This window comes from Anabas testudineus, chromosome 2 (assembly GCF_900324465.2).
Source record: "Anabas testudineus chromosome 2, fAnaTes1.2, whole genome shotgun sequence".
NCBI lineage: Eukaryota > Metazoa > Chordata > Actinopteri > Anabantiformes > Anabantidae > Anabas > Anabas testudineus.
Window position 1 is genome coordinate 23,721,815 of NC_046611.1, and position 122,724 is coordinate 23,844,538.

General features: G+C 42.0%; 8 protein-coding genes across 11 annotated transcripts; 3 read left to right on the top strand and 5 right to left on the bottom strand.

Moving 5' to 3' along the window:
- Positions 1–11,775: 11,775 nt before the first annotated feature.
- qtrt2 (queuine tRNA-ribosyltransferase accessory subunit 2) lies at positions 11,776–21,447 on the bottom strand. 2 transcript variants are annotated; one of them, XM_026364066.1, is made up of 8 exons: positions 20,760–21,447; positions 20,615–20,670; positions 19,212–19,288; positions 18,853–19,062; positions 17,770–17,969; positions 15,746–15,897; positions 12,681–12,792; positions 11,776–12,538 (listed from the first exon to the last, which is right to left on the bottom strand). In XM_026364066.1, the coding sequence occupies exons 1-8, from the start codon at positions 20,975–20,977 to the stop codon at positions 12,292–12,294; spliced, it is 1,272 nt and encodes a 423-aa protein (XP_026219851.1). In that variant the 5' UTR covers positions 20,978–21,447; the 3' UTR covers positions 11,776–12,291. The 2 variants fall into 2 exon arrangements, with proteins under 2 accessions (XP_026219851.1, XP_026219850.1); XM_026364065.1 differs by having other exon boundaries at positions 15,728–15,897.
- Positions 21,448–21,611: 164 nt separating this feature from the next.
- On the top strand, positions 21,612–31,280 carry ccdc191 (coiled-coil domain containing 191). The gene is made up of 17 exons (XM_026361320.1): positions 21,612–21,893; positions 22,497–22,535; positions 22,773–22,908; positions 23,031–23,183; positions 23,480–23,658; positions 23,823–24,046; positions 24,632–24,779; positions 24,880–25,070; positions 25,259–25,508; positions 26,258–26,679; positions 27,383–27,480; positions 27,849–27,931; positions 28,040–28,141; positions 28,281–28,424; positions 29,658–29,810; positions 30,136–30,290; positions 30,997–31,280. Exons 1-17 carry the CDS (start codon positions 21,816–21,818, stop codon positions 31,136–31,138), a joined length of 2,697 nt encoding a protein of 898 aa, XP_026217105.1. The 5' UTR covers positions 21,612–21,815; the 3' UTR covers positions 31,139–31,280.
- Positions 31,281–32,013: 733 nt separating this feature from the next.
- Positions 32,014–37,924, bottom strand: zdhhc23b (zinc finger DHHC-type palmitoyltransferase 23b). The gene is made up of 5 exons (XM_026364372.1): positions 37,595–37,924; positions 36,251–36,396; positions 34,782–35,471; positions 34,157–34,324; positions 32,014–33,157 (listed from the first exon to the last, which is right to left on the bottom strand). The coding sequence occupies exons 2-5, from the start codon at positions 36,385–36,387 to the stop codon at positions 32,884–32,886; spliced, it is 1,269 nt and encodes a 422-aa protein (XP_026220157.1). The 5' UTR covers positions 36,388–36,396; positions 37,595–37,924; the 3' UTR covers positions 32,014–32,883.
- A 3,019-nt stretch (positions 37,925–40,943) lies between these two features.
- gramd1c (GRAM domain containing 1c) lies at positions 40,944–51,057 on the bottom strand. Of its 2 annotated transcripts, none has more exons than XM_026361814.1 (18): positions 50,665–51,057; positions 49,927–50,129; positions 49,524–49,647; positions 49,114–49,214; positions 48,509–48,604; positions 48,327–48,407; positions 46,042–46,160; positions 45,804–45,960; positions 45,539–45,698; positions 45,306–45,449; positions 45,099–45,217; positions 44,856–44,998; positions 44,682–44,785; positions 44,152–44,322; positions 43,229–43,295; positions 42,857–42,976; positions 42,380–42,485; positions 40,944–42,172 (listed from the first exon to the last, which is right to left on the bottom strand). In XM_026361814.1, exons 2-18 carry the CDS (start codon positions 50,059–50,061, stop codon positions 42,104–42,106), a joined length of 2,016 nt encoding a protein of 671 aa, XP_026217599.1. In that variant the 5' UTR covers positions 50,062–50,129; positions 50,665–51,057; the 3' UTR covers positions 40,944–42,103. The 2 variants fall into 2 exon arrangements, with proteins under 2 accessions (XP_026217599.1, XP_026217600.1); XM_026361815.1 differs by having other exon boundaries at positions 49,927–50,035; positions 50,665–51,055.
- Positions 51,058–51,253: 196 nt separating this feature from the next.
- Positions 51,254–59,115, bottom strand: atp6v1ab (ATPase H+ transporting V1 subunit Ab). The gene is made up of 15 exons (XM_026361817.1): positions 58,974–59,115; positions 56,213–56,316; positions 55,746–55,874; positions 55,193–55,407; positions 54,974–55,111; positions 54,742–54,893; positions 54,467–54,629; positions 54,272–54,380; positions 54,047–54,169; positions 53,324–53,438; positions 53,172–53,235; positions 52,884–53,087; positions 52,700–52,794; positions 52,357–52,528; positions 51,254–51,882 (listed from the first exon to the last, which is right to left on the bottom strand). Exons 2-15 carry the CDS (start codon positions 56,292–56,294, stop codon positions 51,790–51,792), a joined length of 1,854 nt encoding a protein of 617 aa, XP_026217602.1. The 5' UTR covers positions 56,295–56,316; positions 58,974–59,115; the 3' UTR covers positions 51,254–51,789.
- A 2,455-nt stretch (positions 59,116–61,570) lies between these two features.
- Positions 61,571–66,142, top strand: naa50 (N-alpha-acetyltransferase 50, NatE catalytic subunit). Of its 2 annotated transcripts, none has more exons than XM_026364332.1 (5): positions 61,571–61,759; positions 63,710–63,846; positions 64,277–64,396; positions 64,492–64,558; positions 65,182–66,142. In XM_026364332.1, the coding sequence occupies exons 1-5, from the start codon at positions 61,752–61,754 to the stop codon at positions 65,357–65,359; spliced, it is 510 nt and encodes a 169-aa protein (XP_026220117.1). In that variant the 5' UTR covers positions 61,571–61,751; the 3' UTR covers positions 65,360–66,142. The 2 variants fall into 2 exon arrangements, with proteins under 2 accessions (XP_026220117.1, XP_026220118.1); XM_026364333.1 differs by having other exon boundaries at positions 63,713–63,846.
- Positions 66,143–66,884: 742 nt separating this feature from the next.
- Positions 66,885–76,595, top strand: LOC113163244 (basic helix-loop-helix domain-containing protein USF3). The gene is made up of 7 exons (XM_026361692.1): positions 66,885–67,002; positions 67,604–67,728; positions 67,860–67,891; positions 68,002–68,084; positions 68,197–68,293; positions 68,407–73,400; positions 74,218–76,595. Exons 2-7 carry the CDS (start codon positions 67,685–67,687, stop codon positions 76,033–76,035), a joined length of 7,068 nt encoding a protein of 2,355 aa, XP_026217477.1. The 5' UTR covers positions 66,885–67,002; positions 67,604–67,684; the 3' UTR covers positions 76,036–76,595.
- A 326-nt stretch (positions 76,596–76,921) lies between these two features.
- On the bottom strand, positions 76,922–100,894 carry boc (BOC cell adhesion associated, oncogene regulated). Its single transcript, XM_026361693.1, has 18 exons — positions 100,658–100,894; positions 89,222–89,350; positions 88,490–88,762; positions 84,980–85,126; positions 84,139–84,282; positions 83,357–83,650; positions 82,084–82,356; positions 81,731–81,999; positions 81,459–81,624; positions 80,847–80,903; positions 80,341–80,550; positions 79,814–79,989; positions 79,507–79,729; positions 79,190–79,381; positions 78,888–79,099; positions 78,693–78,781; positions 78,372–78,514; positions 76,922–78,012 (listed from the first exon to the last, which is right to left on the bottom strand). Exons 2-18 carry the CDS (start codon positions 89,331–89,333, stop codon positions 77,843–77,845), a joined length of 3,150 nt encoding a protein of 1,049 aa, XP_026217478.1. The 5' UTR covers positions 89,334–89,350; positions 100,658–100,894; the 3' UTR covers positions 76,922–77,842.
- Positions 100,895–122,724: the final 21,830 nt, after the last annotated feature.

Sequence of the window (122,724 nt, forward strand, 5' to 3'; positions counted from 1 at the left end):
TACCGAAACATTTATTTATGCTATATACACAAATACTGACTTATTTTGAGCCTAAACCATAGCTAGGAGCTGTGTTTCCATGGTAACACTAAGTATGCTACTGTCACCTGCTGATGAAAGAGAAGAGAAAATATGGCTCAATTTGTGACATGGAGGGAAAAGTGCTGTTAAGATCCACAGGAATTTTATTTTATTTTATTTTTTATAATTTTACCTACATTCCTCCATTTGTGTTTCCTGTCAAAGTCTTTCAAAAGGCGTTTTTGTGGAAATGAATGAAATGGAATGAATGGAGCTGGAAACAATGATGCTGGAACTCAGCTGGTAAAGTTAATTAATTTTTAATTCATCCTGATTTAATAACAAATATGTCCTTTGTGCAGGTGATTAACATATGTGAGATTTCAGTTATATTGTATTTAGTGTACAGTATAATTCAATAAAACCATCATCAGGACTGTGCAAAGCCAAAAATTAAATTTTGTTTTTTTGTTTTTTGTTTTTTTTTTGCTTTGTCTTTCTACTGGATAAAGAAATTAACACTTAGAATTTTAATCATTTCTTCATTTACTTCGTCTAGATGTTTTTGAATGGTACCATGTCTTAGCTGTCAGAGTGGTTATAACAGATTATATTTAGTCTAGTTAATGTAGCAAAGTCTTGTGTTTGTGTATTTGTATTCTTTAAAAAGTTACAGTATAATTTACTGTAACTCTCAAGAATTTTTATCTCAAGTTATAAACCGTGCTGCAATTATATTAGCATTTTTACAGAGTAAAAACTAAAGTCATACAATGCAGTCAACATGAATCCGGTGAGAGTGAAACAAATGAGCTGAAGGAGCAGGTGGAGCAGAGAAGAGATCAGTGTGTTTGTGGGCCCTGGACGGCAGAGTTGCATGTTCAGATACAGTGCATGCTGCTCTCAGCTCAAAGCCTAGCTACATGTTGTGTCAGCAAGAGTGAGAGGTGCATTCACACTGGTCGGGCTCTGCAGTGTGTGAACAGTGCAAATAATGTACAACAGTGCAATAAAATAAAGAATGGTGTCATGACCGCAATAAACAGAAAACAAGGTTGCATCCCACCTTAACTGACCCTTAATTTAATGCGCGACTTAAACAACCAGAATCCACTTCTAGAGATTTTACCAAAAAAAGAAAAACAAAAAAGCAAAGCTGTTCATTTCACCAATGCATGCACCTTTAAAAGATAAAACCTGAGAAACGGATTATTTTGCATTGGTCTCTTTCTTTTCCAGAGCTGTATGTATATAGTATAGTATAGTATAGTATAGTATAGTATAGTATAGTATAGTATAGTATAGTATAGTATAGGTTACTGTTTATTTGCACCTTTGATGCCTCTAGATCACCAACACACACAAATCCGTTCTGTACAGTGTTATTAATGAGTTTTATGGTACTACATAAATCTCAATTATATCTTTTCCTTTAATTATACAACCTAATACGCACTTTAGGCCCGTACCAAGAGGGATACTGAGAGTGTAAATCCTTGCAGCAGGAGGATCTTGGCAGGATTTACACAGACACTCATTAACCTCCACATCAACAAAATGCCAAACTCACAGCAGCTCTCCAGACATGTGCTCACCAGCAAAATATTACTCATACAATTATTTGCTACATAGTCAGATGTGGTGTTCTTACTTATATTAATCTTTGTTTCTTATTTCTGAGTTTTTTCCTTCCATCTAATTTTCTAAGGCTATGAGGAGGTGACTTTGTATTTTATAGAATTAACAGATGTGTACAAAGTTGGTTTATGTAAAAACACATTTTATCAGATTATTGATTATTTTCTTTTACTTGAGTAAATGTCTTTAAAGAAACAGTACTTTTACTTGAGTAAGTTACCTGTACCTGTCCTCCCCAGATCATTAATTCATCATTTTATGATGTTCTGTTTGGTTTAGTTATGGATTTATTGGGTTAAAAAAAAAGCTAATTCAGGCGCCCCTGTGAATTTATGCTGGAGAGATATAAGATGTTCTAACAGCAACTTGGGCTAAGACCACGAGTATCCATGAGGTGCGAGGCCTTGGGGACCAACAAGCAGAAATAATTATATTCTGCTACTGCAGTTTCTCGGCTCCTGTTGTGTGAGCTGTTATTTTATATCTTACTATAATGGGTGTATGTTTCTTTATGTACTTTTACATTTGCATATTTTGTCTCCAGTTTGAAAAATATTGTTTCATCAACTGATTCATGTATGTGGAGTTAAACATTTGTTAGTAGGCCTTCTGTGTACGGCACTTAAGTAATTTACCCCTGTATAAATTCACGCAAACTTTAAATAAACCCAATTTCATTCAGCAACCTCAAACGGCAATGAAAGTAAACAATTTAAGCAACATCAGTGGAAATGAATGAATATAAATATGAATCACCACCCACACAGGAATGCATAGAGTAGATTACAGCATCACAAACATGAACCTAGTGGTGTAATGAGGTGGAAGACTGTTGATTCGACATGGATTTAGCTCAGCCCCCATCTTATGAATTTCAGATCACTTTGGTTGTGCAGATGCTCATCTGCCTCACTGATCACTCTGCTGGTGTCATTTTGCTGCTAAATTTCCCAGGTGAGGGTCGAGTAACTGAGCTCAAGATTTGGTGTGGAAGGGTGGACAGCTAAGATTTGTGTTGATCTGACAGCCTTTTTATCAACAACATCGAATCGCTGGACTGAGGCCAGAGTTTCATTGAGTACTTGGGCTCCATTATTCACAGATACACACTCAGCCGTCAGCCTGGAGCAATGAGGCGAAGGAATCTGTTCACAGAGTGTATGTGTCAAAGAGAAGTTTATGGTGAAGGTGAAGGAGACAACATCCAACAGGTCTGATAGGCTGAATACATAGTATCCATAACAGAGACACTTGGACATCTGTCTTTTGATTTAATCAAGACACAATGAAATTGCCTCCAAACTCAAGGGCAGTCAGTGTATCTATCACAGTGACACACGGTGTGTCACAGCACCAATCACACCACCGGCTCCTAAGACAAAAATCTGAACATGCTGAGAAATGTTCTCAGGATGTTCTGTTTACAAACAAAATTGTTTGTTTCACTAGTCTTCAATATTTGGCTTAATAAAAATGTATGTTTATGCCATGTTTGACATTTTACGGCATTTTTTTCCTCCACTGAAGGGGAAGGAAGTTTGTCTGTGCTGAAATCTGAGTCACTCCTGAACGTGCGTGTACGAGCATCGTTTATGATATCACCAGCAGTGGCATGTTCAAAAAAACGAACTTTTCAGTGGAGACAGCTTGTGTCAAGCAGTTAATCTTCTGAAATTAAACATGACAGAACATGCAGTGTTGGGATGAAACCCAGAATCACAAGCTTCCTCCTACTTTTTATCTGAGTGGAGTCACGCTGAGACAGAAAAGATTGAGTTTTATCCCGCGATGCGTCAATTCTGAAACCTGGTGCTGCCCTGGAAACTGTTTATCCTGGGGCTACGACTGCAAGTTAGTGTTTGTTTTATTACAAAAATCCCCAAAGAAATCTTGCTTCATGCCGCATACCGCATTTCCTGCTTGGCTTTGATATTGGTGGCTCACTGCTAGCAGCTGTTGTTAGCTGGTAGATTGACTGTTCACTGTGTTCATATGAAAATAATGTGGACGTTGGTGTGTTTAGGTGGGAAAACCTGTGGCACCTCCTGATGTGCACTATAATTTCCTGTTTGAATCCCACAGTCACATTTAAGGGCAGAGGTCTTATAATTACTTCACTTATCACAAGTAAAACTTGTTCAAATCTGCAGAGTTTTCTTTTTCGAGTGAGAATGATTAAAACATTGTTATCTAGCTTTCAGTAAACGGTTTATATGATGCAGAATAAACTAGGAGAGGCATTCTGCAATCCAGAGATTGCATTTCTGTGAGTACAGCTATAAAGCACAAATGAGAAAAGACTCAACTTCTTTTAACAGACGTGGTTCGTGCGGCCGTTAGTTATTGACTTCGGAGCAGTGGTGGTGAATGGAGCACGAGGCCTGAGGCAGCTACATACTCACAAATTTATAAACTGAAATTCTCAGTGGGGGAGTAGATGTGCTTTTAAGGATTTTGCAGTTGTTTATTGAGCTTGTTTGTGAAAAATAAAAAAACTGCATGCACAGTATCTACATTGTCACTACTACTTCAATATTTTTCACTGTGTCCAGAGCAGAGGTTTAAAGGAAAAACGCCACGCTTTACTCCATCCCTTAGATGTGCAATGGTACTTAAAGCTTGATGAGCAAATCCTTCTTCACATCCAGATGAAGTTTTAATTCTCTGCTTCCAGCAATCTCCGTTTTTTAAGGTGGGAAGAAAGAAAAACCTTCCTTAAGAGCAGGAATCAACCGGATTTCTTTTAATTTCTCCCACTTAAAAGTTCACTTTCTATACTGATCGTCTGCTCCCTCAAAGGATGCTGTCAACCGTCATCTGTGTCTTCGTCTCAGTGCCACATGAATATCCAAAAAATAGAGAAAACAAAATGTTCTCCAGCTTTTCAGAGAGAGAAAATACCGCTGTGGTATATTATCGTTTCTTCTTAATCAAAGTTTCCATCATTATAAAACAATGGAACAAACACAAAACAGCTATTGCAACATTAGGCAGTCCTCGTTCTTTGTGCCCTGAAGGCAAAGATGACAAACCTCCCATGATGCATCACTTAGTCAGTACGAACAAGAATCAAACGCCTCTGAGAACTCAATCATTTTAAGACTCTGCATGTAAACTCAAAACAAGACGATGTGTCACACAGATGAGGACAAAACACTTCATTACAATCATCTATTGATTTCAGTCTGATCACTGCAGACGTCACCGCTGATGGCGAAGTGTTGATATTATATACACATACATACATGAGCACAAGAAAAGGAGGAAAGGCCAAATCATGTGGACATGTGTTTTCACTTTGAACCAATGTAAGTCACATAATGTCAAATGAAGTGTTATGAATGAAGCTGTGAGCAGTAGCTGTTTGTAAGGCACTGCACTGCTACGTGTCAAGCCTCGACATTAAAAATAACCATTTATCTTGATCCAGCCACTTTGAATTGTGTAAAAGAATTTACAAGGTACAAACGAGACCATATTGCTTTTTGAATTTATTAGTAATGGATTAAGAAACAACAATAAAGCATCCTGAGATATGACTGATGTGTATATGAATAGGCCATTTGCAGTGGATATCCATAAAAGGAGGGTGATTGATGGCTAATCATTAAGGCTTTTTTTTACTGCAAGTCGTTTTCTTCTCTTTGAAACAAGTGCAAAATACATCAGACGCAATCAAATATGTTTTCAACGTGCATCACAAATTATCCCTGAGAGTCCTTACAAAAAGTCCTAACAAAATAAAACTCCATAAAGATTTATCACACTATGAGAGCATGATGAATCCTTCATACATCAGTCATTGTGGAAGAGTGTTTCCACTGTAAAGAGGCATAAAGAGAGTAGAAGAAGTACAGAAAAAGTCTTCTAGTGAACTCCTTGGACTATAAAAAGGGAAATTTCCTACATGCAGCTACAAAAACAAAGTGTTAGTGTTTTACGCAACACTCCTTCTTGCATTTTAAGCATCTGTCCTTTCCAGTTGTGCAGAAAGCCTAGAACTGAAATTATGTCCAATGAGCCATCCCCGTTTCCTCCTGCTAACCAACAACACTCATCAGTAAAGGTCAAACACTGCATGGCCTTTTCATATGTCCACTGTCCTACTAAACTGAACACCATTGACCTTTCGTTCAACTTCCTGTGACCTCTGCGGCAGCAGAGCAATAAAAATTAAAAGCGAGCTTTGGTGAAACACTGAAACACCAGAAGCATAAGCTCATCATACCTTCAGTAACATTTGGTGTCCTTTGAATGAACCCTCAATTAGCCAAACATTTAGAGACGATTTTCCAAACGACTTTAATTGAAAGTAGATTACTTCAAAACTGAGTACGGTTTTACCAGCCTCGATCAGTACGATCCTGACATCTCTCCTCAGGCAACGTATCCATGAGAATCAACAATGCATGATGGCCGAGTGGAACAACAGCCCACAGGTGGTCTCAACGTCCCTCAAGGTAATAACAACTTAATGACTCCACAGATTACACAAGCCTGAGACTCAGTCAGAACCTCTCAAGGAAAACTGAGAAAGACTTTTGGATGAGAGGTGAAACATCTTCGAGAGCTTCTGGCTGCTACTGAACAGCACCTCTGGGAAAGGTCAGGACCCCTTTTCTAGTGAGATTCCATTGTTTCAGCTTTACTTACGTTTGGTAAGACAGCCTTTAATTTGGACGGCAGCACAATGCTCCTGGTCTTTAACAAATCTCTGGAGAGATGTTGAGTCATTATTGACAGATGATTTTTCTCTCCTGTTCTTCACTGGACGGGTTTTTTTTTGCTCTATCTAAAGATTTAAAATATGCCAGAGGTGTTTCAAGTCAGTACACACACAATATACTTCTGATCCATAAAAGCATATGTAAAATGTTCCTGTTTCCATTATTCATCATGCTGCTTTTAGTATTCCTCTTTTGCTGGATTAATTTTAATCTTGAAGTTCTTTTGAATAATGGTTTTCCTCTTGGATGCCATCTGTACATGTTTACATCTTGCAGTTGCACTTATCTGTCTGTTTTTCAACACAAGCTTGAGTTTTCTACAATGACTATAAAGATTCAGTTTCAGCTTCATGATGCTCTCGTATCCTCGCCTATCTTTAGGCGTGATCACTCTTCCCGCAGTAAACATAGGTAAACTAGCTTTAGTTTAGTTTAGCTAACCTGCCAAACTTTACCTTTAGGTAAAAATAATAGCAATAAAAAAAAAATTATTATTGTAAGATGGTAGGATTTCAGTGATGTTGCACAGTGGTGTTGTGTTTTGTTGTGTATCGTATGTTGTGTCAGCAGTTTAGCGGCCCAGAGAGTTACAACTGTTACTACTGTATATCATCCCATAATGATTCCTTTAGGAGCTGAATCACTGTACAGACAGATCAGCACACCCACAATTTAAAGGTGCCAAAGATGAAAAATGCTTGTTATCCTTACATCCTCGGGTGGATTGTTCTGCTGTGCATCTTTTTGACAAATGTATGTCAGAAAAAGCCTTTCCTATATATATTGTCTAAATATTCGGACCATTTTTCTTACTGTGGAGGGACTGTTTACTGGCTCTTAGTCTTCTTTCAATAGAATATAAATATATGTCAAGTAAAACCTGCAGGTGTTTTTCAGTATATTTAGTTGAATTTGGTGTGAAGTGAAGGCTTTGTGACCGAAAGGAAGTACTACCTTTGATTCTGCTCTTACAATGTACTGTAGATGTGGAACTACAACAATATTGGTTAGTTGGTAACTAACATTGTCAAGACACACCTGACAAAGTCAAAACAAAGTCAAGCCAGTTTTCTTCCAATAAACCCCAAATTAAGCTTGTTGTATTTTTTAAAATGAATATTTAGGTTCATATGTATTTGAACAGTGTCACAGCTTCATCTTGATTCCTTCATGGTTCATCTGCTATTTTCAACCACCCCACTGAATTAATGCTGACAGTGTACACTGTAACCACTCTGCTAAACTCTCTCTCTCTCTTGCTTTTAAATTACAAATCAATTGTGGTTGTGGACAGAGCCAAAATTATAAATTGTGTCAATGTGGGAACATTGACAGGGCTAACTGCTTATTGTGAATTTAATTTCATGTTTAAATATTTAAAGGTGAAGAGCAACTGACAGTGAACATGCTGCTGATGTAGCCTGTATCGATCCTGCAGCTGTTGGTATGGACACCCTTCAACACAGTTAAATAAGGAATACAAAATACATCAGAGAAGCGTGCATGGTCAGTAAAATCCAGCTGTCAGATGATTTAAATAATGAATGATCCACACTGCGTCAGTTATGTGTAATGTCACTTACTATATGGTTTTGTGAGGGTGTCTGTGCCGAGTTGGTCTCAGCAAGAGGTAATACCTTATAGCTTTTAGCATGTGTTAATATTGTTTTTGTTATTTCTTATCTTATCGCTGCATACTTTCATTTGCTGGAATCACCACCTCCTGTTGCCACAGAGCAGTTTGCTTTTTCTCTACTGCTTTCATATCACACCCCATTAAATTTACACCACAGCAGTCTAGAGGGTCATGAAGTATGTTAACCAATAAGTCTGAAGCATTAATGTATTATGACCTTTCTGTATTTCAGCAGAGTAGTTTAACCTACACTTATACATTATGATTCAGAGGTGCAGCCCAGATAAAATATTAACCCAGGGCGTGGAACTGAGGTAGAAGGTCCCCTGCTGATTTAAAACATTGTCAGCTGGTGATCTGGGTTTGTAAATGAATTCTCAAATACAGTACATTAGGGACGTAAGCCTCCGGATTAGTGAACATCATTAGTCATCATTTATAGCCAACAGCGCACTGAGAATCATTGCTGGTGGTCAAGGGTTTCCATGGGTACAGAGGAGTGGAGGGGCAGCCTCTCGGATTAATGTGTCCTGATCTTTTCTGATTGTGTTAAATCATGGAGGAGCATCAGTAAGGTGAGTCGACCGTATTGTTATATTCTAACGAATGTGGCTGCGAGTAAGCTGGAGCCATGGACAGCTTATAAGAGGACGTTTAGACACCTGTCTAACATAACACACATAAAGCAGTCTGTTTGAAGCAAAACACAGCCTTGTGATCATCTGGCGTCACCCTCAGTGTCTGAGGATGCAGCTGCAGACGCTTTGTGCATCCTTACAGTCATTTTGTCTCTTTAGTTCTTTTGTCTCTTTCTAGTCGTGCTGCTTTGTGGTCGTGTCTCTTTGTAGTCATTTGAGTTTGCAATAAGAAATCAATTTAACAATCATATCAAGTAGAGGCTCCTCAAGCAGTCGCATGGCCTCTGGGTCCCTGGCTTGTCGCTGTGGTTACTGCGACACCTTATCAAATCAATGATTTAAGCAGCAAAAGTAACACAGGCACTTGCTTATCAAAGCGACGAATGCTGGCACTTTCTCACTCCTGTAAAGATTTTGGATGCTTGGCTCTGACGACAAAAATCTCTCACTGATATAGCCCTACACCGGCCATCATTTCCTCCACGATAACACCTGCTGCACCTCACACCGCTGGCTTTGTGAGACCTTCTGTTGTTTTGGGAGAGCAGCTTAGCTCATTCTTTTTCATGTTGCGCTGGCAGGATAGCCGATAACAATCCAGCTGCCATGTGAAGTGCAAGATAAATGTGAGGCTTAGCTCATAGTGCAAAGTCGTCCAGGAGCACAGAGAGACAAAAAAGAAACTTGTAGGGATCCAGCCTGAATAGCACTCTCCATCTGTATAATTGGTTGAAATGAGCTATGAGGGCCGCCTGCTGACTGTGTCATTCAGAGCTCTTTTACATGAAAATTGTGCCCAGTGTCACTCTGCAACAGAGAAACAGGCACACAGAGAACGGATGAGCACAACCATCAGCTCCAGTCTACTTCCTCCAAAAAGTTCAACCCCGAGTAGGAAATACATGATCAATTAAAGGCTAATAGACAGCCTTAAGTGGTATTTTGAGCACACTTTCTAATAGAAGCTCTGCTTTCGGTTTATCCAGCAGTGAAAGCACATCATGGAACTTAATCCTCAAAATAAAGGTGGAAACTGTGAGCAGCTTCAAGATAGAGTTGAGTATTAGATACTTGCAGACTTAAGAATAAAAGCATTGTTGTTCAGCAATACGAGGCTGGTCTGTGTATCTGACGTTCTTTGCAGCAATACCAGTTTAAAGCTGCACAAAAGCACTCTCATTAAATTTTCATATCATGCTTTTACATGAAATGTGCAAGCGAGCACTCATAATGACAAATCCACAAACAATTCTCGCCCAATTCTGCGGTTCCCCTTATCTATGGACTCTATTTTCACACATTTCTATTCGTGGTAACTTTAATGTCTTGCTTCACTCGCTCTGATTAGCATCATTTTCAGCCATGGGAAGATATTTTCTGTGAAAAGGCTCTGATAAATCCACTGTATGCTACCTGCTCAACACCAAACAGCAGACAGATTTAGAAGCTGAAAAGTCAAGTATTTCTCTCAGTAGTTGATGTAAACAGAGGTAAACGGAGACTGAATGTTGGACTTCAGGTGGCCACAAATACACACAGGGCTTTTTTTTCTGCTGATATTCTGTGAATGTGTAAATAGCCACTGAAATAGCAATTATGTGCTTGCAAATGTGTGTATAATGCAGTCAGTCAGTCAATCAATTCAATTCATTTTAGCCAGGAACCACACCTGTCAGAGTGCTGCACCGTCTTATTTTGAAACGCTGCTATCAAACTTACTATTTGGTTATTTGCTTACTCAGCATACCGTGGTTGATAAAATGTCATGGTTCAAGAACCAGCTCTGAATTTGAAACAAAGTGTGTGTTTTATACTGCAAGAGATTTAAGTGTTGTATACATTTGTATAAAAGTTTTTCATGTGTACAGTCTCTAGGAAATGTGTGTGTGTCTGTTCATCTATATAACCTCTGTTTCCTATATGCTTTAAATTCATGTGTAAATGTTTGCATCCTTGTTTTTCTACTTAACACGCTCTCCTAATAAGCTATCAGATGGTGTATGTGTTCGAACACCTCCCTCCCATCTGCCATATGCTTATTTATTTACTTTATATTATGCTGTATCTCATCATTAATGCGATCACTCATGTTCCATTCGATTGTACAGCTGAAGTTCACAAGCTTAATATATGCCCTAAAGAATAATCAGCTGGAATGGTTGTCTATACTTTCACTCAACAGCCATTAGCAACAGCTTCAGAGGAACCTAATTACTACCAAGACCAAATAGAAACCTTATTTTTATAGCTCTGTATTGCCTTTACTGCATTTTCTTCTCTTTTAGCAGCTGAATACCTGCACTGAAGGTTTCTGAATAAATATATCAAAGCAGTTGTTGGGGAAAAGAGGACAATAGCCATTCAGTACATTTTCTATTATTACCAGCTAATCTGGGGGATTGACTCTACAACCTTTTCCGCACTGTTATCCCACTACACCTTAAAATAAACAGTCTAGAGGTCACTGCTTGTTTTATCTTTTTCCCCACAGGCATTAATAAAGTTCCATCATACCAAAACCATTTCATGCTTTTTTTAAGGCACATCTGCACAGTTCCCACCAACTGACGACAGCAAATCCTCCAATCCACTTCTTTCTAATCGTTGATGTGGTTAGGGTAGCCCAGAAGTACAACAAAAATCCTCATTGCTGTGCCATAAATGCCACTCTCTCAGGCAGTGCCCTGTCCCCCACAGACAACTGCACGGTCTAGCAGTCAATTATTTCCCCTCACCTTCAAAAGCCTCCTTCCATCACTGCATAGGAGGCAGGACAAACTAATTTCTTTATCCATTCTCAGCAGCAGGAATAGCAGAGCTGTCGGCTCAAATGTCCCTGAGACCCACGAGGGACAACGATCAGAACATCTGCATGTTCAGGACAACATGGACATGGACATGTTTAATGCAACAATCCTAACCAGCGAGGTTAAAACCTCTCCAGTCAATCATCTCGTGTGTAGAAAAACGCATCTTATTAGAGGTATCCAACTGAAAAATTAAAAATATTGATTGAGCACATGAATTAATGACAAATGTTTATGATGATGAAGAGAGATCAATAAAAGGATGAAATGACAGTAAACCAGAGCCTCAAGGATATGATACACATGGCTTTTTATTGTACAACAGGACAAAAGTAGGATCTATTTTGGTCCAAATTTTTTTCCTGTAATAACTGGTCACACTTTTTAGTTTGTCCATCGTCCAGTGGTCCATGCTGCTGTGTGTGCAGCGATAAGGCTTCAGGCACATTGGGATTCAGTCATAGTCCATTATCCGTCCATTTCTTTCTATAAGCAAATTCATCTTGACCTCTCATTTCGTTTCTTTCCTCTTCAGTCACGTTACCCAGACTCCATCTCATGGCTATCTGGTCTGATCAATACAGGAGCTTAATGGGGGGTAGTTTTCCTGATGTGAAACTAGGACTCATGATTGTCTTTATCTGCTCTTTTCTCTCTTCACCCCCCTAACCCTGTCAAACAAGTGTGAGAGACATGACTTCAGCAACGTATGGAGTGAGTCGGTCTCAAGGTGCAGGGCAAGATAGAGGTTTGACTGACAGTCCACTGAGCCTGTAGAAGAGGAGCTAGAACAGTCCCTCTCCTATCTGTCTGATTTGTCCATATTACTCCTTTCTTTCTGTCTGTTCGCCCCGAAGTACCCGTCGCTTAAGGAGGTCGAGTTTGTCATTGGCTAGAGCTTCTCTCAGGGCGACAAAGAAGCCGTGATAATGGGCGGTGTTATGGATCATGAGCAGGACTCCGGCCAGCAGCTCATTGGTCACCAGCAGGTGGTGCACATATGCCCTCTGGTGGTTCCTACAGCAGTAGCAGCCACACCCGTCCACCAGTGGCCTGAAGTCGTCCTGGTACCTGGGTAGAAGTTCAAATAGAGGACACTTCATGAAAAGGTCCTAAATGTAAATCAGGTGTTTAACAAGTACATTAAAGCAAAGCTTCTGCAAGAACCACTGCTTATTAAACCCTTCGGGATCTTATAAGAGATGCTACAAACCTCTTGTCTTTAAGGTTGATCTCAAAGCATGTCATCTGTGTTTGATCATTAAGATTTAGATCTCCGTTCTGTTGCATGTCCCCCGCTGTGTCCTCTTCATTTAGCTCCAGCACTGTCGAAACATGCACACACCTCATTAAGGCCAACACACCACAAACTACCCTATATACAGAAGGGCGGCGCTCAGCCAGCAGCAAAATTCTGCCCGACAGCAATAATCAAATGCAACACATGATGTAGTTTGACCCCTATTAAACACTACTGTGTCCCATTATCTTCACCATTATAATATAATTACTTAGTGGCTATGTTCTGACTACCAACACCTGTTTTACACAGATGGTTGTTTGACTGCAAGGTGACTTCAGTTAATGTAATGATAATGTAGAAGAGAGCTAACGATGACTGGTCTGTTTATCAAGAGGGTGACTGTTCACAGGAGGACATGCCAAGCTGGCCAACCAGTTCCACACAGAGTTGTAAGGAAGATGTAAATGAGAGTGAGGAAGGAAAGAGAAAAATAATGCCAATGCATATTATTAAAGATAAAGAAAGGCAACGACTGAGCAAAATGGATTTAGCAGAAACAGACAGGTGAAGTTCAGGACAAAAAAAGTGTGTAAACAAAGCATTTAAAGAGAAATTTTATGCGGGGGATTGGTACGGAGCTTATGGTGGAGTGATAAGCATGAGAATAAAAGAGACAAAATGAGGCTTGACCAAATCTAATAAGATATAAAGAAGGCAGAAGTAACTTGTGCTGAAAAGCAATTTTACCGTACGAAGGCTGAGAGAAGTAACTACAGAGAGTGAAGTTGAGAAGAAAGGGTTTAAAGTTTAAAGAACATTCAGCCAAGGCGTAAAACACTGGCGTGAAACTGTGATTTCATGCCTAACCAAACAGCACTAAAACATTTTGGATCCTCAATGTTTTGAGATCTAAAGGCTGCAGAAAAGATGCGTCCACAAATTCAGTATACCAGAAGTTTATTTAAACTTAGCAAGTTTAGTTTATCTGGTTTTATCTGTTATTTCAATTGTTGTCAATGATGTTTGAGGATCAAACTGCTTTAGCTAAGGCTAGCTCGCCTGCTGCACTTTGGCTTTCACATCAGTTTTGAAGATCTTGTATGTTTTTCATCCAAATATCTGCCTAGTGCATAATTTTAAATTATTTTTTTTATTTTATTGAACCTTTATTTAACTAGCAATCCTTCTGTGGACAAAGTGCAATAAGCTGAGAAAATAAAGACTAAATGAATTAATGAATGTTGAAGAGAGAGATGATCTAAAAATGGAGAGGGGGAGTGAAAAAAGAGGGGAGGGCAAGAAGGAAGGAAGGAAGGAAGCGGGTGAATTAGCATATGGTTTGCCGTGTCAAAAAGGACTTTAACTTCCCACCTTTCCACCCTCCGCCCCCATGGGTCTTTATAATTGGCTGAGGGGGGAATTAGATTTTCTGTTCAGGTTTGAGTCTCACCTCCACTGAACTCCATTACACTCCCTGTGCAGAATCGATTAGTGCTGTCTCACACTAGATGCTGCTGGATACCAAACTTCACTCTGTCTGTCAGCCGAGTTTAACACAACTTTTTAATGAAGCACAAAGTCTGCAGCTGCTCGAGTCGGTACTTTTCCAGAGCTCTTGTCATAACACTTTTATTAACCCTCAACACTTACTGTAATATTTGGAGTTTTTCACTTGGGACAATAACCACAACAACCAGACTGAACTTAATCATTACTTTACTGTGGCTGCTATGAGGTACACCATTGATTTCATTTCACCAGCAGGATTTCTCTTTACCCAATTATATCAATGGACAGAGAGAATAACAACCATGTGACCTCCACATGCACATAAAGATACTTCTAAAAGTTAGACAAAGGGTTGTTCATTTACTTGAGACACTTGTCTTTATACTGAACAATTTATTGTGATTATTCAGTTTATTGATCTGATTAAAGATGGTGCAATTACAGAAAATTGTCTTACTCTCCACTATGAGATAAGTGCCCCATTATACTAAGTCCAAGACCAAGAGCATTAACTATGTATGCATTTTCAACTCAGCATCACAGGCTCCTCCTATGGAAATTAACATAATGCTGTTCAGCTCATTACTGGAAACCTTTAATCATCTTTTCAGTGCATTAATCAGGTAACCACAACTCTGTACTATTAAAAACATCAAAGTATTGCTCATTAAATGTTTATAAGTCTGTGTCCATGACATTTCAGCTTACTTACAACAGGAACTCCTTTTATAATTGCTTAGTCCTCACATCTCTTGTGCATAGAAATCACGATAAGTGAACTGTCAACCTCTCACCGCTCACACAGTGTAGGCTCATAAAGAGAATGATATTTTTTCTTTCTATCTTTTTAGAGCAATTTCCTTCAGCACATCTGCAACTTGTGGTTTTTTGTAAGGTTGCTTTACATGAAAGGTCATTTGGTTTGACAGGTAAATTGTGAAAATAAGTGTCTCACTTCAGCCTTTTTCTCATCTTTCTTACCTGTTTAAATTAAGTTGTAATTGTAATTAAACCTCTGCATGCTATGGTTTGAATGCTACATGTCCGAAAATGCAATGACAGTTACATGTGTCATGGTCTGAGAAGAGCATGAAAGCAATTCTTCTACAAAGAATATCAGCACTGCAGAGCACGAAACAGTGCATTTATAATGGGAAATAGGGAAGCTGATGCTACTTAAATGGGAATGTTAGAGCAGCTGAGAGTAACAAGCTTGATCCACATCTCATATGCTCTATGCATCTTTCAACATCAAAATGAGGCTCAAGTAAGAAGGAATGAAAGAAAAAATGATGATTAAAATAGGCTGTTTTATTAATGGACTTTGGTACTATGAGACCACATATATAAATTAATAGATCAATACCTGCCTGTGCACCAAAACTCCCAATTAAATAAAACTGGCTTTCATGACTTTAGTTTAGCTTTGTATGAGATATTGCTTCAACTCCTAAAAGATGTAACTTCAGTTGTACTACAACTACTGTAACTACAGCTATTTACCACACCTGTGGGGGGCGTGCTACCTGCGCGCTCTGGGTCTGGAGAGATGTCAAAGCTGAAGCTGAGAGCGCAGCCTCGCTCTGTCACCTGGAATGGGAAGAAACTCTCAAACAGATCCACACCAGCCTCCACGCAGTCCAGCACCTCATCAGGTCGCCCTACACCCTGCAGCAGTCTGCAGAGAGTCAAGCAACAATTGCACACATTCAACAAACAACAACATACAAACAACAGAAAAGCCAAGCAAAAAGATGAGAATGAAATAAAAACTTAAAATTAATGTAACATGCATAAACATCTAGAACATGATACTGCTAGATAAGAAGCAAACACCAGCAGCCTTTCTCTCCCCTGTAACAACAACATGTGCACCCTTGTGCTTTCACTCGTCCCGGGCTTTCAGTGAACTGGCTGACTCCGACTCTCCGCCTGCAGGCATCAAGGTCAAGCCCAATTTAGCATTCGATAATGACTCCACTCCCCTTCCAGTAGGAAGCAGCATCTCCTAGCTGCCACAACAACCAGCGGGGACGGTATTCCAGATGAGCTTGTTTACGAGGAAAACTGTGAAGCTTGCAGGAGCTCAGGGTGACAGACAACTGCTCCTCACAAGTCCTCTCTCTCAAACTCGCCAATCTTATTAAGGTTAGTGTTGTAAGTTGATATGAACAATTATTAAATTGATTGTTTTGTTTATATAAAAGTACAAACCAAAATATAAAGGGTCTCTCATAAGCTACCAGACCCCAAGATGGTGTCTGAATGAATTGTATTTGTCTAACCAACAACAGGCCAACATTCAAAGAGTTATAAAAATAAAGTAGGTAAAAGAAGCTAATCTAGATCAGAGAAGGATGCATTTTAAATGTTGAAAGTTAAAAATTACAAAATGCAAATAAACTAAAAAGAAGGAATCAGCAAACAATGTTACAATATTGGACAAAGTGACCACAGACAGCAGCAAAGTGGACAAAGGTTTATGACAGAGATAATATCCTTTCAGCTCAAGCTGAGGTAATGACTGACGACAGACTGTGGAGCTGTTAGCAGAGCTGTTTTCATTTGTAATCAATCAAGCTGGATAATGAATTGATTGAGCAAATCCCACCAACTGGGCACGCTCGCTCACTGTTGTGCGCACAGACGGCCATAACCATAATTTTAACTACACTAAAATTAATTTACTAAACATCAAGAGAAATCAAATTAATGAATAATTTCCTAATATAACGAATGATTTGGTTAAATGGTAACTAGGGAAAACTGCTCAACTGTTTTGAGTCATGAGTAAAATCGGGGCTTCACATGCCGTGTTTTCTTCCTGTAAGCCATACAAAAACAAAAAACAAACATTTTTCTACTTCTAGCTACTCCATCGTGAGGATTTGCTGCTTTTCTTTGTTTTATAACAGAGTAAAGGCAAAGTTAAGCTTTAGTCAAACAGAACATGACATTCAAAGACTTGACTTTGAACGTCAGTGAATATTTTTCACTACATTCTGATGTTTCCCCCCAAGTAATTAATCAGGAAAATTTAGATTTTATTTTATTTATGACATATCAAAATCAAGACATTATGAATGATATTTCTCAGTAGGGATTGTACATTGTACACTGTACATTTAGGAAAATAAAGTTCTTTAAATGCAGAATTTATAGTTGAATCACCTGGTTTCTTTGGCACCTGTACCTGCCATGCTACCTAGGGATACATTTTGTATATAGAAATAATAAATAAAGACTGAATGAATGCATGATGAAAATAACCATCAGCGGTTGCCCTGCAGGTAAGTTGAACTGGTTTTTATCTGGATATAGGACATCTGCAGACTTGAGTTTAACCGATGAATAACTACAAAGCAAATCTTTCTTACTGATGTCCACACAATTCATAAAAGTTTGTTTTTCTTACCCACCCACTATCATTTAGTTGACTGTCCTTAGCAACTACTTTTCAACATTGAAGAAGGGTATTTAACTAGTGGGAGGTGGGTCCCTTTACACCAATCATAAATCTATTTCTCACAAAGTCAGGAGGGGCTCTGACCTGGGTTTGTCCTCAGGCAGCTCCTTGGTCACAGCAGAGGTGAGCTGAATCCTCAGGGCCTGGTCCATAGAGCCTGTCTGGAGGCCATCCAGGCAGAATCCATCCACGGGCCTCTTGGCTGTCTCTCTGGCTGAGCGTATCCTCTCCTCCAGAATATCTCCTCCTTCCACCACTCCGAACACCTCCACTCCCTCCAGCTCCTGAAAATGGCAGTTTAGTGATTAAACAGCTAAAAGATGAGAGAGAGAGGAGCACGAAAAGGAGGAAGAAAGAACGAAAATGTACACTAAAACTCCAAAAACATTGATACTAAACAGAATAGAGCTCATTATTCATACACACACACGTGTGAAAATTTCCTCCATTGCGAAAATAACAAAAGGTTTAATTTTTCACAGGGCCTGTCTGGATTTTGATGACTCCACGCAAAGTTGAGGAGGAAAGACAAAGTAGAGGGTGGAGAGTGGCGGCAACCAAGCAGCTCCCTCCGCACAATGTTGATGTCAATAATAACCTGCAATATGCTGTCGCTTCTGATTGACTCTATGCTTGACATATTTTTATACAGTCATCGTCCCAGGGAAAATATGTTTTGTCATTAGGCAATGAAACACTCAAACACATCACAGCAGCCTTAAGCAAAGACATATGGTTAAAAAAAGCAGCTATCTAAGACAACTTGAGTTACAAATATTTAATCTCATCTGAAGTAGAACTTTGTAAAGGCGTCATATTTAGAACAGATCTGCATATGAAACTGTCTCAAGCAGGCATGAAATCACGTAGCATTTCACCACTTTTAAAAGAAAGGAAAGCAGGTAATATTCATAATTCATTAGTCATGCCTGACCCTGAGCCCCCTGCATGCCTCCTAATAATGTTAGTTGTCACTAATAATGTATTCCTGCTATCCTTGCTGTTTCCAGCCGTGGCAGAGTTGCCTAGCAGCTCTGTGACAACAAAATTACCAAACATCCATCCTTGTCTTCTGTTCTCACGCCATGCATAACTGATTCAATAACAGAGTTATAAAATATAAGAGAGCTGCTGTGTGTGTTTAGTGAGTGTTTATTGTGTATGCACCTTTGAGTTCTGGTGTGCCAGCAGACACTCGTCCAAGTGAGCCAGAGTTCGATCCACCGACTTTCTGACCCGTTTGCGAGAGGTGTTGCTCTGCCACGTCTCCCCATCTGCCATGCTCTGGTACCAGTCTGGCTGCACACTCTTCTGGAGAGCCATGAACTTGGCCACTGTCAGCTCTATCCGACCACCACTTCCCCACACTGACACCGTCTAACCACAGGACAACACAGGTGGTGCTATGGTTATACTAGAACAGAGTTTAAAAGGACTGCACACGTGAATAATATCTGAGTCTCAAACTTAAAGACGTCAAATCCCAAAACTCTGACATTAGTCCATTCGTGGAAGTTCACTCTCACCTTGTTGGTAGTATAACCAGTTGGGCAAGGGGCTGCAGGGTCGTGAAGCGAGCAGTACAACACAGTGTCATGAAGCCCTGCAAAACCAGACGGGCTGCAGTTAGCAAAGTCTACACACCAAACAAGGTAACGGAGCAAGACGCTTCATTAATGCATGTTAATGTGACACCTCTGAGTGTGGAGAAACAAATGAGGTGCAGCTTTATCAGAAAACCCAGCTGCAGGAGAAAAGAAACAAAAGCATTAATTGCAGTAAATGCTGTTTTTTTTCCTAATTATTAAATCAACGCTCTTTTGAGAGAGACTTTTTGAGACCGCACTGTAGCAATCGCCTGACAGCTTAAAAGTGACACTACAGTGATTACATTTCCAATTTCTAATTTAGTTGCCTGAAGCTGGGTAAAGCTCAGCACCACAGCTACTGTCGCACAGCACAGCCAAACGAGGTCAATGTTCTGGGGTATCTATATAAATATTACCCAGAAGAGCACTATTTTTCAGTCAGGCACATGGAGCTAATCAGCTTTTCAATACTAAACTATACATTTAGAAGCACCCCAATTTGCTCCAGTCTTTCTAATTTAGCCAGTGGAAATAATGTTCATATACCCTGAGCACTACAGTGTAAATGTACCCATCAAGAATGCGTGACATTCACATCAATCAGCGAGTCACACCAGTACAGGATTTTTGAACCTGGCAGAGGTTCCTCTGAAGTGGTTGTTGTTTGAAAATGTCAACCACAGTGGAGCAGAACAGCAACAAGGTGAATTTAAAATAGTTACAACCAGTGCCTTTCCACCTCTAGATTATCACAATCTCTGAATTATCTGATGAAGAGATTCAGAACAAATTTGACATATTGGTAATAAATGACTACCGAAACTAGTTCAGTCAATGAAAGAAACACTGCACGTGCTGTGCTGTTCCCAAGGTCAACAAGAAACTTCCAATCTCAAAATAAAACACATTAATATGAACACACTTTCTTTAAAATTGTATTTCTCCATTCAGTGCCTATGGCTGTCATATGACATACAGTATTCTGATACTATGACATTATTCTCACAGTGTGGAAGAATTTACATCATCAGATCTACACTTTATGTTGTGTGTATCTGTCTGTTTACTTTGGTGCCTTCGTTTAATAGCTGTAAATGAAGCTCTACATTAAAATTTATATCATTAATATCAATGCAATGCTTCTTGATTTGCAGTTAGTTTAAAGGTGAAGACAGATTAAGCTGTAATCAATACTGAATACATTTGAATACATTGGAATAGAATTAGATGTTATCATAATTTGTGTCTAATCAATTATGTTTGGTATGATTTAATTCACTTAATCTATCTCATCTCTTCCGATTACTCTCTATAAGAACAGAGAAAATGTAGATTTGTACCTGCAAACTTCCTGAATCCATCCTTAAACTCTTCCAACACTTCCTGGTGTTCTGCTCTGGAGGAGGAAAGTGATGAAGATGCAAATCAGATTTCAGAAAGACTTAAATGTGTGTGTGTGGCTGTCTATGATATATGTTATCTTACATATTGGACAGGGTGACTTGGCTGACACGGGGTAGTTTGCTCAGGGTGTGCAGTGTGTCCTGGGTTAGGTGGGGCACTGTGCCAAAGGGAGTGTACAGCAGACACCCCGGGACCTCCAGGGAGTGTTGTCCCGTCCTGCCGAGTCCCTTCAGGACACCCAGCCGAACTCTTCCCTGAATCACCCGGGACAACTCCAGCTTCATCCTGCTGCCAGCCATATGTGGTGTGGTGAAATGTGTCGCAAATATAACTACACCACAGTATGTAATCGAATATAATGGTAGCTTGGTCTGAATGTAAGCTAACGACAAATACAACTAGCGACTGTAACAGAGCGTGGGATTTAGCCACGTAGCTAACTAGCAGTCAACTCACGTGTTACCACTTCGTATAAGCCTTCATCTAGTTAAGACGTTTAGACAGATACTGCTCTTAAAAGACACGTTATTTAGGAGGACGTACTCATTTACAGATACTAGTTTAAATTATATGTGATGATTAATCTGAGAGCGTCTTTTTTACGCTTTCCACTCAAGCTCGCGTCAGGAACTACAAGTCGTGGAAATATGGCGTCATCATCGGCGCGTCGGCAATTAGAAAACTACAAAATAACATTCTGCCGCCTCTGTTTAAAAAAAACCTTTATATAGTATATCGTGTTGTGTCTACACATTAAAACCCGCGTTTATCGGTTTAGTTTAATTTCAACTCACATTTTTCTGCCGTGTAAACACTGTTGTCACTCGCTTATGCAGTCGAACGCAGTTGCTATGGTTACCAGAGAGACGCCTGAATCCCAAACAGAGACTCTGGGAAACGTAGTCCTGAAATGCTTTTATGCAGCGATAATTAGCCTATTCAATTGGTTCGTCTACTACATTACCCAGAACCCCGTGTGATCCAAATTGATGGCAGTGTTGTGTACAGTTTTAGCGTTTTCCTCGTCCTGCCTTTTGAACACAGTTTGGTGATATAGTTTTCTAATAGCTGATCAACGTAATGCTGATTGTGACTGAATTATAATAGCTGCTTTAAAGGTTTACAAGGAAACAGATTATGACGTTCCCAAGTCACGATCCTCGCCTGTTTCGGTGGAAGACGCACGTAAACAGCAAAGTTACATCTGCAGGAAAGGTAAATCTAGTTGTTCAATTGATATTAAACCAAGATAAATACAGTTTTTATGTAGTTTTCTTTTGGATTTTACTCCTGGGATAACAAAATTCAGCTTCGGTTACCATCTCTAGATAACCCACGCCAAATCGGTCTATTTTCACTTTTTAAACCTTGTCTCCAGGACTATTAGATGCCCTAAAGTGGTAAAACACAACTTTAAACGTGTCATATTGTGTTAGTGAATGTGTGAGAAGCACACAAGTATTAATGTATGGACCGATGGTTAAGAAATGTCACAAAGATGACATTTCTCAGATACTCACATGCCTACAGCCTGAGATAGCTGAATTGCTGCTAGTGCAGCACTGACTTTTGGATGTCTGGAAAATTGCTCTGAAGGTATCTGCTGATTAAAGGCCTGTGAAATAATCCGCAAACACCAGACACCATCAGGCTCTATAGCCTCAATTTGCACCCCTGCAGCTCAAGGTGTCGGTTGTCTTATCTAGGCCTTTTCAAGATGGAGGAGGTGACACTGAGACAGGCATTTTCATGGACCCCTTGGTCTCCCTTACAAACAGTATCAATTTACACTTGAATTTATTTTTCTTTCAATAACAGATGCATGTGAAGAATGGAGATATCAATCAGTGGAGAAAGGTGAGAAGAGCTTGTGGTTGTGCCGCTCTGTGTCTGTATTGTTATGATTCAGGTTTTTATACATTGAACATTTATAATCTTTAGTTGTTGGACTGGGACCAAACCAAACAGTCAATCTGAATCTGTAGATGCAGCTTTGGACTGTGTTTCCTAATACTTATAGACTATGAAATCAATTGATAATTTTAAAAGGTTCTTTTCATTCCTTAATTTATTTGTTGATTTTCTTTCCCTCAGCGAGTGGAGAAGGCTTCAGAGTTTGCTGTGTCTGAAGTCTTCCCCCACAAGAAACCTCATTCAGGAACCAGCAATATAGCCGTAGCATTACAAAGCTCTGACCAGTTAAGGGATCACGATGATGCTTACAGTGAAGGTAGGTCAGCTCATCAAAACATAATAGAGGTCTCTCCAGAGAAGTATTACCCATAGTAATAGAGAACTGTGGCTGTGTAGAACTAGGCCGAACATTGATATTTAGGTTGTTGCTACTTGCAGCTCAAGCTCTTCTCAGCGATTGGCTGAGCAGTAAATTGCGGTTAGAGCTGGAAATGGAGGAGGAAGATGACCTGATATGCACAGCTGAGAGGAAAAGCCCTCCTGCACTGGCTGGATCTCAGCCTGCCTGCTTAACCTATGACAACTTTGATGGTAAGAAAACTATCATCCAGACAGTGAATATAGTTAAATGACCTACTACTTGCAGAACAATCAAAATACCAGTTTTCACAAAGCAATACTTCTCATATGCATGTGCTGATTCTCTATATGCGCATTTATTTTCAAATTGTGGTGAAGTCAACTTTCTCTCCAGGGGCTTCCTGGAATTGACCTAAAAACTTCTGTTGCATTATTTAACAGTAATTACGCACCAATGTTTTCAAGTTAATGAGATAAAACATATAAAATAACTTTTAAAAACTCATCAGTTGTGATATAATACTTAGATCTCTACAACTGCCTGACTGAGGAAGAAGAGCACAGCGCTGTTAACAGCTTCCTACAAGACCTAATGGAGCAAGAGGTGTTGGACTCTGGGATGATGGAGGAACTTGCTCTTGATGTTGGACAAGCGAGGAAGAAGTTCAGAAACCCAACCCTGACCATGGAAGCACGGCATCAGCAGGTATGTGACCAAAGTGCGTCTCAACTTCTTCAAGCTGCATAAGAGATCTGAGTGGTGTGGGATGGAAAACTGTCACCGTACATAGCCCTGAGCGAATGAGCTGGAACGATGAGCTCCTAAGTCGTGTTCTCAATTACACTAATTGCTACTGATTGCCTCTGAAGGTGCGAGAGAACAGGGCCCGGCGGGAGGCCGAGAGGCAGAGGCAGCAGAGAGAGAGGGTGTCTCAGCTGGGTGCCAGAGAGGAGGCAAAGAGGAGGGAGCATGAGGAGGAGGCGAGGAAGAAGCAGGAGGCACGTAGACAGGAGGAGCTAGTGCAGCAAGAGATGGTGAGACTGCGACGTCAGATGGAGGAGAGAAAAACCTTGGAACAGCTGGTTAGAAAGAGGTATGGTCTGTCCAGAAACAATGTCCCTATATCAGAACTGTGTGTGATCCTGTCCGCATCATCATCCTATAGTGGATGGAACTGATTAATGATAACTTGGTGATGAGCAGGATCCCTGACCCTTCCCTGTGGGAGGCAAATAAGCCTTTGACCAACACGATGAGACTGTTGTTGTGTAAGCAGCTCTCACCATGTGTGTACTGGTAATGGTCTTTGTTCACCACAACTGAAAATGTGCCTCAAGGAAACTTTCATTATGAACATAATTTGCTAAAAGCAATTAACAGAATGTCAAAACATGTGGTTGATAAAGTTTCTTAAGTTCTGAAAATCTAGCTCAGTGTCAGAATTGACAGTTTGCAGGGCATTACAAACTTCAAGAAAAACAACCACATTGCAGGACAGGTATGGAATTTTTTTTTGCACTGGATCAGTTAAGTGACAGAGAATTAATATAGTTAATTTAACTATATCAATGCAGGTTAAAGCCTTAATATTAAGGATGTTTACTTCAACCCGTGCTGTAATTTTTCATTGGGGCTAAGATATGGTAGACTAAGTGGTAGCTGGATGTTTATTTTACAGGGAAAGGGAGAGAGGGGAAGCACAGAGGGCAGCCAGGAACCTTCAATCAGCTCCAACACTTACCACAAAGCAGAAGCAGCAGCATGTCACAGATAAACTGCATAAAGACCAGAAACTTCAAACCAAGGTTCACATGAGCAACCTCAAGGTTGGTTCTTATGTGCTTGTGGGTGAATTTGCACGAGTGTACAGCAAATGTAAAAGTGTTGAAGATGACTCCTGCACTTTTGTTTGTGCCCATGTTTCAGTGTTTGCAGAGGCATTTTTCTGGATGGTATTCAGTGGTGTTGGACAGAAGGATACGTTTGGGCAAGGTCATGGCCCTCTGTGACTGGAAGATGAAGTTGAGAGCATGGCGTGTGTGGCGAGCAGTGGTGTGGGCTGCACAAAAGCAGCGAGAGGTTGCGAGAGCAGAGGAGGAGCTACGGGCTGAACGCAGGCAAGAGCCAAAGCGAATACATGCTTAAGGATCTTGTTATCCTGCCTTTTTCCACAAATAACACAATGTAAAATATGAGCTAGATTTCAAATTAGACTATTAATCAGCAGGATCTTTATAGGACACTAACATTTATATCCATTTACCCCAGATTATTTCCGAGTAATGACATCTGACACTTCCTTCAGACAATGCCAGGTGGCTGTGGAGAGTGACCGAAAGCGGTTGCTACGGCGATATCTGAATGAATGGCAGCTATGGTGTCGGATGGAGAGGGAACAACGAGAGCTTTTGGCCCAGCAGCAGGAAACCCGGCGCAAGATGGCTGCCTTAATCAATGCTGCATTAACAGGCAACCTCCAGGCTACAGAAACCCCAGTTTCTCAGCCAATAATGGCTCCACCTGAGGCTCCTAAACTAACGGAGGCCGCGGGGAAGGTGAGAGGTGCATGCACAAATCCTCATATCATCAGCAACAATGCACAGGGATTAATTCAAATCCTGACAAACTGATAAATCATTTTTAGGGTGACTTAAATATTAACACACTGAGCAAAATCATGACTGAAACATCAGGTCTACCCCTGAGAGGTAAAGCTAAAGGCCTGAATACTGAGGCGATAAACAATTTTGGGGTCTAAACTGAATTAAAAATGTTGTCTTTGCATGATTGTCCCACAAACTTCTTCTTATACAGTACATCAGCCAGGAACATTTGGAAACTTTGATGAAATTTTCATAACTCTGGAGAGTGAGAGAGAATGAAACGAAGGAGTGGTGTAAATATAGTTAGAATCATGTCCTAGTGTTACATTAAGATTACTATTGCAATAACACATCATCAGTAGAGTAAAACCAACCACAATGGTCTACATGACGGTGAGGCATAGAGCAGATGGAAAGAAGGCTTAAAGAATGAATGACAGACCTATATGAACATAAGAGTTGCAGAAAAGTGAATGGCGGAAACAGAGCAGGAGATGAAGTCAGAGTTGCAGAGTGGGTCAGTATAGAGGTCATATTTCATCAGATTTAGCTGTTTATATATCAAGATTCCTTTAACTCAATAATAATATAATTGCCCTGAGACAACAGGAGTGTGATTGTGTGTCTGTTCTACCCCCTCAAGCACTTAAGAAGGGAAACAGCAGTGTTTGATTTTCTCTCTTCTGTTTTGTTCTCTTTAGGAAGGTCACCGTGAATCAGGCAATTTAAACCCTGACACCTCTACACTACATCAGATTAAGACCGCAGTGGGTGCTGTGACTCAGCCCACTCAGCCGTGGCAGGTGACCCAAAGACATGTAGCACCGACTGCTGCTGAGCTCCACAAGGCATGGCAGACAGGTGAAGGCGGCGGCTTCAAATGTTCCAAACACTCTGCGTCACCTGGCCAAAGGTTTGAAAACAGACATGCTGTTCAGCAGCAGATCATCGCACAGCAGAGGAAACTGCTGAAGGAACAGCAAGAGCAAATTGCAAGGCTGAAAGAGGAGCAGAGCATGATGGGATTAGAGCTGGAGATGGAGAAAACTGCACAGCTTTCCCAGTTATCAATCCGCAAAGGCTCGAGACCAAAGAGCCATAACATTAATCCCACAGAGCAGAGGTAGGCTCACTGCACGTCACTAAAATGTAAGGCATACAGGCCCACAGTGTGGCATATTGGAAAGTGCATGGAAATGTAATGTGTGAGTAGCCTGAGTCGTGTTATAAGTAAAACTGTCTCCACACAGTTCACTTCTCTTTTTACAATAGAGACTAATGGCAAAACTACTTGGCAGGTTGATGTCTGCCACCTCACAGCTAAATGTGTGATGTTGAAAGTAGTTTCTTTTTTCAGAAATAATGCTCTTTTTACTTATTGTTCTTATGAGCTGCAGCAGGAAAAAAAACAATAAAAGCAATAAAAGCCATTATCTACTAATAGTTCAATTTATGAAATTTAAGTGATACATGAGTAGATATGAGGAGACACTTATCGGTTACATGCAGATTATAAAGCTTAGAGAGAACGAACGAGAGACTGTGTAAAAATTCATATACAGTACAGTTATCTGTCACCGTGACTACAGATGAAATATGTCTCCCAACAAGTCTACACTAACTTGAACAGACTTTTAAAACGTTATATGAATAAAACCAACACATTTTTAGATATATGGACAATCAGATGTACATTTGGGTGAGTTTGCCTGTAGTCGATACCTGTCTGACTAAAATTTCCTGGGGACAGATCAGGAAGATGTGAATGTGCAGACAGATTTATGACATGCCTTTGTTTTCTATGCTTCTGGCGGTGATTGTTACAGTTGCAGGGCAGAGAGAGTTGCTGGAGAACCTGACAGTCTGTGTACACCTCCGAGGAAGGCTGTCACACAGCAGACATGCCCCCATCCAATCATCACGGGTCAGTGTACAAATTCCTTCACTCTAGAAGCTTAATAGCAGAGATTGAAAGACACAACATCACATACACGCCTGAACATAATCCACAGATAGCCATATATCTTCTTCCATACTGGTGGCACAACAGTGCTGTGACTGTTCGGTTATGAAAATTGCCTGACCCTTAGTGACATGTATGGAGATATTACTCTCTCACACATAAAAGCCCACACTGGGTGTACTACCCATTACCCAGCAGTAGTGCTCATGTTTACCTAGACTTCCAGTTAGAGTACTTGTTCACAATATTAGGGGTGACACATACATAAACATGCACACATCCACAACACCACCTCAAGCTCAGCTCACCCTTTTTCCCTTTCTCTGAAGCTATGGAGGCCCGTGCACGTCAACGTGCAGAAAGAAGAAAGGAAATAGAGGAACTCAAGAGAAAGAAGGAGGAGGAAAAGCTGGTGAGAGTCATGTTGCCATGTTGTGGACCACCGAACCGCTCGGTTAAATAATAGAAAGTTGTAATTGTGTTAAAACCGTACATTTAACTAAAGAGGCCAACTTTTCAGGCTGAGATGAAAGCCGCTGAAGAACAGAGAAGGAGGGAAGAGGAGGAAGAGAAACGCAAAGCAGCAGAAAAGAAGAGGGAGGAAAAAAGGCAGGAAAGAGAGGTGAGATGTGTTTCATATTTTATGTGACAATACTTGAAGCAGTCCTCCCCTGTGAATAACATTGAGTGATGTAGCAGGACTGCGCTCTTATGATGCATTGCAGAATATTAAAACAGTGCCGCCTTCTTTGTGTGTGCAGAGGGAAGAAGAAAAACAGAGGCAACAGAAAAAGCAACAGGATTTCCTGAAACTGGCCCGACAACACTATCACAGAAGCTTGTTGCTGCGACGAGGCCTGGCGCCATGGAAACGCCTCATTCAGCTCAGACAAGTCAATATACAGGTAAATCACATGTGAAGCACAGAAGAGCATGTTATAAACCTTAGTTAGACAGAAAAGGGTGCAAGTGTTTCGATATCACACACATGATTAGAACAGAATTACAATGAAATTTTGATGTCCAAAAGGGGACTGTGACAAAACAATGCCATGCCATAAATAATAAAAAGCCTCACTAGTTATACACACACAGCACATGCAACAATGTGCTTGCAAACAACAGTCTATTTAATCTGTTGTGTAATTCACTAATAGCAAATGTTTTGTAGCGCTTTGACCACAGGTGGAAAAAAAAAAGATTTCCAATTTTCTCCTAAAACATAAAATAATTTTCCTTTTGCTCTGAAGAAATTTGAAAGGGCCGATTAATTTTAGCAATACGCCAATAAAGATTGGCGTGCTTACTTCTTTCTGTCTTAACTACTGAGCTGCAATCACCTGCACTAAAGAGGTAGAACATTGCAGTTAAATCAAAACAGTGAAAACACTTTTTAAATTAGTAGTAACACTATTAAAACTTTCTTAGTCATAACAGAATCTTTTATTGTTCTCCTGTTTATGTATTTTGCCTCTGTGATTTCTCTTTTATTTATTATCTTTTTTTTTTTTTTTGGAGTGATTTCTTTTCTATTATAACTGTGTGTCCCTGGTTGGGAAGTACATGAATGCAGATTTTTCAGAAGTGCTGTATAGAATGTATTATTATAAAGTACCACAAAGCACGCACTGCGTATCTATGGGCAACGTACCCTAACACATTTAATGTATCGATAACTGTGAGGCATGAGCAAACTGTTCTGTTAAAAATAGTCACTCTGCAGCAAAAAAAAACAAAAAAACAAAAAACACTCCAAGCCAAAGGCAAAGCTACAAAACACACATATATTCACCAGCCAACCACACACTAAAAGCCCGAACACACACACCAAACATGGCGAGGGGAAAATGGCCAAACAAAAAAACAATGATGTAACTCTGTATCTACAGTATTTTCCCTTGACAATATAATAATTTAATCTTCCAAATGTTCATGTTTTTGCACAGCATCACAACTAATTTAGAAAATATTATGTATGCATGTTGTTTCCCACAAGTTATCCTTTTTCTTAGATGTTGAACTCAGAGACGAGTGTTTCATCTTTTCACGCAACCCTATTGTTTCTACCTTGCACATATGATAGAGGTTAGATGCATTCATCAGCATGCATCTGCGCTTTGCTTTTCAATCCCTGCCAGCTGGCCGAGAGTCACCACAATCTCATCCTCCTGAGGCGTTGCACGCAAGGCTGGCAGCAATCAGCAAGAGAGTCTGCGTCTGAGAAAAAGGCTTCTGCTGACCAACTGCACCAGCACTTTTTGCTTCGGAGGAGTTTAAGCTGCTGGAAAAGGGTGTGTATGCACCTGCACGCAAATACGCACACACATACGCAAACAAAATAACTCAATGAGAATTTCAGTCGCCCGTGACTTGGGGCAACACTTTTTTCCTAATCTTCTCTTCTAGCTGCATTTAAAAAAAAATCTAATTATTGTTGAATCCAGAGCCACTCTCATCATTCAAACTTACAGAGTAACCTGAATTGTGCATTTTATTGCTGAATAACAGTTGAATGCCAATCATCAAATTTAAAAGCAAGATAAATCTTTTGTATTTTATTTCAGATCAATAATACACTTGTAGTATGCCTCTCTAATTGAGTGCTGTCTGTTACAGCTGAAAGACTGGCGTATGATTCAGGAGGAGCGAGCTGAGCGTTTTTATCGTTCCCACACTCTGAGAAGGTTTCTGATGGCACTAGTGGACCATGTGACCGAGGAGAAACTGGTGGGGTGGGACCATCTGGAGCTGGCTCAGGAGCACAATAAGAGGTCTGCTGACTTTTTCATATGTTCACTCTATGAATGCGAATGCGAATGCGAATTCACTGTATGGACTCGTCCAGATAAGATAAAATACAGCAGTTGCTGCAATAGTTCTTCTCCTTCCTACCGAATGTCCTGCTGCTATTAATTTAGTGTAATAGTTCTATTGCCATTTTAGCAGCTCTGTACTTATTAGGTACAGCAGTGCATTTATCTACATGCTCATGTCAGCATTCCAACATGCTCATATGGATAATGCTGATGTTCACCATGTACAGTGTGGTGCAGGGCTGAACAATTAATTATTTTAAATCATTCTCACAGTTTAACAGATGTACAAACCACAATGCCGCAAAATAACCTGTAAGTTATTTTAACAGTTTTTTTTTAAACTACTGTGTTGGTCGGCACCTACCAGCCAGCAGGCACCACTGAGCGAAGTGCTTATGATTTAAAACACCCAGAACTTACTCAGGTGATAGCCGGGTTTATAGGGAATAACTACACTACAATCACTATAGCATACCCTGTAGAAAAAAAAAAAAACATGCATATAAAATTCCCACTGGCTGCCCAGCTGCCATTGTCAATGAGCCCCCAGTTACATCATGTAAAAACCCATCAGGTGTTGTCAACCCAGAGGTGCCGATAATTCAGTTTCTTATTGCTCACTCTCTCTGTTCCTGTCTGTCTCCATCTGCCTGCACTTCAGACGGATGTTGCAGCGATGTTTCCTGACCTGGAGGCAGCTTCCCTGTCTTCTACGCAAGGAAAGAGAAAGAGAGGAGCGGCGGGAGAAGCTAGGACGGAAAGTAACTGAGGTTCTGCCTGATTTCTGCTCAAATCCACTGTGAAATCCTGAGAAGAAACCATCACTGCAGGAGATAAACTGCATACCCACACAGAGGAGACACAAATGTCTAAACTCTGGAAGAGGACACATGCCATAAGAAAGTGAATACATATGTACATGTCTTTTTTTACATTAATTTAATAAATAAATGCAATCATTAATTATGTTTAATGCAAAGGCAGTCTGAGGAACTTTAATTAGACTGATTATCTGATGTTTCATTAATCTCTGATGTTGGTGAAGATTCTCAGTCATCCAGGTAAAGTTATCTGGAAGTTCAGTCATAGCAACTGGACTTCCTTCTTGGTAAGTTAGCTACTCATCCAAGGAGCTACTTCAGCCTGAAGATAGTTTCATGCACCATGGGTTCCCTGGTGTCACCCATTGTAGCCAAATTGTACATGAAAAAAGTGGAGAAGCAAGCTCTCAACTCCTTCCCAGAGACAACAACCCACTAGTCGGAACAGTCAGAGTCCAGGTACAACGTAAAAACCTGGACATTCCTTACAGGGCTGGAGTCTCTGAGAAGCTGAAAAGGATATTTTGAAAACACTGTATACATATGCAGTTCAAAACCACCTACATACTCAGACAACGACTCATCCACTCTAAAGACTGGACTTCAAAAGAAAAGATGAGCAATATAGTGTATGAGGTCCAGTGCAGTTGAGAATGCTCTGAGCTGTACGTTGGAGAAACCAAACAGCCGCTACACAGGAGGATGGCACAGGACAGGAGGAGTAACAAGCTCAGGACCTGAATCAGCTGTGTATGGTGCCTACAGCAAAGGACACTCATTTGATGAGAGGATGTCCACATATTGGACAGAGAAGACAAGTGGCTTGAGAGAGGAGAGAGGTGAGAAGCCTAGTTTAGACACAACCTGTCTCCTATTTATCATGCTGCCCTTTCATCCATCCCCAGAAAGATCACCAATTCACACATCCACCTCACCTAAAGGCCACTTTAGGGGGTAGGAGGGTTTGGCACAGGTCTCACTATTATTTCTTTCACACCCTCCCCTTCCATTGTTTTACCGAGCCTATTCAGGCCAATGGTGAAGTGAAACCAACCTGATACATTTGTGTTCTAACCAACCATCTTCAGACTGAAGTAGCTACTTGAATGAGTAGTGAAACATTTCAACTTAACAAGGATGTCCAGTTGCCATGACTCAACTTCTAGATTTATCCATGACACCTCTAACTAAGATCATCTCCTTTGTGAACACTGCAGATAAGTGTTGTATGCACAGAAACCATCCTTGTAATGATATTCAGGCCATGTTTTGGGCAGAACTGACCAATTCCGGAGGCATTGTTATGTTGCTGTGCTTAAATGTCCCTACAAGGATCAACAGATCACTCTTCCTCACATTTTTTTGTTTGCCGCCTCCCAGCAAGGCACTAGAGGAGACACAAGGACAATGTTCAAACATAAGGAGAACAGCCAGTGTGAAGGAAACTGTAATAGTTTGGCAGAACTGGAGTGAGGCAGCAGTAGAAGTAGAAAAGGTGATTGGATACAGATGTATAGAGAAGATGCCAGATGTCAGTGACATTAATGTTCGTTGATCTTATTGGTTTATTGGTTATTGCTATTGCTGTAACAAAATTAGGCAGCTCTTAAGTTTGCTGCTAACAGTAGAAAAACAGTGAAAGGAGCCATGCTGCCATCCAGTGGACGGGAACAGAACAGCAGCCATAACACCCAGACTCATTTTTGAAGTCAGGCCATGTGGCAGCCTTACACCAGATCTGTGGGGGCAGGAGAGGGAAGGTTCACTTTGTCACCCATGGTCATGAACTCGGCCCAGTTGCTATGAAAACCATGAGAGTAGACACCGGTGTCCACAACAAGCCCCCAGTAGGCACTGCGAGCTGTTTTGTTTCGCAGGGCGATGCGTGCCTCACGCTCAGTGATGTTGTGGCTGATATTGATGACCTGCACCAGCAGCAGGTGGAGGAGCCCACCAGTCACAATGCTGCAGTACCACGCACAGGTGAAGCAAAGCGCAGTGCTGGAACACAGACAAGGAGAGAAGGATCCAAATAATGAATCACCATGCAGACATGATATACCAAGCATATGTAGTTAAATGGTTATTAACTGTTATTATTTTATTCCAAAAACTAATTTTTCACCATAAGTACAACACTCACGATTAAATGCAACCTCTTTAAATCATATGAGTGGACAGATCATTTAAAAAAAACACAATTTTAACATCTCCAGGGTATGATAACCATCCAGGTAGGATGTCCAGTAGTTTGAGGTTGAGATAGTTGTTGTGAAGGCCTATTTTAAAGTGTGCAACGCCTCCAGAAGAGAAGGAAACACTCCTGCTCTGTACTGCTCTGTAAAACAGATTCAACACTGCAGTGAAAGAAATACTGTTTAGTCCTTATTTTGTGGTGAATTCTGGGAAGAATGTCAAAATAGTGTCTGATTAAAGATTGTTTAAAGACGGAAAAATCACTTGCGATCTGCCATTCCCTGTTACCATCTGCACTGTGTATATGCCTTTATGCAGAGTTATTCCTTTTAGTTATATTTAGTTGTCTTTGAGCAGTTAGGGAAGTGCTTATGTTTAAAATTTATACAAACAGTTGGTATAAAGATGGTTCAGGGCAGGTGCCTGATCATCGTGAATTCTGGCCTGCACTCTGCACTTAACTCTGAAAACCGCCTTAAACCAGTATCAGGAGATGCGTGCATCAAGTGTGGGTTAAATGTGCTTTTTTTCAGCACCTCACACTAACTGTAGGGTTGTGAATAAGCACAATTAATTTCATACCCGTAGTAGAAACTGGCTTGAAGAAACGTTTTTTCTCGTCTATTCTTTTATACATTGAAGTTTAAGTGAAGAGTTTGAATGTTTGACTTTCTGGCCTTTAGAGTGAATGGGCAAACAGTAATACAGACAAAGCAATTTAAATCAAAGCCATCTGATTTAAAATTACACAGTTTTATATAGTAACTGAACTTTTAAAGTTTTCAGTGCCTCTGTTTTCAGTACCTGTACTGGTCGTAGACCCCAGGGCAATACAGCAAGGCTGTGAGGAGGAATTGTTTCGGACACACACTCTGTAGCACCAGGCTGATCCCATACAGAGACGTCAAGAGGAAGAGGATGAGTGTAAGCAGGAAGCTGCGGTGATTGGCCTGCCCCACGCAGTTGTTTATCCTACCTCGGCAGAAATGGAGGGGACGCACAAACACACAAGTAGACACACAGGCAGACAAAACATCATACTGAGACTCCAGGGTTACACTGGACCACACACATGCAGGAACACACAGAAGTGCAGGAGTCGATGGACAGCTGGGAAATGATTGCTTATAGCTCAAATTAAAATGTATGATGTTCGACTCAACATACATACATATATATATAAATATATATATGGTCAGTGAAGACATAGCAGGTGTGAACACACACGAGCAAACACTAATTTCAGTCTGAGCTCATTTCATATACATTTACTTAGGAGAATTGTTATTAAATTAAAATGAATTGAAACTTTTTTAAGTTAGTGTAGAGAAGACACTAATGGACAGACAACTGCAGTGTTTGAAGTGGGAGATAAAGAGGAAGAAACAGTGAGAACAAGCTGAGTGAGAGGCATTTTAATGAAACCCACCAGACACAGTGGTGGTCGAGACGCAGCACGCAGACGCCACAGATCCGACAATGTCCCGCCCTCGGGGGCTGCACCACCCTGCACACAGGGCACCAGTTCTTTCGGCTGCTTTCCTTTAGTTCCACTCCCGTCTGCTCCATTAATCCCGCCCGGTTGGTTACTGTCATCGTCACATTCTGCCTCCCTCCATTGAGGACGGGGTCTGTTTCTGCCAGAGGGCTATAATAAGTCACCGTGCTATGAACGGTTTCTTGGTTTGGCCGTACAATGCCAGGTTCTCTCTTGGTGTGGACAAGAGCTCCCAGGGTGAGAATGACTCCCACGGTTACCACCACTAGCTGGACCAGGTTCACATCCCCACGGGGAAACACCTCTGTGATGAACAGGTAGTACATGTACCCCAGAGAGAAAAGTGCAAGACTAAGGAAGAAGAGCGTCCGCCCTTTCTTGTGGTGAGTGAAGTAGTAGTACCACAGTACCAGGCCAGGCAGACCTGTCAGGACTACCATGCCAATGAGGAAGTGAAGAGCGGCGATGTGCAGCAGGACAGGAAGGAGAATAAGAGGTGGGATGACTGACAGGTCTACTTTTCGTGCTCCACCCCACAGCCAGGGAACACGAATCCGGTCAGTGACGACTGCACTCAGCTGTGACAGAGATTCAGGTTTCTGGGGCTCCCTCTTCAGAAACCTGATGGAGTCACAATCAGGTCAAATGTGAAAATGTATGTATAGGTCCATGGTATAGCTGAGAAAACTGAGGACTGTGATATACAGATAAAAGCACAAGCTTTTAAATACATGGTAGAAACCAGTGTCCATCTTTGACACCTCTTATTGCACCTGTGATTCATGAATAAGTTGGTTGATTTCCTAACACACTTTTTTCCCCACTTAGTTTTAGTGTCATGAAGTAGTAAAGCTAAACACAAAAAAGCACAGTTTAGGCAAAATTCAGAAAAGTAAATGTTATTTTGCACTGAAGACCTTTCTTATATATATATATATATATAATTATAAATTAGGACTTTTAGAACTGTTGGTCTAAGAAACCAATGGTAGTAGAATAGTAGAAATGCACTGGTCTGATATGCCAGCTTAATATCGGCACTGATGCTGACTGGAGTGGTTAGGGTATTATGATGTGACCAGTCGAGTTAGTTAGTCTCTTCATCATTCTAATTATAAAGTGTTTCAGGTGTCTGGTGTCTGACAACCTGACCTCATATTTCTAACGATGAGCTCCATAGAGTATTCAGATATCAATAAAAGGAGAAGGTGAATCAGTGATCCGCTAATTCAAAGACTTGACTTTCAACCCTGTGAAATTGTAACTTGTAACCAGTTTTTCACTTTTTTCTGGCAATAAATGGACAGAATCAATCAAACAGATTATTAGAAAATAATCATTAGTTGCAGGCATAGTTTCAAGATATGTTAAGTTACATAGCTCATGTCATTGTCATTCACCTGTCACAGGCATCATCCAAGTCCTCACAGTCACAGCAGCAGGCTGCTACATGACTTCGCTCTCCATGTCTGTTCACATACTCGCAGCAGCACAAGACGTCCACGTCCTCCCGAGCCTTCTTGGCTTGCTTTTTCATGATTTCAGCCTGTAATATATAAACACAAATATGATCATTAACTTTGCTTTGTTGGCATTAGGGTTATTGATGAGAACGAGACAAGAAAAAGTGACATTATTAATACATTGAGTTAAAACACATTTGCTGAAATGACCTTTGCATTCAGCAGCTTATCAACCATTTCCATGTGTTTTAGATGATGGAGTGGTTCCAAACAGATTTGAACCACGCAACACTGCAAAGCGGAGCCTGCTTATTTGACTCTACCCTGTGCACCTCCAAACCTCCCATCTGTCACACATCTGTCATGCTTTAACGATTTACAGCAACAGTCCCACTACTGTAGTCTGTTGGCTTGTTCAGACAGCACAGATGAATTTGGGCTGAGGTGAGGCAGTGGCAGCTTTTAGAACAATCGCAGGTCTCGAGTTACAAAGAAAAACAAACACACTTCGTCCAATTACCAGTTTACTCTAGCATTTATTGGTCACAGCATAGAACAGTCACTGTGAGATAGAGTGAGCTGAGGTGATCTCATTATTGATTGCCTCTCATCTGTGCACCGTAATTACAACATAGGTGCACAAAATAACATATTTAAGCAGCACACGAGCCGTGATAAATAATAAATACCCTGCACTTGTTCCAATTAATCATGTTACTTAACATGTGACAGCAAATCAGTGAGATCTTTGCATTGTATTTCCACAGTGTGCTGTGCTGTCAGGGCTCACATTACATTACAGGGTGGAAGTGGTTTGATCCACTTTAGGGGTGTGTGATGCCAAATGAAACGCTTCCTCCAGCCATGGGTGAGAAAATAAATAAAAATAAATAAATTAAAATATTTTAAATGACCACTGTGAAATCAGAGAATATGTCAAACCCAGGTGTGATGTGTTAACTAAAACTAAACTTAGGTTGACTTTAAAGTACAGTCTAACATTTCTGGGTACATCCCTGCTCTTCAGAAAAGTTTCCAAAACACCAATGACTGAAAATAATGGCATCCGCAAAAATTATGACTTATTATGATTTATAATGATTATTTAGGATAAAGTAAACAGCTCAGATGTCCTCTGACTATGTCATTACCTGTACTGTGCTCACTATTAACTAGGATTAATGTTCATATAACACGTGGGACATGCGGTTAACTAACTAATCGCCGACTGGAGCTCACGGTTCACCCAGTTTCACACCGTCTAAACGCAGCTTACCACACCTGAACGAGCCGCTACATCCCGGTGCTGTCAAGTCGCTGAATATCGACGATTTCCCCGCCGGCTTCTGGCGGAAGTCTTTCTCCCGTGAACGGCTGTCGTATCCGGGGTTGTCCGGAGCTACAACACGCTGCCGTGGAAGTCACCAGCACAGCGCGGTCGGTGACCGGCCCGGGGGTCGTGTGTGTGTCCGGGTCGGACCGGGGAGCTCCACGCTGTGGTTCTGGTTCGGTGTTAAAGACGGAGCTGGAGACAGAGAGCCGCAGAGTCAAGGTTCCCTCATGACGTCATTGGAGGTGGACTCTCCCCGCCCGGAAGTCATTTAACTACAGGGAGCAGAGGACAGAGGTACAGGTATCTACTGAAGTTACAGGTATCTACTGAAGTTCAGGTATCTACTGAAGTTCAGGTATCTACTGAAGTTCAGGTACAGGTATCTACTGAAGTTCAGGTATCTACTGAAGTTCAGGTACAGGTATCTACTGAAGTTCAGGTATCTACTGAAGTTCAGGTACAGGTATCTACTGAAGTTCAGGTATCTACTGAAGTTCAGGTACAGGTATCTACTGAAGTTACAGGTACAGGTATCTACTGAAGTTACAGGTACAGGTATCTACTGAAGTTCAGGTTCAGGTATCTACTGAAGTTCAGGTACAGGTATCTACTGAAGTTACAGGTACAGGTATCTACTGAAGTTCAGGTATCTACTGAAGTTCAGGTATCTACTGAAGTTCAGGTACAGGTATCTACTGAAGTTCGGGTACAGGTATCTACTGAAGTTACAGGTACAGGTATCTACTGAAGTTACAGGTACAGGTATCTACTGAAGTTCAGGTATCTACTGAAGTTCAGGTATCTACTGAAGTTCAGGTATCTACTGAAGTTCAGGTACAGGTATCTACTGAAGTTCAGGTATCTACTGAAGTTCAGGTATCTACTGAAGTTCAGGTACAGGTATCTACTGAAGTTCGGGTACAGGTATCTACTGAAGTTCAGGTACATGTATCTACTGAAGTTCGGGTACAGGTATCTACTGAAGTTCGGGTTCAGGTATCTACTGAAGTTCAGGTACACGTATCTACTGAAGTTCGGGTACAGGTATCTACTGAAGTTCGGGTACAGGTATCTACTGAAGTTCGGGTACAGGTATCTACTGAAGTTCGGGTACAGGTATCTACTGAAGTTCAGGTACAGGTATCTACTGAAGTTCAGGTATCTACTGAAGTTCGGGTACATGTATCTACTGAAGTTCGGGTACATGTATCTACTGAAGTTCAGGTACAGGTATCTACTGAAGTTCGGGTTCAGGTATCTACTGAAGTTCAGGTATCTACTGAAGTTCGGGTACAGGTATCTACTGAAGTTCGGGTATCTACTGAAGTTCAGGTATCTACTGAAGTTCGGGTACAGGTATCTACTGAAGTTCGGGTTCAGGTATCTACTGAAGTTCAGGTATCTACTGAAGTTCGGGTACAGGTATCTACTGAAGTTCAGGTATCTACTGAAGTTCGGGTACAGGTATCTACTGAAGTTCGGGTACATGTATCTACTGAAGTTCGGGTACAGGTATCTACTGAAGTTCGGGTACATGTATCTACTGAAGTTCGGGTACATGTATCTACTGAAGTTCGGGTACAGGTATCAACTGAAGTTCGGGTACAGGTATCTACTGAAGTTCGGGTACAGGTATCTACTGAAGTTCGGGTACAGGTATCTACTGAAGTTCAGGTATCTACTGAAGTTCAGGTATCTACTGAAGTTCAGGTATCTACTGAAGTTCAGGTACAGGTATCTACTGAAGTTCAGGTATCTACTGAAGTTCAGGTATCTACTGAAGTTCAGGTACAGGTATCTACTGAAGTTCGGGTACAGGTATCTACTGAAGTTCAGGTACATGTATCTACTGAAGTTCGGGTACAGGTATCTACTGAAGTTCGGGTTCAGGTATCTACTGAAGTTCAGGTACACGTATCTACTGAAGTTCGGGTACAGGTATCTACTGAAGTTCGGGTACAGGTATCTACTGAAGTTCGGGTACAGGTATCTACTGAAGTTCGGGTACAGGTATCTACTGAAGTTCAGGTACAGGTATCTACTGAAGTTCAGGTATCTACTGAAGTTCGGGTACATGTATCTACTGAAGTTCGGGTACATGTATCTACTGAAGTTCAGGTACAGGTATCTACTGAAGTTCGGGTTCAGGTATCTACTGAAGTTCAGGTATCTACTGAAGTTCGGGTACAGGTATCTACTGAAGTTCAGGTATCTACTGAAGTTCAGGTATCTACTGAAGTTCGGGTACAGGTATCTACTGAAGTTCGGGTTCAGGTATCTACTGAAGTTCAGGTATCTACTGAAGTTCAGGTACAGGTATCTACTGAAGTTCAGGTATCTACTGAAGTTCGGGTACAGGTATCTACTGAAGTTCGGGTACATGTATCTACTGAAGTTCGGGTACAGGTATCTACTGAAGTTCGGGTACATGTATCTACTGAAGTTCGGGTACATGTATCTACTGAAGTTCGGGTACAGGTATCAACTGAAGTTCGGGTACAGGTATCTACTGAAGTTCGGGTACAGGTATCTACTGAAGTTCGGGTACAGGTATCTACTGAAGTTCGGGTACAGGTATCTACTGAAGTTCGGGTACAGGTATCTACTGAAGTTCGGGTACAGGTATCTACTGAAGTTCAGGTATCTACTGAAGTTCGGGTACAGGTATCTACTGAAGTTCAGGTACAGGTATCTACTGAAGTTCAGGTACAGGTATCTACTGAAGTTCAGGTACACGTATCTACTGAAGTTCGGGTACTGTATTGTTGTTTTTACTCCACATGTTGACAGATATAGTTACTAATTTGCAGATAATCCATAATATAATGAACAAATAAATTATTTTATGTTATCAATTAGCCATGAAATATAAAAATCAGCTTGGCCCTAAATGTGTGTGTGTTATTTATTTTGGTTCAGTTCTGGTTCCACAATGATTGTGAACCTAAAAGTCAAGATGTGCTTAAGTATACAGTCAGCATTAATTTAAGTGTCTGAAAAGTAGTAGAGAAATTATAAATTGTAGAAATTATAAGGACTTGCATTCTCAAATCATGCGAAGTAATTGATGCAATGTCACAATACAATGTAAGCACCACTGTTACACTTAAGTAACCCACACAAAGTTACAAGTTATGCTTTTAATGAAGGAGCACTTTAATTGGAAAAATAAGAAATTAAAGATGCAGTAGTCTGACAGTCTATCATTGTACCTTCAATGTTAGCAAGATAAGAAAAGACATCCAGCAAGAAACTATTTATTAAAACAGAGCATGGCAATCTGGCTTATAATGTTTAAAAAAAAAAAAAAAAAAAAAATTAATAAAGGAGGTCTGGGTTGTAGAAGTTATGTTGTGTGTAAGGAAATTACAAAGTGCGCCTTTTGTCTTTAAAATGCAAGGATGGCACCTGCATGTTGTAAACATCAAACAAAGCTTAAGTGAATTTACCATGTCACCAACAATTCATGAAGAAAAAAAAAAACAAAAACAAAAACCTGTGTCTAGTGTTGACAGAGTGAGTGCACACTACTGAGGTAATCAAACAGTTCCACCGACACTGATCCTACATCATTAGTGAAATATTTAAAATGACACCAAATCATACATTTCTTTAAACATGGCTCAGTGCAACATTTCAGAAAAAGATTAACTACAGTTTTATGTAGACATAAGATAAAGTGGACATGTCACCATTGTTTGCATTGTTTTGTAAGTCACTTTGGATAAAAGCATCGGCCGAATGACTAAATGTAAAAATATATTTTTTGAAAAGACCCAGTTAAATTTACAATTTAATGTACATTTCAGGCTCTAGCCAGTCCTATACACATTAGGATAATACACATCCTATACAAAAACACTAATAATAAAAAGAGACAAACTTTCAAAATTAATTCCACGATTCTATGATTTTTATTGGGAGAAAAACTGATATCTAAAACAAAATGTATATCTAAAACAAAGCCTTACTTACAAGACATTTGTGCAAAAATGAAATATGTGCAAACATGTAAATAGATAAAATTGTTTTAAATATTAAATTCAGTTCCCATGGATAAAACTAAAGTATTTACAGTAGTTCTTTTGACATGACAGGAGGCTTTTTGGGGGCAGGTTTTCTGAAATCTAATGCCACCATTTAAGAAAAGAGTGGAAAAAACAGCCAGCCATGGCAGCCGGCAGTAGCCCCCTCCAGAAATCTAAACCCACTACCCCCATTGTGTGGCTGACGGATTTAACTTTGTCCTCCCAGCAGTCAGTCTACACTTTTAAAAACATCCTGGCACCTGAGGCCTCACCAGAGGGCTTTTGGGACGTGTAACCCCTGGTAACATATTGCACATCAGGGATCTGGGGACATCTGCATGGCAACATCACTGGATACCAGAGATTTCCTCAGAAGCAGGTCAGTATTACAGCACTTTCCTTCACAGGGTCATCGGCAGGTGTTGAGCATCACTGCGGTGCTGCTGTTCGATTGGCCAAAGCAAAGTTCTGCTGCAGTACCACCAGAGAGCTGCGGAGCTGAAAAGAAGAAGACCTGACTCAGCAGCGGCAATGCCTGCTTTAGCTTTTAATTGTTACGAGACACCTATAAGATGAGCTCCCGCAGCGTTGTAAAAGAAAAACATAACATGCAAAGATCTACTTTATATAAAGGAGAATCAATAGTTTATATACACTTTAATCCCATTCTTTAGTACGATTTCCATTAAACACCAACTGACCTACCTGTTCTAAAAGATTGATTGAGTCCTGCAGCACAGTTTTTAGTAGGTACATCTCTTCTTTCGTCCTGAATCCAGGTTCTTGTTTGGGACCATATTCAGGGACAAAGCTGCCAAACATCATAACAAAGAGCAATTGCTTTGATGTGCACAATTAGATATTTAGCTTTGCTACATGAAAGTGGCACAGCACACAAAGCACACTGATAAAAATGTAAGAAGAGATCTAGGAGTGTCATTTACATAACCACATTTACTGCAGATGACAGTTTCAACACTGAGTCATCAGAATAAGAGCTCTTATAGAGTATGTGGGCTGCTTAAACGCCCCAGACAAGAAAAGGTGGAAGAAGTCTAACCTCTTCCCCTTCTCCGCCCACACCAAGACTTCTGCTTTCTGAGTGATCATGGCATATACTGATAGAGTTGCCATGAGAGTTTCAAGATATGCATGTTGCAAAATAACAGAACGTTTTCTGACCTGGCCTCACTCCTCTCCCTCAGCCGATGCTTCGTACTGAGATACATGCGGTGGGCCACATCCTCCATGGCCCACAACTTGAAGAACAAGCCCAGATTCAGCACCGTCAGAATCAGCAATCTGGAAGAGACCTAAAGTTGTAAATGACCACTGGTAGGTGTGCAAAATAACAAAGAAGAGAGAAGTTTGGAGGAATCTTACAAAGACCAGAAATTAACAGTCAACACTTAAATGTAATATAATGACATAACACTGAATTGCAGACACTGCATTTCATAGCCAACTGTCAGTAGTTGCCCAAATTGCTTTCATCATACACTGTATATTACAGACCACATTGTTAAGAGGTGTGTTTGCAAGCTGTTAACTTACATTACACTCATCCCTGCTACTATCGTAGTGGTGTTCCACCTGTACAAGTTTTTCATTTCCATAGCACCTGAAAAACAGCAGGACAGAATATATGATTCTTCAGTTTTCAAACAGCCTGCAGGTCTCAGAGCTGCCTTAAGTATGAGAAGGCTTTGCACTGGTTTGATACACGTTTCTGATTAGAAGTTATTTCCAACTAGTGGCGATTTTGCAACAGCCTGACCTATAAATGCTGTTGTTTTCGGTGTGTGTCATATAGTTACTTTGGTTCCATCAGTAATGTTGTCTCTGGGTTTCAGCAGCTGTGGCCGTTGTCTGACATGCTGTACTGTAAACCTTGTCCTACTCCTCTTTTATGGCTTCATCATGCTTTAGGCAAATTTTGCTCGTTTCAGCAGCAGCAACTGTACTTGATGTGCTGCAGTCTCCATTTGAATACCGATATAATTTTTCAAAGAGCTTGAGGTCTTGTGTTGTCACCGTTTACTGCAGTCAAACAGATTTATTACAAACTTTAAAATGTGCTTGTTGGTGACCTGTGTGCTCGGCATGTTAAAATACACCACTGCCATTATAAAGCTTGTTTAACAGAAACACCTAACACTCCATCCCCATTTCCATTGAGAAGATCACATTTGAAAAAGAAAAAGATCTCAGCTAAGCAGCCTTGAAAGGTTTAGTTAAAACTTTAGTTAGAATTAATCCTATTTTTGGTCATATTTAAATAAGACTGTTCCCTTTCACCTGTCCATCAAACATGACATTAGAGCCAGGCATCAATTAGATTAGTAAAAAGACTGCACTAAGGTAAATTAATCCACCAATTAGCACCTCTAAAGCTTACTAGTTAATATGTTACAGTATATCCAGGCTTTGTTATGTTGAACTATTCCTGCAAAGTGATCATTAAAGATGTCATGTACCCATGTTGCCATCTCTGTGCTGTTCTGGGTCTTGCCCGTACTGCTTGTTGGGCTTCATGTGCTCCGGCAGAGTCCGGCTGTAAGTCCGTCTCCTCCTCCGAAGCCCACCCATCTTTCCGTTATCGCCGCCTCCTTGATTCATCTCTGCTTCCTCCTCTAGCAGTTCTGCTTCTGTACAGTGTCATCAGAGGGCAAGAAACAGTCAAGCGCAAACACGAGGCTGACTCAGATGGTGTCAGGCAGTAAAAACACCAAATGGTTTCAAAGTCAAAATGCAACATGTTTGTGTACACTCATTGCTACGGGTAACTGAAAAACAAAAACATCTGATCTGTAACCTTTGGAATATGTGAATAATTGATTAATGTTTTCTGATCATTGCCCATTACAGTCCCTTTGTCCTTCCTTGACTACGAAGCTGTATCATTCACGTCAGCAGAGTGTGATGTGTGGCGAAGGAAACGGATCATATTCAAGCAGAGATAAAAACCACAGGCCGGGGAAAGAAATCAAATGCACAGACTGCTCACCCAGCTCTCTAAAATAATCTTCTATGCCACTCCAGGAGTTTTTGGTGATAAAGGACTTGACCAAGCCCCACGGCTGCTTCTTGTACTTCACGTCGGTGTAAACCCTGGCAGCACATCACGTGTTAAATGACAGTCTCACAGAAAATATAAAGAGGACAACAGGTGACACCATACCTTAGTCGACACTTCCGCTTCGAGTTACTTATGATGTAGTATCGGTTTTGTGTATAGAAGTAGTCGTGATAGGGGACATCGTGAGTGTACACCTCTGAATCCACAAGGTAATATTGACCATCTCTGGATTCTTTGTACAGCGTCTGAAAGATAAACAATGGACAAATAAGCAGCAAGCAACAATTCACACGTTTATTCATTCATACGAGCGTACACACACTATTCACTCCTATGTAGACACACCTGGTTCTCTGTAGCAGTGGAGAATTTGCCAATCAGAGGGTTGCTGATGGTTATTGTGTAGTTCAGACTCCGTTTCATGTTTCCCGAGGCGTCCTTCTGCCACGATGTAAAGCTGGCGTCTGAATACAAGAGTGAGAAGGCACATTTCATTAGCCAGAAATGCTGAGAAGATTCTCTGTGAGAATTGCAGAAAAGAACAGGTCTTACTGGTTATTTTCCTGACGTTCATAAACCTGCGGGTGAAGCTGGAATCAGTGAAGAGCATCTCAAACATCTTATTAGCACTGATGTGGAAAACCTTGTTTAAATAGAGTCGGCCCTGCACCTGGGACAAACCCACTCGCTCCTCCACTGGTGGGGAAAAAGGCAAATATTAAAGCACAAGGGTACAAAGCACAAAGGCTCTAACTTTATCCAGCAGCTGTGTGATGTCCTCTCACCTTCCCCCAGGCTTTCTGAGCCACTCTGCTCAGACACACCATTCTCATTGGCGTTGAGATCAAGACAGAGCGAGGAGCGCTTGGAAGCCCGTTCTTGCATTAAACGGTCCACTGGAGGGATGGGACTGCGCCTCTGAGACGGGGTGTTGCGAGAGTCATCCTGCAGCAGTGGGGGAAAAAAAAGTTTAATATATTTACACATATAACTAAAAATGCTGAGATGTGCATAAGTCTTGCGATTTAAGTAAAATGTTAGCATCAGTACTGTGTTCACGGAGCTCTGAGAGACAAGAGGAGAGGAAAGGTCATCCCCGTGAGGCGTGGAGGCCTCTAAGGGACCATGCTCCACCACAGACAGGCGAATGGAAGGGGTCCGCTCCACCCTCGCCAAGCTATCGTCACCACCAGGCTTCACAGTCAGGCTGCAGACAAACAAACTGATTTTTATATTTCCATACATTATAATTGTGTGTTGACGGGTAGGCAGGTGTGAGTGTGCTCACCTGGTCTGCATGCTCGATTCTGCTGAGAATTGTAAGTTCTCCATCTCTTCATGGCTCAGGCCCAGGTCTTGCCCATAATGCTGTTTAACCATCTGCCACAACTCCAAGCTGGTCAGAGGCTGAAAGAGATTTTAGAAAAGAGGGAGGAGAGGTCATAAGGACACGAAAACCTGCCCGTAGATATCTCTTCTTGTCCAATAAGGACTCTGCTTCCGCAGATACAGACACCATAATGTCAACATGTCTTGGTTGCAGGTTACCTGGAAACTAGTCACAGTCTTTATTCATTACCCCACAAACAACCTGCAAACTTTATTGTCTCTGCACCGCTTTGATACTGAGCTCTTATTTTCAGTTAACCCTTTGCAACCATGAGAGAGCAGTCTTAGAAATAAATAAATCCATCCATCAATTCATTCAAATGAAGATATCTGAACAAACGATGCCTTAAAACAAAGTTAACTAACTCAAGTTGACAATCTGTTTTAATTTAAGCCTGTAACAACATGTTGCGCGAAATGGCGAAAAGTGATATAATGTTCGGTTTTATAGGATTCACACGGAAAATAAATACGGTTGTTTTTTTTTTGCCATATGGTGTTATAGCTGGTGTCAAACAGAGAGCGACTAAGACACGATCGGACAGGCTTTACTTACGTGTCTGTGGACATTTCACCGCAGCTGTCAGAAAGTGATCCGGAGCCTGGACGCACCGCGCACTCGCATTCAGGAAGTCCTGTATTTGAGCGACTTCAGGGGCGTAATGACGCACCGCCCAGATTTACTCTAGATAAAAAGGTAAATACAAACTCGTTCTGCCTTTGCAAAGTTTGGTTCACAGATAATTAAAGACGAGAAAGGCTCCTTTGTTTTGATGTGGGTCCGCTAAGTAGCTTCAGCTCCGACACAAGCTGCTGAGCCGCCAATGCAAATCAGCCCTCGTGGCCACACCTGGAGAGGTCAATGAACTTCAGACGCTGATGTTTTCATGCAGGTGTTTTTGCTCCAGACCCCAGCAGACATACATCCCTGTGGGTCGAGCTGCTACAGTGCCCGTCTGCAATAGTAGGCAGAACTTACAAGATGTAGGAACAAGTGCTTTGTGTTGGGAATACGCGCATGATGATCTTCTACTTTGACTTTCTCATATTCTTAACTGTTTATTATCATTACATTACAGTAATTAATTATTTTGAATCTTGAAGTAGAGCAAAAGTACAAATAGCAACATAAATGTAAGTCAGCAGAATTTAAAAAAAACATATATTCCATTATTGTATTATTACCAGTGTAGAGTATTCTTGTGTGTTGTATTGTGCTGATACTCATTTGTTTATTATTGATAAATTACATAAAATATTCAATAATTTAATATTTTCAATGTAGTATTTGCATTTGTTTTTACTTTGTGCTCACCAATTAAAACTTTTTGTTCACATGTTTCTAATGTCACTTTCATTTTTTGCATCCAAACTGCCTAAAGAGCTTAACATTTCAAATGTTAAATATTTACAATTCATCTCTCATGCACTTTCTCTCTACAGACATTTCAGCAGATTTGTGGCTTGACCAGAGCTGACATACAGGCTCGCACGTTTACTACTTTTACTGATTACAAGTAAACTGAAAATTCAACTGTCTGTGGCGATTACCTTTGCAGCTACGTTTTCAACATTAAGCATCAACTGATTTCAGAGGTTTCTGGGTCTGGGCCCACTTAAACAAGTTTTTTAAATTCTGATGCAAATTTGCCAAATTAACTGTATAACTGTTTAAATTTTCTGCACATGCAGCTTTCTGTGTAAGCAAACACATTTACTTTTCTCCAGAAACTGTAGCTTATTATCTATTCACTTTTACGGTGTAAAGAATTGGGTCTAATGTGACTAAGCTGAACTCTAGTGAGTTTATTTTTAAATTAACTTCAAGAAACGTACGTCCAAACACAGTACCTCAAAATGTGGGCCATGTCCACATAATGTGTTTGGACAGGTATGTGTCCAACAGACAACAGCATGTGTCTCTTGGACCCATAAGCAAACTCAGCCGCTGTGTCCAGATCTTTAGCCTACATGTAACAGCAGAGCAGCAGTGATAACCTCAAACTGATTAGATAAGTGCTGTACAACAGGGTAAAGTCACAGACCCGCTGGAATTTAGTCACAGCTGTCAAAGCATACAACAACAGTAAAGTCTCATGCATCAGCAATAGTTACTCCTACATGCAGTATTTTAAGTGAGGGGACAGCATGAGGGTGTATCAGGTGAGTGGAGCAGGGCCTTACTTTCTCTGTAAGAGCTTTTTGCCACAGGCGGAAAACGGCCTGATAACTTTTCTCTCTTGCTGAGAAGGAAGTGAAGAACAACTGCACGTCAAGACATAAAAGAGATAAAAAGGTAATAAATGTTATGTTTTATCAAATGTGAAGTGAACTATGAATCACGGTTCTGTTCTAACACAACGCACCTTCTCTGTGTGGGTGCAGATCTGGATGGCATTGGGAATCAGCCGAGCCATTTTCTCTCTTGTCACACTTGCAATGTCTTTCAGGGTCAATGAAATCTATAGATAAAGGGACAGGTTAATTGTTTTTTACTGTCATAAAAGAAAAATCTAACTTTAGACACCATCTAAACTGTCAGATCCTCCTTCATCCTCACTTATGTTGTGAGGACGTCTTTTTCTGACTTACTGCTCACAGCCATGAGTTGATCACTCGCTTTAATCATATGATTGGGTGAGGCTGCCACAAGTGGAACAATTAGTGTATTCTCCTTGTTATTTTCTTTGTGCGTCTTGGCTGGCTCTCTCTGTAGTTGTTCCAAATGATTGCTATCTGTTGCATCTTAAAAAGGGCCTGTTGTCTGTTTCTGGGAGGCTGACATCTGACTTACTGTTATTTGACTTCATAAACCTTCCCTTTTTGCACACTCTTGTGCTAAAAAATATAATTAGGATAAAACAGCAAAGGTCTCTGCAAATATTTGTTTAGATTTTGTTGATTCAATGACATATTTTCAGTGTACAACTCCTCCTTCACACCGTACAGTCCTCCTTCCCTATATCAGTACCTTCGTTCCTCGAAACACATTGGTGTAGAAGCAGAGACAGTTCTCCGAGAGGTACAGGCGTCCCTGAAGGAGGATGTCCCGCTGGAGGGCACATGGGTAGTCTGAGGGAAAAAGAAATCATGTATATAACTCAGCTGAAATTGTCCCATCAAATGAGTGTGCCCCAAGTGTATTTTATAGAACAGGTTGCTGTAGTAAGATATTGCTGTGTGCTTATTTAACTTCACAAAAGTACAAATAACATGTGACTACTTATTATTTTGTGGACTGAAAGAATAATATTGAAGTTTAAGAGCATGGGAGTAGTTGGAACGGAGACATTTTGCACAATAAGTATATTATTTATACAATAAATACCTCGATCCCAGCTATTACAATGCACATTACATGAAGCAGCCTTTTTAACTCACCCGCTACAAGTCTCTCTGACTCCGGCAGTTCTTTGAACAACTTCCTAAACTCGTCAAACCTCTGTTTGTAGGAGGTAACAGGGGTTTGAGGTGCAGCAAGGCACTGTGCCTGAGGATCAGAGCTCTGATGGAGCAGAGATGAAAATGATTTAGACCAAGACATTAATGCTGTATTTATTTAGTCACTGTGTTACTTGAACGAATGAAAATCTGTGTATAATCCTGACATGAAGTTAAACCAGCTTGACAGTGAAACATCTCCAGTGACTTTGAGTAATGATGATACAGCACAATTAGCCATCCTATTGATAATGAAAAACTATATGAAGCATTCAGTAAACCAAATGCTCCAGCTGCAGTAGCTTTATATTATTTGGGACAGTGGGGTGTTTAGGTCTTTTACCTCTTCATCAGAGCTCCACCTGACATCCACCAGGGATGTTGTTTCATCTGTAATGTCATCGCTGGCCACTCCTGACCTGTTGGATATTTGGTCCATCTGCTCCGCTGCGCTGCTCAGACAAAAATATGGCATCATTTCAGCTTCGCTGTAGCTTCTCCCCACGGAGAAGGAAAGTCGAGGGAACAAAAAAATAACCTGTGGGTCTTTTTGAGATTGAGAAGGTTAAGAACACGGCTCTGAGCCTCGGAGGCAAATCACGTCAAACGGGGAACTGGAGCAGCAGCACATGTGGAGTCATTATCAGTGCAGCATAACTGGTTTGACTACACCGAGAGTGTTGTCAAACCAGAGCTGAAACCTTAATGGACGTATGAATCTTCACAGACACATGTGGCAAGTTGTGGTGGAAAGGTGTCGTTAAAAGCACGAATTTACGTTTCCACAGTGAAAACGTTTACATACATGGGAAATTATTTTGCGTAAAATGCATTCGCCTGCGTACTCTGCTCCCCTTTTCACGGTTAGATTGTTATGGCTGATATGAGGTATCACTCGTCAAGCATGTTGAGTCTTATCAATGAAAACCAAGATGATACAAAGTTATAATCAGATGTATACAGAAGCCGCCGTCAGTCATGTGCCTGAATCGTTTTACGCACAGGTGGTGTGCTGAACGCTCCCCACGTCTCCACATGCTCGTTATCTGAGATTTATATAAAGTTGTTGTCCGTCACTCACCTGAGACGTAGTGGACCCAGGATTTCTGTTGTCTCCGAGCGACTGAGTTAGAAAAAGAAAAAGTGAAGACAAGACCAGTTTGCCGGACACAGCGCCGAAACTCCGCTAATGAGTGAAGCGTGCGCTTCCTCCGCCCTCCTGCAGGTGCACCTCATTCAGCCAGGGAAACATACCTTAAGGGAGTTGTCACCCTATTGGTGACGCTCATTGGTCTTCATTTATAGTTAAGGGCTCCAAAATGACCTCTCCCTTCATTAACTCACGAGTCCTCAAGAACGAGTTGTTTCCTATTATAGCCTAATACTTCTGGTTTCGAGTAATCATCAGGGCAAGCTACTGCATTGTCGAGTTGTTTTTAAAGGAACCAGTTTCATTGAAGATTTTAGTTCAATCCCTAATCTATTATTAAAAGCAAGCACTAGTCTAAGCTCTGGCCCTTTAAAACCAATTTATTTTCATAAGCTCACCTGAAGAGCAGGGTGCAGGAGACTGCAGAAAATGAGTGATATGCAGAGGAACCAGTTCGACAGCATCATCAGAAACTATGAAGTCAAACAACCAAACACACACACACACACACACACACACAAACATTTTTTCCCCATGATTTTATTCTTTGGGCAAAACATGACTGAAGTATTGGACAGCAGAGCGTTGACTCTTACACATTCACACAGCAAAGTACACAACACTGCACAGCGTGAAACACAACCATAAAAACAAAAAGAGAGAACAGAGCCTTTGAGTCATTATGCTGGCAATAAATAGACTGACCTTAGTAAATTTATATTCAATACTCTTCTGTACAGATGGTCTATGAATTACAATTACATCAACCGAACAATTGTCAGGGAAAAGCAACTGGGCTACACACAGAAATCGAAAAGAAACAGGGTGAAGAGATCTCTCTTTCATACACACACGCACACACACTTTCCATGACCATGCAGAGGATCCAGAGTCAGCCTTTATGAGGCAACAAATACTAATGAATACAGTACATCTTTCTCTTTTCCCTCCACATGAAATTGTGTAAACACATCACCCACAAAGAAGCACAGGGGAACACACAGGTTTTGGGAATATGACAAGGTGGAATGTGATTCTGCAGTGAGTGGTGGGAGCCTATTCCTCCAATGTACGGAAGCCGTTCTGCATGTCCTCCAACAGCTGAGCGTACTCGGCCTTGATTTTTGCCTCGCCGTCCTTTACCGGGTCCTGTACAAGTAGAAAAACACTCTCTTACAACATGAAAGGAAAAAAGGGGACCTGAGAAAAACGAGGGACTGTATTCTCACTGTGTTCTCCAGATATAAGTCTCTCATGATGTGAGGGAGTTGGACAAAAATGCTTTCAAATACACGACATCCAGTACGAGTAAAATTCTCAGAGCTCACTTTTGGCATGTTTATTTTTAACTTCTGGAAACTCATGCTGATTAAGCATGTTGCTTTTTTCTTTTGCAGCATGTGACATGAGTCATCCAGGCCTATGTATGTGGTTTGTGCTTACTGTTGTCACAATGTTTCTATGCAACCCTAAACAATGGGTCTCTCTTGTAAAAGAGACTTTAACACGATTAAATACAGCAAATGTTCAGTCAGTCGTGTTTTGAAACGTATCATCTATTTAAGAAGCACAGAACTGACACATAAGACCCGGTAAATACATTCACACAAAACCCACACGCACCTTGAATTTCATCGAGCTGATCCTGTATAGGATTTCTCCCATGTGCTCCCTGATCATGGCCCAGGTGATCTTGTTGTCGCTCTGAGCTGTGGTCTCGACCGCGTGCCTCGCCATGTCGTAGAAAGCAATCGTGTTGGAGAGGATGCCCACTGTCTTATAGAAGGGACAGAACCTGAGGAGACCAGCAAAAGTCAAAAATCAATATATTCAATCAATACAAACCTTTCAAGTTATTTTTGATGCACAGACAACAGTTTAGTTTCACCTTCACTTTATAAAGTCTGGTCAGTAATTGTGACAAAAAGTGAGCGTGGTTCATGTGTGCAGTTCAGTATTATGTTACCTGTCATAAGGAGTGTAACCGTTCTGCTGCAGGAAGTCGTCTTTGATCAGTTTGGCTACTTCCAGAGTGATTTTATCTGTCTCTGCCAGTGATGCCTGTTAGAGTGGTTATAATGTTAAAAATTATTAACGAAAAGTGAAGGAGGATCTGTGTTCACACAAAGATTAAATCACTGCTGAATTACCTTTCCAACAAGCTGCACAATCTCAGCCAGGTCCTCCTCCTCCTGCAAGATCTCCTTAGCCTTGGTACGCAGGGGCACAAACTCGGGGAAGTGCTTGTCATAATATTCATCTAGAGCACGAGTGTATTTACTGTAGCTGATCAGCCAATTCACAGACGGGAAGTGCTTCCTCTGAGCCAACTTCTTATCCAGACCCCAGAACACCTGAAATAACAGGCACACATTAAAAGACGTCTGATCGACAAAGCTGAGCTTCTCAATTAGGGTGATTAGAGTTTGATCGTGTACCTGCACAATACCAAGTGTGGCTGAAGTAACAGGGTCAGAGAAGTCACCACCAGGAGGCGACACACTGAGGAAACAACACACTTTTTCATTAAATAGGCAACAAAACACAAGCAGAGTAATGTCTCCCTCTAGTGACACAAAACTGTACTCACGCTCCTACAATACTAACGCTGCCCTCTCTCTCTGGGTTGCCCAGGCACTTCACCCTGCCAGCACGCTCGTAGAAGGAGGCGAGACGGGCACCCAGGTAGGCAGGATAACCACTGTCTGTAAGCAGATACAGTCACACCACAGTTCACAGCTCAGTTTTTTTCTAGTCGATTACGATAACACGTAACGAGGTAAAACATTACAATAATGCACCACCTTTGTGAAAATTCAAGCATTAAACATAAAACCCCAGCAGCCCAGAACCTGAGAATCTGGAACCATTTAGTTTTTAGTATTAGAAAAAAAAAAACTACTACTACTACTACTACTACTACTACTACTACTACTACTACTACTACTACTACTACTACTACTACTACTACTACTACTACTACTGTTGTTGTTGTTTGTTTGTTTTTTTATTTGGCTAAAAGGCCCTTCCTCACTAAATACACAACTGTTTTTAACAGATATTAGAAGCCAAAGGAAGAACAGAGAGTGCGGGTCTTTGACCGGACTGTAACATTTACGAAATTCACACATTAACTACAACTTCCTTTTATAAAAAGAGAAACTGATCACAAAAAAGGGAAAAATTAAAGACCTGATTTGTACAAATTTGTTTCTCGTTTCCTGTTAATCCAGGGTAACATTTCCCATAACCAACTGCCAGAAACGGTCTAGAATCAGCCTTTATTTTTATCTCCAAGAAACTAGAAACTTACCAGCAGGCATCTCAGCCAGACGGCCAGAGATTTCCCTGAGTGCCTCAGCCCAACGGGAGGTGGAGTCAGCCATCATACTCACATTGTATCCCATGTCTCTGAAGTACTCAGACAGCGTGATCCCTGCCAAAACAACCTGAGTTAGTATGCACTACACCTGTGAATCACTCTGAAAGAATAAAGTAAAGCTCTATCCCGCCGGGGACAGCTGTTGGGGACAGTTACCTGTATAAATGGAGGCTTCTCTGGCAGCAACAGGCATGTTGGAGGTGTTGGCCACCAGCGCCGTTCTCTTCATGATGCTCTCTGTCTTCCCGTCCACTTCCATAGTCAGCTGTTGGTCAAACCACTGTTAGTCACCCTGAATACAGATTTAAATCACTTACTTGGACATATTATGGCATCTCTATCCATACCCACCTCAGGGAAGTCTCGAAGTACTTCTGACATCTCGTTACCACGCTCCCCACATCCTACGTAGATAATGACATCGCTGTTGGAGTACTTGGACAGCGACTGGGAGATCACAGTCTTACCACAACCAAAGGCTCCTGGGATGGCTGTGGTTCCTCCCTGCACACATCTTTACAAAGAGAAGAGGGGGGGAAAAAGTGACAAATAGAGTCATATAAAAAAGGTTTAAGGTTTTAGGTTTATTTAAAAAAAAAAAAAAAAAAAAGAGATGTGTGACTCACGGGAAAAGGGCATCCAGCACTCTCTGTCCAGTCAGCAGCGGGTGGTTAGCGGGTAGCTTCTCTGTGACGGGCCGCACTTGTCTGACAGGCCACACCTGCACCATGGTGAATTTCTCCTTCACCCCCTCAAACTCCAGCTCCATCACCACATCCTGACACAGATACATACACACCATCAACACAAAGCCACACCCAACAAGCTCAACTGCAGCTGAAGGTCTGCCGGACTCACAGTGACGTCGTAGTTTCCAGGAGGAGCCACGTAGGTCACAGTGCCTCGGTTTCTGGGAGGCAGCATGATCTTGTGCTTGATGAGGGAGTTCTCATACACCATACCATAGATGTCTCCTCCAGTGATGTGACTACCGACCTAAGAGAGAAGAGAAGAAGTAGATGTTAAATCAGACTGACCTGAGGATTAAGAAGACCTGTCGTCTGCACAGACTCTTACCCGCAGGCTCTTGCTGGGAGAAAAGTCCCACTTGAGGTCTCGGTTGAGGGCTCCAATGTTCACACCTCTGGGAATGTAGATGCTTTTTGTGATGTCATTGATGTCCTTTAGGGGTCGCTGGATACCATCAAAGATGGATCCCATGATTCCTGGACCCAACTCCACCGAGAGAGGTTTCCCTGTCCGCAGCACGGGATCGCCAACGGACACGCCGGCTGTGGTCCAGCTCAGGAAAACCCACCAGAATTAGGACAGGAGACCAGAACTGTTTCTAATAGAAGAGCGGTGGTAGAATGTTCTGTTTTTGTGGTCTGGTTTTTGTGATTGCTCGTGTTTTTGTTGTGTTAAGATCTTAAAGTATTTGGTTCATTACATGTATGTCTTACATATTTTGACAGTATGTTACCTGATTGGACATAGAAAGGGGAACAATTTGAGAAAACGTTTATGAAGAATTGCCGTTTTTGAATTTATCACAGTTTTGATTGTCATGGGGCCTATGACATGAAACAAAGGCAGCACGCGAACAAAGCACAGCAGAAAAAAAGGATACATGTCTCCTCGTAGACCTGGATTGTGGCCATGTCTCCCTCCAGCCTGATAATCTCTCCCACTAGTTCACTGTGGCCGACACGGACAAGCTCATACATGGCTGCTCCAGCCATGGCTGTAGCTGTCACCACTAGAAATATAAACAAGGAAAACAATCAGGCTGAATGCAGTTAAACAGTAGAAGTAGACAAAGAGCAGCAGCTGAGTCTCATTCTTCTTTTATCTCTTATCTCAGCTTGAATATTGTTGAGAAAATTCACAATGAAAATGACATCTACAGCACATTTTTATCCTTAATGATTTTCACACATTTGGGTAGTTTGTACTACTCACACACTTCCCTAACGGTAACTGTCTGGGTCTCATGCTCTTCAAAATTTAAATCTTGTATAGCAATGTTGTGTTATAAGAGCAAAGTGAACAAAGAGTTTCACTTTAGTGTGTTAGTGGAAATTTGTGGAGGCCAACCTGGTCCGGAGACTCCATGGACGTATCCAAACTGGCTCTCTCTCTCCTCATCCCTGATCTTAGGCAGCTTGGACATGTCCATCTTGACTGGTTTATGAGACTAACTGTTGGGAGAGCAAAGAGGAGAAGAATACCGTGAGAGATATTAAACAACATCAGTTACATTTTATTATTTATATTGTCCTTATATTTCCCAAAAGCTATTTGAGTTATTGTTACTGGTACCTGCTTCCTAATAAGTTTTGTATTGTTAGTATTTGTTGTAAAGATGTCTTATAATCCCATGAGGGATCGACCATGATAAGGCATGATACTTATATTGAATGCAATTCCGTTCAATACTATTGAAGTAACCAGAAAATTGCAGGTGAGGCAAACAACTCCTCTGCTGTTGTCACTTGTCACACAATAACTATATCCATCTACAATAGGAAATACATCTGAAAGCAGACAGGCTGCTAAGACAAGTCTGTTCAATCTGGTTAATATGAAGTGAAGGAAATTAATTTCTCTCAAACATGAAACACTTTATTAACAATACATTTACATGTAAAAAGCATAGTACATCCACTTCAACAGTAATTTTCAGCATAACATTTAAAACTAAATGACTTTTATGGGTTTAACAAAGTCGTTAGTCAGCGTAAAAGAAAAGAACAAAATAATAAACTGAAAACATATTAAAATAAAAGGCGTTTTAATAGCAAACAAAAAAATACACTAATCAACAAAATAAAAGTGTTTATCAGAGTGCTGATACCCCGTTTCTGGCACCTCCTTCTGTAACCAAGGAAACCACCAGGAGGATCCATCACCGTTCACGCCTCCATGTTTTAGTGTTACCGAGCCTGATCTAGGCCTCCCTCCTCCTCCTCAGCTGCACACACCTCAGGTTCAGTACTACAGTCAATCAGCATGACGCTGTGTCTGAGTGACTTTAGAGGGAATCCCACAGCGCAGCAGGTTTCTCTGTCTTCTCTTCACGTAACATGTATAAAAGCCCATCATGCTTTATTTTCATATGCAGAAATAAATCTTTAGTCTTTCATTTCAAGTCTTCCATGATACTTTTGGATTCAGTATTTTCCAATCTCTATTTTTTTCTTTTTTCGGACATATTTATATCCCATACATCCCAGCAGTCAGTCGTGACATCAACCCATCCCCACGTAGAGCTCACTGCAGATGCTCACAGTGAAGATGAGGTTTATCTGCAACACACTGTGGCCTGTACTGTACATCACACTCAGCAGAGCTAGTCAACAAATACATGGTACTGAATATCTGTGTTCCTCATTTTTCACCCTCTATCTGACAATCATAACACACACACACTACATCTGTGCCCTTTCCTTGTCCTTCCCCCAATGCACAGATCTTCCTGTTTACGCAGCCAGCCTGCTTAGTCCATCTGTGCAGGGATAAAGCAGCTCCACCAACAGGTCAATGCAGGGAAGGCAAGAATAACTTCTCAATACAGCTTCACTCTGTTGGACTGCTGCATTTTTTCCAAGACCAAAAACATACAAAATTACCATAGTTTGAATAGATAATTAGGTAGATGTTTACTTTAAAGGCAAACTGAGCGCACAATTCACAAGAATGACTAAACCACCTCATGTGTGAATGTGTACCTGATGTTTTTTTAAGTGCCTTCAAAGACAACAGCTGCAGCTAGTTTTCATGCAGTCAGCAGAAAAGATCTATTGTTCTAATGATTAGTTTATCTTAGATAAGACCATTTTCTATTTGCTTTAATAAGGCTAATTATACTACAAATAAACTACATATAAACCTTGAAAAGGTTTCCAACAATACACCATTTGTTCTTCACTCCCAGATGAATGAGTTATCAACAGACATGACACTTGATCATATGATGCTGCACATGACTGAGTGGTCTGACTATATGAGGCTCTTTAAGGAAGTGGAAAACTAGCATGGTGCAAAACTGGAAAGTACAAATTACAAGTGGAAAGACTGGAGAGCCCCCCTAAGTCCACAAAAAATGGGCAAAGGGCTGACTACAGATGATTGTACCCTTCATTATTCCTACTGCCCTTAGATGCCCTGCTGGCTTGTTTGTGATGAATAGTAAAGAAAAGGTAGAGAATCGGAAAACGAGGTTTGTTTAACATAGAGAAGACATACTGAATGAATATGTAGCTGCATAGTGTCTGTGCAGAAATAGGCTCAGAAATGTTGCATGTAAGTGACATGACCAAGCAAAATAACCTGGCACGTTGATGTTAGTTAAAACATCTGGGATGAAGCCAGCTGACTGCAACAACAAAAAAACTCATTCCTATTGTATTTAAAGCCCACAGTCGTGCCACTTGGAGGGATTTCACGACATGAGACCTGCCAGGTAGTCTTCATATGTTGATGAGCACGGCTCTGAGCCTTGGCTTTGAAACTGATCTCAGTGCAGGATCTTCCAACAGCTTTCCTCGAAACTGCTTTAATGTCGCAACATGGCGAGCCTAAAATCAGGCCGATTAATCATAAACAAACCTTTCCGTAAAATCCGCTGGCTCCCACTTTAAGAGAGAGCGACTACAACGTTAGCTAACCTTGTAGGTAGTTCAGTATTACAAAAACGATAGCAAGACTGGTCTCTCGGCCTGGCTGAAAATTGCTCGCTCTGCCGTTTTGGCGCAACAGAGGAGCTAAATGATTTCATTATCAACACACAAGAGAGCTAATCTCAAGTCACAATGTCGAAATTACACATCACTATAGAGAAAAATACAGTATTTACCGCCTGGTGCTTTGCTGTCTTGCCTCGAGAGAGAAACGGTGGTTGCTGCGATGCGTGACAGCAGACTGAGATCAGCTGACTTCATTCACTCGTTGCTTGGTTTTACTGCTGGGCCCCTGAAACTGACGCCATTTTGGATCCGCCCCGGGTCCACCGCAAAGATTTTCAAGTGCTCAACGTTGAGGATCGATCGCTCTGGATTAGTATTCGTCTACAGCAATTACTAAAACGGGTAGCATAGGAAGGACCATTTCCCCTCAGTTGATATTTGAATTAGTTCACTAACTTAATCATCAATACGATTCTGCTGCCAAGCTGTGATAATAAAGAAAATACAGTCCATAGGCCACGTCTACTACGTTCAAGTTAAAGGCTGTGTAGGTGTGATCTCCCGTGTGATAAATATCTTTGCTGAAGCGTTTGAGCCAAAATGGAGGCGCTGTCGCAAAATCTTGTTAAATGTGTACGTCTCCATTTCTTAGACATTATATTATATTATATTATATTATATTATATTATATTATATTATATTATATTATATTATATTATCGGAAATAAACGCGTATGTCAAATCTTTTTATTCAGTAATACCTATTTAAGGTTGCCTTATGCGGGTTGTATGAGTTCCTTTAAAAAAGAAAAGACTTCAGAAAATTACAGAAACTACCCCAATGATGAAGGTGGTTGTAAACATCGATATAATGTACGTCGACGTATGTCTAAGGTAGAACCCAGCGTACATGTAAAAACAGATTTACCCCGAGTGGGGACTCACAGGCATTTTCTCGGTTAGTAATCCCACACTGTGATTGTCAGATCATACTCCCAACGATAATACTGATAATAATGACTCTTAGATTAAGTCCTTTAATTATATACTGAACAATACAAACACAGGATAAAAAAATCAATGTGGCTATATTAATGTTTTCTATTGCAGATGGATACTTGGATTATTAATATGACACAGGCCTGGATCACAAGTTGTGTAAAGCAGCAAACTGCCCATGAGCCCCAGGTGCCCAAGCCAAGGTTACATAATTTAATTAATTAATAACTTGTAACTTCAAACTGTTTTTCCAGTCACGTTAAGGGACATTGTTTTAAACTCTAGTTTCAAGCACTCAGTTGTTTGGGTTTAAACTGGTCTCTCATTTGCTGCTAAACTGTTTTATCAAATTGTTTCCTTTTTTGTAATAGATGTACTGCAGTAAAGTTGCAACCATCACCAGTATATGTAACAATTCAATTACTTATAACAATTCAATTCAATTTAGTCTGTGAAATATCAAGAATCCCCATCATAAATAAAAAAGTTAGTATAATCAACTTGTTTCCTTTTATATGATCTGCAACCAAAGTGAGAACAGATTTTACACTGGGGAACACTAGGAGATGTTTATCTATGAGCTAATCATTTGTTGGAAAGTATCTGGTACTCAAACACTTTCCTTTTCTGTGTTGTGATACTTTATACTTTATTTCTCTACATTTCAGAGAGAAAAACAGTACTATACTAGTAGCTATATGACAGCTTTACTATTTATAGTGCAGATTCAGATTCGTAATAAAAATATAGAACATTTTCACTTGTTCTTTTGGAAGACAGCTTGATTTGGGAAACTCAGACTATTTTGATTGAAAAATTTTGATTTTTTGTATTGATTATGGAGGTGGTCACCATGATTTTCACCGAAAGCGTTTTAGAGGACACATACTGTTCACAGCCTGTAGAAGAAATTGTCTCTTTTAGTCTTCAGGTGGGGACATGACTATTAATTTAAGAACAGCTGGAAACAGTTAGACCCTATTTTGAACCTATTGTTTCTAAACTATACTAGATTATACTTAATGCTTCAAATAATTATAATTTAACATCTATTAGGCACAATAACTGTTTTTACTTACTTGTGTTACATGAATGTTTGGCTTTTATTCATCTATTTGTACGATGTGTTGTTGCTACCATTGCTTATAGATTCACAATTTTCAAGTCTGTCTTTAATAAATCCAGCACTCAGATGAAAAGAGAAATGGGCTAATAGAAATAGGCTTGCTATAAAAATGTCTTCTTTTCATAAAGAGAATAAATCTGTAATTTCCTAGACCCCTGTCAGTGGATGTAAAAGGGTCCAAATTTATAGCACTTAAATGTGTGTCAAAAGCTAAAAATAATGAATGCTCCATTGATCCCCATGGGGAAATTGTTGTTTGGACACCTTGACATATAGCCAGGATGACCCAGGAATTAGTAACCCTGGGGTTTATAGTTTATTGCTCTACCAACTGAGCTAACTGCCCTAATCAAGTTATTATCTTTCATAGTTAGTATACAATTCAATTTTTACATTACACTGAACTGGATATGCACTTTTTGTGATCCATATGGAAGACCAATACCTAATATTGACTTCAGAAAACCTGATCCAGAGTTCACATGAACAGACTTTAAAAGTTGTAATCCTACCTCGCAAGTATATGATCTGAGTATCTCTTCCACCACTGAACCTTCAGGCAAGACGCAGGTCAAAAAAGTACCACTATGGTACGTATTAATGACGTAGCAGCGTCTGTGCGCATGCGGGGGTCAGGGTTGACAGTCTCTACACAGTTGTGGAAGGAGTGTGGCTAAGCTAACTGCAATCCTCGCAACTAGCTACATGTGGAGGGTAAAACGGGAGGCAACCCCGACCCTAACTCTGTCAGAATATCTCCTTTTTACCCAAAACAACTGTAAAGCCCAGTCTCGTCGAAAATAAGGGATAATATCTGTTTAAAATGAAAGGGTGAGTGTAAGCTTTTAAGTCACAAATAAGTAGCTTAGCACGAGTAAAGTTTTTCATGTCTGTTTTTTCTACATGGGAGGCGGGGAGGAGACGGCGAGATTAGCTAGCTTGCTAAGCTACTTTTATTCAGGTGTAGGACAGAAAATATAAACCACAGCACGTTTACCGAAGGACTTTTGACGCAGAAATCCTCGTTTACTTCATCCGCTTGTCGCCGGGTTCAATTCGCTAACAAGCAAAGCTAACTAGCTTGCTGCTACTGGGAAGCTGAGTCAGTAAACCAATTTCAGCTAAGCTATATGGGCACGTCCTGGATTTCTGATGATTTGTGTGAAAGTCGACTGAACTTCGGCTGGAGCAAGGTCGCCAGTCAGTTAACTGAGTCAGTGGACAAGTTGCTGCTTATGTTGTCAACTCGTGTCAACAGTACACCCGACATTAACTTTAGAGTTAATGTAACCTGATCTGTCAAAGTAACATACTGGTGTTGATGCTCCACGTCTCGACTCTGACACTTTTAGCTCAGGTCTCGATTCTCAGATTAACCCTGCACTGTGTTAATTGTTCATATAGGATTTCAGACCTTTTTCTGTTGAAGGATGCTGGCACTGTCCGTCCTGATGAACAACACACGTGACACAGCTGTTTTTGGATGTGTAGTCGTCCTAAAAATACCACAGCGATCCCCTCAATAAGGACAGTTGTTTGAATTACCTTTTGATTCACAAATACACCTGCATTTCCAGGTACTATTGAAGTTACCTGAGTTTTGGACTGTGTCACATCCCAATGAACCATAGTCTGAACTTTTAAAAGAGCATTAGGCATTTTTTGGGTGGACATGTCTGATGTGTGGCAGTAGTTCAGCTTCCACTGACTCGGGATTGTAAGTAACTTTGTGTATCAGGCATCTAAACTTTTTTTTTTTTTTTATTCCTACCCACCTGGAGGCAGTTGCTTTATTGTAATCAACATTATTACCTGTACAGCTGAAAGATTAGTTGATTATTAACATCACATTTCCTATTACCTATTTCAATCACTGATTATTTGTTTTTTAGTTTTTATGCTGAAATCCATAAAGAACATTACCAAGTTTCACCTTATTAATTGTAAGGATTTCCTTCTTCTTTTTCTTCTTCTTCTTCTTCTTCTTCTTCTTCTTCTTTTGTTTTGTTTTGTTTTGTTGAGTTTTATCTGACAATAAAGCAAAACTCATCACTCCATATTACTATTTGATGATATATGTATTACCTTATGTTGTGCTTAGATAAATAAGAATATTTCTTATACTTCATTGTCAAGATCTCCAAGCCTACTGTGTTTAATTTATCAAGTTTATTGTCGAAGCACCTCCTCATTAATTTCTGCTCTTGTGGTCTGTCACCTCTCTCCTCTGTACATTTCTCTTGTGGGAAAGGAGCTGTAGCAGGCAGATAATTTACATTGAGCATTTTCTTTGTAACTGGTATCTTGATGTTTTAGATATCAACAATTTGTCATAAAAATAATAAACAAATCAAGAACTACAACTATCATCTGCAGCAGCTGTAGTTCATTCTTCAAGTTTTGATTAAAGTATTTTACAATCTAGAGTCACAGGAAGCTGAACTACTGCCACACAATGTCAGATACAGTCCACCCAAATAATGCCCAATGTTTTTTTTTTTTATAGTTTAGCCTATGGTTTACTTGGTATATGGCATGTACAAAAACTCAGGTAATTTCAAGAGAACCTAGAAATATGGGTGTATTTGTGACAAAAAAGTAATTCAAACACAACTGTCTGTTGTGAATACTTCCAGAAAGCAGATTATATCTGAGCTATTCTGATGCTGTTTATTTATTTAAAATTTTTTTTATTTTTATTTTATTATTTTTTTTTTTTATTTTTTTTACATTAATAGTGTGCTTTTTGTCAGCTATTTGACCGTTTTGCTCTTGTTCCAGTAGCCGAATCGAACTGGGGGATGTTACGCCCCACAATATTAAGCAGCTGAAACGCCTGAACCAGGTCATCTTCCCTGTCAGCTACAACGACAAGTTTTACAAAGATGTACTGGAAGTTGGAGAGCTCGCAAAGCTAGGTAAGAGGCATCCGTCATGTAGTGAACAAACAGATTTAAATAAATTCCTCTATTAGAGTGCATGAAAAATGTGCTCTTGATGAACGAGAGTTGTTAGGGGTGTGTAGGACATTTAACAACCCTATCAATGGAATTTTTTATTGCTGCTTGATTTCCACAGTATCTTAAAAAGGGCATTATGCATATATAGCTTCACAAAATAATGTTTTTTTTTATTATTATTTTCAATTATGAAATAAATAATACAGTGTGTAAACTGCTGTACTCATATTTTCACTAAAGTGTTGAAATATTTTAGAGTAAGGGCAATGTCCGCAAAGCCTCTGAAGTCTAGAATCCATAATTATTCATAATTATTTTTGCATTAAAGACATTATTCAGTTCCAATGTGTCAGTCTTGTTTCAGTGTTACCTTCTGTTTGTGTTGCAGCATACTTCAATGACATTGCAGTGGGAGCTGTGTGCTGCAGAGTGGACCATTCTCAGAACCAGAAGAGGCTGTATATCATGACACTCGGCTGTCTAGCACCCTACCGTAGACTTGGAATTGGTAAGGATCTCAGAGTCACTAGGAGGTGGTGTTGTGCGCTTTATGATCTTGTGTTTTCTTTTTACAACTTTACCTACCTTTGTGTTACTCTCCAGGTACAAAGATGCTGAATCATGTGCTAAACATCTGTGAGAAGGATGGCACTTTTGACAACATTTATCTGTGAGTCTACTACATTGTAGTTAACATATAATTACTTAGTTATTGTAGATTATTAAGATCTTTTATACTAGCACTCGTCATATGTAGTGGAAGGAAAAGTAAGTGAATAATGAACTCAAAAAAGCTAAATACAGTCAGGTTTTTGCATAACAAAATGAGTTTGGAGGTGTGGACTACAGCTGAGTTTGCTCCACACAAGAGGAATACGTATATGTAAGCCATACCTACGATCAAGAATTGTTGATTTACATAAACCTGGAAAGGGTTACAAAGTGACGATAATAAAACATTAAGCAAACAAGGTTGGACACCAGAAAGGACGTTGCTGCTTACTAAAAAGAACAGTGTTGAAAGACTGAAATTTGTGACATGAAAGATCAGATTTTTTCTTTTTATGCACATTATATTTGTTAATTTTCTTGATTAAGATGAAGATCAGATCACATTTTATGACAAATTAATGCAGAAAACTGTAAAGGGTTCACATACTTTTTCTTGCCACTGTAGGCTGATTTTCTCAGCACTAGTGCAAACATAAATTAAGTAATTCTGTCGTTAAATCTTACATTTTAATTAATTCCTATGTTCTGCCACTAACTGAATTTCTTTTTCCTTCACTTTAGTCATGTTCAGATCAGCAATGAGTCAGCCATTGACTTTTACCAGAAGTTTGGCTTTGAGATCATTGAAACAAAAAAGAATTACTACAAGAGGATAGAGCCTGCAGATGCCCATGTGTTGCAGAAGAGTCTGCGTAGTCCATGTGCACCTCCAACCGGAGAGCTTCACAAGGCAGAATAGGGGCACATCATGGAAGAAGCACAGATGTGCCCGCCACCACACAAACAGAACTGTGAAATGCCCCAGGGTCGACATATTCAACACTTTCTTCAAAGGACGCTAAAAAGAGAAAACAAATTTAAAAGTACAAAAATTGCTGCATTTATTTTGCAAAGAGGACCCCTTTGGTTTTTGCAGGTCTTATTTCCTCATACTGATTATTGAAAATGACAAAAAGCTCAGAATCCAAACATGCTCCCATTGGAAAAAGTTGCCAACATCAGACAGTTATAGACTTGGTGCAGGGGGAGGGTGTGGTGTTTGCGATCATACTTTTGTGTTTGAGTCGTTTTTATGCGGTTAAAAAGTTACAGGGGACATATCTATACTGTTGAACTAAAGATAACTGTTCGTTTGAAGCAGTAAAAGTGTTTCAAAGACCATCACTGACACACAAACTCCAGCTGGTTAGCTTGGAGTGATGCTTAGAGTTGTTACATGGAGTCAGCTCTATTTCCTCACCAGCTGAATCCTGGGATTCATGCAGAATGAGTCTGACCAGTATGTTGCTATATCATGTCCAGAGGGAAAAGCATAAATGTATCCTCTCGATATGGACTCTAAGAAGGCTGAACAGTTTTGAGGTGGTGGGAAGAAGTGTCACCACTCACATAATTTCTGTAAAACTTTACCTTTCAACCTGTTAATTTAAATCCCCTTCAATTGTTTCTGTTATTTTTGTTTGCATCAACATGGCAAATCTTTCAAAAGTTCTCCAGGGTTTACAACTAAGACTGAACAGATTAACAGATAAAGAAACAAACTAAATTTCATTACATCAGCGACTCTCAGAGGACAGTCTACAGACATGTGAGGAATGTCCAAATAACAACAGATTGGCTGTGTGTGGTTGGATTTGGGCATTATTTTCAGTAGTATAATGAAGGTCTTTGAGGATACATGTCTCATAACACATGGATGTGTTTTGAGACATGTTACCTTAAACACCTTTGGCACCTTATGTAGCCATTTTGCAGAACTGGTCTTCTCAAACCTCCTGCCTCAGGCAGCCTCTGTTGTTACTGACACCTTCACTTGATTTTGAGGCTCTGCTGATAGTTTGGAAGTTTTGGTATGGTCTCTTAAACAATGTATTACCCAGAGGAAGCTCTGACCCTTCTGCATGCAAGGAGAGTTGTTTCCTCTCCACTGTAGTATAAGCATGTTTTTCCTTTCTTTGAAGAATTTTATCTTTTCTGGAGCTCTATATTGTAAGACTTTTTAACATCTAAATAAAGGATTTACTATTTGCAGTAAAAATGTGTCTGATTGTGTTATTCTGTTTGATATTAATGGTAAATATTAAGTATGTGGTTTAAATGTTAAACTAATGCATAGAGCTGTGTAGACCATATGTGTAGGTACGTTCTTTCTAAGGCCACCAATTGATTCGTTTTTTACACCTCGTGATTGGCTGAAACTGTTCATGACCGGAATGCTATTGGCTGTCAGCTTAGCGAAGCCCTCCTCTTGTTTCACACGGTTAGGTGGATCTAGATTGTTTTGAGAGATGAGTTGAGCTGAATGCTTTGCTAGCTAACAGTTGGTTTCTCATCTTAAAGTTCTCGCAGACGCAGACGGTCTCCAAAATGCCGAGGCTACAGGTTAGTGGGGACTTCCCTTCATTAGCAGCCTCTGTCAGCGCGGACGCGTTGAAATCCGCCATCAGTTTTCTTAATAGTTATGTCGGTAACGGTGAGACAAGCTAGCTATTAGCCTGCGAGCTAACAGAAAGCTAGCAGAATAGGTACTTGCCCTAGTTGCTAGTTTCTTGCTGGTTGAGTGACAGAATGATTATTAAATCATCGATTACAGAGTAAACCAGAGGTCACTCACCAGAGCTATAAGTGCATTTCGCTGAACATACGAATTTTGCTGCAATTGATGCATGTGGATACATATATCATGTATGCCTTTTAGCTATAAAGCTAGGTTAATCTGCATCAGCTTGTTAGCATCTGATACCTGTAGTAATAGCAACATAATAATAATAAAAAAATAAAAAACATGGAGTCGTAGTAGCACCTCAATGTAGCCTAACAAGGTCTTTGACTGTCTTATATATTGTTACAACAGATAATGCGACAACATTACTTTTAAATAATTGCATAGAAACGTTTATCTTTGGTGTTACACAGTTAGCTGGTGTCATTATGGTTATTCATAATTCACACATTGTCCGGATGCTCTGTGTTTTGATTGCAGGACTTGCACGGAATAGATTTAAGACCCAGCTGTTAGATGTGTTGACTGGGAAATTATCATACAGGCAACTGTCAAGACAGAATGCCAGAGATGACTGAAACTCAGACACCTGGTCGTAAACCCAAGTAAGCATGTTTGCCAGATTTTCTCTTTATTGATGTTTATTCTAAACCAAATTATCAATACGGGCACTTCAATATTTATGTGCGTAGATTTAATAAAATGTGAACCTTTTTTACATTGAACTTTTTTGCAGAAAAAAGAAAAACAAAGAATCTCACAATGCAGGTAAAATAAGGCCTATGATGTTTCTGTTAAAACCTTGTTGCGTTGTAAACAGATTTGTTGTGAAGGAGGTTCTTAACATGACATTAACGTTAAGTCTCTTCTATATTTAGTTGAGAGACACAGAAAAGAGAAGATTAATGCAGGGATTAATCGCATTGGTAATCTTCTCCCCTGTTCTCAGGCACTTAAACAGGTAAGAGAAAAGCTGACAATATTGTTTCATTTTATCAAGTCAATGCACCTATAGGCCAGTTATCTTTTGGGTTGCATATTTTAACATCAGACCTTCATCCCCTTATCTGTAGAGTAAGAACATGATCTTGGACCAGGCTTTTCGCTATATCACTGAATTGAAGAAACAGAATGATGCAATGCTCCTGGAAGGAGGAGATAAAGTCCAAGGTGATTTGTGCACCTATTTTTTTATAGTTTAATCACAGTATGTGAGCTTTAATCTTCACAATATGGTTACATTTATAATATATTGATCATATGTGTGTTTGGTCTCTGTGCAGCGGAGGAGATCCGTCGGCTTCGTCGTCAGTTGGAGGAACTGAGGAAAGAGAGTGCTCACTACATTGAGCTTCTCAAAGCCCATGACATTAACCTTCTAGAGGACCCTACTGTCCACTGGAAGGGCAAACAGCGCTGTGCCAAGGTGGCAAAGGTGACTCCCACCCACCAACTACCAAAGGGAATTATTGTCTATTCCAATGGTAATATGATATGCCCTGGAGGGAAGGAGACTAGCCCAGAGAAACAGCCTTCAGAAACATTAATTCTTCAACCACCATCTGACATTAGTGGTGGGTTAAGGGTTAATGGAGCCCTGCTCCAAGTTAATACCTCTTCTTCAACCCCTGCACTTCTACCTGGGTCAGCGGTCACACCCACCCAGTCTACATCAGGCCTGAGAGTGGTAGAGCAATGTGTTTTAGAGACACCAGCTGCAGCCCCCACTCTGCCACCCTCTGTGTCTTACATCACCCTTCAAATCCCTACAGATGCCACTGCCCTTCCCCAGCAACCACATGCTGCTGCACCAACCCAGACCCTGACCATAGCAGCCACTTCAGCCTCACAACCCCCTACTGAAAACTCTGTTCCACCTGTGTCCAGTCTACCCATGTTTACCCAAAGTGTAACCAGAGCAACATCCTCTGAAGTCTGCTCTTGGGTTACACAGGACACTGCCACTGCCACGAGGACGATAAGTTACACAGCTATCCCAGAAAGCCAAGCCCTTCTGAGAGGTGGAGCGGCAGGCAGCACCCAGACTACCTGGACAACACTGCAGATGGCAGGGAACACAGTACAGCCAGTCTGCCAGAGCCATCCTACACCAGAGGTCAGCAGCAGCACGCAGGCTATTCAGCAGGTGACTGTATGTTCAGTGGGCAACAAACCCTCTGTTCAGCCCATTCAAATACAGATGCAACCGCATGTGCCTGTACAGCAAGCACCCATTACAGCCCACATTCAAGCGAAGCCCTTTCAGAGACCACCTCAGCTACAGCCAACAATCCTGAACCAGGTACAGACTCAGCCTGTCTTAGCCCCCCAGGCTCAATGTGCTGTTTTTCCCCAGTCAGCCATTGTACCCCAGCCAGCTGTGGTGGCCCACCCCACTATGGTGTCACAACCCCAGCCTGCTGTACTTCAACCAGCATCATTGATTCCTCGTCCTCCAACTGCTGTCATTCCTCAGCCTCAGCCAGCCCTGGTGCCCCAGCCACAGGCAGCTGTGCTCCCCCTCCTGCAGACTATGCAGGTGCTGCAGGTCAACCCAACCAGAGCAACAGTCTCAGGAGTAACAGCACCACAGAACACTAACAACCCCAGTGTGGTCATTTTGCAGCAGGCTAGTGCCTGTCCAGCCCAGTCAGTTGTAAGGGAGGAGATGACCAATCAGACACCCTGTCAGCATATTGTTATCATCCAGGCCCCCAATCAGGCTGCATCTGCCCCTCAGAATCCTCAAATTGGCATGGTGCCAGCTGCAGTACCTGCTGTGTCCACTCAAATACCAACAACCAGCAATTCAGTTTCTGCCACTGCCTTGCAGAGTGTTGGGGGAAAGCAACTGGTACATATTCTCCCACGCCCTGTTCAGCCTCAAGCGAACCATTCTCTTCAGGTCACCCAGGCATCCTCTTCCCCACCAGTTCCTCCAACCCCACAGACCATCACTGTGAATGGCCAGGTATTTGCCTTGCAGCCTATGAAGACCACTGACAAAGTCAGTTCTCAGGGCCAGAGTGCACTTCAGCTGGTTCAGCCTACCACAACTGAGGAACCAACTACTAATGTGGCCCTTAACAGTTTAGGGGCCCTCAGCAGTCTCAACCAGAGCATCTCTCAAGGACTTCCACTTTCTATTTCTAGCCAGAACAGTGGTAACACTGCAGCTGTTCCATCACCAGTAGTCCAGCAGCAGCAGCAGCAGCAGCCTCTTGTTCCAGCATCAATTCCTGGAACTACACTTGCTCTCCCTGCCCAGCAGCTACAGAGCACTTGTTTGAAACCGGTCGCTTCAGGGTTGGTGGTTAATGTGTCTAAGTCCACAGGAAAGAGGCTTCACACAACTTTGAATACAAAGAGAGCAACAACTAAAAGGACTAAACCTGTAAAGAAAAAAGAGTTCAGTCAGCCACAGCCGGCTGTCGCTGTATCCACCAAGCCCATGGCTGCTGCAGCCGAGAGTCCAATAGTTACAGTTTGTCAAGTTTTACAATCCTCAACTGTAAAGGTCACAGACATTCCTTTCACTTGTGCCACAGCTGTCACAACTAAAGATAGCAGTGAGGCTATAGAAAATGTATCTTCTACTCAAAACAAACATAAAATGATTGTGTGTAGTTCATCTAGTGAGCCGCCTCATCTGCAGAGCAAAGGCTCTGTCAGTGCATCTCAAAGTGATACTGTATTTAGCAGTCACACCAACACTGGTGGTATCATGACTGCAGTTACAACTGTCAGTGCTTCACCAGTGAAGTCATCAGTTAGTACAGGTGTAGCTGAGATTAAACAAGCTGTAGTTTCTGGCAACAGTTCAACTGTAACTAAAGTTGTAGATCCAGAGGTGAAACAGCCAACCACCAGTACAGAAATTAGCACAACACAAAGTAAGTCTTCTGCCATCACTGCTGTTTCTAGACAGAGCAGGTCTGTGGTCAGTCCTGCAGGTGCCAATGAGTTTCAAAACACAACTATCACTGTTTCTACTGTATGTCTTACTCCAGTCTGCACCAGCAGTACCACAGTGAATGCACCACTTACTTTAAACCAGACTACCCAGCCATCTTTATTATTTCATCCGCAGGGATCAGACAGCCAAAACAGGCTACCTTGTGATAAACCTGAGTCTCTGCCCAACACTTCAGCCTCTTTATCTACAACTGTGGCTCTTCCATCACCTGCAACAACCTTTTCTGTAGCTCATAGTGCAGTTACAGCCCCAACAACAAGTTCAGAAATTAGGAAAAGGGCCGCTACCAGTAGAAATCCAGCACAGGAGATTGACGTTAACATGTCCAAACCTCCCTTACAACCAGCTGAAGTCAAACCACCTCAGCATCCTAGAAGAGACAGTGAGGCTCAGGAAGAGAGACTCTCCACAGCAGCAGAGAAAGAAAGGTTGTTGGCATCTGACGCTTCCAGTAGAAAAGACTTCTCGCTTTCTCAACAGGTGTACACTAACCTTGACAATCAAAATATAGAGCAACCAGTGACATCTAGCAGAAACACGGATTCTCCCATGTCTACTGGGGCAGGGGGAGGCAGGGGGTTCTCTGTGGCATCCATGCTCCCCCAGGGCCATAGTATTAGCGCCTCATCTGGCTCCTTTGGAACATTTACTTTCACATCTGAGCAGGCAGAGATGCTGGCATTGGCAATGCTAGAACAGGAAAGCCCTGAGAGGAGGAGCAGTGGCTGCTCTGGAGACGACACTGCTTCATCAAACCCAATCACAACCACATGGGAGCCCCCTCAAAACCCACCAGTGTCTAGCAGTAAAGAAAGAGGCCAAACTGGACAGCAGGCTAAAGTGACAAAACCTATGGACAATGTAACCGTTAAACCCACCGTCCAGGTATCTGTTAGAGGACAGGGTGGGGAGGGCTCTGTGAGTGGGCCCAGTGGAAGTAGACATCCACCAAACATCTCATATGCCCAGTCTCAGACTATACCCCAGGTTCAGCCTCAGAGCTCATCCCAGAGTGGCACAGTGGCTAGCCTCAGTGTCAACAACCTGATCAGGCCTAGCTCCATCCAGCAGCCCTACCCTGGTTCTCCCAGTCTGGCTGGCCACCAGCGATCCATTCCATCACCTGCGGGGACCTCGACCCATATATCCCAGCCATCAAACAACACCCTGTCACCCTGTTCGGGTGCAACACAGTCAAATGAGTACACCCCCTTAAAGAATGCATTAATGAGAGCTCAAGCTGGAGTCAGTGTGGGTGAGCGACAAGTCAAAATCACTTCTAAACGACAGGCAGCAGAGGAGGTGATGCTGAACACTGGAAAACGATCCAAGCCTTGCCCTCCACCAGCTCCCGCTGTTAGTCATATGGATGTGAAAGCACCAGATCACAGCCAGATGATGGTGGGGCAGCTGCCGCCCACCTCCGCTGCTGTCATGTCTAGACTAAATTCAGAAGGTGGAGGTCCTCTCTTCTCCACAAACTCTTTTATGAGCCAGGTAGTTCGGCCCACAGATGGCCACTGCCCTCCTCAAGGACCGCCAGAGCAGAACCAGCCAGGGGTGCTCCATCTGCCCCAGAGTCACCCACAGCATCTTTTAACTCAGCCTGGTCAGCATCTGGGAGGGAACCTTTACATGAAACAGCAGCAACAAGAACAACAGAGACACCATCTGTATCATTTGCAACACCACTTGACACAGCCTGACCCTGCACAACGCCACTCGTTACACCAGAGGGCGCTTCAGCAGCAGCAACAAGAGCAGCAACAGCAGCATGTCCAGAAGAAGCGTGGACTTGTTAGAGGCAGTCAAACAGGTTCACCTGCTGGTCTCCAGCAGAAACCGCATCACCTGGAAAAGTCTGGAGTCCAGCAGCAGCAGCACTCACATCAACAACAACAGACACAACATCAACAGCACACACAGCAGCAGCAGTCACAGCAACATCAGCAACAGTCGCACCAACAATCGCAGCAGCATCAACAGCCAACACAACATCAACAGTCTCATCCTCAACAGCACCAACAGCAGACACATCAACAGCAGCCCCAGGCGCAGCATCAACAACACCAACAGCAGCAGCAGCAGCAGCAGCAGCAGCAGCAGCAGCAGCAGCAGCAGCAGCAGCAGCAGCAGCAGCAGCAGCAGCAGCAGCAGAGCTCCCACACCAGACACCAGCAGCATCTACAGCAGCAGATCCAGCAGCAGCACTTTAGACACCAGGAGAAGAGCTGTGAAGCCCAGGCAGCAGGATCCAGGGCCCACCACGGAAACCACTTGGCCCAGCAGGAACACCTCAAGGTGAGGAGTGGTAAATGGAGGAATATAATGTCTGTGGTTAATGGGTTTGTTTTTGTGTCTTTTTATTTAATTAGCATTTTAATGCCAAAAATAATAATTCCTAAAAAATTCCATAACATTTTAACAGCAACATCAACAGTAACAACTGTTGTTTCAAATTATCATTTTAATTTAACATTCAAAACTGACTTGCTGTTTCTCAACCTGTAAGGACTATTACAGTAATTTAGGGATTAAAACGAAAATAGTTATTACATCAGATGTGAGACTGCAGTTAAACGGGTTGAATATGTTTGAACTGGTTGGGGAACAGTGTCAACAGGTCACTAGTCATTTTGCAGCTCTAGCTGTAGCAATCTACCACAACAGAACAGACCACATGTACTCTGCCACAGGGGGAAAAAAACCTAAAAACAAAATGCCTGGAAGCTTTTTTTTTTTTTTTTTTGTCCTTGGCCTCGCAATGGAAAAGCAACCCTGCCCCCTTTGCCACTGTTAAGACATAGGAATGAAAATTTGAGGTTGTAAGTCATTTCTAGTGCAATGCAATTAAGTTATTGTAATATCTCACCAGTTGTCAGTCTTTATAATTTATACTGTGTGTCTATAAATGTCTGGGAACTGTCAGGGAAGAATGTTTAATTTATGCTTTAGGGTGGGTGCTGCATCTCTCACAGTTGGATGACTTTGTACACAATGACTGGCATTATTTGCTGTTATTGTTTTGCAATAACGCAGCTACAAGTACAGATTGATGATGCTGAATAACTGACTTGGTTTGTTTCAAAAATAACCAAATTGTTTTTCTCTCTCTCAGCCCGGTCAGGATCACAATGCTATGCAGAGGATGATGAGCTCCAGGACTCTGGAACAGCAGCTCATCTCTCCCCCCAGCAATCCTGTCTCACAGTCGTCTGACCTGGCCTGTGCTCCGTCTCGCCAAGAACGCCACCGTGTTTCTAACTACTCTGCAGAAGCTCTCATTGGGAAAAGCCCCACTAGCGGCGAACAGCAGCAGCGCATGGGCCTTCACCTCCAGCCTGGCCGCGGTGCCACACAGGAGCAGCCAGACCTGCGTGGTTACCTGGACACATCACGAGGGAAGGCCAACATTGCACACAACCCACAGAGCCGCCTGCCTTCAGATCATCCAGTCTCTGCTGATGTTCAGCGGGTTTCAGAGTGTCCACCCTTCAAGGCAATGGGTGGAGGAGGAGGAGCACATCAGCTCGGTGGTTTCGAGGCTCAGGTGTCTCGTGGAAGTGAAATGACATCTAAGTCAGTGCCTCCATCTCAGAGAGGACCTCAGGGACAACAGCAGGGAGGGTTCAGGATGGGAGTTATCCCTGCAGCAGATGGCAGGAACCGTGGCGGCTACAGTGGAGCTCATCCTGGCTCACAGAGAGTACAGGTTGGACCACCGCTACCCCGGGAGCAGGAAGGTTGTCATCATAGTTTCATGCAAAGTCTCATCCCCCCCCACCTCTCTGAGCAGAGTAACCATCAGAGAGCAGTCCAGTGCTGCCCCCCTGTCAGCATGGAATACACCTGTGTGCCTGGAAGCTCTTCGGGAGACATCCAGGCAAAGGCCTCAAGCCCCAGTGTACCTCAGACTCAGAAGCCCCCAACTATGCGGCTTGGAGACGGCAACAAGGCCCATATTTCTCAGGTCAGCAGTAACATGCATGGAGGCCCAGGCGTGCGAGGATGCCTCCCCCATCCTCCATCACCACACAGCACCTCTGAGCCCGGCCGCTCCTCGGCCCCCTCCAGGCCTCCCACTGCTGTGAGCCAGCACTCTCGTCACCTTGCTCGGGATACCCAGCCCACCAAGCTGAGACCTGGTGACCGGCCTCGCTCAGGGGCTCTGAGACCAAGCAATCCCTTTGAGCCAGAGGGACACCTGCCTCTGCCCTCTGGAGGAGGGGTGCTGCTTAGCCGACCACAGTCTGGAGGAGAGGGGCGGCGCAGCACCATTGTTCGCTTTGTGGCAGATGGTGCTCAGGTTCCTGGTGAAAACAACCTGGTTCCTGACCAACACATAACACAGAACTTTGGTTTCCCCTTCATACCGGAGGGAGGAATAAATCCTCCACCTCCCATCAACGCCAACTCCACATTCATCCCTCCAGTCAGCCAGCCCAACGCCTCCCGTACACCCTCTCTCCTACCTGTGGAGCCCCAGAACACTTTACCCTCCTTCTATCCATCATATTCCCCAGCAGCCCACCCCAGCCTTTCCAGCGATGTCACCCTTCAGTATTTTCCCAACCAAATGTTTACCAGCCCAAGTGCCGACAAGGGCAGTGCTCCTCCACTTAACAACCGCTTTGGGTCTATCCTTTCCCCACCTCGCCCTGTTGGTTTTGGCCAGGCCAGCTTCCCCTTACTCCCAGATATGCCCTCTATGGCCATTGCGAACCCGTCTGGAATCACCCCTCACATATCCAACTTCAGCCTCACCTCCCTGTTCCCTGAGATTGCCACAGGCATGCCCACTGATGGGTCGGCCATGCCAATGTCTCCACTTCTGTCTCTCTCGAACACCTCGTCTGCTGACTCGGGCAAGCAGCCCAATCGTCCTGCCCACAACATCAGCCACATTTTGGGCCATGATGGCAGCTCAGCTGTGTGAGGAGAGCTCCTGCTGTGTTGTGATGAACTGGTGGTCACAAGAGAAGAGTTTAGTTTTGTTTGTTTTGATGTTAAGGTTCAGAAAGTGGTGGTGAAGCAGCTGAGGAACAGTTTCAAGGCTGATGACACACCACATTCATCTGAAGGTTTACATGTTAATGCAATTTCTGTTTCCAATATATTCTCTTTGGCATATGTATGATGTCATGGGTATAATTTGTAATATTTCAAAGTCTTATTATATGGGAACATGGAAATTTTTTTGTTTTTGTTTTTTTTTTGTTTGTTTTTTTTTAAAAGCTCTTTCTTTGAGGTGTTGGTTAATCCAACTGACTGGTAGTAAAACAAAATCAAATTTATATTTAGAACTTGAATTCAGTGTACTCTGGATCATTAAGAAACCTGCACAGTTACCAATGTACAGTAAATTACTAACTTTTATCGGGTTGTACTGTACAGAATCAGTTTTTCAAGAGCTATTTTGTAAATACCAATGTTTCATATCAGAATTGATTATGTATGTATTTGTAAATACAAAATTGATTAAAATTTATAAGGACACCTTTGTATTTGCTGCCAACTAGAGAAGGAGGTATGTTTCTTACTGTACTTATGCTACACTAGGTGGCAGTTGAATTACTAACTTGTATTTTTTCTGGCTAAGGCAAACACCAGAAGTGCTCCAAACAATCAAAACTAGTGGTAGTAGTGGTCCATGCCACTTTTCTCGTAATAAAGTTAAGTTGCCACATCTGTAGAAGGAAATTACACAGCCAATCACAGCAAACGCAAAGAAAATAACATTTAATCACAGTGTGAGGGTGACTGAACTGAACCACACCACACATAACAGTCCCATAATTGAAAAGATGCCTTAAACACACTGATCAGTTTCATAAGCTTTTATTTACATGCAATAGTGCTCCAGCATGTGCAACCACAACATGGTTACACTAAAAAAAAAAGAAAAAAAAAAAAAGGAAGTGTTGATTCAGGATCTCCTTCATTTTGACGGCAGGCTGTCTCTGGCAAAGACTAACACTTCTGCACTGACCTGTGAGGGAGGAATAATACTGACGGCAGTCACAGCTCCCTCCCCTGGCTGACATTTGGTAACCAGCAAATGAGCAAACACGCAAGTGGTTGCAGAATAAAGTTCAGCTTATTAATGACTGAGTTAAAAGATATTTTCCAGAATCTCTCCCATTCAGTGATTTAAAAGAAAAAGAAAAATCACAAAAATAAATAGCTATACAACATATAATCTCTTGTACACTACTGAACCAATGATTTATGTTGCATACACTCGTTAATAGTTTAATGATGAACAATGCATAATACATTTGTTATTACTATACAAAATGACAGCTTGAAAATGTGACCAAGCAATACAGCGATCTAAGCACCTCATAATTACAGCATCAGACTGGTTCTACCTTTGCATGTAAAGCTAAGTACTTCAGGTCCAAACATTTAGGTGGGTTCTAAAAGGAATGAGGAGAAAAGTGAGGAGGGTCTAGACATGAAGTGCTGAACTGAAAGGAAGGCCTTTGTCATCTTCTCATGAGGAATAATGCCTCAAACCCATTTCCCTCTTTAGGAAATGCCGATAGAGCTCAGGATCACTACATGGTACTCCCTTTGTCCATGACAGAGTGAGAAGCGGGTGTATGAATAGTGTTTTTCAATATGAAAATAACCTTATATACAGTATAATCACACACTTTATGTACAAAAGCATAAATATATAAATACCTTTGATACAAAAATAAATATTTTCTCCTTTCTTTTCTTTCTATTTTACAGTCTTATGCATCTGTTGTGTCGGCTGTCCCATAGTCCTCAAGGGATGCTTCACTTGGGAAGATGTTCACTTCCTGTATTGCTGTATCTTGGGATTGCGGGGTTGTGGCTGTAGATGCAGATGTGGTGGAGATCCCTTCGTCTTCTAGCGATAGAAGATGGAAAGACGCTTGCTCTGCAGAAAGAAAGAGAACTAGTCAGAAAATGAAAGTTTTTGCATGGCATGCAGTGTTTTTTTTTTTTATTTTATATAAACTAAGAGCTAAAATGTAGTGGACATCGTATTTATTATTATAAATTATTATAATAATAGGGATAGGGATTATTTTGTTACACATAAAATATTCATATATTCATTCAAGTATTTTCAGGCTGTTGTGATAGCACAGCAGGGTCATCACATACAGTACAAGAAAAGCTACATTTCCTAATGTGTTAGTTATAAAACAAACAAACAAAAAAAAACAGGATTACTATTAACCAATTAGAACATTTTAGTCACTAGTACATTTGAATGGAAGCACGTTCACATACTTTGTGTGATGTCCTCTGCTTTATCTCCACTGCAGAAGTTGCCCTCTCCCCGCATCTCCTGTGAAGTGATATGGTGAGAAGGGTCGAGTAGCTGAAGGGTGGAGTCATCGGGAGGACAAATGTGTTCATGATGATCTGGAGCACTAAAGGAATAAAAAAAAAAAAAAAAACAGTGAGTGTATAACACATCACAAAACAGTCAATAACAATCACAACATTATACGAAGTCCCAGGTATAATTTTCAAAAGCACAACTAACCACATCAAGATAATCAGTTGAATGTTTAATGAACAAAATGTGTTTTATACATGTGAACATACCAGGTGGAATAATGGTAGACAGGAAGATGTCCGTTTGAAACCGTCTGTGGCAACAATGTTTCACACTCCATATTACAACCCACTTCATCCTGTAAAAACAAACGGTACATAGATCATTCTTTCAACACCAACACAAAAACAACGTGTCTTTTTATCAATGTAAGCTTTTTTTACAAATTGTATTTTCTTTATTACCTGCTGCATCCCTGGCAGGCACTGTGTGGCATGGTGAGGTTTGCCATTTGGTGTGTAATCTCCGTTAGCGGGGTAGACACCATGTGGTGTGGTCATGTGGCCGTCCAGTGGGCAATGGCCAACCAGAGCAAGTCCCTGGAGCGGCACCATGGTGTATTGGCATGATGACACAGGGGTAGCCACAGGTGGGAAGCACAAGTCAGACGTTTGCTCTGAAATAAACATAAGTGGAGAATTAAACAGAGGTAGAGGCAAACACAGTTATTCCTACAAAGACCTGAATAATTGTTAAAAGAACTTACTCTGTTTGGCCCAAGCCCTCCAGAGACAGAAGGGGATGAAGGCAACAATGATGAAGACAAAGGCTCCCAGGACAATACCAACTATGAGGTAAGGGAGGTCACTGGGCCGAGGCACCAGTCCACTGGTGTGTTCCAACCCATGATCTGGAGTCTGTGACGGAGCAGGCCGCTGGTTGGGACGATTGGGACGAGCTGAGGAGAACAGTAGGATAAACAAGACCGTTCAGACATGGACAACAGCCAATAACCTGACATGTTAGACATCATAGATTTCTTCTGAATACATTTAAACCATCCAAATTTTAAAATGGTCTCACCTTTTGTCTCTAGGATCACCACATTGCCAAATTCACTTTCTCCCTTCTCATTGAAGCTCTGCATCTTGATGTCATAGGCGGTCTCAGGCTGCAGGTCGGTGATTGAGTGCCAGTATCTGTCTCCCTCCACCACATCCTTTTTGTAGTCACTGTCATTATCGCTGTCTGTTGGTCGGTAGTAGATGTAGAAACCGTAGATGGGCGTGTTGTTTACAGGAGTGTACTGTTGAGATGGAAATAAGTCATGTTACAATCACAATGAAATGAAAATGACACCCATTTTATGTTCTTCCTTCTGGATACATACAGTCCATTTGAGAATGATGGTAGTGTCATTGATGGCTTCGTTGTAGGTGATGTAAGGTCCATCAACAGGGCGTTCATGAGTTCTCCCTCCCACCACTGTGTACGCCTTCGAAGGGGCACTGGGAGGACTGGAACCGATCACATTCACCGCCACCACACGAAATTTATAGGATGTACCTACATGGAGAGAGAGGTGGTTACTAATCGGCCTCTGGGAAGAATGACGCTCTATCTAGTGTGTTTACTAATGATGTTTGGTTTCATTTTGCTTTATGTTTTCCTTTTCAGGGCAAATGAAATGTTGATTGCAATTCAGTTATGGTTTTGACTGATGGCAGTAATTACTGAAATGCCTATAACAACACTCATTATGCTGATGAATTTATGTGGCGTGGGATTGTAATTATGCAGGACATCATCGCTGTAATTATATGGTACGACATCTTACTACTCCCCCCACCTCCACCAAGTCAGAATAAGACGCTGTGAATAATAACACTGTTCAAAGTGCTTGTGAGGATGCCTGACCTTTCTCGAGGCCTGTGATCTCCACAGAAAGCCGAGACGGGGGGATGTTTTCCACCGCCGTCACCCAGTCCTCTCCTGCCTTCTTCACCTTCTTGTACTCCACCCGAAAAGACTGGATGGGGAAGCCGCGGTTACCACGAGGAATCCAAGTCACGTATGCTGATGTTTCTGTTGCTGTGGAGACTGTGGGCTTGTCAGGGGCCTCGGGAGCTGCAGCGGAGGAAGAGTGGTGTCAGATGAAGGACAACAACAGACATAAACTCACAGACAACACTGTGCAATTATAACAAAAAGCAAAAACACTTCACATTCCACACTTACTTAGAGTTCATCCTCCAGTGACAGAAAGGAAGAGAGGTGGAGAAGTGTTAGTCAAAGGGAAAATGGTTAGCAGTTGACGATTTGTAAAACAATATCTGGTTCGAGTTATTGTACTTGTGATAGTTATGATTAGTATTGTTAATTAGAAGGGGATCACAGTGATACTGGAGCTGGTGAGTCCTTACGAGAGAGGCTTGGTGAAGGAACAGCAGGAGTTTTCGGTGGATCATGAACTTTGCGACCTGAAGACAGAAAAATACAGGAGGTTATGTCAGAATTTAAATTAAGAAGATGTATTCTGAGCACTGAGTTTAAGAGGATGAGACTGCTGACAGCTGCCAAGAGGAAGCCAAACCCAGTCTTTCAACACTTTACGGCATTCAAGCCCAACTCACAACGGAAATCTTTAAACATGGGTCATAAATATATCCATCAAAGCTGAAAAAGGTCTATCTAACATTTGATGGGGACTATTTACAGCCATGGAGGAATACATTTGGTGTACTAATACATTAAGAATTATAATACATGTAAACTGCAGTTCTTATGTACACCGTAGTGAAGCAACTTGTCAGTGAGCTTTGTGGTTTTTCCTATAAACACAATAGTAGAATAAATATCATTTTAATTTTGGTCCTCCATGTATTTATAAAATATAGAAGTTTATCAGAGTTGTCCTGAAAGTATTTTTTCATTAAATACCTTTCCATAGGGCAAATTAACTACATAAATTAAACTAGAGTGAATCATATCACTGTTAATCACACTAAAAGATGGTTTATGGTCACACAGTGTACCTTTGCCAGTCCTGAAGGTCATCATGGCAGGTTGTCCCAAACCCGCACAATTCTTAGCAGCCATCTCCACCTCATACAGGCTGTCTGGCTGCAGCTTGGCCAAGGTCAGCTTATACAGAGAGCCTGAGATACTGCTGGAGGTCCACTCTGCTAGAGGGTCTCCCACCTGAAAGAGACAGAGGGCTTAGTTACGGACACAGGAGGTGGATATGTTGAGAAAGAAGATGCTAAAAGATCCTTCATCTAATGTGAGTATGAGCTTCCCGCAGTACCTTTCTGTATTTGATCATGTACTCCAGCACACGGGCTCCTCGCTCATGCCGTGGCCTCCAGGTGAGTTCATAATAATCAGCTTTGCCGGTGCGTGGCTGGCTGAGGATGATGGGTGCGTCTGCAGGCAGGATCTGTCCTGGCAGCTCAGAGCAGTCCAGAGGCAACATGGCACCTGTAGCTCCAGGTTTCACAGGAGGCTGCTCTCGCAGCACCTTGTCTGGGCTGAGTGGACGATAACTAGAGGGCAGCTTCACTCTTGATGAAATACCTAGAAAGACAGAATTAATTCAATCTAAAGGCTGTGAAATAAAATAATTAAATCCCTGATAAGTACCAAAACTATCCAACTTACCCGTTGATACTGTGATGAGGCGAGCAGAAGCCTGGGAGCTGCCTACCCCATTCTCAGCCATGCACTGGTACAGTCCCTCATCTTGTGGGCCCACATTTGAGACACGCAGAACCCGTGAGCTCACGCGGTGGCGATTAGATGGGGCGAGGGGCCGGGCATTGTGGAACCACATCACTGAGGGAGTGGGTTTACCGCGGACCTGGCAGATGAAGCGCACCGTCTCTCCGTGCAGGACCTCCTGCTGCTGCAGCTCCACTGTCACCTGAGGAGGCTCTGCAAGAGAAAAACGAATGATTAAGGATGAAGAAGCTGTTTAAAACACTTATGAACACCTCCGATGTCTGTGGGCATGAATTCAAGATTCAAAAATCCTTTATTAATCCCAGAAACTGTCTGGAGCTGCAACAGCTAATTATTTACTTTCTATATTATTTCGAAAAGGGTGAGAAATATCCATCACAATTCCCAGAACCCACGTTAATATGTTCAAATGACTTGTTTTGTCTGCACAACTGGCCTCACACCAAAATATTCCATTTATAAATACTGTATAAAAAAATAAAGAAACTGTTACCTAATAAGCTGGAAACAGTTCATGTTTGGTGTTTCTGCTTGTGAAATCAGTTAACACTCAGTTGTTTTTCATAACAGTTGCCAATTAATTTTCTGTCAACTCATGATTTCAGCTCTGATAATGTTAGGTGTATGCACACACTTTTGTGAGTAAAATAGTGCACGTGTGTGTGAGACTATGTGACGGGCATGTGTATAACCAAGCAGTCTAGGCCAACTAGTTGATGGTTGGCTGCTTGTGAATCAGAGAATGAGAAGAGCTCATTACAGCTACAGCAGCTCTCTGGCTTTAATTAGAGCCAGCTGCAGAGAGACAAGCCCAAAACACACACACACACACACACACACACACAGAAAATCACTGTAAAAACAGTCATCCATAACTTAGACACTCTCAATCAAGTCCTGCTGCACAACAGAGAGCTCCGTCTCCACCAACTCTTTTTAACACAACACCAGGCTTACATGCTTCTTACACTCGAGTGCAAGCACACATGCAGAATCCTGTTTTCTCTTTCCGCCAAACAGGAGTCAATCTAATTATTAAATCCATGACAAAGACAAAACTCTTCTCACAAAAAAAATAAAACAAAATAAGCGTCAAATATACAAACTCCACTCAGTATTAAAAGCTTTTATACAGACACAAACCAGGAAAAGTTAGCAAGCGTGTGAGCAGAAACAACTCTAGTTCACTTACCAAACACTTGTACGTCATAGAGCACGGTTGCAGAGTTGGCTGAGCCTATGCCATTGTCCGCCTGACAAACGTAAGTTCCTGAGTCGCCCTCGACCACTGCATCAATCAGCAGGTTGCTAAGCAGAAAGCGCGTGTTGTTGTGCAGACGCAGGTCTTGCCCGTCTTTTGCCCATGTGACGTGTGGAGTAGGAATGCCACTGGCAACACACTCCAACACCAGCCGCTGGCCCTTGGTCACCATGATGGAACGGGACGCCGGTGGATAAATGATGCGAGCTGCTTCCGACATGGAGCCTGGAAAAGATGGGGACAGCCAGGACATGAATACTTTGTCAGCTTGATTTGAAAAAAGCCTCTGCATCGGTTCCAACCCTTTTGCATTTCTTTAAATTGCTTATATGTCTGTTGCGGGTGGAATTATTTGCGCAATCACAATGTGAAATCTAAGTACTTAGCCTTTGAAGATTCATAAGCATGCCTTCTGCACGTCATCATCTGTGACTAAGTGTGTCCTGGCAAGATCTGATGCTAAAAGTCACACTGAAGTAGCGTGTGAGACACATGTGCACCACATGCACCTACATTAACATTCCCGAACTCTCTAATAAGGTCTTTATTTTTTTCTGATTTAGTTTCTTATTAAATGAGAATTGAATATTTTAGTTTGAACTCTTCAAACATCGTGGCATCTGCCAAACATCTCCCAAATGTATTTTAATGTAATAGAGGAAGTTTTGCTAATAAAAAAACATGGTGTCACAGTGCCAGAGTGGATGACTCACGGCGTATGCGCAGGCGGTCAGCAGAGATGGATGTTTTGACCTCCTGAGTGATGGGGTTGTAGGCAGCACACTTATATGGCCCCTCGTCGTCCTGTGTTGCATTGGCTATCTGTAGGTTCCCTGATGGCATGATGAGGTAATTCCCTGCAGGGAAATAAAAAAAGATGTCAGAGTGGGCTCTTAAGGACGGATGAACCAGTAAAGAGCCAGGGGGAACACCTAAGGCCAAATACAGGCTGTTTGGCATTGTGGCCTTTCTTCTGGTAGCAGATTTTTCAGAGGCAAAAACTATAGACAAAGGGCATGACAGGTAATATAGGACATGTACATGGACATGTTACAAACTACTTTTTAAGGTTTGAAGCAGGAAGACTAGATAATAAAATAGACAAATGGCACTGAAACCAAGATAAACCGCTAAGAACGGCTGTGTAACATGGACCCCATATCCCACGCCTGTGTGTGTCTGAGCAATCAGCAAAGGCCACAAGGTGGCGGCCAATAGTCCGGCAAAGAACAGGCAGTGAATGCTTGTCAATGTGGTATTCATTTCCTCACAGATAAGCTGCAGATATCAGTACCTACAGCTCCCAGGCATCATCAGCATACCAGCCACAAATCACTGGAGCTTTTCTTTTCTTCCAGGCAACTTAGAACTAAAAAGTTTGAGAAAATAAACAAGTGCATTCCCATGTTTCTACATTCTTGAGATAATGCCCTTATCACCAGTTTTATGATGGGTCAGATAGGTGGATTATAGCATTCTGGTAAATCATGAAGACAGTATGGGAATCCAAGAGGAAGCGGAGGGAGATACTAATGAACTGGAGAAGCTCAGTACCTTTGGATGTCTCCAGCCACTCCTGTTTGACACTGTAGCGGACCTGAGCCTTGGGCTGGCTTTCGGGGAGGTGACATTCAATTACAGCCGTGTTGCCTTCGTCGACCTCGATCTCCTGCTGATCATCAGGCTCAAAATCCCGCAGCTCTGAAAAACACAAGCAATGGAAAACCTTTTTATTTTATTTTATTTTTTAAATCAGTGCCATCACATTACTGCAACACAGATGACGGTTCTTTCATCATCCTAATGCACTGTGTAAATCACACCTAACTGCACATGTAAACAGTCAGCCCTCAGCTTAAGAAGGAGAAAACCGCAATATTCTGAGTAATAATAAACTCTGTAATAACTGAGCTATTTCCATATTTGGTGTCGCTTACATGGGCTGTCCCCATTGTATTGTAACCACAATCCCACAACCTCTCTCATGTGCTCACTCTTTTCTACCTCCATTTAGAAATTGTTTTCCTGCTGCTTGCCTTAAATGACCAAACTAACGTTATGGGGATTTAGATTCTAGACACTCTAGCTCATTTTTCTGTTTCACTTATTTCATGTCACACTCACTTTTGAGGCCAAAGCCTGAAAGTGGTGTCTGTAACGTTTGGGTATGTGTCATTAATCCTGTCAAACAGGACAGGAGATGGTTCAGATTCTGTGGGAAATGGAGGAGTGGGATTACTGGGGCCATGTGCTGTGACTGTGTACTGTAGACACACAGTCTGCACAGCCCAGACATGCATCTGACCTCTGACCTCCTAAACCCCCACCTGAGCAGCCCAAAGGCCTGGCCACAGGGTCAGAGGTGAGAGGTGTCCAGCCTATAGAGTTTCAGAGAAAGATATCCAGTTTGGCTTTGGGGAGGAAACAACTTTGCTTTTAGGAAACAAGAAACAAAATGAAAAACCCACAAAATCCAACCGGGGGATATACGCTGCCATTGTAAAGATTTGAAGCAAAAGGAAAATAAAAGAGGGAATGGAGCAGTATAAGAGGGAAAAAGAAAGCAACAACTGGAGAAATTTGTCATGAAGGAGTCCAGCAGTGAAATGAAAGATAAATAAAACTTCTCCAGAAACGTAATTAAATGTCTACCAGCCTTTGTTGATTTATTCTAACAAACACAGCCTCTCGCCATTCTTTCCAGAGGTGCTATAACTGGTGTGTTTTTCTTGGACTAACCGCACTCTCTGGTTAAAAGAAAGAAGAAAAAAACAAGCTGCTAGTATATACAGTCAGCTGATGAGGCATTGTATACAGCTGTAATTCAATAGGCAAAGTTTAGTTAAGAGTATCTACTGATAGGGACATCACGGCAATTTACTCAAAGCACTGAGCAAACACCTTCACCGCAGGTTACTGATTCATTCACCATGCGTGCTGGATCTGTCCCCGTGTGTGTGTCTGAGGGAGCTTTAATGGGAGAAATGGGGAAAATTAGGATCCAAACACACACACACACACCACTTAGCTTAACATGTCCTAGCTGCTGTGTGTGTGTGTGTGTGTGTGTGTGTGTGTGTGTGTGTGTGTGTGTGTGTGTGTGTGTGTGTGTGTGTGTGTGTGTGTGTGAGACAGGAGAGAGGCCTTAAAGAGAGACCGTGTGGCGCTCCATTTGCTAAATCAATCAGGTGCTGTTTTTACAGCCACCACCCCCTCCCCTCTCCACCTTCCTCTTCATATCTACCCATCCCACCTTGCTCCTTCTTCCAAATTCCTCCAGTTACACCTTTTAAGGCCCCCCCCCCCCCCCCACGCTTCTTCCCGGCATTCTTCACAGAACAATCCTGTGGGTGCCTCTCAGGTGTGTGTGTATTTGAGTGTATGTGTATCCTGCAGGGATGGAGGATTGATGGTATTCATAAAGTGAAGCAGACCTCCCGCACCAGGGCTGCTTGGCAAGGCCGACTTAAATATTTCTGGAGAGACAGTGCATTCATCATTTTTATGTGAAGCAGTAGGAGGCTTGTGTATATGCGTGTGTATCTGAATAACATGTTTGTGCAACGTGCTGTGTGTTCACGTTGTGCAGATACATGTCTCTGTTTTATTCAGTCAAAAGGGAGGGTGATTGTCTGCACAAGAATTCAAGCAAGGAACTTTTAACTTATGCCAAAAAAGCATAGATCCTTCAGAATGGGATAGTGTGGAAGGTCTGGAATCAACCTATGCTGATCACAAAAAACATGTGCGCACAACTAAGAGGGTTCACATGGAAAGGCAGGCACGTACACACTCCCAGTGGAGCAGTTCCTTAGGCGGTTTGGGGGTGGCCAAGGAGAGACCGTTATTAAATTAGAGGAGTTTTTGAAAGAGGCGGGGCAAGCAGTCTGGCTCCACATGTGGTTATCTCAACACGATTCATCCATTATTGGAGCTATCAATAACTTTTAATGGCTTTGTACATGTGCTACACACCCGCTCATAGTCACGGCTTGACAAAACAGAGCTCCGCAGAAAGGAGAGGAAAACCCGAGGTGAAGGTAACAAAAGAGGTGGCAACGAAAAAAATAATGAAAGGAGGAAAGTGGAGTGAAAGTTATGGGTGAAGAGTGAAAAACGTGCAAAGTGAAGAAAAAAACAAAGGGCTTCAAGGAGACAGAGAATGTGACATCACGTCTCATCTTGTGTGAGGATCTTGTCGCGACTGGCCTAAAACACCTCTAGTTTCTCCAGCTATGGCAGCCTCATACATCACATCACTACGTGTAAAAGAATATACAGAGACCCCTTTTCTTACCTAATGGCGTGTTTTAGTCAGGCATACACCCGTATCCTCTGTCCCCCCCCCCCCCCCACACACACACACACACACACACACGCACGCACAAACAGTCTTATCTCCCCAGAAAAGCCCCCTTCACCAATTACGGGGCCATAATTTCTGGCGAGCCCTGCTGTCGAGGCCCGTGGAGAGGAATGTGTTGCTGTGAGGAGCAGAGGGGCCGATGAAGGCAGGGGGCCCCTCAGACAGAGTCCTGATCCCCTCTTACTGCTCTGACCGGCCCCCGGCCCCTGTGTCCACTCCATTCCTCTAGGTCAGGTTACACAGCTTCAGGCACCCTCTGTCCCATGATGCATATCAAATATAACACTGAGACCGACAAAGCACTAAAAACACCAACATGGAGAATAATTCACTTTGACTCCATTAGACCAATATGAGGCTGCTTAAAAGCAGATGTTATATTCTAACTATGCAGTATAAAGACTGCCTGACCATCCAGATTTACTATCACTAATGAATGATGTGCAACAGTTTTCCAGCATAAGGAAGGAGAAAGGATGTATGAGACCAGGCACAAGCAACGGAAAAGTACAAGGTTTACAGAGTTGCAATGGTGAAGATTTCAAGCAAACAAACACCACCCCTTCACTGTTTTTGTTCTACTAGAGGAAAATTAAGTCAAAGCCGTCCTCTGGATACTTTGACAAACCAACAAGAGGCCAAAAGGAGCCAGTGTGTTTCTGTTTATTTGTTGCAGTGTTGTGTGGGTGGCTACTCACTGGCAGCGGTGACGTTAGCAGGCACACTAGCCAAGGCTCCAGCGTTGGTGCTGGCCACGCATTGGTATCTGCCCACTGTCACGTTGGAGAGTGTGGGGATGAAGAGGCTGGTGGGGCGCAGCACTACTCCCAAATCTCCATCAATCAACTCCTGGCCATTGAGGTGCCAGCTGATGTTGGCAGAGGCAGGGCGGACGCTGCAGCGGAGGTTTACACTGCCTCCCAACTTCTGAACTACAGACATGGGCTCTTCAAGGAACACTGGAACCTCATCTGAAGAATGAAAATACACAAAACGGTAAAGAAGTATATCAAATAAGTGACAATTTGCTTAAATTTTTACTTCAACCTTTTACTGTGCAGCAGTAATGATGACAAAATGATGATTCTTTTGATCATGTCGCGTTAAAATCCTACATTACATTACTATTCTTTTTTTTGGTACAGTCATGGTGGTTAGTTCAGCTCATCCAAACTACCCACATCTTCCAATTTATTTCAAACAAACAGCTGTTGCCAGACACATAAAACACGTCTCTCCCTGTCAGCCTGAATATTTTGGCCCTGGCAAGACTCATCCTGCACCAACTGTTTGGAAAAACAAATGTAAGGGCAGTCATAGATGGAATCAATAATATGCACTACGAAGAACTGATAAATACTAAATGAAATGGAAAGCTATGCCCTATCTTCTGCGACCTGTTACTTAGAAATCCAGTTTTGTCTACTCACCGGAGACGGAGGCACCACTCTGGAGGCAGCACAGTAGTACTGCACCCAGAGCACACAACACTGGAGCCCTTCTCTTTTTCATCCACGGAGTCCAGTCGCGCTTTCCAGACATCTTCCATACACTACCCCCTGAAACACACATACACAGAGGAGAAAAAAAAGTTTAGAGCGTCATTTACAGAGTTGGTACACTGAAAACAAACAGCAAAAGCCACGTTCGTTTGACTGAAACAAACAGTGAGACACAGACATAACTGCACAGAAGAGAAAACCACCAAAATTCAACTTGGAAACATACATGATCCATCTAAACAGTAAATCTTCAATTCATGCATAAGCCGCGCGCTCGACTTCTACCTTACTTGTACACAAACATACACAAACAGGCAGCCATTAACAAAACACAACCCAGGCGAGCCAGTACACTCTGCACTACCTTCAGCAGCCAAACTCCAGACACAAATAAAGTCTTTCTTCTCTGTCAGCCCCCATCCCACCGCTGACCCCATCTCCTTTGCTTATACCCGCACTCATCCAGCCTGCGTTCATCAAAGAGGCGCCCTCATTCTGCGGGCCGTAACCCGACCCCTCTACCTTCCCGCTCAGGTGTAACCGATACAGGTACAGGGTCCGGGTGGAGGAAGGAGAGAGAGGGGGCGAGAGGGGAGGTGGAGGGAGAGGAGAAGTGAAAACACACAGGCTACATTCAGGAGTCAGGACAAAGAACAACTAATGAGAGACAGGACGGGGAGGGGAACAAGGGGGAAATATATATCACAGCAGTGTGCAGGGTGGGTTCTTTTAAACTTCAGCTCCGTATGTACAGGGAGGAAAGTAGAGAAGATGATGGTAACGGTCAGTCTATTAACAGTTAATATAGAGAGGGGAGCTTTTCTCTCTCCCTTGTTGCTTGCTGCCAACTTTCACAAATTCTTTCCTGTCAGGTTAAACTAACAACTTCCCGTCAGGATGAGGAGGGTGGTCCTGCAAAACCGAATCTCTCTAAATCTCCTCTTTCTCGCATACATACACTCAGTTGGCAGTTTATCGGGTACACCAAGCTAAAGCCCTTTTTAATTTTGTTTAAACTATTTTAGAGAGGTGTCAATCCAAATAAATATAACCATTTGCTGCCGTTGAGATGTTCCTGTTGTTCTGTCCAGTCCATTTTTATTACTGAGGATAAGCTTAATAACTCCACAGACTCCAAAACGATCCAAAGCAAGTCGAATCAACATCTGTCTAACGTTGTCACCTTCAGGACTTACTGCAGGACTGTTGTCTTGGTTTTAGCTTGGTGTACTTCACAAGCTGCCAGCAGAGTGTCACTTAACATGCACACACTCAAGAGCATGAACTGTCTCTCTAGTAAAAACAGAAGCAGCACAGATTTCTCATACATGTCCTGATACTATTACGCCAAAGAAAAGACGCACACAGACACACACACAGACACACACACAGACACACACACACACACACACACACACAGACACACACACACACACTAGAGGCTGTAGCAGAACTGTACTAAAATGGAAACTCTTACATGCACCTTCATCACTGAATGGCAGCAGTGAACATGTTCAGTTGCCTGGCACACGCTGTAGGCTGAAAATGAGCAACGCAGCACACTAAAGGAAAAACAGCTGTCATTACCACACCAGTTGCCACACGTTACAATTTTACCGGCAAATTATGAATGTATGAAAGCAACTTTAATTTGTTCCTCGCACATAACCACATACAAGTAGTCACGTGTTTCATTGTTAATGTTAAAATGATGATTGTTGCTACTTTTCACAAGAACGTAACTCTTCTTTTCTCCACAGTGTAAATTAAATCTTTGTTTTTGGGTCTTATGTCACACTGTGACAAGCTCTTTCAGTTAAAAAAACAATCCCTACTTGTGGCCCTACATACATGTACAGTATTATATATAGTTTAATTTACTCACTGGTCCACTCGGAGTGGCCCATCAGTGGTGGGCTGACTCTGTAAACAAACAGCAAGGTACTGTGGGACCAGGAGTGAGCAAAGCTCAAGACCTGTGGCTTCTGTGGCCAGTTGCTGTATGGACACAACCAGGACAGCTGCCCGTAAAAGAGACATACATCTGCATCAGGCACCTGTCCTAACTGTGAGAGTCACTAACTGTAAACCACAGCACTCAGACTGCCAACTGGATGCACAGCAGGACACACTGACCTGTACAATTCCTGTCTTTCACTTCAAAATAAAAGTAGAGACAGGAGACACAGAAACAGAGGCAGAGCTTTGTTGGAACAGCAGTCTGAGAAAGTGACTCGTACATCATTCAAAAAAAAACAAAAAAAAACAACAACACAGCCTTACTCCTCTGAGTCGGTCTGTGTGATTCATTAGTCAGCTGGGTCCTGTGTTTGCTTAGCGTATACCCTGCCACAAGATGAAAAGTTGCCCTGACATCTATGTCCAACTTTTTCCATCCATCCTTCCCAGAGAAGTCACAGACAGAGAGAGGGAGAAGAACCTCCTACACATGCGTGAGACTGATAAAAACCAGAGCATACACACAGACAGCTCCTCTATATCAAGAGCCGAGAGTGTGTGCATTAGTGTGTGTTACTGTTTTGTTAAAGTCTTATCAACGATGAGCAGCATAGCATGACAGACACTTTGTGTGAGCAGCTTTGCGGTATTAAAACATACTTCAGTGACAGCGCAGCAAGAGAACCGTGTGAGAACTTTTCAAATCCACCAGTTCCAGCAAAGAAGTATGATTACAGGAGAGTGGAACTATTTCTGCAATCGTGTTGAGCAATAGAGACCGAGCAAATCCTGGTAGGTCGAGTTCTGTGCATGTGCAACGTCTGCAGCGTAACTATACGTCACAGTGGGGACACGGACAATGTTTTTGTGGTGGTGTGCAGGCATGCATCATGAGTTTAGGTATGCGAATGCCTTATATGTCATGGTGAGAGAGTCACTTGAGTCACTTGAAGTTCATTGTGAGCGTGCTAAGTAAAGACACCGAGGACCCTGCTCTCCTGGGCCACTACCAGTCCTATTGTCCCCCAACCTCCGTGGATAAATTCATTTTGACAACCCTGCTAATTGGATAAGACCAGAGTGGAGCCTCCTCCCTGAGCTCTCACATTCCATCTGCTTTCTGGCATGGAGAGGACACACAGGAGGGGAGGAGGTGATGGAGGGGCAGCCGTAACTCCTTCTGAGGAGCTGAGCTGTTGAATATTTATCACCTCCCCAAACTCCCCTCTTGCCCTCCCTCCTCCCCCCATTTTTACGTCTTTTTACACCCAGTCCCCCCCTCTCTCCCTTGAGATTCTCCAAACACCACAAAGCCCCCCCTTTAGATAAACACATGCGGTGTCAAGTGTGAGGAGTGGCGGGGGTTCAATTGCCCCACTCGGGCCTGCGGCCCACAATGCCATGCTGCATAGCTGCCATGCGGGAGGCCAGTTGCCCCTGGCGACGCTAACAGGCAGAACGCACCTTAATAGAGTGGAGAGTCATTGTAAAGCAGTGAGCCGGTGCACGGACAAAGACCCTGCAGACCCCTGGAGAAAGAGGAGACGCTACTCTGAAGGGCCCGGGGAAGAGCTGATGGGCCCTGCTCAATGACCAAAGAGAAGGGGGGGGGGGGCTCAATGACCAAGAGGTTTGAGAGTAGTTTGTAGAGAGTTTGGGGAGGCAGGAAGAAGGGGGGTTTCAATGCCTTTATGGATTGATGCGAGATGGCTGAAGGGGGTTTATGGCAGTGTTGGGGGGGGGGGAGAGGTTGACTGAGAAAGCAGAACGGCAACTCAAATTAATAGAGAGGATGTCAACTGGCAGGCGAGCAGGAGGAGAGAGCAGGGTCTCTACAATGAGAGGGTGTGTTTGAGAGAGCGTGTGTGAGAGCGCCGCTGAATGTCCCAACATATTTTCCCCTCGCTCTGTCAATCTGTTTGCTGGTCCCTCCGTTTGGCTCGGGTTTGTGCTGAGTGGAGGAGGATGCAAAAGGGGTCCGGAGACTGCTTAACAAATCAAGAACACACCCGCTTGACCATCAGACAATGATCATGCAGGAAAAGAGCAGCAACAACAACAACAGCAGCAAAAAGGAGAGGATTTCAGAGAAGCACTTGGTCTCTCTGTTTAGCCTAGTTCTCCCTGACGTAGCTATTTAGTACGTAGCTTTGGATAAACCGTCTGCCAAATGGTTAAGTGTGATTTTAAGTGCTCAGAAAATGCGTTTCAAAAATTAAACACACTCGATTTACTATTTAAGAAAACAATAAAATACTATAACCTGAGAAAAAGAGAAAGATAAATGAATGAATGAAATAACTCTTGTTGTGAAATACTTGTGAGAAACTGAACTCTTGAAAGTTTTGTCATTTTTGGTTGATAAATTATTCAAAATCATCATCACCAGACTTGTTTCAGCAAAAAAAATAGTATCAATCAAAGTGTAACTGTAAAGTATAATTTTGTCTCATCTGATGTGAGTTTCACCACGTCAAATTTAAGAAAAATAAATTATCTATGATGATAGATGAGATTTCTAATATTATTATTTGTGGACGTGTGTTATGGACTGAAGTGAAGAACGTCCGTCCTTCAGATCTATTCCCATCTATATCTCCACTCCCCCTGGACGGTCTCTCTCGGACAAGAAGAAAACCTGTTGGAGTCTTATCTTGGCATGAAAACTCAGCTCCCAACAGGTGGAGTGGGGGGCGGTTCAAATCCTCCACTCGAGACATCACTAGTTCTCATGCCATAAAAAAAAAAAAAAAAAAAGAAATCACACATCAAAAGCATCTAAGCATCCCTAACGAGGCTGAGAATTTACTCCCTGCACACACATCGACACACATACATGCTTCACAAAGTATTAACAAGCTATATGCCCAGCCAACCCCTCTTTCACCCCCCGCCCGAACCGACACTAATGAGCTACAGAGCGTCTTGAGGATTAACGAGAAGGATCTGGACAGACCCTGCAATGTAGAGGAGGGGGGGTTTCTAATCAATTAGGCACTGCAGAATTTGCATAATTTAGATAACGAAGCTGAATTAACCAAGGAAAGCTAATTACAGTGCTATGGTGAACACACCCAGCCACATTCCTCTGGCTAGTGTGGGATGCCAGTGTGCCCACCAGGGCCATGGGAACAAGACTGGATCATCACGGCCGCTGGGGGAGTCAGAACTACATCATCTGAATAGATGATAATGAAGGTACCGTTAGACAATCACAGAAGTTGGATGGATGGATAAGGAAAATTTTGTTGATGGAAGGAAAGTTTGACATAGTGGAAGAAAATGGAGAGACTGAACTAAGAAAGGAAAAACGAATAGAAAGAAGGAAATAGATAAATACAAGAGAAAAGTACAGAGGAATGGATGGATGAGTAGAGAGATGGAATAAAGGAAGTTGATGGAAAGAAAGTGGACGTATAATAAGTGAAGATGATTGGAAGAATAGGTGGAAGGAAAAGGGAAATACAGTAGATAAATGTTGAAACAAAGAAAAGAAGGAAAGAAAAATGGACAAACAAGGAAAGACAAAAAGACAAACGACTAAAAAGATGGATTGCCAAAGTATATAACTACTGTACTACTGTAGCTAGCTACAATGAAAAAAAAGACTCAAATAAAATCTAAAATAGTTTTAACTAAAAGATACAACCCCAACCAAACTGAAGACTTGTCATAAAAGTAGGACCAAGCATGTACATATACATATATCTCAATTACTCACACGTCATTTGGGCAAAAACTCTTCCAGATTCACAAATATGAGCATGTGAATATTATTTTAACAGGACTGGACAGAGGTGTTTTAAGCTGAATATCTTCGAGTTTCAAATCTTTTAAGAAATAAAGAAGACTTTTAAATATGCAAAGACAGTCTGCATCATACACATTCATAACCCTTCCCATACAGTACAGGGAAAAGTAACTAATAGCCAGGATTTCATAGTATTCATCACACAAAAACACACACACACGCATGCAGTTACATACTTAATTTACCCACAACCATTCTTTCCCTGCCTGTCTTCTCTCAACACACACACACACACACACACACACTTGATGACACATAAGCAAGCAATCACACAAACTCCTATTATATGGTAAAAGTATACTCACAGAGGCACATAAATATGCAGACCTCAGGAAGTTTTTCCAACACCAAATGTCAACTTGCAAAAAAAAAAAAAAAAAAAAAAACAGCTTATGCTGTGCCTGAGAGATTAAGTGCATACACACTACAGTTTCATGCATGCTAATACAGACTTTCATAAGTGTACATAACTGCTGCCTGCTCCTTGTGTGTTCCCGCATCATCAGAGGGGAGAGGAGGGATGTGAGAGGGTGAAAGGGGCCCCCCAACTCCTTTGGCAGCTCATGCAACAGATGAATGGAACCAATTATAAATCAAGAGCAATTTCTCCCCATTATTCAGCAGGAACCAGGAGACAAAGAGAGAGACAGAGAAGCTGTCTGGCTCTACAACTCTCAGCGGGAGGTGAGGAAAGGAAGAAAAAGCAGGGAGTGAAATATTTTATGAAAAACATATATGAGGAGGCATCGGGAGATTGAGAGAAGGCAGAGAGAGACGGGGGGGAAGACAGATGAGGGAATGGAGAAATGGTGCGAATGCCGTTATACGAAACAACTGGAGGAGAAAGTTCGAGGAAAAACATACCAGGAGGAATTAGAAAACGGACAAGAGGCAGCGAACAGAATGCGAGGGCGTGGGCCATCGACTGTGTTCGAGATGGTGCAACCAAGTTCAGCTGCTTACTCAACGGCTATGAAGCGAGAGCTGCTGTGTCTGAAAGAGTTTCTTAAGAGGAGAAACAGCTGGATGAGGCTTGTTTCAAAGAGAGCTCTCAGTCTCAGAACTGGATCTGTGTGTGTGTGTGTGTGTGTGTGTGTGTGTGTGTGTGTGTGTGTGTGTGTGTGTGTGTGTGTGTGTGTGTGAGACGGAGAGAGAAACACGTGGTAAAGCAGAGCTACCATTTGTCCTGTCAATCATCACCATGCATGTGCATTATCCTGCAGGGAGAAAGCTCTGAAATATCATAAAAAACCCCACACATACAATTTGGACAACACCGTCAATGGAAAATTCCACTTGCGATAACCTTGGGGGCCCAATAACTAACTAATCTGGTGCCCAGTGATTTATTCTGTTGAATCATGTCTTCTCCTGCCAGTATGGCATTCTTCAATGATGAGTTTCTCTCTCTGGGGCAACACTTTATATCTGATTATTGGTTAAAGACCTGGAACACAACCCAGATTCCTTGACGTTTCTTGTGCTTTTATTGTTTCGTTCACACACGTTTGAGACAGGAACACAGAACGCAGTTCATTTTTCATTCACATTTCATTCAGATTTAGGTCTGATTGGGGATCCAGAATAAAATAATAATAAAAATAAAATAAAACGTGTACGAGTGTGACAGAGATAGAAGGAGGAGGAGGAAAGTGACTGACCCAGGCTTAAAGTGAGCCGTCTCAGTCAGTCAGAGTACAATCTCGTGCCTCTGTGTGAATGATCTATTAGAGTGTCTGGGTTGCTTTTGGCTCGTAATAACACCCCCTAATCTTTGTCCAAATATCTGCTTAGCACACACTTGGCTATTTGTCTACGCACTCACACAGCCTTCTTACCAGAGTCTGCAGTTGATCAATGATCTAACAGCACTCACGCCACACTCACAATGGGTGTGTTTGTGTGAGAGTGAGAGTACAGCTTGGTTAAGTGAATTATCCAATCAAGAGCTTCTTAACCTTTACGTTAAGTAGTGGAACAAATCAGCTCGACTGGTTTAAAAGCTCTGGATGGTCCCTTTCAAGAAAATGGCAGAGAGTCTGGTTATATGTATGATATAGATGTCGACTGAAGAAGCGTTCCTTGTCTGAATGTTATTGTACGTTTTAATAGTTGCACGTTTGCTCTCCACTCTTTGAAAAGCTAATTTTTCTTTCCTTTGCTTTCTTTCTTGTGTCTCCTCCTCCTTACATGCATCTAATTTACCTCCATCCTCCTCTCAATAATCTCCCTCTAGTTGATCATACCCTATTTAATTAGCCTGTCCAACTTTCTGTCACAACTTTCTCCTTTGCTATTCGCCCCCCTTTTTTTTCCCCAACCTCACATTCCTCCCTCTCTCTGTGGTCCTGGCTGACAGGGAGGATCATGAGGAGAGAGGTATGCAGCCCCCAGGGAGGGGCCTGGACCCCGGCCACCTGCCAGTCCAGGTGTCCCTATCTGGTTATTCAATGTCTGACTGGACACAGAAACCCTCCTTGGGGGCACCGGGTCCAAACCTAAGCCTCCAATCTGGTGGACTAATGCACCGTATGTCAACATGCCAATAATGTCCAGTTCTGGGAAATGAGGCAGCCTTACTTGGCCTTGTGTGTGTTCTTCACTAGTTTATGAAAAAGTACAGAGAAGAACTGAAATTAAAAACCTCTTCTCTTTCATACTCAAATTTTATTCCTCTTCTTTTTTTTTTTCTTTCAATAATTGCAAAACAACCACACAGGTGAGGCCAGCTGAGGACTATAATGACAAGCGATGCATACCATTGCAAAGAGATAATCCTGATTGGAGGTAACCATCACTCACACACACACACATGCACATGCACAAAAACCTGCAGGCTGTTATGACTGCATGAGTGTACCCACTGTCATACAGATGAAAGCGTGCCCTCAGGAAGGATTTTTTTTCTCCTTTGTCAATTAACGCCAATGTTACACCCTCTACAATAACAATGTTGCTTTCCAGCACCGCAGTCAAAACTCAGGAACGTTTGGCTCAAAAACATGAGATTGAAGCAGCAGCCTTTAAAACATCTCTCTTTTTTTAGTCTCCTAATCCACCTCCGTGACCCCAGGACTTTTGAGTCACACCCCTGGCCAAATAAAGGAAAACTGGCAGCTTGTGACTCCACTACATGTATGTTTGGCAGGTGACAGTTACGCTTCACTGTAAAGTTCTTACAGACTCTCAGTATCTTCCTGTCCAGGTCTGTCTTGTCTACAGGTGTGCACATTTTCAGTTTCATACATATTTAGGGGAATTTTCTCTAGTTTCCAGTTAACAGACGTTGACACAGTCTGAGCCTGCAGCTTGAAAAAAGCTCATGCATTAAAAAAATGACAATATAATACTCACCAGAGATCTGAAAAGTAATGGCTGAAACTACTTAGTTGTAGTGCAGAGGTGCAACTAAAATGTTAAACGAGTTCATTATGTTTTTTTGGGGACTTTTTCCATCTAAGAAAAAAAATTTAAAATGGAAAACAAGTGGCAGCTACAATTTCCCAGAGCCCAAAGTGATGACATCAGAATACTTTTTCACTCAGAGCAACAGTCCTGAACCCAACGTTATTCAGTTATCGCATGTAATAAACAACCGTAACACATCTGCGAACACCCTGGAACTAGGGGATGTTTGGTATTTTAGCATGAAAACAAAGAAGCTGCAGAATCATTTTCTCTCTGCTTTGATTTAAAGAACTATGATCACTACAAGTTGTGTAATTCCAGGCAATACTTGATGTTTTGTCACGTACTGCACAAAGCCTGAACACATTTAATTCATCTTCACATCCTGAAATAATAAAAAATAAATAAAAACATGCTGTTACACTACTTAATAATGACCTGATGTGTATCTGTGGTATACAGCTGTTAAATCAGACTTTACTGTACTTTATCTCCTGCAGTATCAATGTAGGGCTGAAAATAATGACTCTACCTACAGAAGCTGCATGATTTTGAATATGATGCGGTAAGTACGTGGCCTCTTGAACTTCCATAATTGTGTTTTTTCATTCTCTCTAATGCGGTGCCAAAGATCCAAAGCAGTGTGAGAAACAGGCAGATAATCAGACTGGAATCAATTAGTTCAACTTTGATCCACCCGACTGCCAGAGATGATCAACAACAACAAACCCAATAAGAGCCTCTTTTATTACTGAGACCAATTAATTCTCTTATAAGCTGTGCGCCTAATTGGAGGAGGCCAGGCCATTCGTTTCGACTTTTAATCCAAGTGACATTGATTCAGCGGGAACAATCGGGCCCTCTTGTCTGATCCCATGTCTGTCACAGAATCGCCAATGTTCCTCCATGCCAGGCACTGGAGGCTACATGTAATCCAAACAACAAAACGACACCTGGGGTTGGAAACTTGAACCCCTGCGGCTGTCCCTGCAGACCATGTCAGTGTACCCCCGCGTCCTCTGTCTCTGCACTCGGCCCCCACGGTGAGTGACACCCCAGCCAACACTCATTAGCACAGCCCGGGGATTAAGACAAACATTTTCTCATTAAAGCAGACCTGAATGGTGGAGATGATATCAGAAGAGTCTCTCCTGACAGTGAGGCAGGGTGCTGCATTCCTGTATGGGCGCACTGAGCAGCTGTCACTTTATTGGAGGCTTTAATTGGGTTATTCTGACAACAGGACTTTGGGGGTGCAGGATAGTGGGACTATAGAAAAGCACTCAGGTGGACTGACAGACAAACAGAAAAGTATTAACAGGACGATCAAATAAATGATCCTAAACCTAACAGCTGAAAAACCATGTCAGTTTTCTGGGTGACAAATCTTGCATTCACCAGAAGCATCTAGACACAAGACTTGGTCATATATAAAAAAAACACATGGCATCATTCATTTTTAGTGCTTTCCTAACAGAAGTCAGTGACTGGAGGCACACACAGTCTACAAACCTATACATTTACCAGCTCACTGCTGCGCTCCCCGTTCATCTGGGGGTAAATCTGGCAGAGATCACCATGTCTGTTTTCTGTTACCCTATGGGAACGACTATAGGCTGCGGCCTGCAAAACGCACAAGCAAATCCCCTTCAAACAACACTTGTAAGCTTTAAAACACAGCCACGACTCACTGCAACGTGTCACACATATGTGATAGCTCTCCACATGTATGCGGCGGACTGTAATATCTGGCGAATAGAGGCAGAAAAAGTGAAGAGAAGCTTTATAGGATGTGGACGCAGAACTCGCCCAATCAACAACAGGCGAAGTCCGACAGCAAAGTTCACTTTTCTTACTAGAAGTAAGTCTAGAAACGAGTGCCAAAAGGCGCACATCCATCTGAATAAAGGAGATCTGTGGTCCGGAAAGTTTGGAGCAAAGTTTTATGTGCATCAGTAAGCAAAAGAAAAAACAAAGTAGTCGCCCGCTCGCAAAGTAGTCACCAGTCTGAACCAGTCCTCTAACTCTATAAATAAGGAAACATGCGGGTTGTTAAACAGATCCGACAGACTGCAAAACACGCACCAAGCCCGACGCATTTATCTTTAACTTGATGACTGCCTACAAGTTGATCCTCAGCACAACAGCGCAAAAACACACAGACCGCATGAAGGCACAAAACTCACCCAAACTGCTCGACTTGGTGCTCACACCTCGTTGGAACCAAGCGGTGTCCTCTTCGCCTCTCTTCTAAGGTTTTACTTCCCAAAAAAAAAAAAAAAAGAAAAGAAAAGAAAACAGCAGTTTTTACTTTTCTCTTCCCTCTAAAGCCTCGCTGCTTTAGTAATTTACTGCGATGCCACCGACATTTTCTTCGGCTCCCCAACTTCTCGCACTGAAAGGCCGTTTTTGGATGACTGAGCTCTCAAACAATTCTCCCTTTTGCGTCGCCTTTTCGGGTCCTCCCACTGCCGAGCAGGAGGAGGGATCTGAACAATAGGGACTGGCTCCGAAAATCCCAGTGCTGGGTTGTGCGCCGCCGTTTGTGCGGACTACAGCTCCCTGCTCACCACTCCTGGGGACTTTCCGCAGGTCGCGCGTAAAACTACAACCTGGACCAGTATTTGTAATGAACAGATTTATATATGTAGTATTAAAACAAAGTCCTGAAAACGGGGTTTCTTGAGGACTACGGTGTCCTGGAGGGGAACAGGGCTCCCCCTCCCCCTCCTCCTGCTCTGTTCCCCCTGATTTGGTATGCGTTGGTCCCCACAGAGTTTGTATTGACCCCCGTCCATTGAGGCCTGCAGGCCCTCTGGTGCAGCTGTGTAGTGCTGTGTAGTGCTATCGTGGACGGGACAGGACCAGTCAGGACTGTGCAGCACACACACACACACACACACACACACACACACACACACACTCTCATAGCACAGTGATCACAGCTCGAACCCCCCCCCTGTGCTCGCTCAGGAATTTTCTTCTCCACTTCAATCAGCACACTTTGAAACGAGGGGAGCCGCTGCTGTCCAGTTCATTAATAACTGACTATTCCTAGATCACAGGGTTTGATAGTGGGGGCCTGTTGGTGGGAAGCCGGCCGTGTCTCTGCTCTTTGAATGGAGGAACTCCCACCATGATGCACCTGAGGGGTTACTGCGACCCAGCAGGGAGCCGTTCACTGAAGAGCTTGGCATTTCATGGCACCTGTTGCTCTTGTTCAGGTGAGAGTCTCTTCGTGTGCAGACACCCGGTCGGGCTCCATCAGACAGACTTGGTGAATTTTGGACTTCTGCATCTCATTTTCAATGAATCCAGAAGCCACTCTACATGATAATGTCCTCATCCCAGACCTTGAACGTCATCCACAGCAGGATATTCCAGCTTCAAGATGTTTTCTGTGGATTCATTAATCATGGGTGTTTTCCAGTGTTGTGCTGCACTTTGCCAGCACTTTGCAGGCCCTGCCAATGTTTTGGTGTTGTTGCTACTGAGCAGGGCTCTGTTTGTATGTGGCTCCCTCACACTAGCGCCACCCTGCACTACACTGCAGTGAGTAAAGCGAGAGAGGGGAGACAAAATAGGGGGACTCCCAACCCCAAAAAAAAGACCCTCCATGGTACCCCTCCCCCCTCCATCTCTCCATGCTGGGCAGGATGAATTAGACGGGGACAAAAGGCTTTGTGGGCTGGCCATGAAAGGCCTATTAACCATACTGCATCCCCCAGAGGCCCTGCCCGCAGGACACCGCCTCCCAGAATGCCACTCTCTCAGCAGGCCGCAATCCCAGCATGCATCGCTTCCCTTCAGCCCTAACCCTTGTCACCCCCAAGCCTTACTATAGAGCCCCACACAGTTTGTCATGTAGATGATTATAAATGTTGTTATGAAAGTAATGGCGAGTGAGGAGGCGAGAACAGGGTGTCAGTGGTGTGTGAGCATGTGGTGTGATTTGTGCGTTTTACCAACAAAGACTGAATTAGACAGAGTGAGAGCGCACAGGGTGAGTTTTAGGTGTCGGCTGTCAGGTGTGAATTCCTCCAGTGAGTGTATGTCATTATTGAAGGGTGCGCTGTTCATCAAGTGTTTACGTAGACTATGAGGTGATCTCTCTCCAAGACTCAACCATGTGATACTTCTCCCCTCAACCCTCCTCCCTCAATTGTTTAGCTGGGCGCCATGACAGCGACACACTGTCCGTCTTTCTCTGTATGCTGCTGACCTTAGCAGCTGTGTCACTTCCTCAGCGCAACAAAACCAGAATGGATCACACACACTCACACTTGTGCTTTGTGGTGCAAAGGTGTAGTAAATCAGCACACTTTGACTCACATTCATGAGAGAAAGATAGAAGGCTGTAGTCCTGTCTCCCTCTCTAGTCCCATACACTTTCATTTCTGATCAATTTGCATGTACTTTGAAATGTCATTTATCATCAAAAGGTATTGAACAGAAGAAATATAGTCATAAAAGTTTGGATTTTTAAAGTTCATCTTATACTACCCTAACGCCCACATGTGCATTGATATTAGTCAGTAATAATAATTCAGTTATTAGTCAATATCATAACTCCTTCTGTTCAAACTGGCTGTGAAGTGAAGTTTGACCTAGATATGGATCAACTTCTGCAACTTCTATGCAAAATGACATGTTCTGTCATGGGCACTGGGCTGCAGAATATTTCACCATCTCCCCAATTTCTGACACACCATGACCCTACTGGTGCCATCTTTTGACACACGTGATAGTTTTAACCAGAAAACACATCAGTTCTAGGGATATTCATATGCCAAGGTCTTTTCAATTAAAGTTTTTGCATTAGTTAATTTTATAATTTCAGAGTCAAAGCCAAAGTCTCTTTATGGCTTCCTGTACATGATTTAGTGATTTGGAGCCTATCTTAGATTCTGGCTGTTGATCCCCTCTGTGTCCAGTGGCTTCTAGTGAAAGCCAGTTAAGAGCTCTGACAATCACAGAATACAACCCAAAGCTGGTATGCTTGAAACAAATTAGCTTGTACAACCTGTTGTCTAACCACATTGTGAAGACAAATAGCTGCTTTGAACGGCCACATTAAAAGGTAGTCTGCCATCACAGGCAGACAGAGAAGCAATCAATCAATCAGAGGTAAATTGTGGTGCATACTTTAGCAGAATCTTTCTTTAAAGGCATTCATGGTGCTGCGCCTACAGCCCACAAACGCAACACAATCATTTGTGATAATGGAATTCAAATTGTGCAGAATAGAAAGTGTCGCGCAAGTAAGATATTTAAATATATTTAAAAAATAGTATCAGCGCTTTTACAAGAACTCTTTTAAAACAGCCGTGTCTGTGGCCAGAACTAGTTTTTGTTTTGTGGCATTTCGAAAACATGACAGTGGTGCAGATGAATAATACGGGCTGATGACATGTCTCAACTTGCACATTCTTCCATCATAACACTATGATCCACTAGACCTTCACTGCCTTCTGCTGTCTTAACACTGGTATCATACTGTTTGACAAAGATTTCAACCAAGACTCTATTAAACCCACATCACACTGTGACACCACCACTTCTCCACCAAGAGAGAAAGATTACAGAGACAAAATGTGCTTCAGTGTACATACACACTCCTTAATATTGTATTAAAAACCTGTTTATAATATTTCAAACAGCATATTTCAGTGGCCTGACGCTCAGTGGGTGATTCAGGCTACATCTACACTGTGAGAGGAAATGTGCTGCTGGTCGCTGCATAAACACCCTCAGTCATGGTTCGCATCTTTACAATAACCCATTCAAACAGCAGACATTCAAACAACAGGTGTTTCCATACCAACCCAGTATCATCCTAAAAGGCCGGACATACGCTGTTACAGTATCTCAATAAAGTGCTCACAAGCTGAAAACTGTAGAACACATGTCAGAGCCATCCAGTGACAGATTTAAAGCAGGGACTGGAGTCATGTTTTTTACTCTTCTTACCCCCTAAAGCTCCTGATCCTAAATTTAAAATATACAGAAGGAGCTCATGGGAAAATGTCTTCAGAGAAAGTTGAATTATGGTGTTTCATGACCTCTGAACTGCAACTTCAAGCACATGACTCATGTAAAAACCAGCAGAGGAGAATGCACACAAATCATTTCAGATTTTAATAGCAGCTCTTTGGCTTAAAATGGAGAGGTATCCCGGATGAGTCTATACATTTCCTGCATTTAGTCAAAAAAACATGTAATTTACTGCATTTTCAAATCATCTTCATCAGAAGAGAAGATGCTACATGGCAAAAATGGGGCCAAAAACTTGTAGTATGGCAAATGAAAATACTTTGATTAGCGACTGGGAACTTGGCTCTTTGGGGTTTCTACACATTAAACAAACTTTTTATACTGTAACATTTGAAGGAACACAAAAAATATGAGGTTACTTACTTTCCACTGAAAAAAACACAGAGTAAAACTTAAGTGACCTGAATTTGTACCATTAAAAGTAACTGAGAAATACATTTTTGGATCAAAAACTTATTATCAAGTGAGGAAGTACTTACTAGCGACCAAGGAATGAATCAGTAACAACCTGACAGTTGAGGAATGAACCCAGAATTAATGTCTTTATGAGGATGAAGTAGTTCAGATTAACTGGAGTATACACAGTATAACAATCATAATGTAATGATTCATTTATAAATATGTGTGAATTGACAAACTGACTATTTTCTTCATCATTAAATTGATAAATCTAGAGATGTAGTTACAAATAGCTGAAACATTAGTGTCTCAATAGTGATTCATGATACAGGGAACTTCTTAAATTCTTAAAGCTACAGTATTTCTTTTTTTCTTGGATACTTTTTAGCAGAAATATAAATAAACCAGATATTGTGAAATTCCCAAAGAAGGGAGCAAAGCTACCATTAATTCAGAATATTGTATGAACCTTTGGTTAGTTTTTCTGAATGGTTTAAAATAGTACAAAAAGTATATAAGAAAGTAACTGTACACTACTAGACTTGTTTCTGAGCTTGCCTCAGTTTCACAGATACAAGAAGAACTGTGCCTTGGGCTCATACATGCAGACACACAATCAAAATGTTTCATATAAGTCAAGGAGAATTGAGATTTATGGTATCTTCTTCTTTTCATATGTCTCCAACGCACACACACACACACGTATAGAGGGAATGTTTTGTACTGTGCATCATCGCCTTGGGGGATGTTAATATCCGGAGATTTTATTGTTCCTTTTCACTCGTATTGATGTACAGCTTAGAGTGGCTGTGTGTTGAAGGGATACAGAAGCTAATAGGCTGTTATTGGTTCTCATTCCAGTGTGATTGTGCTGTTAAGACCGAGATCCAGGCTCAGGTGGGGTCAGACCTCAGGGTGAGTTACGGAGGAATGTGCTGTGTGTGACTGTACTGATTAGATGTTGTTTTTCTGCTCAGAGGTAAATCACATCTCCACCGAGACTATGGGATGTAATTTTCTGCAACTGTTTCTCATTGCATAGGGGGTTCTCGTACATAAGCAGCAGTGATGGCACATGTTTATTTAGATTCATTTGGTTTATTGTATTTACAGTGTTTACTTGTTTGTTCCAGGAATTTTGCAACTTGACGTCCAACCACTACGTCAAAGCCGGTTGTCGTCACTGGTTAAAGCTAAAGTCTGTAACTTTCCATTTCTGTTTGAATTGTTTTCCATCCTTTCCAGCCACAGTGCAAAGCTTCTCAACCATTGTTCATCTCTGCCCCTGAGCAATTTCCATTCAGCTTCTTCGCTTATTTGGTTAGAAATTTTTTTTTTTTTTTGTCTTTTTTTTTTTACATCTACAGACAATTGTGGCAATGCCTGACATTTATTTGAACCAATCTCACATGCAAAGAGAGAGCAATATATTTTAAATATTCATTTAAGTAGCGGTGTGAAGGAATGTGAACATTTATTCTAGACGGGTAAATAATAGCCACTGAGAAGAAAACTGTGAGAAAGCATTAGGGTGTAATTCACCAGCACCTTTACATTGTTGTTTGTCCTAAAAGCAACTCATTTATGAGCCACTGAAAACTTATGCTTGACTCTTTGTGCATGAAATCTGATATTTTATTACTGAAACCATGGAATTCCCTTTGCCCTAACCTTAACCATCACAACTAAATGGCACAACTCTAACCTTTACTCCAACCGTAACCTACACCTCAGCCTAACTGTGGCCATAAATTCAAGTCTTAACTCTGAAACTGTTTTCGTGCACAAAACCATAGAAAGACACACACACACACACACACACACACACACACACGACAGTCTTTGTGAGGACACTCCTCGCCTAAACACCCTTCTCCTTGTGAGGATCAGCTAAAATATTCAAAGGTTATAAAGTCATGCTGGTCCTCACAATGATGTGAGGGGGTGTACATGTGCCGCGGGTATGTAGAGAACTTATCTGTGCTTCTTGGCTTCAGTGTGAACACTTTATAGACGGCAAAACGCAGAGCATTGTTAGTGTAGAGATTTTGATCTTGCAATTTTTCCAGTAATTGTTTGCCCTCAGCAAAACCCTGAAACATAACTAGTATGTTGCAACATGGAAAAAATCCTCTTATTGACATAATCTGACAGCAGCACGCCTGCTTCGCTTCTTCTCTCTGCCTTCTCCTCTTTCAGGTTTTATCAGCGTAGCCATGCTACGACTGATGCCGAGCAGTAAATATTCCCTGCTCTTTGTGGTAATAAAGCCTAACTGGCTTGTAGTCTTAATGTTGTGACTTTATATCCCTACTGGAGTGAAGTGTGAGTTTTGACTCTAAAGTTAACTGTGTCCAGATGCAGCAGACAGTCATAATTGGACCTGGAGCCAGTTAAATCCCAGACCCGTTATGCTCGACTCAGCTCATATAGCTGCTTGGCCCTGGGTTTGGCCTGAACTGTACTTGTAGAGCACTTTTTAAACAACAAACATTAATGTCTGGATATACAGTCTGCTGTGCTGCTACATCTACCTGGATTTTGCTCGTGGGGGAGTTAGATGAGGAATGGCCCGTCCGAGGAGTTGGATGGTACAAAAAGTTGAATAATAAGTTAAGTTACAGGCGAAAGATTGGAGTTGGTGAAATGGGTCAAAAGGTTGAACCCAAGTCGAGGTCAGGGAGGATAAGTTGTATATCAGAGGCCAGGAAGTAAATGCCAGAAGACAGAGGAGAGGGAGGAGAAAGCAGCCAAAAACCTGACACGATACTTTGACATTCCACCTTTTATCAAGCACCTGGTTTTGTCGTAAAAAACCCTCCATGCATATGGTTTTATTTGGATCTGTCTCTATCACTCCCCCTTCCTCTCCTGGACTCTTCTCTCATACTTTTTACCTCCTTCCTCCCATCATCCATCTTGACTTTCGCTTCTCCTCCCTTATTTTGACTTGATTTCTCAGCCCACCCCCACCCCTCCTCCCTCTCCCTCTCCCTCTCCCTCATATCATCTATCTGCAATTCCCTCTTTCCATCACTCCCTCTCTGACTTCCTGCTTTCCAGCCTGCCAGACGGTCATAATTAACGGGAAAACGATAGTCCCCCTGGCCCTTGGGAGTCCTCTACACTCACTGGCCTAAGAAAGAGAAAGACTCTGTGTGTGTGTGTGTGTGTGTGTGTGTGTGTGTGTGTGCGCAGCTCCCTGTTTCCTCTGTACCTCCAGACTTGGCCTATGCTCCACACTCCACTCAATGCGTCTTTATGTTCAGCGTCAGCTAAGTATGATCTCACCCCCTCCAAAAAACGAACCAAATGACTTACAGAGACTCCCAAACACAGCCCACAAACACAGAACGCCCCACTATCCAAGATCAATAACACACACACCCGTATATACTGAAAGTTGTCTGCTGGCAGTAAATCTCACGATGACTAATTCTCACTACAAAGCTGGAGAAAGTAAAGAAAGAACCCTAACCCTGCCTTCGCCCACTTTAGTTAAATAGAAACTCAAGTGTTTTTAATTTATTTATTGTTCTGTTGTGTCTGACTTACATATGTGGGAAAAATATCCATATAAATCACAAAAAAGAAAGCAGTATATCAAAACACAACAGAGGACTGTATTTGTCCATATATGTGCATAACTGGGAGTATTTGTCTGTGTTTGTCTGGGCTCACTCCTGCATTGGCATGTCCTCCTCCCACCCAGCCACCCAGTCCACCTCATTGCAATGCTGGGAGGCAGATCTCAGATCAGAGGGCAGGGAGCAGGGAGCTGATAAGGAGCTGCTCTGATGCTATCTGTCAGTCACAGCTAGAGGGCGGGGCTCAGAGCAAGGAGGTCAGGACTCTCCTGGTCCCTCAGCTCTCCCCTCCTTCCTTATCTTAACAAACAAATGGTGCTGGGCACAGCGGGCGGACATAAGCACCTTACAATGTGAAGTAACCAGATTTAGAGTTTGTTTCTGAGCTCTTCCTATTTCTCTTTGCTGTTATCCATCAAAGTGAACATTAGATTCTTATGGGGTGAGATCTCTGAGTAATTGCAGCGTGATTTCAGATTACAGCATTAACTCGTAAGCAATGCAAAAATAATGTTCACTGTGGTCGATGACACAAGTCATGCAAGTTTTGTTTTTTAAATAAGTAGAAATGAATGCAAAACACAGTCAAGAATCGAAAACACAACAGTGTGTTTTGAAGAAATGTTTAGCTGTAAGATAACATCTGTGTGTTTTTTATCAAATGGGCTAAAACATGAAAAACAAATGTGTGGCCCTAAAAGCAAAACTGGAAATGAAGAAAGGGATATTTTTGATCTGGACCTTTTTGATATGATTTCCTTTTCTCAGTTTGAAGATTTGTGATTATTTATTATTTAAGAACTGCATTAAGAGGATGTTTTCATCACAAAGACGCCTATTTCACATTAAAACAGCTGTTCTAGTATTCTTTACCATACTGAATTTAGAGCTACACATGTATTTTTGCATGTCCATTGAATAAACTGAAATGCACTAATGTGTATATCATATAATGTCTGTTCTTCGTGCAGCTCCAATTATGTTTTTTATTAAGTATTGTTTTCATCCTAGCACCTGTTTCTCATGTGTATTTGTACACATCCCTAAATGCATGCAGGTACATGTGCTGGCAAGTGTGAGCGTGTGTGTCTGTGGATGTGTGTCAGTCCAGCAGTGTAAATATTGTGTTGTGCTCTAGTAACAACTCTTCCTTCTGCTCTGCAGTAGCAGCACGCTCGACTGTTTATTTTCCTTCCTGACGGACGACTTCTTATCAAATAAGCAGACACTGCTTCCAAGCCCGCTGTCCAACCACACGCTCCCAGAGGATATCCCGCCCACTTTCCTGCTGGCCCTCTGCTTCTCCATGACGATTGACAGCGATATGAACCACTCACATCAGCCTGCACACAGAGGTTTTAGTAGCGACTGCAGTAATCTCTGCTAAAATGTCCCCATCTCCTTCATGAGCGAGGATCTGCTCAGTGGTGCATGGTGAGCAACAGCTCACACAAGCCAGCATTCTTCATAGACTTTCTTTAGGAGCAGCAGCGATGCTCCATCCAGCCAGGATTTACCGCATGTCCTCAGAGATACACTCATACACAGAGCAGATGTGACAGATGACACAATGTTTTTTTCCCTGTTGCCATGGCAGCCCTCGCAGTTATGACAGAGAGATAAGCACCGATGGTGGCTCCCACCATGGGGGCTTTATGACTCAATGTGGGCCTAGAGAGGCGCTGCACTTGAATTAGAGTTCCTGGGTGAATCGGTGAATGAACTTGAAATGTACTCCAGCTTATCTCACAAAAACACACATGAATGAATCGCGTGCAGATTTATTGTTTCTTCCTTAACAACTTGAACTCAAACCAGTTTTCTCCATTATTCACATTACGTCCCCACATGAGCTGCTTCAAATAAATTTTCCTGGGACGGAAATAAGTGAAATATCCAGTCGCTACAATGTTTATTCACTCATTCTTGTTCAAAACTTTATTTATTTATTTATATTCTCACTTTAAGACCCTTTTAGTACTTTTTAGTACATGCTCTGGAGTTTTTTGATGACTTTACATCATAAGACAATATTGATCTTCATCAGCATAACAACATTTGCCCAGTTGTCATGCTGCGAAACAATGATCAAATCCACTTTACATCTGTTTTAGATTCTAGTCTAGAAATAAGATTATATAGTGTATGAGGGAGCTGAAGCTGATGTAGAACAAAGTGGCATTGTAGCAAATGTAAGATGAAAATGCATGAATTAAGTCAGAATGTCTTGGTATGTCTTTAAAAAATATCTCTATCGTCGGTACAACTTTGCTGTGTACCTCCTTTTATTCAATTTTCTGTCAGCAGATGAGAACCACCCAAGTTGAATTTCTTGGAATTATACCTGGCCAGGAAAATTAAACCATTCTGTCCTTTTTTTTCTTCTATATGCTCTCAGGTAGAGAGCATATGAACTAAAACCACCTGGCCATTACGAGGCCCGTCTCCTCCTTCACTCCCCTCCAATCTGCACGTGTGTCAGAGAGGAGTGAAAAACTGCGGGCCGTAGTGGACCATGCATGGTTGTGATTACATGTTTATGTCCATATTTGTACATCTACTGGAAGGTGTCTGTGTGTGTCTGCAGTGCTGACAACTGAGTGTGTGTACATGTGTACGTGTGTGAGAGTGAAAGTGTGTACACTGTGAGTTGTGAGAGTAAATAAACGCAGTGCAGCAGGGGCTCACGTGGCGTTATTATCAGAGCTCAGAGAAAAGACAAACTGTTTTTTCACTCTGGTTTGATTCATACCACCCTCCACTGCCTCCTCCCTTTCCCTACGACCCACCGCAGCACACACACACACATATACACTGACCCCCACCTCCCCAAATGCAACACATGGCTCCAATCAGGGAATTATTTTTAGCACGTTTCATGGAGGAATTCTAATCACTTGTTTTGTGATTGTTTTCGGTTTTACACTCAGCTTGAATGTGTGAATGAAGTTGCAGACCCAGCTCCACAAACTGACCCCCTTCGGTGCCACAGCAGCAAAGTTTGGGGAGCGTTTGGGTCATTTGGGCTTTTTTTCCAAACTGCTGCCGCTGAGTTGCAATCGCATCCCGTCAGCCTCCTGATTGGGGAATTCTCTACAACGGCACAGATGCAATGTGAAAGCCATCTCTGTGGAATCACTTACTTTGATGATCTTTGAAAAAAATTCCACAAAATAAAGTTTGGTTTGGAAACCACAGATCAAACACATACACACAAAAGGGCTTGTACAGTATGCATACTCACACACTCACAATTTGTGGTACACTGAGGCATTCTTTCTCCCTGCTTCTCTCTCTCACACACACACACACACACTAACTTACACTCATTTATCTGGGCAGACTCAGGAAACCGCTCCAGTGAGCTGGCTGGAGGCCCTAGGAGGGGTATGGGGCGGATGGGGGGAAAGAGAGAGTGGATCAAAGCGAGGACGAGAGCAGCAGACTCGCTGAAAAGAAACAGCAAGAGAGGGAAGAAAAGAGAAAAGAAAGTTTTGAGAGAGAAGAAAAGAGAAAGGAAAATTTCCTTTGCTCTTGAGTTCTGGGAATACAAGAAGGAGAGAGGATCTGAAACCCCTCGATTTAATGAACTGGGAGTGTAGGGTGTGTGTGACAGTGTGTGTGTTCATCCATACCTTGTGACAAAGGCGTGTGTGTGTGTGTGTGTGGATTTATAAAACTCACAAATAAGTAATGTTACAGAGAATCTAAAGGAGAGTTTCTACGAAGCTACTGCACAAAATGAAAACGCACTCATATGCACACACTTGCTGTACATACACACAAGAGCTGAGACACACACATGCAAGCACACACACACACACTCCCCCCCCCCAAAAAAAAGCTCCACAGGGAGGGTCGACAGTCCTTAAGAAAATATTCCCCAAAGCACTAATTACAAAAACGATGGTGCTCGTTAATAGCCAGCCCCCCCACATGCACATTCCCCATCCACCTAAACCCCACCGTCACCCCTCCACCTCACCCTACCTCACCCCCGAGTCTTGCAGAAGGAGAAGAAAAAGAGAAAAAAACACAAAAACAAAACAAAAAAGATTCTGGCAGAGGGAGAAGAGAGCGTTCCACTGGCAGGCCTAGGTCAGCACCATATTTACCTACCGCAGTACTGCTCTCTCTCCCTTACAGCACAGAGCACCTCCCCTCAGTGCCGAAACCTGACCTCCTGTCTCTTTCTGAAACACACACGAATATACATACATACACACAAGCCAGACGAGAAGTGGCACATGGTCTTGGTTAAAAGGTTCTGGGCTCCAAATGAAAGCCAATCTCTCATGGATTATTCCTCTCGTTTCGAAAAGTTAATTTCAGAAAATGTGAAAGAGGAGTAGTTATATTTTCCCTTGGTGCCTTTAATCATCCTTTTATTTTCTCCCCCCTTCTCTCACCCTGATTAAGTTGCACAGTAAGAAAAAAAAAACAACAGAGAGTAAGACAGTCAGAGGATCTGTTGAACCTTTATTATCCATCACTGGAGCCAGTTCAGGAAAACTGAGAGTGAGACAGAGGAACAATAGCTCAGACGTTCTCACACAGACAGTAAAGTGGTTCAAAAGCTTGAAAACACACTAACACTGTACATGAAAATTGTGTAGCAAAGTTTCTTCACACAGGTCTTAATCAGAGCAGATGAAGTGGCAATTTCAGGGAATCAATTTGTTTTCTCTCCGCTCTCTTAGCTCTCTATCTGTTGCTGACATTTCCTCCCTGTACCATAGCCGAGCCCAACCGCCCATTACTACACCACACAGGCCCTTATTAAATGTATATATAGTCACGCTTCAGACCAGAAGACACTTTCTCACACAAAAGCAGAACAGAGCCAACACGGGGTCGTACAACAAACTATGAAAGAACACAGGCACAGACTGGGAGGGAGACTGGAGCTTGACCAAGATCCAAAATGGCCTCAGCCTGTGTGGGCGGTTGAATACAGTCAATTCCAAAATGCCTGTGTCTTGTCTCACTGTGACACTAACCCCCCCCCCCCCCCCCCCCCCCCCTTTCCAAAATGCCTGCCTCTGTCTTGCTCTTCTCCAGTCCTCATTAGAAACATCTCACTTAGGGTAACAGTGTTATTTCAGTGTTTGTAGCTCGTTATGGCAGTGTTTTTCCTGCGGCGTGGGCCTCGCTGTGAGTCTGTGTGTGTTTGTGGGGAGTGAGGGAAAGGGAAGGGGGGAGGTATAGAAGGGTGGCTTGGGGTGGTGGGGTGGGGGGGTCTTCTTAAACATGGTGTGAGAGCACAGAGCATAGAGTGTGATTCCAGATGTGTTTTTTACTGCCCTGGCAGGGATGTCACGGCAGTAAAGAACCTCTCTGGAGTAGCCTGGAGGGGGAGCGAGAAGGGGAGAAGGGGTGGGATGGAGGGGAGAGGAGTTACATGCTTGACAGCTTAAGACCCTTGAGGATGAAGCCAGAGATGAGCTGGGGAACAGGAGGGTTGGGGGGCTGTTGGTGGACATGGTGGAGTTTCAGGGTTTGTGAGAAGTTAAGTGTGGGGCTGTTTTTAGGGCCTCAGGGACTGAAATGAAGGGATTTCAGGGGGAGGATGGAGGAAGGAGGGCAGATATGGAATGAAATAGCTTTTCCTGGCAAAAACGTTCCACTTTATTGGCTCAGGTGTGTCGAGCGAACAGACTGGGACTGTGAAATGTTGACTGGGGGATATTTGTACACAGTGGCAAGAAAAAGTATGGTAACTTTTGTTTGGTTTGAATTTTGTGGTTTTCTGCATTAATTTTTCATAAAATAGGATCAAAAAGATTTGATCTTTATCTAAGTCAAAGAGTATTAACAAATATAATGTGCCTAAAGAAATAACACAAAAGAATTGTGATGTTTTATGTCTTTATTGAGAACAACCATAAAAACCTCATAGTGCTAGTGGAAAAAGTAAACCCTTTGTGAACCCTTTGAAAAATGAATTCAAAAAAGCTAATTGGAGTCAGGTGTTAGTATAAGTTAAGAAAATCAGTTTGGAGGTTTGGACTAGAGCTACTTTGATTGACAAAAACCGCTCAAACTTTTTGAGTTTGCTCCACACAAAAACAATACCCTTATGTGAGCCATACCTCGTCAAAAGGAGCTTTCAGAGGATCTACGATCAAGAATTGATAATTTACATAAACTGTAAATTCAGTTTACAGTTTACTCTACAGTTAGACAAACAATCTACAATTGGAGACACTTGTACTGTGACACTGGGACTGTGGCTATACCAAGAAGTAGGTGGCAAGTTAAAATGACCTCAAGAGTAAAGCACTCATTAATAAGGTAAAGAAGCAACACAGAGTGACAGCCAAAGATTTGAAGGCATGATTGGAACTGGCTAACATCTGTGTCTGTTGGTCTACAGTACGCAAAACATTGAACGCCTGAAGTGGACACTGACACTCCACAGCAGTATTGGCAAAATGTTTTGTGGCTTGATGAAACTAAGATTGAACTATTTGAAAAGAACACACAGCACTACATTTTGCATTAAAAGGTCACTGCATATCATTACAAAAACATCATCCCACCTGTAAAGTATGGTGGAGGAAACATCATGATTTGGGCCTGCTTTGCTTCATCAGGATCTGGCCAGCTTGCAACGATTAGTAGGAAGATGAATTCCCAAGCGTATCAAAAGATTCTTCAGCATAATGTGAGAATGTCTGTATGTCAGCTGAAACTCTGTAGAAGTTGAGTGATGCAACAGGACAATCATGAAAAACACAACAGAAAGAAAGAAAATTGTCCACTTTTTGGAGCCCAGACCTCAACCCAACAGAGCTATGGAGCAACTTGAAGAATCAACAGAGCTAAAGCAGTTCTGCAGGAAGAATGGACTAAAATTCCTCCTGAACAATGTGCAGGTCTGATCCACAGCTACAGGAAGCGCCTAGTCGAGGTTATTGCTGCCAAGGGACGTCAACCAGTGATTGATTCCATGGGTTCACATACTTTTTCCACTAGCAATATGAGGTTTTTAATGTTGTTCTCAACAAAGACATGAAAGATCAGAAGTTTTTTATTTATGTTTGTTAATACTCTTAACTTAGATTAAGATCAGATCAAGTTTTATGAGTGGGGAGAGTGGGGCTCAAATCCTGGCTGTGACCTTCCTCTAGTAGGGGTCCTTAGGCAAGACCTCCTTACGCTTACCCTGCCTGCCTTTGTACCTTGTACCTCACTTGTAAGTTGCTTTGGATAAAAGTGCTGGAAAATGTAAATGATTAATACATTCATGTTGAAGAGATGGTCAGAGGATTTCAAAGCCTAGTTCTGTTCCCAGTCTTAAGCTCAGCCAAACGTCTGGCTGCTGCAGCCTTATTTTTAGCAAGAAAACAAATGTCAAGTGTCCTCCCCAAAACCAGTGCTCACAAAAGTGAGTACTTAAATGTAGACAATGTAATGTTAGCTGAACAGCAACCTCTGTGGCCACAAGCGACTGTAATGGGATAAGACAAAATGCAAAAACATTGCGAATAGTTAGACAGACAGCAAATTCAGTAACACAGCAAAGTTTAACGCTGCTCATGCCAGGCCACATAAGGCTGTAGCAGAGAAACTATACTCAAGTGTTTTATGCTTGCAAACACAAATTGTTATTTATAAGGAGATGGATTGTATCTTATAAAAGCTATGCAGTGTCATAACTTAGTCACTGTACACAGTCTCACTTCAATTTGATTAATCCAATAACTGACTCCCCTAACAAAAAGCAAAAACATTATTTCCAGCTAATTATGATTTGTTTACAATTGTTTATTTGACCATCCATGTTTGTTTACAGATTTGTTGTTGACTCTCTGCACCCAGATCCCAGCATCTTACTGCGGCAAACAGACTACAATCTTATCATGACCGACAGACACTACGGCCAAATGACTAAAATTAGATTCAAGCTGAAATACACTTAAATTATCCTTTCCATTTCTTGTAAAGTGATCCCTGACCAACGATGACAAAACTTCCCTGAAAGACTTAAAAACAGTTCTGGTGTTTATCTTGCATGAATTATGTGTGGAAAATGGATAAAAGCTGCAAGTGAGAGGCCAAAAACATAGACATGAAGGGATTGAAAGAAAACTATATAATGTAGAAGACATGATGTAAAAGTGTGTGTGTGATGCAGCTCTGCAGGTTCTGCAGCTTGTTAGTCATGCTCGTTAACATGCGCCAGTTTTATAGGCTCTTCAAAGAGTGAAGTGGTGTTTCATCTAAACCTTACCTTCTGTACGCAGACAGAGACAGATGAGAGCAGGAAGAGGGGGAGAAGTGATAGTGGTAGTGAAGTGGTAAGTGGTAGTTTGGAATAGGAAAAGTATGCGTCCGATAATTTACTGTAATGTAAATGTATACAGTAAACAAAACAAAAGACAAATACGTCTTTAAATGCAGAGAGAGAAAAGACAGAACTGGCGCAGGAAAGAAAGCGTGAGATCAGAGGCCGTTGTAAGGAGAGGGAGGAAGTCAGGAGAGCAGGAGGCAGACAAGAACTGGCCAGGGAAGGAGAAGAAAATGTGTGCGCCTGCAAGTTACATCAACTTCAATAACTAATTTCTTCACCAAAAAAAACAGGAATAGAAAGCAGCTGTTGATGTCTCAAATAACAGCGTCCACAATAAGCAGGGGGCTGCAGGTGTGTACAGCAGGTCAGTTCAAACTAATGCTGTGCAGCCAAATGTTGCTCAACCCTGCAGAACTTATTTTAAACTTCAGCTGGAGCTGCAGCGTTCACACAAATCCTATGTTAGACTTACAGTAGTTTTGGGTAACATCTGTATCTGGAGCATTAGGTTTGAATATTTCACCTACAGCTTCAAATGAGAGCTGGATGATGATAATAATAATAATAATAATAATAATAATAATAATAATAATAATAATAATAATAATAATAATAATAATAATAATAATAATAATAATAATAATGATGATGATGATGATTTTAACAATTAAAAAGCAAAACAAGGGAGAAAAAAGTGGAAAGTTACATGATAATGATTTTGTCACCTTTGGCAAGTCCAAGTCTCAACAAGAACGGAAAATAGGTACGGTTCATGAAATGCTTTATTTGATTCAAGCACTGAACGTTTACTTCAGAAACTTTTTTGGACTACATCCTGAAAATGTAAATGTGAAGGTGGCAGAAGTAAAAGGAAGGGAAAGAGGAGGTGGTTGTAAAACAGGCCACATCGCACCACGTCGTACCCGACACATACTGTGTGCGTGTGACCGTTCACTCGCCCTCGCCTCCCCTCCCTCTCCTCCACAGGCATGCCAGCACCTCCAGGTCCGGAGAGCAAGGCTTTATGGGGGATCAGAAACAGATGTGCCTTCTGCCCTTCTTCTCCTAACTTACACAAAAACACACACGCTGTCTTGTGCACACACACACACACACACACACACTCTGGCCACAATTCAGAACCGGCACCAGGACCCAGCCGGAGTGACGGGCCAGCGTGACCCTGAGCTTGACCCCAGCCTGCAGCACCTCAGACAGGAAAGGGACGCAATTGGCTTCAGCTGTGACTCTCTGCGCTCCCTCTCCCGCCTGCCCCCTTCTCATTAAGAGAAACAGTTTTTAAAGGCAAAGCCGCTTTCACTACTACTAAAGCCAACACCCTGCAGCACGGAGAGAGGTGGAGGGTGGGAAGGTAAAATAATAAGACACAAATAGGAGCTGGAGCAAGGGGCTGCAAAGGAGGTACTTAAAAAAAAAAGAACAAAAGATCAAGGTAAAGGAAAAAGTTACAGAGAAAAAGGGCAGAGTGTAAAAAAATCCAGACTGAGGGGAGAGGGGAAAGTCAGGAATATCACTAGCAGTTGTTGCAGGCTCATGTTACCAGAATTCACTGCAACTTGGCACAGCTTTTCTAATAAGAAAGGGCGGCGTCATAGTAACATTCATATCAAAACATCCAAAGGAACAAATGGAGAAAGAGACACAGTGCGAGAGAGAGAGACAACGTAAGAGAGATTAAGTCACTTAATAATAAGGACAATTAAATCGATGTAATTACAAACAGCAGTAAGAAACATTTGTTTTGGAGACAGACTGCTGACTACGCAAACAACATATTTGTTTAGAGATGTACAGAACAGACATGTGGAAATAATTGGACTTTTTTCACTTCCATAAAAAAACTCTCCACTTCTCATTTTGCTTGCCTCTGCTTTTGTCACCCTTTCAAATTCATCAAACCCCCAAACACACATTTTTCCCTTCCAAATTTTTCATAACAGCAAGCATTGTTCACACTCAGTGGAAACTGTGTGGAGACTCCGTGTCTGTCAAATCCACTGTTCCAGGTCGTAGTGTTAAAAAACGGCTAAAAAACATTTGCATATTTCATGTTTGGCAACGTGCAACAGCCAAAACCCAAGTAAAAGAAAACAAACTATACAGATCTGTGTGCTTAACTCTGTGTGCGTGCGTGTGTGTGTAAGTGAGAGTGGCAGAGCATGCTGAGGTGAATTAATACCGCTGCACAGACGGGGGGTTTCTCCATTCAGGGCTGACTGATGTGCGTCCCAAATTGATTTATGAAAACGGCCCTTAATCAATTATGTGTGGAGAAAGAAGGAGAGAGAGGGAGAGAGAAAAGGAGAGAAGAAGAAAGAAAGGATCTGGGGGTGGGTGGTGGGGTGGGGTTAGAGAGGGAAATCATGAGGACAGAGAGGATGAAGCTGAGGAGGGAGTGTGTGTGCGTGTGTGTGTGTGTGTGTGTGTGTGTGTGTATGTGTGTGTGTGTGTGAATGATATGATGCTTCTCTGCTGAGGAATGTGTCAGTTCATGCCACAGGTGTCCAGCATGGTGGACGGGATGGTTTGTCAAGTAAAACACAAAGTACTGTGACTGATCCTGGTCCGGCATGACTGTCCATAACTTTTACTATGATCTGTAACATTCATAAAATGAGCAAGAGAAATGTGGAGAGACTAGTCTGGATGGACAAAAGGGGTGAAAGTTCACGAGATGCACTCATGCTCTAAACTAATAACGATGAGTGGATGGACACTAGTAGCAGCAGTAAAAGGTGCAGCGGTGTAATGTGGTTTTTGTAGTAATAATGGCCGCTGGGGGAGCAGCGGACTAAAGTGAAGCTGCAGTTGTTTAAAAAGCCCTTCCCCTGCCTTACCCATTGTGCCTGAGACAGGGGTGTGTGGGGGAAGTGGGGGGTCACGCTGAGAGCTCGTTTCTCCTGCCTGTCAGAACTCTATCTGGGATCCAGCCGGAACTAATCAACTCCAATAGGCCTCCCCATTACCCAGGGTGCAATGGGCCACAGGCCGGGAGCAGGGCGGTGGGAAACAGAGAGGGGGAGAAGGGACGGATCCCCCCCCCACACACACCCTCATACATACACACCGTACTCCACCAGCCCTGCAGCACACACAACACTCCCACTGTTTCACACTGAAGCAATAATAAACACTTGCAATAATATTTTCACAGCAAGCAATAGCCTGCTTCAGATCAGACATTCGCACAGCTGTGGCGTGCACTCGTACACACACGGGCACCCACTCACATGCCTACACACACACACACACACACACACAAACACTCATTCGGCACACGCAATTTCCTCGTCAAGCACAAGTCACTCCATGCTGAAGAGAAACTGGCAGAATTATTAATTTCCACACGACAGCAAACGTCATCTGCATCTAATCAAACTAGCTTACAGTGTATTGACTAAGACCAACAGTACAGCATGTTGCTGATGCTCCAGTGGCTCATGTGATAATTAAACAGCAAATGTATCACAAAAACTGTGATAAGTCAATTTAATCAAAGGGTTTACAGCTTTTTTTGTCACAGATATCTTGATAGTAGGAGAATTTACTACTTATTTATTCCATTAGTTTTTCTTGTCTTTCTTAAAACATCTGATTTTATTGTATTTATGTTGATACTTTCATGTTTTTTATCGTTCAATATGTGTTTGAAAAGTTTTAAATATTGTATAAAGCAGAATGAAGAAATGAAGTTGGGATGATGGAGCCATGTAGCAGCACATTAATGTTGCCCTCTAGTGGCATCAAAAGCACTCTGCAACCTACAGAGTTAGTGTTTTAAGGATGGATGCAAACATTTTAATGAAAATCTATTTCATTTGAACTAAACTTTATTTCACTGCTAAAATAAAGAACATAACAAAATGATTATTATTAATTATTTTATCTTTCTGTAACTGTCCTCAACGTATGTGTCACTTTGGAAACTATCAAAGGCAACAAGTCAGTGTGTGAGTGTGTGCACAAACTTTAGTGTGTGTGTTTTTCTGAGTGACCTCAGCCTCCTTCTCTAAGATGAAGTGGGGGCAAACTTAAATGAGTAAAGAAAACGACCCCTTCCCCTACACCCCCAAGGCATTGTGTGTGTGTGCACCTCCAGTTGGACTGCACACAAACTAAAAGAACCTCCTAATTAATATCTATTCAGTTCTTTACTATAAAATGCATGATGCATGTGTGAACCTGTGCATATCAACAGGGATAGAAGTGTACTGATGCTGCTGTGAGGCCCAGTAAAGGTTGTGGTGTCGGGGTGCGGTCACATGGGAACCTTCTTCAGGCCCTGTGGTGGAGAGGGGGGCATTGAGAGGCACTGGGGTAGGGTTAATCCCCATTCACCCTGTCCTTCACTCAGCCGGGCTGGGCACAATAAGCCCCGCCTGCTTCCCCCTGTGTCTCCATAGTGACCTCTGACCCTGCATTTACGGCTGCAGTCCCCGGCCCCTTTATGCCTCCATCCTGTTATTATCTGCAATATTTACTCCTTTTGATTTCCCTGCTGGCCATTGTCATCGCCCACACAGCTCTCCTTACTGACTGGGAAACTCAAGTGCTCGCCTTCCTTCTCCTGTGTCACCCCTGAGGCCTTAAAACCAACAGCAAACACTACCTGAAGTAGAACTAAGTCAGCTTACGACCACTTATTAATGACTTTTTGATTCAGGAGCTGCACAGAGGACCAGCAACCAATAAATGGACAAAGTATAAGAAGTCGTGTTGAATGGGTGTAGCTCTACACCGACCGTTTAATATCCTGCACCGGCTTTAGTCAGGATGGCTGCAGATGCTGAGTGTTAAATCTAAATCCTTGCACCATGTGTGAGGGTAAAATGCTCACTGAGGTTGTTACATTTCAACATCTCTTCCATCACCGCAGTGTTTGGCAGAAAGCACTTTAGCACTGGTCACAAGCTCAGTGTTTTATCAACTGTAATTAAAAAGAAAGAAAAAACGACGACTCCAGTTTAGGCTGACATACTCAAAACTATCAAAAGTGAATTCAGATGGAGCCTTCAAAGTCAGTGACATTTTAGCTGGTGCAGTATTAAGACTCCCAGAGTAATACACTCACTGTTTTAACCTGTTGAATGATCAACTTTGTTCCACACTGCACCAGTTTTTTCTGCTTGCACAAACACATCCTTGTGAATATGACTTGAATAGAAAGATAAAGATACAATTACAAATGAGAAGAGAACAGAAGCTATGGTAAAAAACTGTGATTATCAGGACCTGCTCCACACGTGTCTGCTCTATTTGTTGTGGATGCTCAGACTCCTGCGGTTTGTCATGTGACCAGGCTGCAACAAACTGGAAATGTGACTAGATGGAACTTCATCATGTTAATAGAGCTACAGCTGGATGTATCCAAACGTTTTAAAGGACATTAAGGGAGTCATAATCAGCACTAGAGAATAGACAGAGATGGAAATTATTTATGCTACTACAGACTCCTACACTTTTTATAGAGTATACTGCAGTAGTTGTATCATCTGTATATTTGATCCAGTAAATTACTTTTAAACTAAATTGTCTACATGATTTTCTTTAAGTTAGAGTTTAGGAGAAAGACTAAAAGAGACAATGAAAAACCAAATCAGAGAAATCTGCCATGTATACAGTAATTAAATACAACAGACCATACATGTTAAAGCCACAGTGGAGAGGAGTAACTAGGTTGAATCAAGTCCTTTTACTCCTCCTTCACTCACTCTTACTTCCATCTCCTTTTAAAAACATGAATACACTAAAACTGAAACCAAAGCATATCAAATGCATTTCAGAGATGTGGAAACAGACCATAACTAACCTAAACCACAGCCTCAGAAACAAAAAGACACATGGACAGACAGACAGTCTGGACCTCAATATGGATTTGATGAAGCTGAAGTTAATC

Bases quoted from the DNA above. Each gene is read 5' to 3' on its own strand.
- naa50 (XM_026364332.1), top strand. The intron at 63,847-64,276 runs GTAAGAGGCATC...TTTGTGTTGCAG, and splicing joins TGGAGAGCTCGCAAAGCTAG to CATACTTCAATGACATTGCA. The intron at 64,559-65,181 runs GTGAGTCTACTA...CCTTCACTTTAG, and splicing joins ACTTTTGACAACATTTATCT to TCATGTTCAGATCAGCAATG.
- ccdc191 (XM_026361320.1), top strand. From the start codon at position 21,816: ATGACGTTCCCAAGTCACGATCCTCGCCTGTTTCGGTGGAAGACGCAC. The intron at 25,509-26,257 runs GTGAGAGGTGCA...TGTTCTCTTTAG, and splicing joins TAACGGAGGCCGCGGGGAAG to GAAGGTCACCGTGAATCAGG. The intron at 28,142-28,280 runs GTGAGATGTGTT...TTGTGTGTGCAG, and splicing joins AAAAAAGGCAGGAAAGAGAG to AGGGAAGAAGAAAAACAGAG.
- atp6v1ab (XM_026361817.1), bottom strand. From the start codon at position 56,294: ATGGACATGTCCAAGCTGCCTAAGATCAGGGATGAGGAGAGAGAGAGC. The intron at 55,112-55,192 runs GTAAGAGTCTGT...CTTCTCTCTTAG, and splicing joins CTCCCAGCAAGAGCCTGCGG to GTCGGTAGTCACATCACTGG. The intron at 53,236-53,323 runs GTGAGTACAGTT...TTGTTTCCTCAG, and splicing joins AGCGTTAGTATTGTAGGAGC to TGTGTCGCCTCCTGGTGGTG.
- LOC113163244 (XM_026361692.1), top strand. From the start codon at position 67,685: ATGCCAGAGATGACTGAAACTCAGACACCTGGTCGTAAACCCAA. The intron at 67,892-68,001 runs GTAAAATAAGGC...TTCTATATTTAG, and splicing joins CAAAGAATCTCACAATGCAG to TTGAGAGACACAGAAAAGAG. The intron at 68,085-68,196 runs GTAAGAGAAAAG...CCTTATCTGTAG, and splicing joins GTTCTCAGGCACTTAAACAG to AGTAAGAACATGATCTTGGA.
- qtrt2 (XM_026364065.1), bottom strand. From the start codon at position 20,977: ATGGCTGGCAGCAGGATGAAGCTGGAGTTGTCCCGGGTGATTCAGGGA. The intron at 19,289-20,614 runs GTACAAATCTAC...CTGGTTTTGCAG, and splicing joins TGGATTCAGGAAGTTTGCAG to GGCTTCATGACACTGTGTTG. The intron at 12,539-12,680 runs GTTTGTAGCATC...ACTTCTACCCAG, and splicing joins ATCAACCTTAAAGACAAGAG to GTACCAGGACGACTTCAGGC.
- boc (XM_026361693.1), bottom strand. From the start codon at position 89,333: ATGTCTGGAAAGCGCGACTGGACTCCGTGGATGAAAAAGAGAAGGGCT. The intron at 83,651-84,138 runs GTGAGTCATCCA...CATCTTTTCCAG, and splicing joins TGACCGCCTGCGCATACGCC to GCTCCATGTCGGAAGCAGCT. The intron at 79,990-80,340 runs GTCAGGCATCCT...CTCTCCATGTAG, and splicing joins GATCACAGGCCTCGAGAAAG to GTACATCCTATAAATTTCGT.
- zdhhc23b (XM_026364372.1), bottom strand. From the start codon at position 36,387: ATGAAAAAGCAAGCCAAGAAGGCTCGGGAGGACGTGGACGTCTTGTGC. The intron at 35,472-36,250 runs GTGAATGACAAT...TGACTCCATCAG, and splicing joins TTGGATGATGCCTGTGACAG to GTTTCTGAAGAGGGAGCCCC. The intron at 33,158-34,156 runs GTACTGAAAACA...TCTGTGTTCCAG, and splicing joins GGGGTCTACGACCAGTACAG to CACTGCGCTTTGCTTCACCT.
- gramd1c (XM_026361814.1), bottom strand. From the start codon at position 50,061: ATGATGCCATATTTTTGTCTGAGCAGCGCAGCGGAGCAGATGGACCAA. The intron at 49,648-49,926 runs GTAAAAGACCTA...CTGCTCCATCAG, and splicing joins GGTGGAGCTCTGATGAAGAG to AGCTCTGATCCTCAGGCACA. The intron at 46,161-48,326 runs GTAAGGCCCTGC...AATCTCTTTCAG, and splicing joins AAAAAGCTCTTACAGAGAAA to CCTCTGACCAGCTTGGAGTT.